The 134,329-nt window shown below is 37.2% G+C and overlaps 1 pseudogene; it reads right to left on the bottom strand.

Annotated features, from left to right (window-relative positions):
* Window positions 1-28,247: 28,247 nt before the first annotated feature.
* Window positions 28,248-113,259, bottom strand: LOC111549791 (annotated as a pseudogene).
* Between the last annotated feature and the right edge of the window lie 21,070 nt (window positions 113,260-134,329).

Genomic DNA, 134,329 nt, shown 5'->3' with positions numbered 1-134,329 from the left:
TTAATTTTTTTTTTTTTTTTGAGACGGAGTCTTGCTCTGTTGCCCAGGCTGGAGTGCAGTGGCCGGATGTCAGCTCACTGCAAGCTCCGCCTCCCGGGTTTACGCCATTCTCCTGCCTCAGCCTCCAGAGTAGCTGGGACTACAGGTGCCCGCCACCTTGCCCGGCTAGTTTTTTGTATTTTTTTAGTAGAGACGGGGTTTCACTGTGTTAGCCAGGATGGTCTCGATCTCCTGACCTCGTGATCCGCCCGTCTCGGCCTCCCAAAGTGCTGGGATTACAGGCTTGAGCCACTGCGCCTGGCCAATATTTCTCTTTTTTAAAAAATAAAATAATACATTATATGACTAAAGCCCAGTCATTCCATGCCTTCCTGACCTTCTCTTCTCAGGTTAGCCTCTCTCCTGAATTTGATATATAGCATTCCTATGAATGTTACTTAGTATTTATTGTATATATTTATGCATCTCAAAGCAATATTTGCTTTATTTTACAGGTTTAAAAAATGGACATAAACAGTGTTGTATATCTTTTTTGCAGTTTGCTTTTATTCACCCTTAACATTATTTTTAAAGATTTATCCATGTAGATACTGCATTCATTTAAATTACTGCACAATATTCGTTATATAGACATGCCAGTTTATTCAAATGTTTTTCTGCTGAGGGACAGTTAGATTGTTTCCATATTTTGCCAATAGTCTTCCAATGAACATTGGTGTTTTCCTCATCTTGTGGGTATGTGCAAGAGTGGAATTGTTGATTCATAGGATATGCCCATATTCAACTTTTATAGGTATTGTCAAATTGCTTTATAAATCAAATTGTATTAATGTTAGCACCTCAGCATTTGTGTATACATGAAAACATTTCCTAACATCTCTGGTACTGATTTGGGTTATTGAATTAACAATTTTTCCCCAACCAAATGGATTTAAAATAGTTTCTCCTTGGTTTGTATTTTACTGATTACTGGTGAAGTTGTGTGTTTATTGAGCTATTACTTAGCTATGAATGAATCTTATTTAACATGTTTATAAAAGCTTGAAACCAGATCTATGAGTATATTGGAAGTTATTACTGTGCTGATGCCACACTATTTAACTTACTGTATGTAGTGTTATGGAACACTTTAATATGTTGTGGGTGACGGCCTTTTAATTACTTCTCTTCAAAATTGTCTTGCCTAGTCTTGACCTTTTCCTCTGATGAATTTTAGCCATAGGTAACCAAACTTTGGGAAAGAGTCTTTTGAATTTATAGCATTGAATCTATAGATTAGTTGGCAGAGACTGGCCATCTTTAAGTGTCGTTTTTGATATGGCATTTTTTAAATTAATTTAGGTCTTATTTACATTCTTCACTAATAAAGTTTTTATACTTTCCTCACATGTTCAGATTTATTTATAGTTACCTAATAGTATTTATATTGGATACATAAAAACCAATATTTTAGATACGTTTTATTGTAAATGGTAGCTTTTAAATACTTTTTAAAGCATTTATTAATGATAGGTAGAAATATATTTGCTTTTTGATTATGATCTTGAATCCATAAAATATGCCATACTCTTTTATTAATTCTGCTAATTTGTCAATAGATTTTCATAGATATTTTTATATAGGCAATCACACTGTTTATTTGTTTCCCTTGGGTATATACTCAAGAGCAGAATTGCTCGGGGAAGAGAATACATAAATGTTTAGTTAAGAGATACTGCCAAACTGTTTTTCAAAGTACTTATACCAATTTACATTTCATCCCACAATCAAAGAGTGTTACAGCTGTTTTTCATCCTTGCCAACATTGGATGCTGTCAGTCTTTTAAATTTTAGACATTTTGGTGGGTGTGTGAAATCCCCTTGTCATTTTAATTTGCATTTCTTTGATTACTAATGACGTTTGAGTACCATTTCATATGTTTATTGGCTAAATAGTGTATTGATATTCTTTCCTGTAGAGTGCCTACTGAAATTTTCTGTTTTAAAATTGTATTTTCTGCTTTTTAGATAATTGAAAATATCATGATGGGTACAAATATAATTGATTTGTAGGATAAAAATCCTTTGTTTGATGGAAGTATTCTTCCCAGTATGCAGTTAGTCTTTTTATAGTCTTTTTTTTTTTTTTTTCTTTTTTACCTTCTTAATGATATCTTTTGGTGAACAGATGTTCTTTATTTAATGAAGTCAAATATATCAATTTTTTCTGTTATTACTAGTACATTTGATGTCTTAAGAAATTTTTATCTATCTCCAAATTAAGAGTATATTCTCTTATGTTTCTCTTAGAAATGTGATTGTTTTGGCTCTCACACTTAGGAGTACAACTATTTCCAATTTAATTTTTGTCCATGATTATAATATTTATAATTATAACTAATCGCTTCAGCACCATTTATTGGAAATACCACCCTTTCTAACTGAGTTGAATTGGTACCTTTGTTATAAATCAGATGACTATGTGTTTGTTACCAATTTTAATATATTTCACTCTTACCTGCCCTAATTTTTTCTACCACTCATTATGATGTCTTTCTTTGAACTATGTTTTAAAATTTCCAAATATTTCCTCTTTGTAATTTCTTTTAAATTTTACCATGAATATGTAATGACTATGTTTGCTGTTAGGTACATATAAGCTCAAAAGCATTGTATTTTCTAGGTGAACAAATTCTTTCATTCACTTAACACATTCTATTGAGTATCACACATTTATTTTTAAGGGACTAGGGACATAGCAATGAGCAAAAGAAAGAAAAATCTGTTTACATGGGCCCTACATTCTACTGATTGAAGAAAGATAAACAACATAAGATATATGTGTGTGTGTATACATATGCATATATATACATATGCATGTGTGTATACATATGTAAGTACATATATGCTTGTATGCATACAAACGCATGTACATATGTTTACTTACATGTATATGTATTTTTTAGATGGGGTTCAGTGTACAATGTAGAAAAATTGCTGGGAATGGTGACAGGGTATGTTAGAGCGAGATACTTGCGATTTTAAATAGGGAGAATAGTGAAGACCTCACACTTAAAAGGAGACATTTCAGCAAAGGCTTGAAGCAGCTACCTGCAGATACCTAAAGGAAGAAGATTCTAGGTAGATGGCACTGCAAGTGCAAATGCCCTGGATGACATGTTCTAAGAAAAGGAGCCAGTGTGGTTAGATTTGGTGAAGTGTGAGAGAAAGCAGTAAGAGACAAGTCATAGAGGTAATGGGACAAATAAACTGAGTAGGGCCTTGAGAGCTATCTGAATGCCTTTGGATTCTTATTTTGAGTGAAATGAGAATCCATTGGGAGGTTTTGAGCAGAGGAGTGATATGATATAGCTTCTGTTTTAACAGGATCACTCTGGCTGCTGTGTTAGGAACAGCCTGAAGGAGAACAAGGGTGGTAGTAGGAGACCATTAAGGGCTATTGTCATAATAGAGGGGAAAGACAATGGCTTGGAACAAAATAATAGATAGAGGTGGAGGTAGTGAAAAGTGCTCTGGCTCTGGGAATTTGTTTTGAAGACAGAGCCAAAATAATTTGCTGATGGTTTGGATTTATAATGTCAAAGAACAAAATGTCAAGAATAATTTTAAGTTTTTGGTTCAAACAACTTTTTTGCTCACTGTGTTATGTCCTATTGTATCTTTAATAATTTGTTTTGCCTTAAAATCTATTCTAAATTATATTAATGCTGCTGAGTATTTGCCTTTTGTTTTCAACCTTTCTATGGCCTCCCTGGCTCATAGCTGAATTTTCTTTTTAAAATCCATGCTCAAATCTTATAAATTCTACTGGGTTAATCTATTTGCATTTATAATTATTAGTGTTATTTATTTCTATCATCTTTTTTTGTACTTTCTATGTATCATTCTTTTGTTTTTTTCTATCCCCTGCACCCCTACCTTCTACTGTAGTGATTACTCTTCTTTATTCTCTTTTTTCCCCTTTATTGTTTTGAAAATTAGCTATTTTATATTTATTTACTTAGTAATTACCCTTAAATATATAACATACCATTCTTGATTTGACAGGCTAAAGGAAATCAGTACTTCTCTACTCCTCCCAAAACATATCCAGACAGAAAATTCTTGAACTTGAATCCTCCTTTCTGTTTTAGATATTATTGCTTTCAGTATTTTATTTTAAACTTTTCCTTTCACATCTATTCACAAAAGCATAGAGAAACATATAATAAACACTATGTACCCTTCACTCGACTTCAATAACTACTTGTAAAGTCCCATCCTGTTTCATCTATACCTCTTCATCCCCCCTCATCCCTTTCACGTATTCTGTAAGTAAAATAATTTCTTGTTTATTTTAAAACAAATTCCAAACATTTTAGATATAAATAATTGTAGATGTTTTCCAAGAGAGAAAGTAGCCACTGTTTTAGTTCCCTGTTGTTTGTATTCCTTCAGATTATTTATTTTTATTATTGTTCTACACTGTGGTATCTGTTTAGATTTAGCTGCACATTTACCCATTTTATTGCTCATCTTTGCATTTTGCATCTCATTCATTTGTTTTAGCTTAGTTCCTGTCTTCCAAAAGTACATTTTTAGTAGTTCTTTCAGCAAAAGTAATTAATTGTGACTCCTTGTGAATTCTCTTTGTATCAATTTTTAAAAATGTGTACTCCCTGTTGAATAATATTTATCTGAGAATAAAATACTTGGTTGACAATTATTTTCCATAACATTTTGAAGTTATTTCCCCATTGACTTCCAATCTTTACTGTGCCTTCGTGAAATCAGTTATCAATCTAGTTGTCTATTTCATAGTATTTCAATTCACTGCTATATGTGAGGCTGTCGAGTTTTAACCTACTTACCTTAGATTTCTTAAAGCTGAGAATTCTAGGATGTAATCAATTCTGAAAAATTTTCACTATTTTCTTTTTAAATTGTCTCTCCCTGTTCTTTCAATTATCTTTTGGAAACTCTTATTTAAAAAATATTGAACTCTTCATTGGTTTTCCATGATTTTTGACTTTTTTTTTTTTATGATTTCTGTCTCTGGACTAGAGTAATTTTCTCAGATTTATTTTTCAGTTCTCTAATTTTCTTTTCAACCATAGGTTTCATTTCTCAAAGCTCCATTGATTTTCAGATAGTAACTGATTACCTGTTTTCATAATGTCTTACCTTTTGGGGTAGTGCAATTAATTCCTTCCCTTATCACTTTAAACATGTTGCATTTATATTCTCTTTCAGTTATTTCACATTCCTGTTTGTGTCTATTGACTCTTTCTCAGGGTCGATTTATCCCCAAGTTACTGTAACTCATTTTTGAAGATATGTTGCCTTCTTTTTTTTCCTTTGGTAGAAAATGCCCCTTCCCTAAAGCCTAGAACGTGGAAGAAATCCACCAGAGCAGTTTGGCATTTTCTTTTGCTATATGATCCAGGGACACCACTGATCCAGGATGAATTTTTGTGGTATTAATAATTTCTCAGATTAGAGTTCCCCAGACCACAAAGGTAGAAGAAATTAAGATTAAAAATCTGTGTGACTCACAAACCTGGAGTTTAAATTTGTGAGGGAATATTTTTATTTCATTTTTTTCTTTATTTTTGCTTTTCTAGAATTAGATGTTTTCCTAAGCAGATTTTTAAAATAAATAAATTTCTAAAACTCCTAGACTGTCATAATATGCTGCAAAAGAAATTTATATTTATTGTAGTAAATGGGAAAAACTAGAAAATACACAATGAAGAAAGAAAAATTACTGATGATCCCACCACTAGGCTGATGATCACTTTAACATTTTGATATTCTTAAAGTTCTATTTTTTATAAATGTATATATTTTTCAAAAATGAAATTAGACCAGATAACACATTTTATAACTATGTTTTATTTAAAATAATATTTTATCTATTTTATAATTATTAAAATATGTAAAATTTATTTTACTTAAAATATTGTAAAAAACCTTGCATATCTTTAAATAGTTTTCTATAACACAATTTCAACTAGGATGATTTTGCTCTCCCATGGGAGCTTTGGCAATATCTGGGGACAGTTTTGATAGTCATTAATGAGCAGTGACACTGGAATTTAGTAGGTAGAGGCTAGGAATACTGCTAAGCCTACAATACACAGTACAGCCCCTACAACAAAGAATTAATCAGTCCCAAATATCAATATTGTCAAGGCTAAGAAACTGTTCTACAACATCATTTGAATGGGTGCTAATAAGATTGTCTTTCTAATGCCCTTTATTCCGATCATGATAGTCCTCAAAAACTCCAGTAACCTTTGTTGGTTTTACTCCTTAAGCAGTAATATCTGTTGTCTTGAAGTATTAATCATCTCTTTATGCTGTTCAGCTAGTCTATGTTCTTTAAGGAGCTGCTTCTCTGTGCTCTGTTTTGTTGATGACCAGTAGGCCCTCAATTCTTGTCAGATGATAATAGTGAAGTTGATCAGTATTACCAAATAATGAGAATGTGAGCTCTCCTTTTGTAGAGAAGCAATGTAGTGTGCTGAAATACGCTTGGATCTGTCATCAGATTCAGGCTCTGTTTCTTAGCAGTTCATGTGACCTGGACTTATATTTTTCTAGCCTTAATTTAAACGGCTATAATATGGACATAATAATATTAGCTTACAGGGTTTCTGTTAGAATTTGAGAGCATGTGAGTAAAATGCCTGGTGAGAGTAGGTAATATTTTTATTTTTTGAGACGGGGTCTTGCATTGCCACCCAGGCTGGAGTGCAGTGCTGGCAATCATGGCTCAATGCACCCTTGACCTCTAGAACTCAAGCGATCTTCTCTCCTTAGCCTCTCAAGTAGTTGGGACCATAGGCATGTGGGTCCTCAGTAAGGCCCCCCCATTGGGCCAGGGAGCCCCTGAAGGCTGGGGGACAGGCTGCCAGTCCTGTGGACCAGAATGGGGACTCATGGTGCCTGTTCTGGGCATACCCATGCTGCCCATGGACTAATTAGCATGCACTTCCTCCCCTCTGAGGTCCGTAAAAGCCCTGGGCTCAGCCAGAGCAGGGCAAAGGATGGCCAGAGGACAAAGGGAGACATGGGACCTGATGACCAGCTGCAGAGAGGAGTACCCTCTCTGCTGAGAGCTGGAGACAATGCCATGACCAGCTGCAGAGAAGAGTACACTCTCTGCTGAGAGCTGCAGAGAGGACCTGCCAGGAAGAGAAGAGCTACCCTCTCTGTTGAGAGCTTCAGAGTCCTGCTGAGATGTGGGAATAACTTGCTTGTAGAGAGAATCCACTCTCTCCAGGGCGTCCTCTCTGCTAAGAGCTGAACACTCGACTGGAAAACCTGCCTACAGAGAGAAGCTACTCACTTCTCTGAGCTGTTCTAACACTAAATAAAACTCTTCTTCACCCTTCACTTGTCTGTGTACCTCATTCTTCCTGGATACAGGACAAGAACTTGGGCAAAGGCCCTGTGGCCACAGAGTTTTCCGTTCAGAAAAATCGACACCTCAGAGATCCTGTAACACTTCCATCGCCTCCAAAATCATATTTTGATATACTGCTTCTTTCTTATAAGGCTGATTAGGCCTTTGAAATTTAGGTAAATACTGAGAATCACTGAAGAATTGTAAGTACTTGCAGGTACTATATCTTAATTTATTAAACAACTATCATGGACAAGATACTGGGCCTGTAACTCTTGCATATATTAGTGCCTCAATGAATCTTTATATTTACATTCTGATATAGATAATTGTATTTACAGATGAAGTGAAAAAGGTTGTATGACTACATCACAGAAGTTGTGAACAAACTCATTTTCATACCATTCATGTGAGAAGAGTTACCATATATTTCTCTTACTGGCCCTGAAAAACACCAGTCATTTCTGTGGTAGTTTGTGGTAAACTAGGAGATAAGGATTTCTGTACCTCTGTGTTCAAGGTTTCAAGGGATTCTGCCAGGATAAGTAGCTATGGGCCATAGGGTGGAGAAAGAAATTATTATGGTTTCTTTCATGTATTTCCTGTCATCTCTATTGCTAGTTATTCCTAGTCTAGTTTTGAAAAGGATGGGCCATAAATATATATGTTTATATGTGCCAATGTACAGAATGTGTATGGGCATGTGTGGCTATGTATATGAGGTTTTGAATTGACTTGGGTTTTGTACTATTCTGGCCCATTGACCACAATTTCTCTCAACCAGTCCCAAGTAGTTTTAGAAAAAGTTAGTGTTGCCTCAGTATACATAACATCTGGTCTATCTTGTTTATCATCTATAAACATTGAAATTGGTATACTTCCACTGCCTTCCCTTCCACTCGACGAGTTTCATTTGGGTTTGTAGGACGTTGGCGAATTTTGAAGAGACTTCTAGATAGATATTTAGGACCCATTCACTGCTAGTCACATCTTACCTATGGTTTTATACTGAGAGAAAGCAGGAGCTTTGGAATTGTAGAATGAAGTTCTAATCCTACAATATATTTACAATGTAACCTTCCAGAATTCTGTCTGTAAACTGGGGATCATAATATCTACCTCTATAATTTGGGGGAGTTGAAAATAATATGTTTAAAGTACCTACAATGATGCCTGACACATTGTAAGAGTTTGAATAAAGGCCTACATTTGTTTATGTGTTCATCTTATAAATGAACTATTGTATATGGAAGTCACTGAGCGCTGTGTCTTTCATATAGTGTTCTGTAATTGTTTTGTGGACAGATACACAAATTGCATTTTATTCATTTGTTGTGTATATCCACTTATGGCACACAATAGGAAACTGTGACTACTGGTCCTTAAATGTGAGAAATTCACAGCAGTCCACCAAGAAAGGCTGCTGCTTCTAGAATTTGTCTACAAATTGTCTACAATGCAGTATAGATGACAGAATCTTCCAATTAAAAATTTTATGTTTGTGTGTGCAGTATTTGTGAGGTGAAAACATTTGTGTTGGCATTCACAAATTGGTATGTTTTAATATTTTGAAAATTGGAACCATAGTTCAAAGAACAGATTCTTAAATTTCATGAAAATTATATGCAATAATTTTCTTAATTTCTCTTAATATTTTAGAGCTTTTTAGGTAATGTTTCTAAAGTTGGAATAAAAGATGACCTACAGAGGTGAAATGCATTTTTCTTCTCTCCAGGCTTAGGATGGGCTGTTTCTACATATTAAGTGAAACAAGATCTTGACTGATGCAGTCTGTTTCAAAAAACAGGTCAAGGTTTTCTGACATTGCTCTGAGAGAAAAAGGAATCGGAATGTCTGGGGAAAAAATTGAGATGTTCGTCTTCTCTCTTTTACATGGGAAAAATACAGCAAGTTTCTGTTATTATCTCAGGATCTGAAGACTTAGGACAGTGCAGGAGAAAATTCTGTTTTGGATGCTTCTGATGTCCCCAAGTCTTTCAGGAGGAACAGAATTCTGAACTCAGTTCTTGACTTGTGTGTGAATAGGATGACATGCATTTTTGATTTTCACAGGGTCACTTTTATAGCTCAGTGCCTATAGGGCAGAATACAAAATAGGACTATAGAATACAGAGTGCCCTAGAACAGCTATCCTTAAAATATCATTCTAAATATTCCAAGGAAAAACTCCGTTTATGATGGAAATAAAACCTTCAGCAATGTGTACAAACAATCATTCAAACAGCACTAAATGTGTATCTCACTATGGTTTATGGTAAGCAGTGAGACCCTAGTGGAACAGTACTGGGTCATGGAGTGCTTTGGAAACAAAAAATGGCAGCCTGGATCTCTTGCTACATTGTGAATTCCTTTAGGGCCAGAGGTACGTATCCTTTACCTTTGCACCACTGACAGCAACGCTAAGACTGTCCTCTTCATGTGGTTGACACTCAATAACTATTTGTTGATGGGATGAATGAAAGACATAGTTGACCACACTAACAAGGGACAGGCTTTAGACCACATTAGTTTGGGCTGTAAATTAGGTCATGTGGAGTTCTGGACAGATCCACTATCTCTATCTTTGCACTTCCTGGGAGAGGCAGGGCAGACACATAGTATGTCTTATTTCTAGAAGCTGTCACCACTGCACTGTTACATTGCTCTGGACAGAATGAGTTTCTAAAAGAAGCCTGCCTATCTATCTATCTATCTATCTATCTATCTATCTATCTATCTATCTAATCTATCTATCTATATTTGCAGACAACTGAGCATATTATATAAGTTGATAGTATATCTGCTTTATTGTCTTGGTGCTTCTTGAATATAACTTCCTTGAAAATCGCATTTGTTACATTGAGACACAGTGTTGTTTGCTCTCTTACATTGAGACACAGTGTTGTTTAATGGATAAAAAATAGACTCTGGATCAGACTGCCTGCAGGAGAGGTCCTGAGTCTGGTAATTACTGTGCAACCTGGGCAGGTTATATAACCTACAGTTTCTTGGTATCTTCATCTGAAAAATGTGGTTAGAGGGTTATTGTGAAAATGAAATAAAGTTAATGTACAAAAATAGACATCTAAATGTTATTTGGCATATGGTAAATTCTCAAAAAAAGGTTGCCATTTGACAGTACTAGGTACTTGTACTTTGCAACAGAATGTAAGAACAAAGATGCCAATTTTATAAGCAGCTACTCTATGCCTGTTGCTTTACATAACTTATTTATTATGAAACAAAGTGTTATATAAAGCATGTCTGTTTTGCCTCCTATCCAAAGATATCTAGTAACTGTAGGCTAAAGTGCTTATGTTAGTTTCCTAAGCCACCTATAACAAATTACCAGAAATTTAGTGGCTTAAAAGAATACATATTTATTCTCTTTTACATCCGGATGTCAGAAGTCTGCAATCAGTTTTGCAGGGCTGAAATCAAGTTGTCAATAGGGTCACATTCCATTTGGGTACTCTAGAGGAGAATTCATTTCTTGCCTCTTCTAGCTTCTGGTGACTGTCAACATTCCTTGGCTTGTAGAGGCATCAGTCCCAGCTCTGTCTCCATGGTCACATTGCCTGTTCCTCTGCCGTGTGTGTAGTCTCCCTTTGCCTCCTTCTTATAAGGATACTTGTGATTATATGTAGGACCCTCCCAGATAATTCAGGATAATCTCCTTATCTCAATATATTTAACTTAATCATTTCTGCAAAGACCAATTTTGGTCATAAAGGTAACATTCACAGCTTCCAGGGATTAGGACATGGATATCTTTTTGAGGGTCATTTCTCAGCCTACCACAGTATCCTATGAAGATATTTCAGAGAAGGCACTCCTAAGACTCTGTAATAAGACTCAGTATACTTATTCAACCATCCTCACTGTTGCTATTAAATAGTCAAAATAATGGGGTATCTCAGTATTTTAAATTTGTATCACTAAATTTGAATTAATCATTATTCCTTTTTATTTTTTACTGTTATTTTAAACTGATTTTTAACAATTTCTGATACCATTTAAACATCAATTACATTAATCCTGACATTCTATAATTTCATATTCCCAGCGATTGTCTGATTTTGTCATGAGTGATGTTATCTTGTTATTATAAATGAGAAAACTAGTGTTTAGAAAGATAAGTGCCTTGCCCAAGATTAAAACTTTGAGTAGATCAATGATGCCAGCCAAGGTCTTTTGACTTCTAAACACACAAACATATGTATCTATCTCACTCTGTCACCCAAGCTGGAGTGCAGTGGTGCAATCATAGGTCACTGCAACCTCAAACCCCTGGGCTCAACCGATCTTCCCACCCCAGCCTCCCAAGTAGCTGGGACTATAGGTACGTGCCACCACACCTGGCTGATTTTTTCAATTTTTTGTAGACATAGGTTCTTGCTTTGTTTCCTAGGCTGGTCTTGAACTCCTTGGCTCAAGTGATCCTACTGCCTTGGCCTCTCAAAGTGCTGGGATTATAGGCATGAGTTACTGTACCTGGCCTGGGTTTTTTGTTTGTTTTTGTTTTTGTTTTTAAATAGGTTTTAATTTTTTGAAGGATCTTATACAAATTTAATAATTTTTTAGGATTTAGAAAATGTTTTGATCATGAGCCAGGTATTATAGTTTAGAAAGGATAAATATTGCTCGGTATGAAGAAAAAGTAAAGAATAAGGAGGGAGCATTCTGGAAATGTTTAACTTTTTCTTCCCTATAGTTTAACACCCCTAGTTTTTAAGAAAATATAGAGTTGCTATAGCATAACTCCTATGGAGTTATGTATGTGCAAAAATCAGGCTGATATTGGTCTGTTGAGCTGGCTGTGCACAATACAAGCATTAAAGCACTTACAATTGTTGCCTGGTAAGGTTGAAAGATTGGAGTGAAATATTGGCAATTATGGAAGGATTAATGGCAAGAAATAGCTAACAAAAGAAAATAGTGCACTGTTAGATGAGGAGAAATTGGTGACTGGCTGTGAAGAGGGCCCACATTATTAATATCTTCATCACATTTTTGTTTTCGTGTTTTGCTTGTTCTTCTGCTGTCTTGTAATATTTGCTCTCAGAGAATTACCAAAGCTATAATTGGAAAAGATGGTTCCCAAATGATTTCTTAATTCTTCATAGTTACAAGCATGAGCTCTAACCATGAAAGTCACATAAAGACTGTGCTTAAGTAGCTCTCCATCCAAAAGAGGAAGGGGGAGGTGTCAAGTAATGATTTATTCTATATACATCAATTTAGAAAATTATAAAATTATAATATGGATTGAAAACATAGACAAATCTAATAGAATTGTAACAAAAATTAAAATAAGTACATTTTGTGGTTCATTTTATTTACCATTATGTGAGGAAAATGGAATTTTCTGTAGCTATTTTGGAGAAATAACATCAGATTGGAAAAGAACAATAAAATGAAGCAAAACAGGAAAATAATTGTCCCAGATGTTTCCTGGATATCCCTACATCATGCATTGACTAGTAAGTGACTTTCTTTCTCTTTTAAAATCCATCCCAGGACCACGGGAAAAATAAATAGTTCTCCAGTAGAATTGGGTTTTATAAATGCAAGGAATGTAAGAGTTCCTTAAGACAAAGAAAGCTCTACATCAATGAATGTTTCCAACACAGGAACATAATAAATAGGTTAGAAATCAGCAAATGTGGTTCCTAAAATGGTCAAAGGGGATAATCACAAAAACGAGGATGACATTATTTGTGTAGATGCTGTAGTTTTTTGTTAAAACTATGTGTAAGCATATATACAAAACCCACCACTGATCTCACCTTCAGTTTGATTATTCTTTCTCTCCCTGTCTCTGTCTCTGTCTTTCTCTCTTTTATTTACTTTGAAACAACCTTTGTGGTGACGTTAGTATCTGGGAAGAGTGGCCCAGAACCTAAGGTACCTTAAACCAGAACTCCCCAACCTTTTCGGCACCAGAGATGGATTTCGTGGAAGACAATTTTTCCACGGAACTCTTTGGCTCAAGCAATCCTCCTGCCTTGGCCTCCCAAAGTGCTGGGGGTCAGGGGATGGCTTCACTATGAAACTGTTCCACCTCAGATCATGAGGCGTTAGATTGTCCTGAGTGTACCCTCGCATGCACAGTTCACAATAGGGTTCATGCTCCTATGGGTATCGAATGAGGCCGCTGATCTGACAGTGGAGCTTGGCGGTAATGCTCACTCACCCACTGCTGACCTCCTGCTGTGCAGCCCAGTTCCTAACAGGCCACTGACTGGTACTGGTCCTGGGGACCCCTGCCCTAGACTCTCAAATTATGATACAACATCAAAGTTTCATAAAATGGCTGAAATGAAAGAAGTTATTGAGAGGCAAATCTCAATGAGTTAGACTATTGGCCTAAATTAGGGAATCAATCAGTTTTTGCAGCTTAAAAACCATCCCAAATCTCAGTGGTTCAAAATAACATTGTTTACTTTTGATCTTGGCTACATGTTGATGTGGGAAGGGGGGCTGGTGACAGGTGTCTATGTATCTCTCTTCCCCGAACTGAATTATGTTCTTCTCATGGTGATGGTGGAAGCCAAAAAGAACAAGCCCAATCACAGGAACACATTTCAAATCTCTGTGTCAAATCTGCTAACATCAACTCTGCAATGAGAATTGGCCAAAGTGAGTCACATGGCCAAGCCCAAGCTAAATGAAATGAAGATACTCTTCCTATGGAAGTTGGGGGAGGAGACCGAAAATTTCTGAACAATAATTTAAATTACCACAAATACAAAAAACTTACTTTTGCCTTGTGCATTGTAGCATGCAGAAGAACAGTGCCAGCTGCAGTATTTCATGGCATCTAATGCCATTTCTCAGACTGCCGTGGCTTCTAGAGGAAGCCAAAGATGCTGTGCACTGCAGCTACCACATGCTTCCCAGCATGCTTTGCAACCTCCATTTCTGTCTCCTATGACCAGGAAAGGAAACTGCCAGTTGGCATGGGTGTGTTGTAAAGGGATGTGGGGTCCTGAAATGGAAAGAGCTTGGGCTAAACTGTAAGAGAATCATGGGCCGAATTCCAGTTCTGACACCACCTGTACGACCTTAGATAATATCATTACTTGTGAGTCTCATTTTCCTGAACATAAACTGAGAATAATATTTTCCTCTCTGTATCCTTGTGTAAACAAAATTATCTCATAAGTGATATGTCTAGCATGGCGCCTAGCCCCAAGCAGGTGTACTCATCTTCCCTAAGAATCTAGGAAGAGTAAGTAGAATGAGTGAGATCAACCTCTGTGACACAATCATTTATCTCTATATTATTGCCTTGGATGGCACTTACCTCTGGTGGTATTGTCTTACTTTTTATAGGCCTCTGTTTCTACAATTACATTAAAAGATTTTTGAAAGGGAGGTTCTGATTGTATGCTCTATGTCTCACACAGCTCCTAGTATAGTCTCACCCTTGTGAGGCAGTATCAGGAGAGGGAGAACACTTGCCTTCAAAATTAAGCATCTCTGCTAGTTTTGGGTCTCGCCTGTAGCTGGCAATTTCCTTCTCTGGCTCTCTTTTACTCATCTCTGAGATGAGATTGGACTCCGTTCCCTAGAACTGTTCCTGACACATAATAAACGCTTAATCAATGGTGAATGAATAATATCTATATAAAATTTCATCAGGCTCTAAAATTCTTTAATAAAGTTTAGTTCAGGCAGAGAAATAAGGAACTGAAAGTTTTTAAATAAAGTGAATTAAGTGTTATTTCTAATAATGCTTAATCAGATTTCATATTTCTCCTTCCCAGAAAAATAATAAATTGAAGCAAATGAAATCCCAGGAAAAAAACATTTGCCATGTGAAAAGACAGATGTGAGTGTGCTTTCCTTTTGAAGTAACTTGTGATTTCTATTTAACTATGAAAACAATATCTATTCAGGCAGACATCTTCTTAAGTTCATCATGTTGACAAAAATCCCAAGTAGAGTATACAATTTGGCACATTTAGTCTGTCTTGATGAGTTACAGCTTTTATATGATAACTCAATGGATCCGTTGGACATTGAATAACTTTCATGAGTTCCCTATTGACTCTCAATGACAAAAATTCCTGTATCAACCAAAAATACATTTACCATCAAAACACAGGAATGTTCTTCATTTTTTTTTTCCTGCAAACACATTGTTTGTAATCCTAGTTTTTCTATAAAAACTTGAAAGAAATACATCTAAACATCTTGGTCTATTAAAGTTGCAGGAAAGATGATTGAAACCAGACTATTAGGCTTTCTTGTGGAATTCCCAGCAGTAATTTATGGAGCTTTTGGTAGTGTTGCTGTTTTTATCATTCCCCTGACACCAACCTACCCTGAGAAACATTTTTTTTTTCACTACCCTTAAGAAACTGTGAAGAGTTTTGAAGAGATAAGAAAGGACGGAGTATTTATTCTCTCTGTCTCTCTCTGGCCTCACTGTTCCAAGAAACAGTCCTAGCAATCTCTTCCAGATCCATAGGATATTCTCAGTTGTCCTAAACTGGATGTTTTAGGCACTGTTGTATTGTGGTTAGGGCCTAGAATCTAGAGCCAAAGCTGCCTGTGTTTTAATCCTGGCTCCACACTTTGGGCAATTTGCTTAACTTTTTTGTGGCTCAATTTCCTTGTCTACAGAATGGAAATAAAATTTACTCCTGTTGTGAAGATTAAATGAGTCACTATATGCTATGGGTTTACAGTAATGCCTGGCATGTAGTAAGCTATCATTATTATATAATAATTATTATCATTATATCATTATATAAATTATATATTGTTACTATTATTATTATATAAATAACATCTTTCCAGGTTTATTGTTCTATTCCTGTTGGTTGAGGCTGAATGCTATTGTGGTTACAGTTTGTCAGCTCTTTCCTTTTGTCTTTTCACCATTTACTCCATTTTAAGAAACATCCATTCAAATTTGAGGAGAAACAGTAAACTCTTTAATAATAAAAGCAGTTCATCAGGCAGGGAGAAATTTCCAAGCTATTTAGAGATGTTACTGTCTTTCTCTAGCTTTGGTGTGTTTTATGTTTTCCTTTGGGCAGCAAACTCATTTTGAAATTGTAAAGAGTTGTGAAGCTCTGGTCTTGCATCAGAATGATTTTGGATGCATCCAATTTGCATGCTGAAAATCATCTTTCCAGAAACACAAAGCCATGAGTTGGGGAAAAATAATCATTTCTCCAATTCAGTGTCAGTAAAGAATTTCTTGCAGCAGGAATGAAAGACAAGCTTAGAGGATACATCTGACAAGAAACTAAAAATGATCAGATTTTATTTATAATGAAATTCACAATGTATTAGACACCTCTGGGGCATCATTGTGTTCTTTGCATTAGTTTCTCATGTGTTCTGCTGTCCTTCATTAAGATGTCTCCTCTCTCTCTTTCTAGAGAATTAAACCAGAAATTTGAACTTCCAGGGCGTATCAATAAGCCACCTGTTGTACAGATTCTTCATATTGTTGTTGTGCGAGTGCAGACGGAAAAAAAAAAAAAAAAAAGAAATGCAACATTTGAAAAAATTGGGGTGCTGCAAATTGGGTCAAATATTTGCCTTTAAATTTTAATCTCTTAGAATACAAATTACTTATTTGACAAGTGCCCTAGATGGTTTATTAGAATACGGTAAGTGGGGGTACAGATTGCCTGGACATTTTGCTGAAGAGAACAGCTTGCTTCTCTTGCCAAAAAAATCACTTTGGATATGGTCAGTATATCCTTAGAATATGTATTAGGAGGCAGGCTGTGTCCCTTGATAATGTACAGAAAAAATACTTAATGTCTGCTAAGAAATTCCAGTTTGGCATTTGTATTTTGAAAGAATGGTAAACTGGGGTTAGGAGGTGGGACCTTTTGTAGATCAAGAGCAGGTGGCCTACTTTTTGGGATCCTCCAATGTTTAAAGACTATTAAAATAAAGGAATTGATTTTGAAAAAAACAAAACACAAGTATTGTTTCTATGAGTCTGATGAAATTCAAAAATGTGCTTGCTCTTATATTCACTTATTCCTTCCTAAGAGTTAGGATGGAGACAGAGAAGCGGAGATACAGTCTTGCTGCTATTGGGTACAATTCTTGTGACCCTTTCACATCTCTATGATGAAATGCAGAAGGTGAGAGGAGTAAGTTTCATCTATTCTTGGGTAACATGAAAAAAAACTACCTCTTTTCCTCTATTTTCACAGCCAGATCCTAATCAACTTTCCTCTGGGCTCTGATAAAGTTTCTGTGTCAGCCTCCTTGCCTGGCCCTTCTATTAGAGCTGCAAAAATAATTGCCCTCTCTTAAGGGTCATTTTGGCCATGCTATATCTCTTTATTTAACTGTTTCCTTTCAATTGCTTTTTTTCCCCTTTTTTTTGGTCAGGAAGAAAACTTTCAAGCTTGTTTTTTAAAAATTGAACACAGTAAATCGTGAAAAACAAAACAAGAGAAAACTCCAAACTTCACCATAATCCCTAAACTGTTCCGATTATTGGGGTGGATGTATATGTATGTGTATACATGTGTTTGACCTATTTCTTGCAATAAAAAACTCCAAAACTTAGTGGCTTAAAATACAACTGCTTTCACATCTCTTATGACTTTGTGGCTTGATAATTTGAACAGATCTTGGCTGGGTGATTCTTCAACTCCATGTTGTGTTGACTGAGGTCACTTGGTAATTTTTAACTGGTAGCTACCAGGGTCTAGAGATTTCAAGGCAGCTTTACTCGCCTGCCTGGTATCTTGACCACAATGACTCTGCTGGGTCATTTTCCCTCGCCAGATGAGCTGAAGGTCTCTCCATATGGTCTCTTCAGCTGGTAGTTAGAATCTTTACATTCAGGCCTCGGGGCTCCAAGAGTGAGTTTCAAGAGATAGGAAGTGGAAGCTGCCAGTGTTTTAGGGGTGAGAAAGCGAGCATGATGTCACTTCTGCTGTATTTAATTGGTCAAAGCAGTTGCAGAGTCTGTCTAGTTTCTCAGAGAGGAGCGTCGAAGGATTTGTGTCCATCTTTAATTTTCTATAATTTACCCTTTGGTCACAAATGATTTATATTTCACTCATATGCAAAATACGCTTGTTCTAGATCACCAAAACCTCATCCCATTACATCAGGGATTGGCAAACTATGGTTTTCCACTTATTTTCATAAAGTTTTACAGGAACACAGACATGCCTTTTAATTTATATGTTGTCTATTGCTGCTTTCATGCTATAACAGTAGAATTGAATAATTGTGACTAGAGGCCTTATGGCCTGCAAGTCTAAAATATTTACTATTTGGCCACATCCTGCTATCAGCTCAAAGTCCAGGATCTCATCTTTTAAATTAAGGCAAGGTACATATAAGGATCCTTAAGCACAGTTCATCAAGTACAGTTTCTTCCTATCTGAATAACTGAACTCAAAAGACTAACCTCCACAATACACAATGGTAGCTCAGAGATAGGGGAACCCCAATGGACACTCCATTTCAGAAAGAAATGGTAGGCACATAGCAGTCACTAGTCCCTAGCAATTCTAAAGTCTAATCAAGCATGTTTTGCCATTTCCTTGATTATGGCTCTGTCCTGCTCCTTGGGAAGACTTTTCCATGGCTCGTGGCTCAATCCTCTGGGCTTTTGATTCTGCCAAAATTAACCTTCCTTTTCTATGTGACCTATGTTTAGGGCTGAGTAGTTTCCTCAGCCTGCTTCCTGCCCATAGAAGGTTGGGATCCAGTGATGTCTTTACATTCTGAATGGTTTCTGTCTCTTTCAGTTAAAGTGAATGAAATTGTTTTATAAACTTTATTAGTTTGTTAGGTATCATTTTATGATAAACTTCTTTAGACAAAAGCCAACCAATATTTCTTTATTAGATACACCCTTCTCTACCTTTGCCAGCTGTGAACCTGCTGTGGGATAATACCCTGATGATTCTGAAAAGCCCAGCTGCTTAACTGAGAAGGTCTATGAAGCATACCCCAGAGATTCTTAGAAATCCTACTGGGACTTAAATATTTCAGAATGGTCTTACAGCCATGCCTTGAGATCCTTAACTTGGAGTCGTGCTTTACTGATGGCACTCGGGATTTGAGCTTTTCCTTGAAGCTATTTCATTGAGAATATTTTGCTGGGAGAGACTGGGAATGAGGAATAATTTTTACTTTCAAACTAAGCAAGTCCTAGCTTCTTCATATTTTCTCTAAATTCCTCTGGAATACTGAATAGTTCCTTTTTAAACCTGTCAGTCTTCTCTAGTCTGTTGTCATAGGCATCTAGAAGCAAGTTGGCTCCTTCTACCTTCTGCGGGGCAATCTCCCCAGAAGAGATTCCTGAATTCATTAGGCATCCTTTCTATTTTCCACATGACCACAGGTGTCAGTGTTGTCAAACTTCCCATGACACTTTTTTTTTTTTACCCTCTTCAAACTCCCACCAACAAACTCCCTAGGCCCTTTGAGTTTCTTCTTGTTGCCCAGTCCCAGAACCAATGGCTCATAGTTTAGATTTTTTGTTTGGGCATCATTGCATTCCCAGGTACCAAATTCTTATGTATTTATTGCATAATTACTGACATCATTATCTTTTACCTATCCTCTCCTATAACTTGATATATTCTGTCTATTGCACACACACCAAATTAAACTACTCTTTCTTATTCTTTCTCTAGGTCTTTTGCTACAATGACTATGTGTTCTGAATATTCTGAAAGAGTTAAGATTTGTGTGTCAAGGAATCCCTAAGTCAAACATAATTGTTTACACCTAAATTATTTCCTAGGATTGCTTTCCTCAATCTCTTTTAATGCTGCAACTTGGCAGGAAAAAAAGTTTGAAAGAGAAAAACCGAAGGAAATTTAATATAAGGACAGGAGAAAGGCAGGAGAAAGATTAAATATAAGGACAGGAGAAAGGCAGCTACCTCTTTATCTTTGGTGGAGTTGAGGAAATAACTTAAGAAGTGCTTGCTAGTTAAGTGTATCATGATAAATGGCCGTAGCATGGACTCTGGCCCATTTTTCCTGTTTTTGCTTCTCCATTCTTGAATTCGCTATGCGTCTTCAACCTAATAGATTGGCAAAGCTGAGAGGTTGGCAGGTGAGTGTGGGCTGTGTATACAAACAACTAGTTGTTTCTGGGTTACAAATACTGTTTTGTGTCAACTGGTTTTTGGTTAACTGTCTTAATTCACTACCACTGTTTTCTCAGACCTATCAGGGCAGTTATTCTTGGGGAGGTAGCAGAATGGGAATGGTAGAGATGAAAGAAATGGAAGGAGAGAGAAAGGAAGCATACATATCAGAAAAAAATCACCTGGAAAGCTTATTCAAAATACACATACCTGGACTTCCCAGTAGGAATCATTAGAGAGGTGGTGGTTGTTTTCCAAGGGCTCTTCACAGTCTGATGGTATCTTCTTCAATAACTGGGCTTTTAATTCTATTTTATCAAACAATTCTGCTTGCTTTACAATTTTTTCAGCTCATGGTTGGGCACTGGATTCATGGTCAGAATTTTATAGTATAGAGCGCTGAACAAGTAAGTTCTACTTCTTTGTGGGCCTCATTTAGTACCCATCCTTCCTACCTTACAGAGGAGTTTCAAATACTATAATGGATTGGAAGTACCTGAAAACTCTAAAGAGCCTTGAACATCATTTCAAAGGGCCTTTGAAAGGCTTTCCTGTGGAAAAGGCTTTCCTGTGGAAGAAGCATTATCCATGTTGTCTGTGCTCCCACAGGTAGCACAATTTAAAATAACACTAAATCAGCTTCACTTTCCACTGCACACCCCAAGTGTGGGCAGCCAGCTACTCTGCATTTGAGAGTGATGCGTTAAAACATCATGAAAGACTTCCAAGGGGGTATTCAAAATCCAGTCAGGCAACCATTAGCAACTCTTCCTCTTCAAAGGAATAGATGGGTTCACCTGGAGTCCTGAAGATGATTTTTTTTGGAGAGGGCCCTTAGGGTGTTTTGACTGTCCCCAATCATGTGTGGTAGGAATAAAGAAGGTACTTTTTTTCTCTTTCTAAGTTCAGGGAAAGAGGTTTTAGTGGACTGAACCACTGTTGAGAGCTAGACCTGCTTTTCTTAAAGTTGCTGTCTGGCTTATTCAAAAAATATATCTACATGGCTGAAGACTGTGGTTATCTGACTGTGACTGTGGTGAGAAAAGAGGTAGATACAGTGGCACTAACCTGCTCAGACACTGGGATCTTAATGCCATTCGACCAGACCATTGGTACTTGCTCCTTTAGAGTTAGTCTAGCTAAGGGTGCATGGTTATCTCCTCTGGGCTGGATAAGGTCACACGGGAGGAGTTGTCTTGGATCTTGCCCCAGAGTGTCACATAAGAAGGAGTCTGGGATGTCAAGGGAAGTACTTGCAAGAAATCCAACGATGGTGGGATGTCAAGGGGCTTGAAAGAAAGCCCAACTTTAAATTTCTGCTAAGATCAGACAGCATCAAACTTATATTGCCATGACAGTACCAATGAAAATGAAATCTTTCTTGATCTTTGCCTCCACTCTCTCTCTATCCTCAACCTGGAGGTGGCAGAGGTAGCCTAGTGAGTGACTGGGAGCAAAAGTGCCAGGTGGGGTAAAAGATATGTATATCATACAAGCATAAAGAAAAAAGTCATAGGGACTTTCCAAGTGTTCACAGGGGCATGAAAACAAAAGAACCAGCTCCTCAGAGCAAGCTTTAATGGCAGTGGCAGTAAAAATAAATGTATTTTCTGTTGCACTTTTGGAGTCTTATCTTGTTCAATGCAATGATTGTACAGATGCTTGTGTTAGAACCTAGGGGTGGAAGTTGCAGGCTTATTTCTAAGAAAACATTTGTAACCACAAGAATTGTTCAAAAAAAAGTTTTCCAATAGAAGAATTTTGTTTGACTTAATTATAAATGTTGTGATAGCTACAAAATTAGGACTAAAAAATATGCTATATAATTTTTTTTATTGTCCATGCTCATCAGTTCTTTTCTTCCCCCCTCACCTTATTTTACAAGTTACTTTTGGCTGAAGCTGATATAAATTGCCACATTATTCCACACAATTTCCTGGTCTAACCTCTACAGATAACATATGGATTTAGCTACTAACGTGTTTTTCTAGCTTTCAGAAATGTGGGCAAAAGTTGGAAGCTGTATCTCATTTCAGAAAACCTACTAACTTATTGAGAGAGAGATATCATCCACAGATAATGAGGAAATAATCTTTTCTCATGCTGTGGACCGTATTTTAATTCTAAGAGCTTATCTGATTAATTCTCAACTAAAATATGTAGACAGTAGATATAAAGATATGAAAGAATTCTAATTGGCACAACTTCCCAGAATCAGTGTCAAGGTAACAGTCTAACTGCTCATCAGAAGCAGAAACTGATAACAAATTCTTTGAGAAATACCTTTCAGAGACTGGAGAAGTCTCTTATTTTGAAAAGTTCTTCTCTGCTGCTATTTTCAGACATTGAGTAATGCAAAAGGTTTTCTAGGTGAACTCAGCTGACTACTTGTAAAAAAGTCAATAGTAGAAAAGGAGATGTAGAAATCTTTTTTCTTTTCCTTTCCTTTTTCTTTTTTTGGACCATTTGGAGTTTTCTAGAAATGGTTTGGGAGCTTTTCCTTTAATTACACCCAGGCTTTCTTCATAAAAATGAACACAAGATTGATCTATTCTCTAACTTTATAGTCTTCTACTTTAAAAACTCCAGCCTAATAGATGCATTTTTAGGGCATATGCCCAGTCACAACCCTCTTTCCCTTAGAGCTGAACTGTCACTACCTACCCACATGGGCAGGCCTAACAACAGTACATACAACTCTTCCTCTGGGGCCATAGCCAATCAGACTAGAGGTAAACTTCTAAATATGATGAGTCAATTTAGTCTTGTTTCCAGGAATTTGGAGTTGAAATTCAGAAATTCTAGTTGATTTATTCAGTTGTCTTAGTTGAGTAACACAAATTTCTGAAGAGAGGAAGGAATTTTCTATTGTGATGGTCATTTTGAGTCACATTGGTTTCAAAGAAAGAGAATAGGAAGCCAACATGCTGGGTATATACCCAAAGGAATAGAAATCATTCTACTTGAAAAACACATGCTGATAGATAAAGTGAGGAGACCACATAGATGGACAGAATGAGAGCAAGAGTGTGAAAGGGAGACCAGAAGAGCCATTGTCTTGGTTTTGGATGGGTTTCCTCTGATGTTCCTAGACTTTGCTAATGCCATTGATAGGCCCTTGATTCCATGGCAAACCTCAGGGTCATCATAACATTTTGTACCTTTTACTCGTCCTTCATCCTTTTTGAATTAAGTGGGTTTTATTATTTGCAACCAAGAAACGAAAGTTAGTGGAATATTCACCCAATTGCAAAAGTAAATTTCGACAGCTCAACACACTCTTTGACTTCAATTGCTAGTGACTGATCACTTAGAAGGGTACTTGTGATGCCAACTCAGTAATCTCAAAGAACATACTGTTTATATCCCCACATTTCCATGGTTGTTTGTACCTTTGTCTTGAATCCTCTGTAGAGCACACTCACTTATTATGTATCATTGCAGGAAAACAGACTTCAAGAATACATCATCAACCAATATTTATGTCTGTCACTGGAACTAGGGGTCCTCTATACTATGTCTTTTCCTGTTATTACCACAGGAATCATAAAGACCAAGATTCAAATCCTTCGGCCTTTCCTCAAATCCTCCAGACTTTCCTCAGATGATGAAGTTCTGCTGATGTTAAAAATCAGTGTAGACACCACACCTTCCTCTCTAGACTTCTTAGTTCCTTCTGTTGCAATTTACAATGTAGCCTTTTAATTTAATTTAATTTAATTTAATTTTTTTGAAATATAATTTTAAGTTCCAGGATACATGTGCAGGACATGGAGGTTTGTTACATAGGTAAACATGTGCCATGGTGGTTTGCAATTATTAAAAAGTCAAAAAACAATAGATGCTGGCAAAGCTGTGGAGCAAGGGAATGCTTATACACTATTGGTGGGTTGCACATTAGTTCAATGACTGTGGAAAGTACTTAAGAGATTTCTCAAATAACTTAAAACAGAGTTACCGATCAACCCAGTAATCCCATTACTGGTTATATATCCAAAGAAAAATAAATTGTTCTACCAAATGTCACATGCACTTGTATGTTAATCACAGCACTATTTGTGATAACAAAGACATGCAAACAACTTAAGTGTCCATAAACAGACTGGATGAAGAAAATGTGGTACATATATACCATGGAATACTATACAGCCATAAAAAGAATGAAATCATGCCCTTTGCTGCAACATGGATGAAGCTGGAGGCCATTATCCTAAGTGAATCAATGTAGGAAGGGAAAACCAAACACTGCATGTTCTCACATGTAAGTGGAAACTAAACACTCATGGACATAAAGACAGCAACAATACACATTGGGACTACTAGAAGGAGGAGGGAGGAAGGGGTATATGTGTTGAAAAACTAACTATTGGGAACTACGCTCTGTACCTGGGTGATGGTATCAATTGTATACCAAGCTTCAGCATCATGCAAAATACCCAGGTAATAAACCTGCACATGTACCCTATGAATGTAAAATAAGTTGAAGTTATTAAATAAATACATGTATTTTTTTGAAAAATGTGGTGTTTGTCTCTGAAAGCAATCTTATTAATCATATTCAGATTTTGCACTTATTTATTGCCTACTGGTTTCCTCCAAGATTGGGAGCTGTGTTTATATTCATCCTATATAATTGAGAAATTTTTTCCGTTTTCCATCTTTTCATTGAATTTCTATCAGCTTTCATTCAATCGACCAATTATTATTGATCTCTCATCATGTTTTAGGCCATGTGCTAGACTCTGGCTATACAGTGGTGAATAATGAAAAATACTTGGTTTTGCTTTTATTGGGGGAAATGAATATTAAGTATATAAATGAGCATAATAATAATTAGCATTGGTGGTAAGAGTTCTGAAAGAAAGTGAAAATACGGAAGGCTACAGAGGAAACACAATTGCTGGAGGAGGTAGGGAAGGCTTCTCAGCAGAGGTGACATTTTGTCCATGATGGGACAGCTGAGGTAAAAAGCCAAAGAGGTCAGCCTCCAGACAGGGAAGTAAGGGTTTTGAGATCTTTAGGATTTGAAGTAAGGGTGGAGGGCAGTGAATTTTACCTGTATGGAAACCCTGAGCTGGGAAAATGTTTGGCATTTTGGAATATTTTAAGGGAAGCCAATGTGAAATCTATTTATAACAAGTATTATACAGTACTCCTTTTACTATCTTGAAATGAAATTTACATATACTTACTTTCATCATTGCAAAAAAAATAAAATCAATATAATACCTTAACTGGAATACAATAAAGAAACAAAAGTCAATAAATATATTGCAAGTTGATAAGAGTTTTAATTTGTGAATTCTTGACCACAAATATTCTAGAAGGTGTAATGAAGTTGTTAGATGTTTGTAATCCAAACATCAAATCATTATGAATGAAATAAAGCATAGTTATGTTGCTTGGTAACTCACATTTCATGAGTTAGGTTGCTATTGATGACATGATATTCCTACATGAGGAGCAAATATTTGGTAATTTTCTGAATAAAATGAAATACCACTTCCCTTGATTAACACAGAAGTCATTTATATTAAAACATTGCAAAAATTATTTCTTAAATATAAAAATATAATCACATTCAGGTAATAAGTTTGGAAGAAATGTTTAAACTTACATGAATATTTAGTGGTATATTCTAAAGTTGTGTGGAATGAAGGTAGTTTCTTCACCATGCTAGCTCAACCCATTAAATGTTAATAGTCACCTCCAGTCACTCTGATAAACAAGAATGTACTTCCCAGGGAATGTGCTACATCCTTAAGAGTACCTGGAGTTAAGCCTTATGACTAATTGGAAGAGATACTCAAGGCAACGCTGGAGAATGGGCAGGGCTGGGTCATCCAGAAAGTCTACAACCCAGCAGGCTGGTCAGAGTTGCGGGCCCCTCCTTCAAGGTCTCATGGGTCGTTGCATACACTTTTAACTTTTTAGTCTTTTGGCTTTGTTTTATGACTATTTCTTATAAACAACATATTTTTTTTCTGAGTTGTTTTTAGACTCACTTTAAGAGACATTATCAACCCCTTGGGTCTCTAGGTTGCAAATCACTGTGTATAAACACGAACTGGAGCAGTGCCAATAAACAGAGGCTCCTCAAAATGTATTTGATAAGCAAATACAAATCAACTACTTTCTTTAATTTTCTTAAATCTTTTAGAAATTATACATCCTGATTTTATTTTATACGTGGTTATTTGTAAACGTTCTTAAACAATTAGTAATATTTTCTGTAATTATTAAAATTAAGAGTGAAATAGTTTATTTTGAAACCTCTTTATTCAAGAGGGCTTCTATTCTTTGCTTATTACTTGTCTTTGTTAATCAGATCTTGGGATTTAGATCTATTTTATAACTAAGACTTTGTTTCATTAAGAAACCTTTCTTTTTGACATTTACCTCTAGTTATATAACTAGATTTGCAATTATTTGGATATCTGATTTTAATTGGTCTCCATGTTCACTGCCTATTCTTTTATGCTGACTTTTCTGTTCCTGAGTTGTTAATTATGTCTCTTCTTCTGTTTGTCTTCAAATAATTTTTTTCAAGAGGGTTACAAAGGTGGCATCTTTCTAGAGACCTTGTGTTTGATCACCTTCGGTAAGAGGCCACTTGGATAAGTATTGAATTCTTGGGTTACAACCCTTGAATAATTAGCTCCTGAATAACCGAAAGTTGATTTGAATAACATAGCATTTTAAAGAACACCATTTCCAAGAACACTGTTATTTACACTGTTTCGAAATGTAAATTTTTCAAAATCAATTTTTGTTTCAGCTTCTGTATGTGGAGCAACTTATTTATTGCTAGAGATGAGATGCCCTATCCCATCTCTCCCTTAGAAGATCAGATACAACAGAGACATCAGAGGGTTTGGCAGTCATTTATTCTTTCATTTATTCAACCAAGAATACAAAGGTGTATGATTCACCTAACTTTTATTGAGCAGTTACATTTTTGCTTATAAACACCATTCAAAAGAAGAGAAGGTTATGATCCCTGACATCTGAGGAATTTACTATCTGGTTGGAGATAAGAAATCTATAAAAATAACTGGAGAGCCAATTTTAGGGCAGGATACACATAAGCCATGTCTGTAAAGCAATGAGATAGATGTTTCATGCTAGAAGTAAAAAACTAGTATCTATACACACTTAATATACATCAATCATAAAACTACTTATTTATTTACTTTTGCATTTAGTGTTTGCCCATCTCTGTTTAGGATATTGAATACCTATCTAAAAGTCATTAAAATTGAGTGAGGAACTCAAAGAGTTTGTAGAACAGTGAGAAAGAATCAGTCATAAGAAAACGCATCTGGAGCAAAACTGGACAGTATAGACTTCCTGGAAAGGGCATATGTTGATGCTACCTCAGTGTGTTATTTGAGTAGATATATAGTTAAACAGGAAGGATGTAAAACCTCAGACTGAAGGTAAAATGTCACTATGTTTATGATTTTTTTCTTTTGTTGAGTACAGGGAACTTTATTGATGGTACATGACAAGGTGGGGCTCCCTAGGCTTCTCCCATTCTTCAGGGGTCTGGCGTGGAAACGGTGTTGAAGGAAGAGTCTCAGCATGTCAGGGACAGAATGTGGCAGGGACTTGCTAGCAGCCGAGGGCCTCTTTTCCTTCTCACTGGGGATGATGGTCTAGGACAGTGTGGCACGGACTTGCCTGCAGCTGAGGGCCTCTGTTTTCTTGTTGTGTTCTCACAGGGGCTGATGGTTTACAGGACTCTTACTCCTTGGAGGCCATGTGTACCATAAAGTCTACCACCCTATTGCTGTAGCCAAATTCATTGTCATACCAGAATATGGGCTTGACAGAGTGATTGTGGAGGATAATGCCAACCCCAGCATTGAAGGTGGAAGAGTCAATGTCACTGTTAAAGTTGGAGGAGACAACTTGGTGCTCAGTGTAGCCCCACCATGCTTTTGAGGGGACCCTTCCATGCCTCCTTCATTACCTTCTTGGTGTTACCATATCTGGCAGGTTTCTTTAGATGGCAGGTCAGGTCCACAACCAACATGTTGGCAGTGGGGACACAGAAGGCCATGCCAATGAGCTTCTCATTCAGTGTGGGATGACCTTGCCTTGGCAGCACTAGTTAATTGCAGGGATGATGTTCGGTAGAGCTCCATAGCTGTCATCCCAGTTTCCAGAGGGGCTGTCTTCGTCTTCTGGGTGGCAGTGATGGCATGCACTATGGTCATGAATCCCTTCATGATGCCAAAGTTGTCATGGATGACCTTGGCTGGGGGTGCTAAGCAGTAGGTGGAACAGGAAGCATTACTGATGATTGTGAAGTTGTTTTTGTTTTTCTCATGATTCACACCCATCACAAACATGGGGCATCAGCAAAAGGGGCAGAAATCATGACCTCTCTAAGTGAGCCCTAGGCTTTTCCAAGGTAGTGATGATGCTTGTGGATTCCACAACGTAATCAGTACTGGTATCCTCCTGTTTGATTTGGATGGGATCTTGCTCCTGGAAGATGGTAATGGGATTGTTATTGATGACAAGCTTCCCATTCTCAGCCTTGATGGTGCGTGGAACTTGCCATGGGTGGAATCATACTGGAACATGTCGACCATGTAGTTGAGGTCAATGAAGAGGTCATTGATGGTGACAATAACCACTCTGCTAGAGTTAAAACTAGTCCTAGTGACCAGGCACCCAGTAAGGGCAAATCCATTTACTCTGGCCTTCACTTCAACCTTCGTGTCTCAGGGACATGGCTGGCACTGCACAAGATGTGACTGTCTGTAGAATGGGAGGAGCAGAAAGCCTACATTTATGATTTTTATATAATTGCATCAGCATGGAAGAACTGTTGGTGCCTAGTATGCATCCTACATATTTGGCATCCAAAACTATTGCTTGATTTAATTGTGTTTCAATCTAAAACTTTGTTTTTTTTTTTTTTGTAATATTAACATTTGGGGGAATTTCTGCTCAACTGCTCTTCACAGAATAGAACACAGAGATGGTAGAATTGATAAACTGTAAACTAATGTGGCTGAATCTTTTGTAATGGTTGATTTTGTGTTACAAGGAGCCCAGATAATTTGGTTAAACATTTTTTTCTGTGTGTGTGTGTGAGAGTATTTCTGGATAAGATTAACATTTGAATTAGTAAACTGAGTATAGCCGATTGCCCTGCACAATGTCCCCAGGCCTCATCCAATCAGTTGAACATTGAATAAAAACAGAAGGCTGAGTAAGGAAGAATTCGCTCTCTCTGCTTGACTTCCTTTGAGTTGGGACATCCGTATCCTCCTGCCTTTGGACTTGGACTGAGAGCGAAACTTACACCATCAGCTCTCTTGCTTCTTGGGCCTCACACTTGGACTGGAGCTATACCATCAGCTCTCTCTGAGCCTGCTGACTCTCCTAGCTTGCAGATCTTAGGACCTGTCATCCCTCATACTTCATGAGCCAATTCTTTATAATAAATCTCTCTCTCTCCCCGACCTCCAACACACACACTAGTGGTTCTGTTCTCTGGACACATTTTGTATGGAGTCTAATACATATTTTGTATGGCATCTAATACACATTTTGTTATGGAGTCTAGAGGAACAGAATCTTAAGAATGAGCTTTCTGAATTGGTTCTGGGGTTTTGGAATTGGCTTTCTAATGTAATTGGATTTAGAGATGCTTATAACTCTATTTCCAGTAGTAAAAAGAGCATTGATAGTACATATTGTGCTCTGGTGATAGTGATATACAAAATAGCACCATTTGATACTCTTAACCACTTATAAGAAGTAAAGATCTGAATGACTGTTTATATGATACTTTCTAACATTTTTGGCAAACTAATGAGTATAATGAGATTGGCTGGTTGCTCCTATTGTCACTAGACAGAGTGAGAAAAATAAAGGATGAGCTCAGGGATTTGAATATGATAAAGATCAGTGTCCTAGAGGCTGATGGTTGGATCATAGGAATCAATTAGCCTGTTTACCTGAAAGGGTGCTTGTACCAGGAGTTAACAGACTGGGTGAGTAATTTGAGGGACTTGCTCCAATACTGGGAAAAATGAAAACATGAGGCCCTCTTGGAAAGTTTTTAAGAGCAGAGATAAGCTTTGTTAATCTTTGAAAAAAATGCACATCCATGGGCTTGGTACCTTTTTACTGGTGTGTGTTCAATAAAGGTTGGTTAAACTGGGCCACATTCTTGATGATGGAGCATTTCCCTTCCTGTGTAGGCTTTTCAATGGCAATAGAATTGTCTAGTAGCTGAAGAATGAGTGCTCAGGTGCAAATTCTGGCAAACTAATAAGGAAAGTTTATTGATATAAATTTGCCTTACTCCAGAATAAGTATTGTTTGGCTGGCAATGTTTTTTTATTTTATAGTTGTCTTGACTACTAGCAATAAACTTAGGGCGTATAAATTCTAACTTGGTTTTAATGGTAGGAGAGTACATGGCATGAGATCCCTCTCCTTCAATTTAAGTAGGATAATCATATTAACCAAATCATCAGGCTGTTATAAAATATATTTTAATAAAAATATCCCATACCACAGAATCCCTTTGGTGATTAATAAAAAGTTGGTATAATGAGGTTGTTATCTCCAGCTCAGTAGGAGGGAGAGAGCTACAATGGGAAGTATTGAGATTCTTCAACCCCATCAGGGAACAATTACAATAATAATCATAATAACAATAACAATAGCAAAAAACCCAATAGTACTTGCCATTTACATTACGCTAGAGCCAGAAATTCTATACAGAGGGAGGGTAGCACCCTAGTTGGAAGGAGGTAGCGAGGCTAGGAGACACCTTGAGGTTGAATTGGTATAGCACTTTACCTTCGACTGAGAAGATGACAACTGTTAGGATCAAAGAATGGGTATGGGCCAGGCGTGGTGGCTCACGCTTGTAATCCCAGCACTTTGGGAGACCAAGATGGGCGGATCACCTGAGGTCAGGAGTTTGAGACCAGCCTGGCCAACATGGTGAAACCCCGTCTCTACTAAAAATACAAAAATTAGCTGGGCATGTTTGCAGGCACTTGAACAGCTACTTGGGAGGCTGAGGCAAGAGAATCATTTGAACCCGAGAGGTAGAGGTTGCAGTGAACCCGAGAGGTGGAGGTTGCAGTGAGCTGGGATTATGCCATTGCACACTTCAACCTGGCCACAAGAGCGAAACTCTGTCTCAAAAGAATGGGGATGGGGCAGGTGAGTGGAAGTGAGGAATCAGTATGGGGGTGACACGTATCAGGCTGCCTCAATCTTGTGGGCTGAACTGTTCTAAGCCAAGCAGGCACCTCACTACCAAATGAAAGACCCAGTGATGATTTTAAATGCATTCAATCCAAGCCTGTCCTTTTGATAGTCAGTTTTCTCTAAGAACTTATCCCTAATGTTGACAGGATACCCAACTAATTATCTTTGGTCACTTAATTAATTAATTCTTACAAGAAGTTTAACACCTGAACCCTCTTCTCACTCCCCACAAACTACTTCTTTATGGCTGACGCATGGTGCTTTGCCATTTCAGAACTTGAAATAGTTTATTCACATCAATATGCCTATTTCAGATATAATTCCTGTATAGTCTTTGTTCAAAGAAAATATTATTTGTTCTTTAATTTCTCTTATGTCATTCTCTCACAGGATGGTGCTAGCATATATAAGACTGAAACACCAAAGGCCTCCGTGGAAGTTAATGAACTTCTGTGAGTGCACTTTATGTTATATAGGAAGTTGTTTGGTAGCAAGTAGCACATATTTGGGTGACAAGGGGTTAATATGCTTCCATCTACATAAAAGTTCAAAGTTTGATTATTATGCATTGCATACCAGGGTGGATAACAGTAGTTTTGATTTTGTCAGGATAAATGTGTTCTCCCTGCTCCAACCATTATGCCAAGGATGGCCTTATTCTAGAACCTCCTAATTCCGTTTTGAACATTCCTAGTCATCATTCTTAAAATTGAAATATTATCTACTAGTACATGAGCTCATGAGAGCTTTCATAGCTGTAATTAAAGATGCATAAAAGGCATGTAACACTTTCAACTCAAGTCACATGCTGGTCTGTTTTATCAACTATTCGCAAAAGTTCTGATTGGTGATTAAAAGTAGATTAACAATTTGAGTTTCTTTCTTCAGGGTTATCAGATTCTTCAGCAGAGTATTTGAGCCATGCCTTGAGGTACATACTTCAAGTTGTTGCATCCAGATTTAAACTCCAGATTGAGCTTTACATATTAAACGTGCACATTTGTTTTCGCATTTTTGAGCTTTGCCGGGGCGCCCTCTCTAATTAATCATCTCGCAGGCTTAGGAAACTTCTTCCCGGTCCTTTCTGATTTGTTAAAAGAAGGAGAGAAGGTGTTAGTCTGAAAAAGGCCTTATCTGATAAACATCACATTATATGGATTTTTACACTTAAGGACATTTTCTTTTTAAATCTGGTGGCTTTCCCAAACTAGAAAGATGGAGTGTTTGCATACATCCACCATTCACCAAGATTAACAGAAAGAAAGCTTGATACAGTAAGGGAAAGAAATGGCTATTTAATAGCTCTTTTGTTTTCCATTCAGATCACATACACATTAACCAAATGAGGCCTCACAGCATGGAATCTGATATCATAGCAATGTTTTCAGGAAGTAATAATTGAACACTCCTCATTAAAAAGGTTCGTAAAAGAATCCTATTAAAACCAATACAAATAATAAACCTTGAAAATGCTGCTTTAAATTCCAAGAGGATGGTGAAGATCTGCGACAGTAACAGTCTTCCTGTTCATAGAGTGATTTTGAAAATCTTGTGGGCTGAATATTTCCAAGCCAAGAAGGCATCTCACTACCCAATGAAAGACCCAAGGACTATTTTAAATGCATTCAATCCAAGCCTGTGCCTTTCACAATCAGTTTTCTCCAAGAATTTATCCCTAATCTTGACAGGATACCCAACTGAAAGGCTAATTATTTTTAATCACTTAATTAATAGGTAATTCTTACAAAGAGCCCAACACCTGAACCCACTAAGTCCTCTTTGCATGGGCAAATCCAGATGGTTTGATGCACTAATTTCACTAAATGAAATTTGGACAAACTGTATGTTACTGCAAATAATGGTAAATGTATCCAATTCAAAAACAGTAATAAAAAAGTATTTATTTTCCCCTTTTAATCACAGAGGCGACGGCTGTGGTAGGCCCCAAATGCACAGGGCATATGGCTCACCTCACCACCCCAGATGGTGCTGCTGGCCCAGCCTCCCCCAGCGTCCACCCTGGCAGTCTTTCCTCATTTCCTTGGCCCTCACCCCATCTCCTCAGCCTTCCAGCTGCACTGCTATTGTATGCACTGCTATTATATGCTGCTCTTTCTCGACAATCTCCTTTTGTTTTCTGTGATGTCTCAGGATGTTTTCTTCTTCTCAGGAGTTTTCCAAGCTTCTTCCACACTCAGGTGCTCAGACCTGTTTATGGTCTGGGTTGTGAAGGAGATCAAAATTCATATGGACAGGCATTTGTGTATTAGCCAAGAGTTGCTAACGTATTACTTGATTATAAGTCTCAGAGAAATGGGATGAAAGATCTTAGATTTTTATATACTCTGGTTCAATGGTTTCTCAGTTCTTCTGATCTGAAAAGAATAAAGGACCCCTTTCAGCTAAGCACTTTCTGTTTTATTTCGTATAAAGCCATGTAGTGGCTGTTATTGCCAGCACAGTAGTCATTTAATAAACCCCGAATGTAGCATTTCTTCTCAATCATTTCAGTGAGTGCTGTTCTTTTCTGTGTTTATTTTTTATTTTTTTTCCATGCAGTATTTCTTGCACCCTCTTATTACTTCTTGGTCTTTGGATTCTAGATCAGTGGTTCTCAAGCTTTGCCTGCATCAGAACACCTAAACGGCTTGTACAACACTGATTGCTGGATCTCATTCCCAAAGTTTCTGATGTGGTAGGTCCAGGTGGGCCAGGGAATTTGCATTTCTAACATATTCTCAGGTGATTCTGTGGCTGCTGGTCCACGGACAGCACTTTGGGAACCACTGCTCTTGAGAGAAGAGAAACTAGAGGTTAAGTGTTTTAGCTTCAGGGTCAGTTGTAATCCCTGCTTCACTACCCTTCTAGCTGGGTAGTCTCTCAGCGGATAAAGCTCCCCCAAGTTCAGTTTCTTCACTCTTAAAATGAGTTTGTTAAAACATCCCTAGCAGGATTGTTTAAAGGAAGAAATTAGATAATGTTTATTAAGCCTTTGAAAGAAAAGTGATCATGGTGGATGTTTTGTTGTTATTACTTTTTATTTCTTCCTGAGGACTCAACTTTTAGGACTTCTAATTGGATCATAAAGAATCCTTCAAGCATCCAATTTGGTTAAGGAATTGTGTGTCTGTTTAGAAAATAAGAAAATGAAATCCTTTTGGGAGGATCTTGACCAGATAATGATTCTAAAATCTCATGCTCAATAATAGTCAACAGAATTTTGAAAGGAGGCACCTCTTTTGATTGGGGTTTTACCACAGTCACAAGAAATCAAAATATATTATAAAGTCACAAAAATCAAAACAGCGTGGTATTGGCTTAGGAAAATGTAAATCAATTAAATGAGCAGAGTAAAAAATGTTATATCACACTGAGAGATAGGACTAGCTGGATTTCCTAGGCCAACTAAGAATTCCTAAGCCTAGCTGGGGAAAGTGACCACACCTACCTTTAAACAGGGGGCTTGTAACTCAGTTCACACCCAACCAATCAGGTAGGAAAGAGGGCTCACTAAAATACTAATTAGGCTAAAAGCAGGAAGTACAGAAATAGTCAAATCATATATCACCTGAGAGCACAGGGGGAGGGACAATGATCGGGATATAAACCCAGGCATTCGAGCAGGGAGGGGCAACCCCCTTTGGGTCCCCTCCCATTGTATGAGAGTTCTGTTTTCACTCTATTAAATCTTGCAATTGCACACTCTTCTGGTCTGTGTTACTGCTTGAGCTGAGCTTTCGTTCACCATCCACCACTGCTGTCTGCCGCAGTCAGCTGATTTCCACTCATAGGGATCCAGCAGGATGTCCATTGAGCTCCTGATCCAGTGAGGCACCCATTGCCGCTCCCGATCAGGCTAAAGGCTCACCATTGCTCCTGTGTGGCTAAGTGCCCTGGTTTGTCCTAATTGAGCTGAACACTAGTCGCTGGAATTCACGGTTCTCTTCCATGACCCACGGCTTCTAATAGAGTTATAACACTCACTGCATGGCCCAAGGTTCCATTCCTTGGACTCTGTGAGGCCAAGAACTCCAGGTCGGAGAACAAAAGCTTGCCACCATCTTGGGAGTGGCCAGCCACCATCCTGGGAGCTCTAAGGACGAAGACCCGCCCTTAACAACATGCAGGCACACACACATACACACATACTCATATTATATACATATATACATATATATATATATATATAATATGAGTATGTGTGTGTGTGTGTGTATATATATGAATATAATTTCAAGCTAGTGAGGGAAACACAGAATGTTAAATGATATTGGGGCAATTATTGATTTGAAAACAACTTTGATATTTGCCTTATATCACACAAAATCAACTTCTGGATTGGTTTTTAAAGCTTAAAAAATCAAAAGAAAATATAGTGTAATATTTCTATTATATTGGGGAGTAAAAGGAAATAAAGGTAAAAATGTTAGATTTGAAGTGACAGAAATTTGAAATTTCTGTATGAAAAAAGTGTTTCTTATGGATAAATTTGAAAGACAAAATAGATTGGAAGAAAATATTTCCATCAGATTATGGAAAAGGATTAATACCTGGATAATAAAACTACCTTGTCAAAGCAATAAAATACATACAATACAGTAAAAATACAAGTAAAGCATATCAATAGTCAATTCAGAAGAAAAGGAAGAGGAAGAGGAAGAAGAGGAAGAAATAATAATAATATTAATAGAAATGCCAGATAAAGATTGGTAAGATTTAGTACTGTTAAGGTTATGAAAACCCTTTCAGTATCATTCCATGTTCCTGGAAATGTAAATGTATCCTTTTTGATGAGAATACTAAATGTGCACATATCCTTTGAAACAGCCAGTCCACTTCTGGAAATACGTGCAATTGAAAGATTTTTATGTAGGCACAATAATGTCTTCACAGGAATTCTTGAGGCATTTCTATTAATACTAAAAAATAAAAAATAATCTAAGTGTGCATTAACAGGAACATAGTTAATTATGTTATGGTATATCCACACTATGGGATACACATGTAAAAGGCAGGACTTGAAATTCCAGCAAAATGAAAATCAGATATCATGAGAGACCCTTTGCTAGATAAAATACAAGTATCCATTGAGAGGCATAGTTGAACTTGGAAGAAAGTAGGACATTTTCACAGGGGCCAAAAAGATGAATTAGAAAACCAGAATGTTAAGCAAGCCCAGAATGTTCTGAAGACATTTGTTTAGAGTGGAAATTGGAGATGGTGAATAGGTGACAAATTTTTGGGTCTGTGTGGGATGGGGAGCTGGAACTGAGGCTTCAGGATAAAGTGATTCCTTGTGGTAGATCTTCTGTGAAAGAGTGTGCTAAAACATCTGCAACCAATAGCTAAGGAAGATGAAAAAGACACTTGTTTGTCTCAGACTGGCCCTGAGGGGGAAAAATTAAATATATGTAAACTTCTTCGCATTAATCAGAAAACCCTGATACCGTCCTACAGAAAAACGGGAAAAAAATACATGCAATTTTCAGAAGAGGAAACCTGAATAGCCAATAAGTATACAAAAGAGGCTTCACGGCCGGGCGCGGTGGCTCAAGCCTGTAATCCCAGCACTTTGGGAGGCCGAGACGGGCGGATCACGAGGTCAGGAGATCGAGACCACCCTGGCTAACACGGTGAAACCCCGTCTCTACTAAAAAATACAAAAAAACTAGCTGGACGAGGTGGTGGGCGCCTGTAGTCCCAGCTACTCCGGAGGCTGGGGCAGGAGAATAGCGTGAACCTGGGAGGCGGAGCTTGCAGTGAGCTGAGATCCGGCCACTGCACTCCAGCCTGGGCGACAGAGCAAGACTCCGTCTCAAAAAAAAAAAAAAAAAAAAAAAAAAAAAAAAAAGAGGCTTCAATCCCCTAGTGATTAGGAAATTGCAATGTAAAATCAAAATGAAATATCCATCAGATTGGCAAACCATTACAGGTCAGAGGATACCTCTTAGTAGAGTATCAGAACTTATGGTGGGAGAATACAGTGGAACAACCACCTTGCAAAATAATCTGGCAATAACTAGAAAATTAAAGATACAATATCCTATGAATCATCAATCTATTTCTACATTCATACCTTAGAGAAACTCCTATACAAGCACACAACGATGTATTTACAAGAATAATAATAGCATTTGTAATAGCAAAAAATTATAAACAACCAAAGTAAAATAATGTATGAATTATGATATATTCAAATAGTACATGACATATTGCAGTGAAAATTAGGAAACTAGAGCATCCAGATGATCCTTAAAACACAATTTTGAGTGAAAAATTTAAGTTGTAGTGAAATACATACATTTTGATACTGGATAGGGATAAAGTTTCAAAATATGCAAAATAATACTGAATTCAGCTCAGAAGTACATACATTTCTATTTGTAGGAAAAAAATAGAAATGGATGGGTTTGATAGACACATTTAGAAAAATTGTTATCTTGGGTGGGGCCATGGGAAGGTCAGGTTGTTGTGGGATACACAACGTGGAACAAAATTTAGTGACTAGTGATAGGTAAGAATGTAATAAATGTTGACACATTTCAGAATATTTTCAATCTTTCCAAATGACAATTATGTAGATTACATATCAACGTGGAGAAAAATTTTGATGCATTTAATGAAAACAATACAAAGTAGAGGTATGTATATTATGCTACATTAAAAAAAAATGCAGGTGCATGTAGATGAAGGTTGAAAGGTATCTAGCAAAAATGGAAATAATTAGAGTAGTCTAATTAATAAAAAATATCTTTAATTTTGATACATTTTCAATTCTTAATATTTTTTTAGATTCAGTTAAGAATCAGATAAAAACTTCCAAACACTATAACTATTAATCTGATAACTCAATCAAAATAGAAATAATCTGTCATTCAGAACTTTGACAGCTCAGAGCCACTAAAATATGCAAAAGGTCTGAGGGAGCTAACCAAAGCACCTGCAATTTTTGTTATGGATAAAGTATATATGGCAGATTGTATTATTTAAGCAACTTTTATATCAATTTGAAATTTAAAAATAAAATGCTAAAATATTCATGTAGAAAGAGTAAATACAGAGTAAAGATTCTAAAAAATAGGAGCAGTGAGAATTATCAAAATGTATATTAAAACATAATTTAAAGCTTCTATCATCAGAAGAATATGATACTGGAGGCAAATAACTAGACTTGATGCTTGCTACTCAGTTGGGAACAATGGAATCAGGACCTATACCCAACCATTTGGTGAGACTCTGGGTCTCAAGGTGGTTCAAGTTAGCTGCTTCAGACCTTTCATATAGTTTAGTGGCTCTGAGCTGTAAAAGTTCTGAATGACAGTTTATTCCGATTTTGATTGAATTATCAGATGAATGCTTATAGTCTTTGGAGTTATTTTTATTTGATTCTTAGGTGAATCTAAAAAATGACTAAAAATCATTTGGCATTGACAAACTACAGAAGCTCTGCCACAGCTCCCTAAGTCCTGGATATCCCCACCACTGTCCTATCCCAAGTGGTCATTGCTTCAGGCTGCCCTTTCCACATGTAGTTCTCATTTGAATGCATCTAGTTGGCATGACCTGGGCCACATTGCCCACTTACTAGGGAGAAGAAAGTGTGAGAAATTTAGTATTTATAAATCTACTTTGGGAGAGTGGTACATACAACATATGAAACTACCAAGATATCGAGGAGATGTTTAAATTTGCTGGTCAATCAAGAATATAGATGGCCATTTAACTCCTGACTCAGGGAATGACTCTTCTTATAAAGGGTGTCCACAAAGGGACACCAAGGCTTGAACTGAAAGATGGCATAGAATTGAATGAAGAGAAAAGTCAAGAGAAACTAGACTAAGGGATCTCAAACTTGAATGTGCATTGGAATCATCTAGAGGGTTTGTTGAAGCCCAGATTGTTTGGCCCCAGCTCCTTGTAGTTTCTGATGCAGGAGTCCTGGGGTGGGGCAGAAGATTCTACAGTTCTCATAGAGTTCCAGGTACTCTTGATAATGATAATCCTAGGCTCACATCCTGAGAATCACTGAACTACTCAGACCAAACATATTTCCTTCTCTAATAGCTGGTTTTCACAAATTCACAAATTCAAGTTTTCACAAGTTCAGTCTTAACGTCAGATTGAAAGTTGGTAGCAAAAGTATAGTATAAATTATTAGTAATTTTATATTTTTGACTAAGTTTACTTAAATTGAAAAACGGAGCATACTGGCACATGAATAGATAGACCATTGTAAATAACAGAAAGTTCAGGGCTGAGCACAGTGGCTTACACCCGTAATCCCAGAACTTCGGGAGGCAGAGGCAGGCGGATCATGAGATCAAGAGATTGAGACCATCGTGGCCAGCATGGTGAAACCTCGTCTCTACTAAAAATACAAAAATTAGCTGGGCATGGTGGTGCGTGCCTGTAATTCCAGCTACCCGGGAGGCTGAGGCAGGAGAATTGCTTGAACCAGGGAACCAGAAGTTGCAGTGAGCTGAGATTGCGCCACTGCACTCCAGCCTGGCGACAGAGCAAGACTCTGTCTTAAGAAAAAAAAGGGTAGAAAGTTCAGAAACAGAGACAGTATATACAGAAAACAGTATATACAGAAATTAAATATAGAAAGTAAATTTATAATAAATTTGTATATTAAATTACTGTGAACAGGATAGATAAAACGGTTTTGGAAAAACTGGATAATTTTGGAAAAAATAGAGTCCTTATTCATAGTATGCATTTAAATAAACTCCAAATGGATCATCAATTTTAGTGAACTCATGACTTTAATAGATTCTCTTTCCTAGCTCTGTCCGCTGAAAGGGCCAAGATGCTGTGATACGTTGCAAACAAGGTTATATTAGTTTCCAAATACTATTCCCACCAAAAGGGCAGGACTCCCTGAAGTATTAAATGATTCCAGGTCTTGCATTAGATTAACATTAAACATCTTGTGCCAGAAAGCAAGGGATTGCTGAAAGAGTAACGGGAAAATGTCAGAAGAACATGGGAATGACCACCTAACTGGCTAAATTTGAGACAATGTGAAAATAAAAAATAAATAAAAAAAAACAGCAATAATAGATTATAGAACATTGAATATCCAGAAAATAATGACAAGGACCCTCAGACTGATCCAGATTGTAGGACATTTCCTAAGACAATTGATCTGAACTCTTCAAAATATGTCAATGTCATGAAACACTGAAATGAACAAAAAGGCAGGACACTGTTTAAGAGGAATAAAGAGACATAAAAACTAAATGGCATGTGTGAACCTTGATTGGATCTTGAATTACAAAACACAGCTATAAGGGATATCTTTGTAGATAATCAGGAAAATCTGAGTATGGACTGTGTATTAGAAAATATTGTATCAATGTTAAATTTCTTGGGTATGATAATGGTATTGTGTTTATGTAAAAGAATGTTCTTGAGATTTTCGTGAGATGTAAGTAGTGGTGAGGTGTTATAATATCTTTAATTTACTTTCAAGTGGTTTTGTCATGAAGTGTACATGTCTGTGAGAGAGAAGGATACAAAGAGATAAAACAATGTGAGAAGATGTTGACAACTGGTGGATCTAAGTGAAGGATTCTTTCAATTTCCTATACCTTTGCAATTCTTCAAAATAAAAAGTAGAGAATAAAAATAAATAATATTATTTAATAATTAAATTACCATTTATATGTAAATAATATTCATAGATCATGCAGTCATGTCAAATTCTTTACAAATTAAGGCAAATGTAAGATATAAGTGTGGGAGTATATAAAGGAATAAATGATGTAAGTAGAAACCATCTGTCTCTTGGTAGATGAAGACACAGATTCTTGAATAAATTATCTCCCCTAAGGTCACATTCTAATATATATAAGATTCCATTTCTGTAAGCTTTATATGGCAACTGAACATCAAATATGATTCTTTGAATACTTGAAATTTTCTTTCCAATCTGTTGGTTTGAAGAAGCTCATTGTATTACACCTTATCAAAGAGAATAGACCTTTTGAGGATTTTGTTTTCATAGCTGCTATTTTTAACTCATATTCAGTAGGGACTGAGATATCAGTAGGATGCTTTCTGTTTCTTAACCCAGTTCTTTATAGACTGGTTCTTAACTCATTTCTTCATAGGTAGTTGGAAGTCCATTAGATCTGTGGAATAAAGTAATAGAGATACTGAAACGAACAATAAAGCCAGGATGTTAAAATAGATTCTAGTCAAAACTTAATGTTTTGAAAATGTACATGGTCCTCTGTTCCTCTGAGTTAAGCAAGGATTCACTTTCCAACCATGGATCATCACGGATCATGATGTCATACATCATTATCACTACCACCTGCCTGGACAAAGGAAACTGTGTGACACCACTGATTGTTCCAGCAGTGCAGTTGGAGTGCTGGCACCATTTCTTGTTCTGCCTCTTACCGGCAGTGTGACTTGGAGCAAGTTACTTAGCTTCTCTAGCTTCAGTTTCTTCCGGGGAACCTGAATGGAAATAACAGTATCTAATTGATAGATTTGTTGAGAAGATTAAATGAGAATGGTCATACCACAGGGCCTTGTACAGAGTAAACATGTAGTGTTTTTTTTATTAAGCTGTATATTATTGGATATTTCTCAAATGACTAGAACAAAATTTAAATGGTTTCTGTTTTACAGATCTCTCTGACCTTTCTATTTTCACATTTACATTTTATGACTTAATTAGAAATTGTTGCCCATAAAAACTAGAAACATTTTATTTTATTTTATTTTATTTCATTTCATTTATTTATTTAGAGGTGGACACTCACTCTGTCACCCAGGCTAGAGTGCAGTGGCACGATCTTGGCTCACTGCAACCTCCACCTCCCTGATTCAAGCAATTCCCCTGCCTCAGCCTCCCAAGTACCTGGGATTACAGATGTACGCCACTGCGCCAGGTTATTTTATTTTTATTTTTTTTGTATTTTTAATAGAGACGGGGTTTCACCGGTTGGCCAGGCTGGTCTCGAACTCCTGACCTCAAGCAATCTGCCTACCTCAGCCTCCCAAGGTGCTGGGATTATAGGCATGAACCGCCATGCCCTGCTGAAACTATATTTTTGACATGAAAATACATTTAACAAAATAATCTGTCTGCCATGCTTCCAGAATTTTTATTTTGGTCACATGCAATTGTTTAATGTATGTTTCTTCTTATATAGAAAGAATCTCTGAAAGTCATGAGTTCACTGAAATAGATGATCCATTTGGAGTTTATTATAGTGTATGCTATGAATATGGACTCTTTCTTTTTCCAAAATTATCCAGTTGTTCCCACATCATTTTGTCTATTTTGTTCACAGTAATTTAATATACAAATTTATTATATACTTTCTATATTTACTTGAATCTAATTTCTGTATAAAATACATAGGAAATATTACTGTGATATATAAGCCAAAGTTAGGGGCCTTTTTCAGACCTTTAGCCAGAAACTGGTGCTGGTAATGCTTTTATTCTCACATTTTTTCTGTGGAGTAATTTCATATTTGATTGGCTTTTACAATACGTTTAAGGATTTGGAGTTAAACATGGACATTCAGCAATGAAGAGTTAGGGTTCAACAAGAATCACTATTAATCTGACTTCTTCCCATTTCTTTACTTCATATAAAATCAAACCGCACATTGGTTAATTCGCTCATTCTTCTATACGTATTTGTCAAGTGGCTGCTATGTTCAGTGTTAAGGGGAAAAATGTAAGGAATAGTATCTCTTCTCTAGGACCAACCAATATAATTAAAAATATAAATTATACACATAACCATGTATATAAGAATGGATGATACTATATAAATGGCCAAAATGAGGGGTGTAGGTGGGTGAAGGTCAAAAGACTCAGAAATGGTCGGGAAGAGACCCCCTTGGGCTTATGTTAAATGAGTTACTTTTTAAAGGAAGAGCAAGAATTATCTGGACAAGAAGGGAGAGGCATTTCTATGTGAGGGGAGCTGCATGATCAAAGACTTAAAATGGAGACTTAGCTCAACATGTTGTGAAAATAATGAAATAATAAGCAATCTAGAGTGTAGGATAGGTTTTCAGGAGAAATCAGAGATATGTAGTGGAGAGAGAGATTACAGAGCATCTTAGCTAGAGAAATTATGTATTTTGCCCTGAAGAAAACAGAAAGCTTTAGAAGATATTCAGCAGTGGGATAACTTGATGAAAGAATATTTTATGGAAATTTAAAATGTGTTGGTATAATTAAAAGGATGGATCAAAAGAAGCTGGAAGCAGAGAAAACTGACAAAAATATGCTCTGCATTTAGTTTTCCCAAAGAAGATGATGCTGGACATGTTGCATTTACCAGAATAGTAGAACACACACATGGGAATTCAGGGCTTCAGATAGAGCCTGAGTTATTATTCGAGGTTAAGCCGCCTGATATAACTATCTCAGTGGGCCCAAATGCCAGACATTGTTTTGTGAAGGATCATAGCATAATCGGTTTTGCCTAATGACTCTGGATTGGAAAACATTTGATAAGGCATTAAATGTACTGCCTAAGTGACTTAAAGGAGTTTATGTTCAATGTCCTTGCAACATGCTGTTTTTAACCTTTGGAATGAATATTGTGGAAATTTATGATCATAAAGAATATTCTAGATTCAAATGGAAAGACCACAGAATCTCTTTATTTGTGACATGTGGATCAATCAGGAAGTCAATGGGGGAAAATAGTGAAAGCAGAAGGTTTGGTGGAGAGTCATGTGAGCTTTTGTGGGTAAACTTTGATCATATCAAAGTTAGTATAGGAGAGGGACTGGATTATAAAGGAGCTTGAATTTTCTAAGGCCAACTATGCATTAGGCATAATGTCCTGCAATCCAAGCTTAGGGCTACACATTCTTGGATCCAAGTAATGACTGAGAAAGTCTGGCTCACCAAGTGTATTGCAGCTGTGAACAGGCATGGATCAGTGGCTTAGTCAAAAGCAAATGATCACCCACAGGGGCACATGGAAATGGGGACATAAAGGGAAGGGTGACTCTTCTCAGTTGGCTGGGGAGAGAGGGATATGATTGCCACCTGATTTGGTAGCCAATCTGACCCAGTTAGTTTTCTTGTGACAGCCTGGACAGTGAATCTTAACACAATCCTGGTCAGAATACTCACTGGACCTCCGGGGAAGCGCCAAAGAAGATACTCTTAGTCTTCAGCAGCTTCTTGATCCTAAAACCATTTGAAGTCTGAGATGGAGATCTGAGCATAACAGCTTCTCCCTAGCCTTCATATTCCTACCTTCTTACCTGTGATCCTTTAAGGCATCCTCTTCTCTTGGGCGGCAATACTATGTTGCCCTTGGGAGAGGGCAGAGGAGGGCCTTATCTTTCAATAGTTCTGTTTGGGCATTGGTCCACAACGTTTCATTGGCTTAACTTACATCCGTTACTGTGCTCAGTGCTTTATATATGTTTCAAAAAACTGCTAGGGAATTACAATGTGAAACACCTGGTAATTTCACTTAGACTCTTGAAGGCCACTGGGGATTTGGCTGACAGTTGGGGAACAAACATTTATAGTGAGTCTAGGGAAAGAATAACATTTGAGGAATTTGGTGATAGCTAGGTCATTTTCTTTGCCTTAAACTACTTAAAATCAAATGATTTATGTGTAGGCTTTTCTTGGAGGTGCCAAATATGAAGATAACATCCAAAGAGTGATTTTCTAATGAGTATGAAGTCTTTCCATAAACAACCTATCTCAATGGAAATATTGTCCTTGTTGAGAGAGAAACTGAGGAGAACTTACGTCTCTGTATAAAAGTCATGGTGATTTTTCTTTTGGTAATTTGTTTCCTGGCCTGATAAAATATTTGCATATAAATATGTAAGGAAAATTATAGAAATGGAGCTAAAATGTATTTTCTCTGAGTACGTGTTAATATAATACTATTGAAATGCAAAGATCTGGTTGTCTGAATACAATACTAAAGTATTCCTGGAACCCCACCTCAAAACTGGTCAATATTTATTAAAACATATCTTTATACTGAAGAGCAAAGAGAAACAAGTATCGACAGAATGGACTTCTCATTGTTTCCAAGTGTGTGCACGTGTGCGTCTTCTCTGGCGATACTCTTCCTCCTTAAGAAGAAATGTTATACTTATTCCTCAGAGGCTTATTCTAAGGGAATGATGAAAGCAAATGGGAATATTTATGTATGGTTCGAGTTGTTAATTTTGTTAAATATTTACATCCCTGCCTATGGGTTCCAGAAGAAAACAGAACGAGCATGTTTAAAGAAATGAATAAATTAGAATCAATGAATTTAGATGACTTAATCCTATTAAAAATTCAGGATATAGGATAAATTGTAAGCAGAACATGGATGATTTAATTTTTGTTGTCTTCAATGGGAGAATATTTCATTCCCTGATCTTGCTGTCTTAGAAGGGTACTAAATGCAATGTAGAGCTTTTGGGAAGCAGCTGTGAACCTGGATATCCCACTCACTTGCCAATATTTTATGACCAAGCAGATGTGTACGCAAATCACACCTGTTCTAGTTCCAGAAGCTCTGCTTCAGTCAATCACTTTAAAATAACTTCTGTCTCTAAGATATAAAATGTACTAAAGAATCTTGAAGGCTGGACAATGAAGGTGTCAGCAGCTCCCTGACCAAGGGCACGGCTGAAACATATGGTCACATTTTCCATGCTTTCATGGGACTCCAGGGAGCACTCAATGACAAATCAATGAAAACTTCTCATGGACAGGAAAGTGAGAAGCCCAGAGAATGTGTTGGGAGGACAATAAGGCACATCTTGCTCTGTGGATGCCTTTCTTTTGCTGCTCTGTTCAGGAAAATCTTGAAGTAGTAATGGCCTTTTGCGATATAGTAACAGCAGATAAATCTTATTTTGAAGTCAAAATTGTTCTCTGAGAAGGTGCAAGGTGAAATATTTGGCATTAATTGTTTTGATTGATTTTAAAATATTTTTGTGTTTGTCTGGCACAAAACAGGTATCATAACCTAAAAGAACAGACTGATACTTTTTCTGTAATGATTTACTAATAAAGTGAGAATTGCCTGGTTCTGTAACCCACATCCCTAAGCACCATTGTTTGAGTTGGATCCTGAGTATTTAAACAATTCTGAAGGATTTTTTCCAGAACAATAAATGGGTTTTGAATTTATAATGGGCATTGTGTAATCTGGGTTCTGACAGATCCTTGTACTTTTCTTCTCTGCACATGGCCACATGTTATTTCTGCTTTGTAAAAGCAGGCTCTTTTGTATAAGGTCAGAATTTGCTGTGTTCTGTTTGAACACAACACAGTGATTTTTCATTGCATTCCTTGTAGACACTTAACAGTTAATTGTTGATGACAGCCACTGTCTCTATTGTGTCTGGCTTTTTAATCCACAGTAGCCACATTCATGGCAGTGTCCGTAGTTACCCAGCTGATGATCTCTCACCGGTAGCCACTGTTCTTTGTCATAGTTTCACATCCTTTTTATTGTCAATTGTCCTTTCCTGTATCACCATTGTAAACTTCTGGATATAAAGAGAGCAAGCTTAGATCTTTTTTAAAAATAATTTTAAAAATTGTATTGTTTACTATTTATTTACCTATGACATGCATAAAGAAAAATGAATGTATTATAAGTGTGAATACCCTATGTAAAAATCAAAATGAATACACCCAGGTAACCAGGACCCAGATAGAAAAATGCAGTATTGCCAGCACTACCTTCAGATTCTATCCCCAACTACCATAGATAACCACAGTTTTGGTTTCTAAGAGCTTAGCTTAGCTTTGCATGTTTCTGAACTTAATTTAAATGTTTGTATGTACAAACATTTTTCTTGCATGTAGTTTAGTGTGCTTATTTTCATTGCTACGTAATATCCCTTTATGCAAATTGCCACATTCTTTTTTTCATCCATTCTAGGGTTGGGCATTTACAGTCTGTAATGTTTAGCTAGTATGAAGAGAGTTGTTACATTCTAGTAAATGCCACTTGATGAACATATGTATGCATACCTCTATGAGTGGAGTTGCTAGATTATGTATATGCTTGATTGTAGAATTTTTAAAAAGTAATCAAATTAGGCTTTCAGAAAGACTTTCCCACAGCAGTGAAAATAATGGATGAAAGAATGGTAAGAATAATTTAGATGAGGAATGATAAGAATTTGAACTGATGAGTGTCAATGAGATAGAAATAAAAAGATGATTGTGAGAACTATTTGCATGGGAAAATAACTGAACTCGACGGCCTAATTAAACACGGGGTGAGGTCAGTATGACTTTCAGATGGTGTCATTATAGAGATAGAGAATCTCCTTAAATTAACATTAATATGCATCCAGGAAGTTGTTCGTGTTTACTTTGGAGATGAAGAAATAGGACTGATACAGATAATACCGAATAAGTGGCTTATTTCTTCCGAGATGTAATACTAATTCTTTAAATAGCCAAAATAGTGCCTGGACTCATTTACCAAATGCCATGCATCCTAATAATTGTACTCACTGACACCTACAGAGTGCTTAAAGAGAAGACCTTGTTTAAATCTACCTCTGTCATTTAGAAGCTACATGGATTTGGGCTAGTTAACATTTAAAAGGCATTTTTTTTTTTTATGTGTAACACAAGGTTAATAATACACATCTTGCATAATTCAATGAGATCAAGTATATAAAGTTTCTTTTAATGCCTGGCACATAGTAATTTTAAATGATAGCCATTATTATTGTTACATTTAGTCATTACATCTTAATGCTTTTTAAAAAATCTATTCATATTCTCAAATAAAGAGATGGGACCACCTTTCTCTTCTCCACACCGTCTCAACAGATTTACCCTAAAATCTGAGCATTTAGACATTAAGTAAAAACTGACATTGTATTTAGCAGCTTTAAACCAGGCTTGACCATTCCGCCCACCTCCACGTAGTTTGTAATTGAAAATAAGGATGTAAGCATGCTTAGATCTTAATACAAATATATTCCAATTTTATCCAACAAGCTTATCCTGATCTTTCATTATTAAGTATCCTACAATTGCTTCGTAGAATCTCAAAGTTGGCACCCAAGACAAATTGTCATCTATAAGATTCCACTACATCTTCTTGACTTTTAAGGTATGAAACTCCACTTGTTTTGGAAACAAATTGTACAGAGTACAGTCTGGAAAAAGCTACAACTTCAGTTTTACAGCATGGGGATTATTACTATTCACCATGTGTACTGACCTCTGCACAGAAAGCAAAAATACTCAACACAGCATCAGCTTCCAAATCCTGAGAAACATTTTGAGACTCCATAAATCAATGATATTCTTTCTATCCAGCTATATCTGTTTTTCGTGCTGCCATTTTCAGGAGCAACAAGCAAGACCAGGGGTCTCTTTGTCGTTGCTCTCTCATTTTCAGATCTGCTAACTGCAGTGCAAGGTGGTAAGGAATTTTGAGGATGAAAATTTTGAATATAATGTTGATTTCATCATTGAAACTGTGAGGATAACAGAAGAATACTTTCATAAAGCCTTTTAAAACTTCAACTATTTGTTTCTAGGCAAAGTATCCCCTCATTCCTGTCAGTTTCTCTGTCCCCTCACTCCCTTCACATACAAATCCCATATAACTGTATATTTATGTAGTGATTCAATGAAATAAAAATTTTATAGCAGTTTTGGCTAATATGAAGTAATGTTCATTATCTATACAAGTTGACAGTGATATATGCCATTCACAATTCAATGACTTTTCTGATATCTGCAAAGGACTCGGGATCGGATCTGGACTAGAACATATTACTCATGTGACTATATTCTCCACTTACCAGGCTGTAGAAAATTGTATCACATGACTATGCTTTGTTCTCTGAAAAACAGATGGAAGGTACACTGTTTTTTAAATATTAGATTGATTTTGGTGGTTTATTTTCATGTGACTTGCAGTAACTGAAGGAAGATGAACATGTTTTAAGATGAGCAGACCTGTACAAATGACATTCCTGTTGATTACAGGGAGGGTAGCTACTGCATATGTCTCATTAGATTGATTTGAAGACTCTGTAGGCATGTTTTGTTTGCTAAAACACTAGGAAAGATGAACATATACATAACAACAGCATAAAAGCGGTAAAGGCAGAAAATTCTGAGGTTGCCTCCAAATGCTTGTCTCATGAGTCTAAACTTAATATCACCCTTAAGCATTACAAGGAATAACTTCAGGGATAATGCTGCTCCAAACTGCAGTAGCATACCTTGGCAAAATCACCCCCTTACCACCACCCCAGCCGTGATATCCTTCAAACATTTTACGGTTCTTTACATTGAGACATGAAAATAATTAAGATGAATAGAATCTCAGAAATTCTGTTTACTACAGATGTTCAGAGTAGATAAATATAGAGTTATATGGATTTATTGGCAGTGGAGGGGGACCTATGAGCCAGATACTGGTAAAGGGTACTGGGGAGTGTAGTGGCATCCGAGTCCGTTAGTTTGTAGCCACCACTAGGGTGCATTTATTGAGAATGCTGTCATTTTTCCCCATCATGGGCCTCTGGTCATGTTGCCATCTTGATTATAGCCATCGGGATGTGGTGTGTCCATTCATTAGGAAGTCAGCCGGAGCAAGCTCTATCAGTTGAATATTGAAAATTTGTCCTATAACTAAAGCTATATTCTGTTGTGTTATCTGTCTATAGCAAATTCATGATTTCCCTATAAATTCACATTTCTACAGAAAATCAAGAAAAAGACAGAGAAACTTGTTAAAGGGAAAACTTTACACATATTAAATTCAACAGAGTTTAATTGAACAAAGAATGATCAGTGAATCAGGCAACCCCTACGAACCAGAAGAGGCTCAGAATGACTCTGGCATTGTCTCATGGTCTAAGAGAATTTATGAACAGAAAAAGGAAAATGACAAAAGTGAAGTATAGAAACTGCTGGATTGGTTACAGCTTGGCATTTGTCATATTTGAACATGGTTTGAACAGTTGGTTGCCTTTGGTTGTAGGAAACTTGGTGATTGGCACAAGAGTAGGTTACAGTCTGTTTATACATCCAATTAGGTTACAGTTCACTATATATGGAAAAACTTTAGGCCAAACATAAAATATATAAGGAGCAGCTTTAGGCTAAACTTAACAGACTGAATGTTGTGAGTTTATTTTAGCATCGGTTTTCATGAGGACCCTGATTTCAGTGTAGGTGTCTTTGTTTTGATTTGTTGTGCTATTTTTTGACTTTCTGAAAGCATCCCTCTGTTATCCTGACAGTTTCAACGATGAAATCAACATTATATTCAAAATTTTCATCCTCAAAATCCTTCCCAGCTTGCACCACAATTAACAGATCTGAACATGAGAGAGCAAGGTCAAGGAGATCCCTGGTCTTGCTTGTTGCTCCTGGAAATGACAGCACCAAAAACAGATCTAGCTGGATTGCAAGAACATTGTTTCTATGGTGTCTCACAAAATGTTTCAGGATTTGGAAGCTGATGCACAGCTGGGTCTTTCTGTTTTCTGTGCGGATATAGGTACACATGGTGAAACAAAACAAACTGAATTTGTTTTCAGTTTTAGGCCTTTGTTTTATAAGCATTTTTACATTAAAACGTAGAAAAAGGGAATACATAAAATTTTTCTTGTGAGAGAGTGGTAATATGAATTCATAAAAATTTGACAAAATACAATGGATCTGTGAGATTCAGTCCCTTTCAGTGACACGGATGATGATGTGTTATTTGAATTGCTCTTTCCAAATGTACATTTTGTTTTCTTGTTAAGGGTCTGTCTTTATCAGAGGGTCTGTCTTTATCAGAAAGTCCAGATACATTTTTAGTGTAATACATGTGACATGTATTTGTATGTAAATTTCCCCAGGCATTTTTTGGTCATAGAGTATTATTATTTGGTATTTCCACAACTCCTGGAAATATTTCAAACAGGATAGATGTTTTTACCTCAATCATATTAGGCATTTATTTAACAGGAACCATGCCAGATGGTGTTTTGTATATGAAACTGAGAGTGTGCATGATGTACAAAATTTGAAAGGTACAAAGAGGATTCAGTGAAAAGTAAGCCTTTATTCAGGGCCCCCAGCTACCCAGTCAGTGCATCTCCATCACCATTTTGTCATTTTTTCTCTATGTTTATACATAAATATACGTAATGCATATATCATATTATATACGATATCCCTATATGTACATGTGAGGTATATAATATATAATTTATTTGATCAAGTATCTGTTGATAATTTTGGATTGTTTTCAATCTTTTACCAACAATGCTGTGATGATGGTGTGTTTAGAATACCTCTTCTAATAGGTATCTATGGAGCTTCTTTCCTTATTTCCTTCAGGTTTCAGTTTAAATGTCACCTCCTTGCTACCTTATGTAAAGCAGAATCCCTTCCTCATTACTCCCTACTCCTCTTATTCTATTTTTCTTTATAGCACTTGCCATTAGTTGACATATTATGCATTTATTTGTTTAAAGGCTCTTTCCCCAAGAAACGTAAGCTTCGTGAGTATCTCTACTGTGTTTGCTGCTCTATCTCCAGTGTCTAGAACAAGAGCTGGTGTGCCGTTGGTGTTCACTAAGTATTTATTAAATGAATAGCTTGTTTTACACATTTGTGAGTAGATTTGTAGGAAAAATTACTAGAAGTGGAATTGCTATGTTAAAGGGTGTGGGCATTTTTAATTTAGACACATGTTGCCAAATAGCTTTCCCTAGAAGTTGTAGAAATTTACATTTTTATCAGCGGTATACCTACACTTTCACCAGCATCAAACTTGTTATCAGTTGATATAACCAATGGTATCTCATTTTAGGTATAATTTGTATTTCTCTATTATGAGTGATGTACATACACTACCAAAACTTTTTAACTGTTTATGATAACTAAACATGTATGAAGTATTTTCATTCGATCTTTTTCAAAGACCAAAAGATCTTCCTGACACTCAGGCTCTTATACCAGAAGTTGCCTAATATCTGCCCTCCTTGACTCTGTAGGAGTCATAATTTATCCGTGTTGAACATTGACTGATAAAATCAGGGATTTTTGTAGTTGCTTGTGACTTCTAGATTTCTTATGCAATGAAATCTATCTAATCTTCCTTTTACCTTATGAATTTAATATTCTCCTACTCCCAGGTTATATTTGGGACCTCAGTCTATGCCACCTGGAATATTAACATCAAGTAGTATATCTTACCATAATGAAGTTAAAATTACCAGGGCTTTGATATAATGGGGTCTAATTTAAAAAGTGATATTGGCCAGGCATGGTGGCTCAAGCATATAATCTCAGCATTTTGGGAGACTGAGGTGGGCGCATCACTTAAGGTCAGAAGTTCGAGACCAGCCTGGCCAACATGGTGAAACCCTATCTCTAAAATTACAAAAATTAGCTGGGCATGGTGGCACGTGCCTGTAGTCCCAGCTGCTCAGGAGACTGAGGCAGGAGAAGCTCTTGAACCCAGGAGGTGAAGGTTACAGTGAGCTGAAATTGCACCACGGCTCTCCAGCCTGGGTGACAGAGTGAGTCTCTGCCAGAAGGAAAAAAAAAAAAGTAATATCAATCCATTGTGATATTTCCTAGTTAATCATATTTCAGGAATTCTTTTAACTCCACCTTTTAAAATGTTTACATATACTAAACTCATGTGTTTGAACTATCATGGTTTTGCTGGAAAGTAAAATAGACATTTCCTGTTAGAATTAATTATTTGAATTGTTAGATGAAATCTAAATGCACAAAATTCAGAATCCTCATAGCAAGAATAAAATAATGTCACAAAGATGATCTTCAACGCTAGAACCTCTTGCCACCACAACTCTAATCATACCAATACTTTTATATACCCTCCCCCGCCACTGACAAAAAGACGTGGATCATTTACCTTTTACGTACTGTACCAAAACTTTAATACATGGAACCATGATAAGAACACTGAGGCAAAGACATCAATTTTCAGGACTCCTGAAAACTTGTGTTATCTGATTTCTAACAAGAAATAAAAAGCATTATAGCATGGGATTTTCTATTTTTGAGTGTCTAGAATCCTCTGAATTTTAATGTGGCTTATACTTATAATTTGTTACATGATGTTTGTTAAATAATACCTTCATTCCTTTTTTACATTAGGTGAGGCATTATGAAGAGCCATTGTCTAACAAATATAAGTCATACTAATAAGATCTAATTTTTAAATGAGGTTAGTAATATATTGATTAATACATAACTGAAAATTCAGAGAAATATTTTTTTCTAAAATTTCTTGCTGAAGTTTTTAAATCTGTAAATGTTATATTTGGAAATTTTATGAGCTAGAAACACATCATGTATAGATTTTCACTGGTCAAGGAAAGACAAGGTAACAAAGGATTGTTAGAAGAAATATTTCTCAATAATAATATTCATGTTGCATATAACCTTGATGAGAAAATTTTTATAAGCAGCAACCATAATGTTAGGGCTCAGTAATTATGAAAAACTACAGTGGCTAACAGAAAATAACCTTGACACTATAATATAAAATCCCTGAAGTGTTATGGATGACTATGTTGTATAAATGTAACTTAGAAACATCTTCATGCTGAGATTTAATACTTGGGGGTCAGTGCAGTGGTAAAGTTGGAAAAAAATAAACATATCAACTAAACAAACTTCATTATTATGTCCACCAGGGAGTCTCAGTATGAAACCTTTTCACATCAAGAATAATTTTAACACAAGTCAAAAATCCTAAAGCATGCAGATCAACTAAGCAACGACAAAATTCTTAAAAAGAAACACAAACTCCTGACTTCTTGCATATAAAGTTTTATACATAACATATTTAAGCATATATTATTTAAATATAGATGTCTCAAGTATACCTATATATATATATATAAAATCATTTACTTATTTTCCAAAAGAGTTGAATTAATCAAAAAGATTAAAATGTTATTTTAGAATCATCATCACATCAGATACACAAAAAGTTAAAGTATTAAAATAAGTTAAAAAACTAATTCTTTTATTTATGTTTATATTAAACAATAGCTTTTTTGAGGTACAACTGAATATAATAAGCTGCACATATTTATAGTAAACATTTTGGTACATTTTCACATACGTGTACACTCAAGGAAGTATCAGCAGAATCAAAATAGTGAGCATTTTCATTATTTTCGAAAGCTTTTTATACCCCTTTGAAATCCCTTCTCCTGCCCCACCCTATTTCATTCTCTAGACAACTGCTATCCTGCTGTTACTGTAGTTAAGTTGGCATTTTCTAGAGCCTATATAAATGGAATCATACAGTATGTAACCTTTTTGTCTTCTTTCACTTAGCAAAATTATTTTGAAAATCATCCATGTTGCATTTAAAATAGTTTATTTCTCTTCTATTGCTGAGTAGTATTTCATTGTATAGATATACCACAGTTTGTTTACCCATTTACCTATTGATAGACATTCAGGTTGTCTGGATTGTTCTGGCTATTACAAATGAAACTGTTATGAACATTTGTGTATTAATCTTTGTATGGACATATGCTCTCTTTTCTCTTGAAAAAATACCTAGGAGTAAAATGGCTGGACTATATGATACATATATTTTTAATAAAGTGCCAAGCTCTTTCCAAAATGGTGGTACCATTATATGTTACTACCAATAGTGTGGTAATAGAGAGTTCCAGTTCCTCTAAATATTTGTCAACACTTGGTACAAGAAGTCTTTTTAATTCTTAGACATTCTAATAAGTGGGTTGTAGTCTCCAATTGTGGTTTTAATTTGCATTTTCCTATGACTAATGATGTTGGGCATCTTTGCATTTGCTTATTTGCCATCCATATATCTTTTTTGGTGAAGTGTATGCAAAAATCCTTTTCCACATTTAGGTTGAGTTTACTTCCTTATTATTGAGTTTCAAGAGTTAAAAAAATATATTTTTTGGATTTGAATATACATAGATATAGTGGATACAAGTTCTTTGTCAGAGAGCTGCTTTGCAAATAACTTCTCCTGGTTTGTAGTTCGCATTTTCATTCTCTGCATTTCATTCATTATGAGAAGAGGAATCTGCTGTTATCCTTATTTTTGTTCCCCTGTAAGTAATGTGTATTTTTCTTTTAGCTGCTTTTAGGATTTCCTATTTATTCTTGGGTTTGAGCAATTTTATTATGATGTGCCTGTAGTCTTCTTTATGTTTCTTGTTCTTGAAGCTTGTTAAGATCCTTAATCTGTGGGTTTATGATTTTCATAAAATTGGGAAAAATTTCAAACATAATTTCTTCAAAAACATGTTCTGTTTTCCCTTCACCATGATGTTCTTTCATGATTCCAATTACATATATATTAAGCTACTTGAAGTTGTCCCAAGTTCACTCATTTACTTTTTAAAAATATTTTTCTATATATTTTATTTTCTAAAGTTTCTATTGCCATATCTTCATATTCACTGAGCCTTTGTTTTGCAATATTGAATTTTCTTTTAATCCCTTCTACTGTATTTTTCAACTTTAGCATTGTAGTTTTCATATGTGGAAAAAGGTTGATTTGGATTTGATTTTATAATATTTTCAATGTCTCTAACTTTTGGAGCACAGGGAATATAGTTATAATAATTATTTTAGTGTCCTTGTCTAATAATTCTAACATCTGTGTCAATTCTGGCCAATTGATTCTCATTGTTATGTAGTTCCTTGCATAGTAATCTTGAATTAGATGCCAGACATTGTAAATTTTATCTTTTTAGATGTGAGATATATATTTTTTGTTTTTATAACTCTTTTTGAACTTTGTTCTGAGATGTAGTTAATTTACTTAGAAACAGTTTGATCTTTTCAAGTCTTATTTTTATGAGTTTTTAAATGGATCTGGATTAATGTTCAACCTAGGGCTATTTCCCACTACTGAATCAAGGCCCTTCTGAATATTCTACCTAATGCTCCATGAATTATGAGGATTTTGGGATCTGGCTGTTGTGATCAGGCGCTATTCCCAGTCCTATGTTAGCACCTGGCATATTCCGTCAAATCATTTCAAATGGTTCATTCCCCAGTCTTGTGTAGTCTTCTCAAACACAAGTGCTGATCAAATACTTAGCTAAATACTCCAGAAGACCGTCTGTGGATGTCTGCATTTCTCTTTCCATATAGCTCTCTCCTTTCTGGTATTCTGTCCTGTGAACTCTTGCCTCTTTGGTCTCCCTGGACTGTCAACTATGTCTCTTCAACTCAGAGTACCTCAGGCTCAAGCTAAGTTTCCCCTCCCTCTACTGAGGCCTGAAAACCCTTTCAGTCAGTAAACTGGAGGCAATTGCAGAGCTTAATTTATTTCTTGTCTCTTGGGGATCACTGTCCTTTGTTCCTTCCTGTCCAGTGTTTTCAAAATCTTGTTTCATTTATTTAATCTAGAATTTTTTCGGGGGGTTGTTTCAGACAAGCATTACTTCATCTTGGCCAGAAGTGGAGGTCTCCAAAGACTAATTTTCCAAACATTTATATTCTTTTTTTAAAGAGAGGAATAAGTAATATTTTAAAGATGTAAGTGAGGAGAAAAGTGAATGCAACATTTCTGTTTATATAGAAAATTTATCCTGAGGTGCGGTGTTAATAGTATGGGCTTCCCTTTTTAATTTGTTCTGATATTGAAATTTTTATTATTTAATATATACTAAGCCTTCTAGATATGGACTGCACTGCTGTATTGTAATTAATCAAATTCCTACCTTGAGGAACTTGAAATCTAATGGTGTTACATATACATATATATAAATAATATTTAATATTGGAACTCAAATATAGAATTAAATAGAATTAAAATGTAAGTGAACAGGGATAGCTAATGTGGAAACGCACTAGGTTGAAACTTTAATCTTCCCTTTTCAACCTTTCTTTAAGTGGGGAGTCAAGCTACAAAGTAATAATGAAAGGAATAATTATTGAGAGTTATGAGAGGAGATAAATTAGGTGAATTTCCACAATTGGAATACTATTGGATGATCATACAGAAATAGAAAAGATGACATGCACCATGTAACAACCTCCTGAGGTAGTCAGGCAGGTATTATCTCAGTTTGAAAGATGAGAACACTGAAGTCTTGGGAGAAACATAATGGATTCTTCAAAGACATACCTCTGCCAGCCACTGAAGTGGGGCTGATCATACCTGCTCTGGTGCCCCTGATTGTTCCTTTCTCATAAGGCTATGGGATCACGCTGAACCTGAACCAATAGTTCACATGATTATCTTCCTTACTACAATGTATGTAGATTTGTTACATGGAAAATATATATGTTTGGAGGGATACAACTTGACATGAAGAGATCTTTGTGAGTTTATGTATGTTTAAACTTTTGAGCAGTATAACAGTTGTGTGGTTTCGACACTGCAGCGGAACTGTACTATATCTTATCCATCTTTGAATTTCTATTATTCAGCATAGCATCATACATATAGTAAGTGGCCAGTAATTGTAGAATAAATGAATTAAGGGATACCCTGAATTTTAGAAGAATTGGAGCTAAGCATACTAACTTTGAAAGTAAAACAGTATTTTTTTAATTGTGACTTCCTTACTCTAAGTGGGGTAGAGGCAAATATTTGTTTTTAAAAAGACAAAATTCAGAGCCTTCTAACCTCATATCTTCAATGTTTGAAAGAATAATGATGAATTTATTATTTTACACACTTTACTTTCTTTCATATCTACTATTTCTTTTCTTCCAGTGTAACTCAATCTAATCACTCTCCACCACTGCTCCCCTTCTTGAAGCTACCATGACTTCACCTGCACCGCAACAAATGATCTCCCTGCTGCCACTCTTGCCCCCTACCATCTGTTCTCTACTCAGCAACCAGAGTAATTTTTGAAATGTGTTTTATCACTTCCCTAGTTAAAAATTCTCATGGGTTCCCATTGAACTGAAAATAAGCTCTAAACTCTATTTCATAACCTAACAGGCCACATAGGTGTGCTGCTGCTGCTACCGTGCCTTTTTCTTTTACCAATCTCCCCCCACTCACTCTGCTTGTATTGGCCTTGGCGTTCTTCAAACACTACTTGTGTTGCACTTGCTCTCTCTTCCACTTGAAATGTCTTGCCCATTTTATCCCAAAGTTATTTGAATAATGATGTCTCTAATACAGTAGACATATAAAGCTCCCAATGGACTCCTCTGAAAAGCAACACATGTTTGGGTAGATAAGTTGTGGGTTTGTTAAAGAACCAGTCACAGTGACTTCTAGTTACAAAGCTTTTGGAAATAAAGATGGTTTACTCTCATTCTGCAAAAGGATGGCTTTCCATGTCTCATGGCTGTCTTGGGAGGCTGACATTACTGTTTGAACCATGAATTTCCCAGCATCTATATGGGTAGAATAAGCAGCTGTTATTCCTTCTGTCTCCCTCAGTATGTTGTTGCCTCTACCATCGACATTTTCCAGCTTGAATGATCATGCTTAGGGATGTAACACCTCCCCTTTTCCCTCCAAGGTCAATTGTAGTTCAGTTGACAGGGACAGAACTATTACAGCTATGTTACACAATTTGTTTTTTTACTCTGATCCATTTTGTACCATTAATATGGGTATGGCTGTTTTGTTAGAAAAAGGAGCTATGTTCAGGGAGAAGAACATGAAAAATGACCTGGGGAGAAATGGGATCTTTCTAACAAAGAGATATATCAACGTAAGAACTTATTAAAAACATACCATTTGTAACGCACAAATTGTAGTCATTGCAATGGCCATAATTGTTATTCTAAACTGCTCCTCTAGACTTTCAAAGGAGACCAGTGTCCTCAGACAGTCTCTTTTGTCAATGATGGATTTTTCTTTTTGTTGCAGTACTGTAGGATTTGTTTCTCTGCTTAGTTCAAAGGGCTGCACTTCTGTTCATCCCTGTTTTCACCAGTTTCCCTTCCATCTTGTCTCTTCTCAGCTGGTTACAAGAGCTAAGAATATTTTTTCCTTTCCAAAAATAAGCCAAACATAATTTACCTTTCAGCTTTAGGAAATTTAAAACTTTCATATAAATACTAATAAAAACATGATTCTTGTAGAATCTCTGTAACAATCCATTTTTGCTTCCCATAAGAATATTTTGACACCTTGCTTTTTAATGGCCAAGAATACTATGTATTTCTGTGATACTCAGGGAGACGGTACATTTGACCACAGGTGGACTTCTTATGTATCTACATATAGAGTGTTTGCAAATATTTGGCTTCTCTTTTTCAGGGTAGAAATAGCCACTGTTGTATCACTTGAACCAGTTCAACCAGCATGCTGATAATTGTGAATAAACAGAGTACGTAGAGTGTACAGGTCTCTAGGAGTCAGAAGTGGTATTGTTTAATTTGAAGGAAAATTCTGTGCTAGCAGCAATGTGACAGGCCCAATAAACAGTTCAAATGGAGGGAAGACAATATATTGTAGAAGAAGAACTATAGATAATTCTTTAATCTCTTATTATATACTCATAAATCAGGGAAGTAATGCAACTAGTGGAAGTCCTTTAGTGAAGCATGTGTGATCCACAGTGTTCAAGTCAGGTAAGGAGGTAGATGCTATTTGCAGATTAAGGGCTATTATGGACCGTTTTTGTCCCCCTCACATCAATATGTTGAAATTCTATTCTAAACCCCAATGTGGTGACATTAGGAGATGGAAACTTTGGGAGGTAATTAGGGTTGGACAAGATCATGAGAGTGGAGCCCTTGTGATAGGATTAGTGCCCTTGTAAGAAGAAACACCAGGGAGTTGCTCTCTTTCTCTCCCTGCCACATGCACAATGAAGCGGTCATGTTGAGCACACAGTGAGATGGCAGCCACCTACAGTCCATGAGAAGGTGCCTCAGAATGAAACTATCTTCGTGACCTCTTGATCTTGGACTTCCCACTCTCCAAAACTGCCAGAAATAAATTTCTGTTGTTTAAGCAACTTAGTCTGGGTATTATTTTATAGCAGCCCAAGAAGACTAACACGAGAGCTCTGAGAGGAGGTGTGTGTTCCATTTGGTGCGGCAAGGGGAGAATCTAGTGCAATGGTTTTTATATTAAAACCTTTACAGTCTCTCTTATGTTATAGCTGTTTGTGTATTGAGGTTGACCCATCTCGATCTCCCATCATATAATGAGCTACAACTCAAAAAGGAGTAAATTGTAAACCCTTGTCTCTCCCAATCAATGCCTGCTATTTATCTTATCTTTGGTCTCCTTTCTACTGAGACAGGTTTTTATTTTTGTTTTTTAATAAACAGAGGTTCAGAAGATGAACAACTTGTCATTTCATACATCAGCAACTCTGACAAATGTTTAGAAGTAAACATTTGGAACCGAAGTGAAGTTTAGTAATAATTTGGGAGTCTTACTTCCCCAGTGATACTCAGAGATTAAACAGCACTTAATTATTTCTGGGAAGGTTGGGGGTAGGGAAGACAGGAGTAATTTGTTCCAGGAGCTTTTATTGTTGTCTGCAGGGAGGTCTGAGTCCTCCCCAGGCCTTCTGCTTCCTTCCTCTGTGTTTGTCTGGCTCCAAGACTCACTCCTCTCCTCCTGACTCCCCGCTTCCCTCTGCCTGGCTGTGCCAGTGAGCTACTGTCTTAATATTAAACCGCCTTGGGGAAGAGAGTGCCTGAAGAAATCAGAGGCAATCTACCCCCAGATATTTCAGAGAAGATGGTTGTTTTGTTCTAATGATAACTTTGAGTTATTCTCCTTTTCCTACCCTGTTACACATGACAAATAAGTGTTAACAATATTCAGTACAGATATTTATTGACCTGCATTTATATACTAAGCATTGTGCTAGGCCTCAAAGCACAAATAGGAGTAAGGTCTGCTCTGTACTTGAAGAGCTTCCATTCTAAGGTGTTGTAGGAGAGGGGTAAAGTGGGGCACTTAATAAATAATAATATATGATGTTTTGTAGTGGCGAAAGGACAGATTCACTCAGGAAGGGTCAGAGGGAGGATTTAATAGGGCTTCACAGGGAAGATAAGAGTTGAACTTGGACCTTGAATAATAAATGGAAGTCTCCCAAATGGGATTTGTCAAGAGGAGCCTTCTAAGCAGAGGAAACTGCCTGAACCAAGGCAAACAGGTAGGAAAAGGTTTGAAGCATTTAGAAAGCTGAGAATCTGCCTTATGTGGGTTTATGGCAGGGAGGAGGCAGGAGATGAGCTTGGAAATTTAGGCTTTAAATGTCAAGGCTAGGGGTCTCTCTTACCCCAGTCTTGGCAAGGGAGGGCTACCAAGAGTTTTAAGCAGGCAAGTATTATGAGAGGTAATTTTTTAGAAAACTCACTTAGGCTGTATGTAAAGAGTGGATTGATTGCAATTAGGGAGATCGAGTTGGAGCGTGCAGAAATCTTTGCAGGTGATGGGAATGTTGCAATTTAAAAAGTGGAGATGGAAGGAAGGAGCCAGAGAGATACCAGAGATAGAATTGACAGTTGATCTAAAAAAGAACAACAGCGGTTGGGTTTGCCTATCTATAAAACTTTGAAACTGGTGAAAAAAATTAGAAAGTAGATGTCTTCAGTGGGACATGTTGGGAATAGAATCTGGTATGATCACTTGTACCTAAAGACACTTAGATTCATATCACATGAATACTGAATTCTCAGTGCAGTGGTGATGAAGGATGCCTAGTTTTTTTCTATGTCCATAGATTTTTAGTTGGTTTACCCACCTCCAAGAACAATATAAGGGAATAACCAGTGTCATACTGAAACCACATAAAACAAATTAATGTCAAAGTTAAATCTCGTTTAAACTTAGCTTTACATAGAATTGTTCACTTAAATATGTGCTATGGAGAATGTATGTGTCCCCCCCAAAATTCACGTGTTGAAATCTAGGGCAATGGTATTAGAAGGTGGGCCTTTCAGGAAGTGTTTGAGTCGTGAAGGTAGAGCTTTTGTAAATGAGATTAGTGCTCTTTTATAAAAGAGGTCCAAGGGAGTTTGTTTGCCCCTTCTACCATATGAGGACACAGAAGATACTATCTAAGAACCAGAGAACCAGTCCTCACCAGATATCAAATCTGCTGGCATCTTGATCTTGAGCTTCCCAGACTCCAGAACTGTGAGAAATAAATTTCTGTTGTTTATAGGCCACCTAGGCTAAGGCATGTTGCTGTAGCAGCCCAAATAGACACAGATGTTGTACGCATTAATTAACCACAAGCATAATTTCAATAGATAGAACTGAAGACCATACTTTGTGAATCCTCTTGCCACCTCCAATTCCCCTCTCCACCTCTTACCTATCACAAATCAATGATAATTTGAACTACACACATTTAAAGGAAGAAATGTAAGTTGCTAAAATGCCTTCCAAGGAATCACGGGAGTGAAACATATTTTCCAAATTCCAATTTTAGAAAATTCTCTTTGAATTCTGAGAGCTCATTACTTGGGATTTCATGAATTTCTGAGGCCTGCAGACTGTCTTTGAGACACAAAGTAAAAACTTTATGACATCTTTTTCCTTAGTCTTAATTAAAACAATATAAAGTTTTATTTTGGTGGTGTTTTAAGGCTCAGATATTCCCTTTTGGAAATAGCATTTTATTCCTTGCCAAGTGGTTTCTTTCATAGGTCCTTATAAAAGCAAAGCATGAAAAACAAAATAGTTTAACGGTGGTCTGTCAATATTCTAAAATGTGATCTTTATTGGTTAATAAAATTTCTACAATAGTTAAACAGCCAGGTACATAGATTTCCAGCTCATTCCGTATCTTTTTCTGGTTTTTGTTCATTCACTTATAATTCAGTTGGTAAATATTTATTGAGCATTTGCCACGTGCCAGGCCAATGCTAGGTGTTGTCTTGCTGTCTTTCTGCTGTTTTTCCTCCCTTCCTGCATTTTTCTCCCTTCCAGTCTCCTTCCCATTTTGTCAGGACAGCAGGGCTAAAGAAACAAAGAAGAACAAAGCATGATTTTTGTTCTGAAGAAGTTCATGGACTATACTTACATGCATGTATATGCAGTTACTCACACTTGTAATATCTTTGTGTTAATGAAAAGTATATTAATTTTTAAAATTAGAGTAATCATTTGATGCAATTGCAAAAAGAAGTATTGGACATAAAATATGTGAAATCTTCTTTTAATTGGCAAAATCACATTTTTTTGATTCTTAGTTTTTAACAAAAGAAAATCCTCTAATTTATAATGAATTTCAAAATTAGAAGTTTTATTAAAACTTTATAATAAAGTTTTATTGGAATGTGTATTATTTTATTCAAACTAATGCTAGAAATTTAAAGTCTTAAATTTAATCACTTAAAATACTTAAGTGAGAAAGGGATAATTTTATCAAAAATCTTTGCATTGGCTGGATGTGGAGGTTCAGGCTTACAATCCCATCACCTTGGGAGGCTGAAGTGTGGGGACTGTCTGAGCTCAGGAGCTCAAGACCATCCTGGGCAACACAGTGAGACCCTGTCTCTACAAGAATATATAAAAAAAATTAGCCAGGCTGATGGCATGTACTTGTAGTCCTAGCTACTTAGGAGGCTGAAGTGGGAGGATCGTTTGAGCCTGGAGGTCAAGACTACAGTGAGTTGCAATCACATCACTGCACTACAGTCTGTGCAACAGAGGAAGACCTTGTGATCACCAAATGCTCTTTCCTTCCTTTAACTTTTCATCTCTTGAGATCCTATGTTCTTATGCTATAGACACATTTCTAGGCACTGGATCATACTCCTTGACACTGAGATGCTTGTAGTTTAGGAAGCAGGACCTCAAAAAGTAGGTGGTATGTAGAGACATGTAGGAGTTTAAATATTATTTTTGTTTTCAATTATTAAATTTTTACTCCAAATATCTTTACTGTAGACTGGTTAAAGTAACTTTTATAACTTGGGATCACACTGATATGGCATGATGGAAATATTAATTCTTCTGTCTCTAGTGATCACAGTACCTGAAGACTGCTTTGTGTCAAATTAAACTGATCAATTTTAACTCATTTGAAATAGACAAAATATTGGGATTTTTCCTGAAGCCAATTAGTCACAGTAATATATAATGCTATATTAAGAAATATAAATCTCTATATGAAATAAAATATTGTCTAAGAAAACATGTCACCAAAACTTAAAAGTTTATAACTCTTATAAAACTATACTCTATAAATTGGATAACTCTTATTAGAAATATGTCTTGACAGGAATTCAAAGTAATGGGTGTTCCAAGATGGCCAAATAAGAACAGCTCTGGTCTGCAGCTCCCAGCGTGATAGATGCAGAAGATGGGTGATTTCTGCATTTCCAACTGAGGTACCTGGTTCATCTCATTAAAACAGTTTGGACAATGGGTACAGCCCACGGAGGGTGAGCAGAAGCAGGGTGGGGCATCACCTCACCTGGGAATGCAAGGGGTCAGGGGATTTCCTAGCCAAGGGAAGCCATGACAGACTACCAGGAAAAACGGGACATGCCTGCCCAAATACTGTGCTTTTCCCAAGGTCTTAGCAACTGGCAGACAGGGTGATTCTCTCTCGTGCCTGGCTCGGTGGATGCCATGCCCATGGAGTCTTGCTCACTGCTAGCGCAGCAGTCTGAGATTGATCTGTGAGATGGCAGCTGGGATGGGGGAGGGGCATCCACCATTGCTGAGGCTTGAGTAGGTAAATAAAGCTGCCAGGAAGCTTGAACTGGGCAGAGCCCACCACAGCTCAACAAGGCCTACTGCCTCTAGACTCCACCTCTGTGGGCAGGGCACAGCTGAACAAAAGGCAGCAGACAACTTCTGCAGACTTAAACATCCCCATCTGACAGCTCTGAAGAGAGTAGTGGTTCTCCCACCATGGCATTTGAGCTCTGAAAATGGACAGGCTGACTCCTCAAGTGGGTCCCTGACCACCGTGTAGCCTGACTGGGAGACACCTCCCAGTAGGGGCGGAAAGACATCTCATATAGGTGGGTGCCCCTCTGGGAGGAAGCTTCCAGAGGAAGGATCAGGCAGCAATATTTGCTGTTCTGCAATATTTGCTGTTCTACAGCCTCCGCTGGTGATACCCAGGCAAACAGGTCTGGAGTGGACCTCCAGCAAACTCCAACAGACCTGCAGCTGAGGGACCTGACTGTTAGAAGGAAAACTAACAAACAGAAAGGAATAGCATCAACATCAACCAAAAGGACCCCCACACAAAAACCCCATCTGTAGGTCACCAACATCAAAGACCAAAGGTAGATAAAACCACAAAGATGGGGAGAAACCAGAGCAGAAAAGCTGCAATTTCTAAAAATCAAGTGCCTCTTTTCCTTCAAAGGATTGCAGCTCCTCGCCAGCAACAAAACAAAGCTGGATGGAGAATGACTTTGATGAATTGACAAAAATAGGCTTCAGAAGGTTGGTAGTAACAAACTTCTCCGAGCTAAAGGAAGATGTTCAAACCCATCACAAGGAAGCTAAAAACCTTGAAAAAAAGATTAGATGATTGGCTAACTAGAATAAACAGTGTAGAGAAGACTTAAATGACCTGTTGGAGCTGAAAACCATGGCACGAGAACTTTGTGATGCACGCACAAACTTCAATAGTCGATTCGATCAAGTGGAAGAAAGGGTATCAGTGATTGAAGATCAAATTAATGAAATAAAGTGAGAAGACAAGTCTAGAGAAAAAAGAGTAAAAAGAAATGAACAAAGCCTCCAAGAAATATGCGACTATGTGAAAAGACCAAATCTACGTTTGATTGGTGTACCTGAAAGTGATGGGGAGAATGGAACCAAGTTGGAAAACACTCTTCAGGATATTATCCAGGAGAACTTCCCCAACCTACTAAGGCAGGTCAACATTCAAATTCAGGAAATACAGAGAACACCACAAAGATACTCCTCGAGAAAAGCAACCCCAAGGCACATAATCATCCAATTCACCAAGGTTGAAATGAAGGAAAAAGTGTTAAGGGTAGCCAGAGAGAAAGGTTGAGTTACCCACAAAGGGATGCCCATCAGACTAACAGTGGATCTCTCAGCAGAAACCCTACCAGCCAGAAGAGAATGGGGGCCAATATTCAACATTCTTAAAGAAAAGAATTTTTAACTCAGAATTTCATATCCAGTCAAACTAAGCTTCATAAGTTAAGGAGAAATAAAATCCTTTATTGACAAGCAAATGCTGAGAGATTTTGTCACAACTAGGCCTGCCTTACAAGAGCTCCTGAAGGAAGCACTAAACATGGAAAGAAACAACCAGTACCAGCCACTGCAAAAACAGACCAAATTGTAAATACCATGCATACTATGAAGAAACTGCACCAATTAACAGGCAAAACAACCAGCGAACATCATAATGCCAGGATCAAATACACACATAACAATATTAACCTTACATGTAAACGGTCTAAATGCCCCAATTAAAAGACACAGACTGGCAAATTGGATAAAGAGTCAAGACCTATCAGTGTGCTGTATTCAGAAGACTCATCTCACGTGCAGAGACACACATAGGTTCAAAATAAAGGGGTGGAGGAAGATCTACCAAGCAAACGGAAAGCAAAAAAAAGCAGGGGTTGCAATCCTAGTCTCCGATAAAACAGACTTTAAACCAACAAAGATCAAAAGAGACGAAGAAGGCTGTTACATAATGGTAAATGGATCAATTCAACAAGAAGAACTATCCTAAACATATATGCACTCAATACAGGAGCACCCAGATTCATAAAGCAAGTCCTTAGAGATGTACAAAGAGACTTAGACTCCCACACAATAATAGTGGGAGACTTTTACACCCCATTGTCAATATTAGACAGATCAATGAGACAGAAGGCTAACAAGGATATCCAGGAACTGAACTCAGCTCTGCAACAAGCAGACCTAATAGACATCTACAGAACTCTCCACCATGAATCAACAGAATATGAATTCTTCTCAGCATCACGTCACATATATTCTAAAATTGACCACATTTAGCACTCCTCAGCAAATGCAAAAGAACAGAAATCACAACAAACTGTCTCTCAGACCACAGTGCAATCAAATTAGAATTCAGGATTAAGAAACTCACTAAAAACCACACAACTACATGGAAACTGAACAACTTGCTCCTGAATGACTACTGGGTAAATAATCAAATGAAGGCAGAAATAAAGATGTTTTTTGAAGCCAATGAGAACAAAGATATAACATACCAGAATCTCTGGGACACATTTAAAACAGTGTGTAGAGGGAAATTTATAGCACCAAATACCCACAAGAGAAAGCAGGAAAGATAAAAAATCGACACCCTAACATCACAATTAAAAGAACCAGAGAAGCAAGAGCAAACAAATTCAAAAGCTAACAGAAGGAAAGAAATAACTAAGATGAGAGCAGAACTGAAAGAGATAGAGACACAAAAAGCCTTTCAAAAATCAATGAATCTAGGAGGTGGTTTTTTGAAAAGATCAACAAAATTAATAGACCACTAGCAAGACTAATGAAGAAAAGATAGAAGAATCAAATAGACGCAATAAAAATGATAAAGGGGATATCACCACGGATCCGACAGAAATACAAACTACCATCAGCGAATACTATAAACACTTCTATGCAAATAAACTAGAAAATATAGAAGAAATGGATAAATTCCTGGACACCTACACCCTCCCAAGACTAAACCAGGAAGAAATTGAATCCCTGAGTAGACCAATAACAGACTCTGAAATTGATGCAATAATCAATAGCCTACCAACAAAAAGGTCCAGGACCAGATGGATTCACAGCCAAATTCTAACAGAGGTACAAAGAGGAGCTGGTACTATTTCTTCTGAAACTATTCCAATCAATAGAAAAAGAGGGAATCCTCCCTAACTCATTTTTTTGAGGCCAACCTCATCCTGATCCAAAAGCCTGGCAGAGACACAACAAAAAAGACAATTTTAGACCAATATTCCCGATGAACATCGATGTGAAAGTCCTCGGTAAAATACTGGCAAACAAAATCCAGCAGCACATGAAAAAGCTTATCCACCACGATCAAGTTGGCATCATCCCTGGGATGCAAGGCTGGTTCAACATATGCAAATCAATAAATGTAATCCATCACATAAACAGAACCAATGACAACAACAACATGATTATCTCAGTAGATGCAGAAAAGGCCTTTGACAAAATTCAACAGCCCTTCATGCTAAAAACTCTCAATAAGAGTATAATATTCTCATCAAGGTATTGATGGAACGTATCTCAAAATAATAAGAGCTATTTATGAAAAACCCACAGCCGATATCATACTGAATGGGCAAAAACTGGAAGCATTCACTTTGAAAACTGGCACAAGACAGGGATGCCCTCTCTCACTACTCCTATTCAACACAGTGTTGGAAGTTCTGGCCAGGGCAATCATATTCCATGCTCATAGATAGGAAGAATCAATATTGTGAAAATGGCCATATTGCCCAAATTAATTTATAGATTCAATGCCATCCCCATCAATGTGCCAATGACTTTCTTCACAGAACCAGACAAAACTACTTTAAAGTTCATATGGAATCAAAAATGAGCCCACACTGCCAAGACAATCCTAACCCAAAAGAACAAAGCTGGAGGCATCATGCTATCTGACTTCAAACTATACTAGAAGGCCACAATAACCAAAACAGCATGGTACTATTACCAAAACAGATATATAGAACAATGGAACAGAGCAGAGGCTTCAGAAATAACAACACACATCTACAACCATCTGATCTTTGACAAACCTGACAAAAGCAAGAAATGGGGAAAAGATGCCCTGTTTCATAAATGATGCTGGGAAAACTGGCTAGCCATATGTAGAAAGCTGAAACTGGATCCCTTCCTTACACCTTTTACAAAAATTAATTCAAGATGGATTAAAGACTTAAATGTTAGACCTAAAACCATAAAAACCCTAGAAAAAAACCTAGGCAATACCATTCAGGACATAGGCATGGGCAAGGACTTCCTGACTAAAACACCAAAAGCAACGGCAACAAAAGCCAAAATTGGCAAATGGGATCTAATTAAACTAAAGAGCTTCTGCACAGCAGAAGAAACTACCATCAGAGTGAACAGGCAACCTACAGAATGGGAGAAAATTTTTGCAGTCTACCCATCTGACAAACGGCTCATATCCAGAATTTACAAAGAACTCAAACAAATTTACAAGAAAAAAAAAAAAACCCATCAAAAAGTGGGCAAAGGATATGAACAGACACTTCTCAAAAGAAGACATTAATGCAGCCAACAGACACATGAAAAAATGCTCATCATCACTGCTCATTAGACAAATGCAAATCAAAACCACAATGAGATACCATCTCACACCAGTTAGAATGGCAATCATTAAAAAGTCAGGAAACAGCAGATGCTGGAGAGGATTTGGAGAAATAGGAACGCTTTTACACTGTTGGTGGGAGTATAAACTAGTTCAACCATTGTGGAAGACAGTGTAGCAATTCCTCAAGGATCTAGAACTAGAATTACCATTTGACCCTGCGATCCCACTGGGTATATACCCAAAGGATTATAAATCATGCTGCTATAAAGACACATGCACACGTATGTTTATTACAGCACTATTCACAATAGTAAAGACTTGAAACCAATCCAAGTGTCCATCAATGATAGACTGGATTAAGAAAATGTGGCACATATACACCATGGAATACTATGCAGTCATAAAAAAAGGATGAGTTCATGTCCTTTGCAGAGACATGGATGAAGCTGAAAACCATCATTCCCAGAAAACTATCATAAGGACAGAAAACCGAACACCGCGTGTTCTCACTCATAGGTGGGAATTGAGCAATGAGATCGCTTGGACACAGGGTGGGGAACATCGCACACCGGGGCCTGTCGTGGGGTGGGGCCTGGGGGAAGGATAGAATTAGGAGAAATACTAATGTAAATGATGAGTTGATGGGTGCATCAAACCAACATTACACATGAATACCTAAGTATCAAACCTGCAAGTTGTACATGTGTACCCTAGATCTTAAAGCATAGTAATAATAAAAAATGTCAATAGAAATATTGATAAGGTAGTCAGAAATTTATTCATATAAAAAGAACCTGGTCCAGAAGTATTTAAGATAAGTTTTTCCTAAAAACAGGAAAACAGGTAATTTATATTAATGAACTCTTTTAGAGCATAGAAAGAGATAGAAAGCTTTTAAATTCAGTAAGAGTTGAATATCAGTAATAACAGAACTGATTGAGAATAACTTAAAAAGAGAAAGACCCATTTTATTTCTGAACATAAGCACAAATAGCTTAAATCATATATGAGCAAATAAAGTCCATCAAATATGCTTAAATTTGAAATATCATGAGCACTCTTATTAAAATCAGAAGTTATCACTATTAACATTGTACAGGTAATCCTAACCAATGACTAGAACAAGAAGTAATCAATAAATAGATCAAAGACACAAAGGAACAAAAAAGTATGGGTATTAGAAAAATAAAAATTTATGAGTAGTTTTAGATCTAATTTTTAATAACAAAATTTCAATGAAAAATCATTTGGGCTTCTAAAAGAATGAAGGAAGGTGGCCTGTTGGTATACACTGAATATTTATGTCCTTCTAAACTGTATATATTAAGATTCTAACCCCAATGTGATAGTATTTGGACGTGTGGCCTTTGGGAAGTGATTAGGTTATATTGGTGAAATGGGATTAGTGCACTTATTAATAGGATTAGTGCGCTTATAAAAGAGATCCCAGAGAGCCCCCTTGCCCCTTCTGCCTTGTGAGGACATAATGAGAAGACAGCCATCTACGTATGCATCAGGAAGCAGTCTCTCCCTAGACACAGAATATACTGGCACCTGGATCTTGTACTTCCCAGCGTCCAGAACTGTGAGAAATAAATTTCTGTTGTTTATAAGCTACCTTGTCTATGGTATTCTGTTATAGCAGCCCAAATGGACTATGATACTTGCCGTTCAATCAACATAAAAACTCAAATTATTTCAAACATTAACTTTTAGAGGTGGAATTTAGAAATGTAATTGATGAAAGGATTAAAAAAAAAAAAAAAAAAAAAGCCAAAAAGCTTAGGACATCTAGCAATAAATCTAACAAAAATATGTGCAAGATCTATGTATTAGTTTCCTATTGCCACTGAAAGAAATCAGCACAAACTTATGTCTTAAAGCAACATAAATTTATTGGCTTACAGCTCTGGAGGTCAGAAGTCCAAAATAGGTTCATAAGTCTGCATTATTTTTGGAGGCTCTAGGGAAAAATATGTCTGCCTCTTCCAGCCTGTAGAGGGTGCCTGCATTCTTTGACTCATGGTCCTTTCCTCTACCTTCAAAGCCAGCAATCACATTACTTCAAACTATGCTTCTTCTCAGATACTTCTACCTCCGTCTTTCATTTTTTGAGGATTATGATAACATTGATCTTACCCAGATAATCTAGGAGAATCCCCCCATCTCAAAGTCCTTAACTTAATCACGCCTGTAAAGTCCCTTTTGCCATGTAAGGTAACATATTCACAGTTTCCAGGGATCAGGAAATAAAAACCTTTTGGAGCCCATTATTCAACCTGCTACAGGCTATATGAAGAAAATGGAGGTATTATAATGTTATGGTTAAAGATAAAGTTGTTAGCTCTGAAGTTAGACTATCTAAGGGGGAATTCCAATTCTATCACTTCTGCTTTTTTGATCTTAAGAAATTAACATAATCTTGCTAAACTTATTTATTTGTAAAATAATACAAATTATCCTTCATTCCTCAAAGAGTGATTGCAGGAAATAATATGATATCCTTACAAAGAGTTTGGCACAACTTGATAATTTAAGAAGATATTGATTCCATAAATGTGAACCACATGCAATGAAAAATAATACTTATAAACAATAGACGATGGTTGAGAAATAAAGTTATGTTATCAATATAAAATTTCAAGAAGAATTGAAAGGTAAAGTTCAAAAAATATCATAATGTAAAACAAAATAAAAAGACAATAAAGGGAAAATATGAGCTATAATAAAGGCCAGAGTTATAGAGAATAATTTTGGAAGCTCCTATGATAATAGACTTTCAGAAAGAGAGAGCAGAGAAACTCAACAGAGGACATTAGAAAAGGAGTAAAAGCAGTCAGGTGTGGTGGATCATGCCTGTAATCCCAGCACTTTGGGAGGCTGAGGTGGGTGGATCACCTGAGGTCAGGATTTGAAGACCAGCCTGGCCAACATAGTGAAAACCCGTCTCTACTAAAAGTACAAAATTAGCCTGGCGTGGTGGTGGGCACCTCTAATCCCAGCTGCTTGGGAGGCTGAGGCAGGAGAATTGATTGAACTGGGAGGTGGAGGTTTCAGGGAGCTGAGATCAAGCTACTGCATTCCAGCCTGGGTGACAGAGCAAGGCTCCATTACAAAAAAAAAAAAAAAAAAAAAAAAAAAAAAAAAAAAAAAAAAAAAAACATGTAGGCATGTAGTTTCTCACAGCTGAGGAACAGCATTGCTCTTCTAATGGAAGAGGACAATTAAATGCTAAATTAAATGAATATGTCACACTTTTCAATGAAAATATCAAATGCTGGAAAGCAGTGAAGTATAATGTTCAAAAATTTGACAAGAAATGAATTTCAAGCTAGAGTCTTTATACCTAGCCAAACTATCACTTGACACAAAGAAAAAAATACATTTTTAGACATACAAGGTTACAGAAAACCTACCTTCCATGTACCCTTTTTTAATGAAGTAAAATGAGGGCATGAATTAAAGAAAGGAACTTGAGATCTAGGAATTAAAGGAATCAACTAAGGAGAGAAATGCTGGTGGTCTCAGAATGACAACTGAGCATTAGGTCTAAAAAGCAATCAAAGTTGGAGTAGAATGATAGAGATCTTGCTGATTTACTATTTGTAGTGTGTTATCCTAATCTGAATGATCCAAAATGGTTCACTACCATGTCCAGCAGAAAGGGAAAAAGGAAAGAGGTGGGCCTTCCTTTGTGTACATGATCCAAATGTTCACATTATTTCTACTCACATCCTATTGGCCAAAACCTAGTCACACCTCACTGGAAGGGTAACTCAGGCTTCTGACTCTGTGCTCATTATTTCATTATTCTACTTTATTCTGTGCTCTATTTCATCATTCTACTTGCTCTTGACTACTATTTATTGTTTACCATTTGCTGACACTGTGATAAATTCTTAAATAGTTTTATCTGCAAAACAGTCATATGAGGTATTATCTACATATTGCAAATAAAAATTTAGGGCCTCTGGAAGTTTAGATAATCTCCCCAACATTGCGCAACTACTAAGTAGAAGAGTTAGGACTAGGACTCTCATCTTTCTGACTTTAGTATTCATAATCTTAACTGCTAAGTCATACTGCTTTTAGTATAATTGTCAACTGATGGAATGAGAGTTCTTGACCACTAGAGCTGTACTCTTGGCATCATAGCTGAGGTATGCTGCACACTGCCCTGTATTGTATTACTGGGGGCTGTGGTTTCCTGATTCGATATAAAAGCTCCTTTGGGCAAAGAGCTTCTTTGTAGAATACAGTGGAGGTGGGGAGTGGGAGTGACTCTCAGGCTGTGTGGAATATAATTGCAGTTTCAACTATACAATTAGAGATGTTTAGAAACCTTTTCCCACCTCTTATCTCTAGATGTGAAAGTGCTGTAGACGTGACTTAGGTGCTAATCATTTCTCAGGTCTGTTCATCTGCTTTATATTTAGATATAAACTCTTTCCAAAACTGGGAAATTCCTTCATTGATATCCTTTATTTAAATTCTGTCACGGCTTCGCATCTTTTTCTGTTTTCATGAGTCTTTTGATTGGAAGGCAGATGAAGGTGGATCAGGCCCAGTCTGCTTTTTCCCGTCAAACTTCAAAACTGATCCAGGGCCAGTCTTTGTACTATTAAGGAAGCAGCTATTAAGAGAAGGACAGTAGAGCAATGGCTACTTTATATTCTCAGCAGGTCTGAGCAGAAACAATTTGACATCAAGGGGAAATATTTTTAAAAAAGGAAAGAAAAAAATGACTCTACTGTTTAACATGTACTTTCTCAGAGAGTGAATGATTGTTTTATAAAGACGTCTGTGTAGGTTTGTGATTGTGTATGTGTTTGTGTGTGTAGGTGAGCAAGTGCTTAAATAGGTGGAAAAATAAAAAAGATGTAGTTGAAACTCATTTGCTGGGGAAATTTTGAAGGGCACCAGGCTTGCAGTGTCCTCTTTGTACCAAGTCCTTCATTCCTCAAACCTTTTCTTCAGATGTGGAATGCCAGATACCACCACCTACTATATAGCTGAGGCCCTTGAAGACTTTGTTCTAGACCAAATTAATCTGATTTGAGTTAATACACTATTTGGGAGAAATAGGTGCATCTGGTTTGAAAACAATGGCTGTGGGCATACAGTGAAGGACCTTCCACCAGGTAGGTCTCCAGCCACGTGTGGGTTTGGGAGTAGAATGGAAAGAAGGAGGTGGTAAGGTGGAGATGTTAGGGCAGCAGAGAAAGGTCACAAGTGGGATGTGACTGTGTGAGTCCTGGGAAGGTTTACTTCTTCAGATGTCTTTCCTTTGGATTATGGGAAAAGCTATTTACTATGTACTTTCAGTTTTCCCATATGCATAATTCCTTTTCATTTCTCCAACCCTTGGGCAATGTTGAGCTCTCCTGTACAGCCATGTGTGATAGTGTTGTTAAGAAAAAAGTGAGAGTAAAGAGGAATGTGTTTGGCCCCCATCCGTTCTCCAGAGACAACAAAGGAGCTACTTCAATCCCAAGAGCCTGAGGGGGTCAGTCCTCTGTGGTGCAATAACTGTCAGGGGCAGCCCTACTGGTAAGTAGAGACCGTGGAGCAGGCAGTATAGGAAGAACTCACAGAAATTCCACCTCTTCTTTCCCTGTATGGCAGTGGGAAGTGATCTTTGCAAGGGGGAGGGCAATGATGGGGGCATACTTTGATATAAAGTGCTAGTTTATTTGTGTGTTTTCTGTGTTTCCATGATTTTATGACCAGTCTCTTAGTAAGATTAAAAGATCGTAAATGATTTATTACATGAATCACCGTAAAACCATGTCAAGATAAAATACTACTTTTCTCTGTGTATGCTCTTTACAAAACGTGCATTTTGAAGAGATTTCCTATAAGGACACTTGTACACAGAATAAAATTTCATATGTCCTTTAACAAGTACAATTCTAGTTAAAAACCAATATGCTTGGATTAGCATTTATACTGCAATTCAGAGATAACGATGTGTACATAACATATACCATGCCTGCTGAAAACCAGGCTTGGAGAGAGTTTGTAAATAATTTAATAGTATTCAATAGTACAGGCTGTGGAGCATCTGGAATTGCTTCCTTCTTTTTTGGATTGCACAATTTCAGGTTTGTTTTGCCATATTTCCCATTTTTCTGTACTGTTTTGTTTGCCAAAACCACCCAGTAAGGGACAACTTAAAATCTGAAATGTGTTTATCCTCCTGACTGCTTTGGTTCACCCTTCCAACTTCCTGGCACCAAATTACAGAAGGAAGTTTATTCTCATCATCAAGACACACTGGTCCTATTGAGAACTCATTCTCAGAGATAACCTCTTGTTGGGGCCCCAATGTCAGAAGAGTTTCTTGGCTCCCTTGAAAGTGATCTTGTGCTTTTTCTTGCTATAGTTGCTGCACAGAAGTGCGTTAGTGAAAGTCTTAAAAGTCATTTTATGTGTTTTACCCTTCCATATTCCCCAAGTCAAGAAATCTCTGGCTCTTGATTAAAATGTTCTCTTCTCTATCCTTAGGATCCGCAATACAGTTTTAAAGTGTACAACAGCCCATGTGTCTAACTATCTTGGAGTTCTTGCCTTGTTGAAGGGGAACAGGTGTTCTTCTGAATAGGGAAATCCATATGCACGGTGGCAAAGGTCCTGTCCTTACCTATCACATCTGAGCTTTATGCAGGCAGTAATGGGTTATGACCTGGTTACAGCCATCAGCATCTTTTCCTGTGTGGTCTTTCTAGGTCAACAGTTGTTCTGGGAAATGTGGTGTCAAATGTTCCTGTTTGAGGCTATTCACTTCCACAGTCTTGTTCAATGTACAGAAACTATGAGTCCACACTAACAATTAGAGAGTTTGATAGTCACTAGTTCTCTTAGTCCTGCCTTAGACCAGTAGAATTTTTGGCCTTTGCAGGGACAGAGAATACAGATGTGACTGCATTTTTTGAATCACTTGCTAGTTTGGGTCCTGTGTAGTTAAAGATTATGGGAGTATGTATACTTTCATGGCCATTGATAAGGAAGATGTTTTTGGAATGATTCCATTATAAGGAGACATATTTCCAGTTTGCAGGCCAGTTAACAATCAGAATGTTAGTCAAGAGCACATAGGCATATTCATATAGCCTTGGGATCTTCTGGGGAAAGTGATACTTGCTGCTATAACAGACAATTCTAAAATCTCTATGGCATTGCATGACAAAATATCATTTTTTTACTCACATAAAGTGAGGGTGGGAGAAGCTTCATTTCATACTGTCATTTAAGAATTCAAGCTTCTTTCATATAGGACATCATCTTTAAATATGGCTTCAAAGGTTGTTGCAAATGGATATTGCTTGTTGCTGTAATAAGCAGAGGTTGATAAAATTTTTCCATGAATTGCTAGGTGGCAAGTATTTCTTTAATTTTGTGAGCCATGTAATTTTGTTGCAATTATTCAAATCTGCCATTGTAATGGAAGAGCAGTTGTAGTTGTAGTTTTGTTCTGTTAAAACTTTATTTACAAAAACATGCAGTAGGCTAGTGTTAGCTGTCAGCTATAGTTTTCTGATGCCTGGACTAATTTTGTGTGGGATGTATTTATAATTCAGATATAGGAATAGCATATATTACTTCCACTCATTCTGTTGGCCAGAAATCAATGATTCAGTTTTAGCCTAACTGCAAGAGAGCCAGATATGTAGTTTAGTGGGGTGTCTAGAAGAACAGTAAAGGATATCATGGGCCCCAGGGATATTTTCTATACTTTTCAACAGCTTAATGTGAATTGACTCTTCCTGGCAAACCAGAAGTTTCTAATACTGCAGTTTTGTGGTTAGGATGTTAGATCACTTCAAGTGATACTACTTCCTACTGTGGTTTTTACCTAAAAAAGCACCACTATGACAAGGCTCCAAAAAAGTTATTTTACAAGGTACATTGAAAATTTCACTGCTTTTCTGATTTTGGTACTGATGCTTCAGAGAACTGGAGGAAAGTTGCCTGTATTTAAATGGAAGTAAATGGGTGCTGCCTCAATCCTCCCTGGCTGCAGGTGCAGCAGGAGACCTTCCATAGTTGTAGGTTTTAGCAGAGACTCAACCTAAGAAAGCCTACAGGAAGGTGGTTAGTCCTCAGCAGTCTTCTTTCCTGTGACTTTTTGGACAGGATTGGAAGATCACTCTTTATATAATTTTTATTCCATATAATAAATAAGCTGCTAAAGAATACATTTTATTTCTCTGAAAAGAATTTTCTCTTCTGATTTTTCTTTCAGCCACATCATTCTCCATCAAGTGACTAGTAATAGATGCATTTTGAACTTAATAAGCTAATAATCAAGTAAGACAGAGAATATAAGCCCAATGTTTTTCAAATGCAATCTAAGTTTGTCTTGAGCCATTAATGGGATGTTTTGATAATGTGCTCTTTTACCTTTCTGAGGACTAGACCTTTCCCCAAGTTAACCCAAAACTAAGTTGTCCGATATGGTTTGGCTGTGTCCCTACCCAAATCTCATCTTGAATTGTAGTTCCTATAATCCCCATGTGTTATGAGAGGAACCCAGTGGGAGGTAATTCAATTAGGGCAGTTAACCTCATGCTGTTCTTGTGATAGTGAGTGAGTTCTCATAAGATTTGATGGTTTTATAAGGGGCTTTCCCCGCTTTTGCTCAGCATTGCTCTCTCCTGTCATCATGTGTAGAAGGACATGTTTGCTTCCCCTTCCGCTGTGATTGTAAGTTTCCTGAGGCCTCCCCAGCCATATGGAACTGTGAGTCAATTAAACCTCTTTCCTTTATAAATTACTCAGTCTCTAGTATTTCTTCATAGCAATGTAAGAACAGACTAATACAGTCCGTATGAGAAGTGTAGTGTTTGTTACAGACAGAATGAAAAGAGAAGGAATAAGGTAATGGTCAACTTTTAACATGCAAAATGGGATTTTTTCAGTGGGTCTTGAGATCCAATATGAGACTATTTTAAAAGTTATAGGGGGATAATCTGAACAGAGTCTACATGGGAGGTCCATTTTTAGAACTTAAAGGTGTCTACACCACCAGTGCCAACTGACACGAGGCAGAGTCACCCAGGGAATATTAACAGGCTCTGATGTAGCCAAGAGAAACCAAACTACAACCTAAACCTGTCATTGACTTCAGGTGTGATGTGATGTGATACCAAGACAATGATGTGATACCTACACTCAGTGTGGATCCAAGGACTGCATTTAGCTTCCAATTCATGTTCCCTTTCACCTGTCTTCCCGTTACCCTCAGACACCTAGAAACAAATTAAAGGATAGAAACAGAGGGAAGGAATGCCTCTGAGAAGCACTTTTATCTAAGGGAAATTGAGTAAAACTTAAAGGTACTATTAAACCATAGAGTCAGACCTCAAGTAAACATATTGGACATTTAGGTAATTTTTTTTCTTGCTAACCATCTCAGGAGAAGGGCTGATTGGATAAATCAAGAAGTTACGTTTTCTCACCACATCTGAATTGATTTGTGAGTTAAATATTTGCTATCCTGCTACACTGGTTAATGAATTAAAATTAAAAGAAAATTTAAAAAGAAAATCAGGTAAAATTTTTATTGTATTTCAAACTCTCAGCTAATTGGAAAATATTTGTATTATCTAAACATATATACTTAACGTCCACTTAATCTGAAAGAATCAAGTACGATAAGTAAAAGCACTTTCTCTTAACATTTGGCAGAGAGGAAAATTGAATGTACTCTAAGCTTTATAATAGTATACCTCAAAAAATTTTTAAAAGAATAATATACTTCATAGGCTGATTTTATGTAACTACAGTAGTTTCCTTTAAATATACAAATGTCTTTTAAAAATATATATTGTTCCAGAAAAGTTACTTTTCTTCTTACGCAATTGATAGCATCACAGAAAAAGGCAAATCACTACATATTTGCCTGTCATTAATATTGACTGAAATCACAAGCCATTTTCTACCCTTAAGCTTCCTGCCTATTCTACATGTTATTACTTTGCGCCAAAGATGGAAATTTATCATAAATAAATTCAATGCATATTAAAGACAGGAAGTATTCTCATGGCAGAGGTGGGGAGCATTTTTTGTTTCCACTTGTTTAAAAGGGAATATTTTATTCATTTCTTACTCTTTCTCCAGGGTAGCATGCAAACAGAGTCATTCAACTGTTTCTTGCAGCCCCACTCTGTCCCTCTGTCTCCATGCATATGTTTGACTTAGATGAGCCTCTCTGGGCATTTGGGAATGCATGAAGTGAGCTAAGCCTCCCTGATGAGAGTTGCCATTTCTGAGATGAAGCTCTTGCCTGGCTGCTTGCTGTAGTTGCAGCTGAAGTCTGGAGAGCTGCTGGGACCTTGTGCAAAGGCTCACAGCAGCTGTGCTATCAGGTGGCCAGACTGGCACTCCCTCCCTGGCCACCACTGCCTCTGACCACAGTAGATTGTAATTCAATAGAACTGAAATCTTTAGCTGCCTAGAGCAGCCAGGCAGCAAGCCCAGAGGCCCTTTCAAATCAGGGTTTTTACAGTTATTTTAATCCACGGGAGATACCAGCATTTCTCTGCATCCCAAAGACAAGCAAAACTGTACAAACAGAGGCTGGTAACATACAAAATTTTGAGGAGGAAATTGAGCCAGATTCTCTCATGGGAAAAAAATGAGAGCAAATGTATGTGTATGTACATTCACATACATGGTGAGCCACCATGCCCAGACTTCATTGTGTTAATCTGTTGTATATTTTGACGTTTCCAGGACATATTCAGGTAGGAAATGATATAATAAATAAATGGTGAGTGAAAGTAAATGCACACACAAACCATTTTTGTACAAGGAGCCTGTAGCCGGCACACTGCAGATCATATGACTTTTTTTCCTCCGAGTAAATATTATTAGAGTCACTTGCTCTCCTTGTTGGATTAGGTTGGACACTAAATCATTGATAGTTAATAGTGATTTAACTCTGCCAGGTCATCCAAATTTGTCTTAGCACTAGTTATTACACAAATCTGGGAAGCAATACCAACCACATAACCTAGGAAAAGCAGTATAGCCTGGTAGTTAGACCAGCCTCTGGGATCAGGCTTCCTGGGCTCAAAGCCTGCTCTGCCATTTACCAGTGATGAAAATTTGACCACATTTGTAACCTCTCCGTACCCTCTGAGATGAGAAAGATGATGATGATAACTGTAGTGAGGATTAAGTGAGTAAATTTATGCAAAGAATATAAAGTAGTATCTGGCACATAGTAGGTGCTATTCAAAGTGTGATCTGCAGATCAGCAGCATCTGCATCATCCAGGAGCTTATTAAAAATGCAAATCTCCAGACCCTGTCCCAGACTGACTACATCAGAGTCTTAATTTCAGCAAAATTTCTATTGACATTAAACATCTGAGAAGCATTGCTATGTAAATGTTGGTGTTGCTATTTCAGATTGGCTTTAACTAGCTTATGTTGTCAGGGTGAGAGAGGCACTCCTGCTGATTTGCATTTTCCTTCCAGGCTCTGAGCTCAAAGGAGAGACTATTTCCTCTCTGACACTGGTCTCTGATTATCCTGACATCATGGCAAAGAGTGGACTGCACACTTGTGAACCTGCCTTCTGTATCATCCTCAACCTGCATCCCAATTTTTTTTTTTTTTTTTTTTTTTTTTTGAGACAGAGTCTCACTCTGTTACCCAGACTGGAGTGCAATGGTGCAACCTTGGCTCACTGCAACAACCTCTGCCTCCTGGGTTCAAATGATACTCCTGCCTCAGCTTCCCAAGTAACTGGGACTACAGGCACCTGCCACCACACCTGGCTAATTTTTATATTTTTAGTAGAGATGGGGTTTCACCATGTTGGCCAGGCTGGTTTTGAACTCCTGATCCACCCACCTTGGCCTTCCAAAGTGCTGGGATTACAGGGGTGAACCACCATGCCCAGACTGCATTCCAATGTTGAATGTCTACTTTGTATGCAGATCCCAGTTTTTCTGACTCCAGTCAGCTAATTTAACCCTAAGTCTCCATTATTGTCTTTGCCTGTCAGCTTTATTTGCTGTCTTGAATTATACACTGCATCCTGATATCTTCGCTGCTTAGTTGTAAGGTTCTATGACCAATTGCCCTTCCTGATCAAAGTGGGGAGAACATTAGGAATATATTAGGAGAAATAGAAGAGTTGGGATTATTTAACACTTCTCTCCTAGGCTCCACACTGCACAGAAACATTGGATTTTTATAGTTGTCTCCAAGAGGCAATTTTCTAACAGAGATTTTATAGCAGAGAAGAGAGCTGGGCTTTTAAACAATGCAAAGGTCAACAAAGCAAAATTTGCTTTATTTATGGTATGGGTGTGACATTTGGACCTCTTAGCATCCAACATTCTATTGGCTTTAGGAAAGAGCTCATAACCACACCTGCTTGCTTTATTTCACATTAAATGGTCTTTAGTTAAGAGGTTTGGAAACAGAAATTTTCCACGGGCATTCATGCCAAGCTTGTCACAATTCCATGATGCTTGGCCAATAATGCAATGAGAATGGATGACACCAGGACGCCAGGGCCCTTGGTGTGTGGCGAATTGAAGGAATGTAATTGTATGTGAAATGGACAGAAGAAGTGCTACAAGGGCACACTGGCACCTAACTTAAAGTAGCAGAGCAGCCCTGTTGAGAGGCAGGAATTCACAGCAGCAATAAGCCTCGTATCCTGCCATGGATCAAATTGGAAAAGGGGAAAGGCTAGTTATTTGTAGACTGTGAGATTAATGTGACTCACAAACGATTTCAATCGTGGATGTCCAAACTGCTTGGAAGAACTGCTCAGCCATCCACAATTATTGATTGCCTCCTCTGTGTACAGCACTGTGAAAGCAGCTGAGGGACAAAACGAAGTATAAAACCTAGGTCCTTTCCTCCAAAGAACTTACAATATACACATATCTACATGAAAGAAAATAAAACTTAGCAGAGGTAAGTTGAAGGCTCTAAACCAATAAGGGGAAGATTCTTCTCTTTAGTCTAGAGGGGCCAAGACAGCATGAGTGATGGATGGCTGCATGCATTTTTTTAATACTTTACTGCTAACTTGGACAGAATTATCTATCTAATCACTGGAAGAACTGGACAACCACAGGCCATTCCACAAAGATGGCCTTACTGCGTGGCAAAGAGCAGAACAAATGCACCCTGTCTGTGGGCAGGCATCTAGGAAAGTGAACACGGAAAGTCCGGTGGATATTAGATTACTTCATGCTGACTTAGCACTTTCTTCAAAGCTCACCAATCAGAAAAGCCATTTCTCCTCCCTGGAAATACATCCTCTTCCCATCTGCCTACCTGCTATCATTGCCTGGAGTTTATGCTATTTTTAATTGACTCTATAAATTGAAATCTGTGCAAGAAACCAAATGAACAAATAAACACTGCCACCATTATTTTTCTTTAAATCTGTGTTTTTGTGCTGACAATGTTTATATATATTGAATGTCTATCTAGTGTTTTCTTCTCATTAAACTAGTTTTTCTGTGTTTGATATAGTATTGTAACTATAAAAATAAAGCATCAGAATGAAGATTGTATGATGTAAAAATTGTGACCTCTGTCTCTAAGAAATATATTACATCCTTATATTTCATTGTGGTGATTGTCTTGAAGGTCTTAATATAGGTGACTGCTAGAAAGTTCCTTTCACATCAGCCTCATTGAGAACTGTTAAAGAAACACTTATAATAAGTCAAGAGAAGGCTTGGGAGAAACAAGAAAACTACAGTGTTTGGACTGTTATGTGGAAGGCAGATAAGATTTACTCTGTGGCCTCATTTCATGTAATTAAGGGCAAAGACTAGAAGTCATGTGGAGATATTTTACTTATATATGAGGAAAATTTTTCCAACAGTGTGAACCACTTAAATATTGAAGAGGGTTGTCTTGGGAGATTGTGAATTTTCTATGTCTAGAAATTTATCAATCAAATCACTTTTTTAAAGGTTATTTTAAGCATCAGATTGCTGGTGGCTAGATCAGAAGCTCCTAAGAACCTCTTCTAAAACTAGTGGTCTCATTGGCTGTTAGATTAATCCAGGGAATATATAAAATATAAAGATTCTGTATAGTGATTCTGATCCAGTGAGATTTGGGAGAGCCCCATATGTGGATCAGAGTTTCTCATACTATACATGGGTATAGTATGCCATGGAGGGGCCTGTGTTGGGGATGATGGAGTTCAGGATACTCTACCCCAAAATGTGATGCCTTGGCATTTGAAAAAACAGTGAAAGCAGGAAAGTCTCTATGACCTCCTGCCATTCCTCTCTGAAGCAGGCCATAAAAGCCCGAAAGCTCATTCACTGGCTGCCTTCCCTTCTCTCCTGAAGACCCTCATGAAAATGTACCCTGCCCTATATCTGGAGGAAAGGAACAAAGACAAAGAGATGCCAAGAAGAATCCAAACAGATGGGCTTTGCTAAATTCCTCCCAGTTTATTATCATTAGATCATACCTCCTTTTGTCCAATCATACTTCTACATAACTGTCTACTCGCCATCAAACGTAAGCATAAAAATACATAGTTTTCTCTTTTTCGTGGAACTACCTTTGGGTCTTCATTTCTGAAGGCTCTTGTGTCATGTAAAATTTATACTAAATAAATGTATATGCTTTTCTCTTGCTACTCTGACTTTTATTATATGTGCTTCCACCATGAACCTAATAATGAGTGAGGGAAAGATATTACTTTTTCTCTCCTACAGGTGTCCTCAAGAGCACCCTCGGGCTCTATGATTCACTAGAAGGACCCACAGGACTCAGGAAAGCTCTTAGACTTATGGTTGTGGTTTATTGTGAAAGGATACAAATTAGTATCAGCAAAGGAAAAAGGACATCAGGTGCAAGCTTCCAGGTGTCCCCTCTCAGTTGAAGTTGCATGGGAATGAATTTAATTCTTCCAGCAGCAATGTGTGACAACATGTGCAAAGTATTGCCAACCAGATAAACTCACTCAAGCCTTGGTGTCTAGGGTTTTCATTGGGGGTCAGTCACTTAGGCAATCAGCACCTGAGTGATTGACCTTAGCTATTCAATATCCAGCACTGCAGATCTCATACGGAGTACATAGCATGGCCATTCATAGCATGGACCACAGCTTTGGGCATACAAAACCACTCTTATCAGACAGGACATTTTGAGGGCTAAAAGGTTACCACCCAGGAGTCTGTCAAGGGCCAGTCCCTTTTTTTTTTTTTTTTTGGAAAGTGCAGTGTTTGAGTAATGCTAGTTTGCTGAATTAACCCTTCACTATACACATAGATACAGTTGTGGCTGGAGATACTGATCCCGTCAGTTCTCAGGAGGCCAGTGCCCCTAGGCCTGGCATCTTAGCCATGAGGAGCCTCTTCTGGGCTTCTTTAGGGTCTGATGTGGGTGGGATAGGAAAATGTTGGGAAACACTGATAGATATTTAAATACCTCTCCATGTGATTCTAATGAACAGTGAAGGTCAGGACCTTTGTGGCTAGATGATTTTTAACAATTTTGAAACTGTTGTTTCTATGAGTATTGAAGTTATAGTTCCTTGCAGATGTCTTTCACTTTATCTGCATACTTATTCACTTAAGTTTCGTTCCTGGCCAAAGATAGCACATTTTGGAGAAGCATTTCAAACAAATGCTACGGCCCCTGTTAAGATGAAGAGAAAACATTCCAAGTGCATTCCCAGATGAGGAGGCATCGGGAAACCCTCAGGTTAAAGGGCACTTATACTAACAGGGAGTCTGGTGGGGTAGGTTCTCTAATAGGTTTTATAAAGATCTTAGGACAAAAGACTCTTGTCATTGAAAAATGATGTAATGAAAAGATGTGTAACAAATGATTGAACGATGGTGTCTTCAATTTTGTGGAATTTCTATTTTGCGGGAACTCTGGCATGTCACATGTCTCTCCAGGTCCCATTATCTTATCAGCTAGTTAGAATTAAATGAAACTATATCTGCATGATTATAGTGCTAAATATAAAGGGTATTTCTGAGAAATTTGCAAATGTAAATGTTAAATTAATTACCAGACTAAAATTTTGTAGTCTCTAAAGTAGTTTATAGCACATGATATGCCCACTTAGGTTATATGTTCTAAAAATTAATTAATTTGCATTTTGGTATAAGCTTTCTTCTTTGTAATTTGCTTTGAGCACAAACACTAGGTCTCTCTTATTTTCTTCCCTACATATTACTGTGCTCTCTACACTTCTAAGATGATCTTCATTCCTCGGTCTCTCCCTCTCCTTTGATGTTCTCTCATTCTTTTTGTTTAGAACCTCATTTCTGTCCCTTAAATATAGTTGTGCCCAATTATAAGGTCCTATTCTTAGTGCTTTATGGTTTTTTTTTTTTTTTTTGCTAATTCCAACAGAAAGGTAATTAAATAACAAATGTGTATTGAGTGTCTACTCTGTGCCAAACAGTGTACAAGACACTAGGGGCAGGCAGGGACTTGAAGGTCAAAGAAAGACCCTGGCCTCACAGGCTCAGACTTTAACCTCTCACAAATTTGATAAGATTAACAATTTGTATTCAGTTCCTCTCTCTGCAGTTCCAACCTGAAATTGCAAATGAAACCCCTCTTTTTGGAAGTCCTGTTGGCAGTGCATCCCCAATGCAGAAAAATACCAAAGTCACTTTTTTCCCCTGTAAACCTACTCCTTTTTGTGTGTGTGTGTTCCCTTTCTCTATTAAATAACATTGTCCTAAGCTCCCATATTAGTAAGCTTGTCATCCTCTGTGTAGCCACTCAGCCACGAATTCCGGTTTATTTTGTCTGTGATATGCCTCTCAAGTACATATCCTTTTCTCCAATTCTAGTATAGGCCCCTGTCAGCTCTTGCTGGCACAGGTATAGCAGCCTCCTAATTGTGTTTATGCTTCCAGTTATCACATGGCCCCAGAATTGTCTTTCTACTCACACAATTTTCTGCATGTTGTTTTTTGCTTACTTTCAGTGTAGCACATAACCCTTCCCGACGTGGTCCTAACTATTCTTTCATCCTCTATTACTTTCACTTGTGCCCTTGTGCCCAGGCAACACTGAACTACACAGAATTCCCTGCACAATCCCATGTCTTTCCGTGCCTCAGTGCCTCTGATGACCCCTGGGCCTGGGTGCCCTTTCTCCACGTCTTTGCTTGATAAACTTCAGTGACCAAGGGCTAGTTCAGGTCCTTCTGTGAAGCTATCTCCATATTTCCCAGGCAGCTGTTTCCACATCTTCCAGTTCTTTGGTTATATTTCTCTTATAACACTTTTCACACAGTTGTTTGTATTCTCTGGATCTTGTTTCATATCTGGAACAGAATAGATGAACAATTCTTTTTCTTTCTTTTTTTGATGACTCTTGGATAAGCAAAATAAAATTTGTCATACTTTTATATCTAAGGTTCTGTATCTATATAATCCTTAACAACTTATTTTAGCGTTAGTAAAAGACTGAATTGTTGAACAGTAGATATATTTAATTTTTAATATTTAATTAATTAAGTGCCATTGTGAGATGTGAGCTTTGACTTGCTGGGTTTACATTTAGCTGAGAATTACATCTTAGTACAAAAATAGAATTCTTTTTTTTTTATATCTCTAACTTTCCTTTCTTAAAATATATTGCGATAGAGGAGTTGCACCAGAAAAATTAAGATAGTCCACTTTGCCTAACATATTTTTGGCAGGTAGTTTGAAGGAACTGAAAGCATGCTGAGATTTTGCAAAGCATAACTGCTTTTGATTCTATGCCTATATTGTTCTTAATATTGTACTTTATACTTGAATGAAGTGAAAAGTACAGAATAATAATCTGATTTCTTTTTCTTCCTTCATGGGTTAGTAGGGATATAAATGATAGGAAAGCGTATAGTTAATTCCATTTATTCTATTTATTCATTCATAAATGGGTTATGTACCTATTATCGCCATTTTCCATGGTAGGATTATTGAGTCCAGTTGTTATGTGAATCTTTGGGTTTTCCTTTCAATTCCAGGTATTGTAACGTGATATGTGAGTAAGTTTGTTATTGTTGCAGTGTGCTCCAGGAATACATTCCTACTAATCTGATTGTCTCCACAGGGTAGATTTTGCAGATACACTTCAACTCATTTACAGTTCAGGACAGCATGAGAGCAGGGGGATAATAAAGATTTAGTAACATTATTGGTGTATTTGGCCACATGTGGGTATTTGTATTTTTCCAGATTCTTCTTGGATTTAGTGTTATTTCTGAGGGATTTTTCTTTTCAATGAGTTTTATCTAAGATTGTTAAGATGCATAGAAAGAATAGACAAGATTCTCCTTGACAAAACATTTAAATAGAAAAGCACTCAGGCTATAGTATAGAATGGAAATAAAAATTGGGAAAAGTGTTAAACTGACTCCAAACATTAACTTTTTATAGTGGATTGAGTGGTTCCAAGTTGTAGAGGGACCTATCCAAAATGGTACAATTAAAGCAAAAATGAATTTTAAATACTCATTTCCCCAACTAAGTGTGTGCTGTTATGACACTTCAGCTATTACTCATTAATTACTGCATAATTTGTGAGGCAAATTAAACAGATCTATAGCCATTGGATAAATGATCTCCACTCCAGCAGCTTGCAACTGTCTGTGGTTCCTTGCACATACTAGGTGTTTTCATTCCTGTTTTGTCTTTACTGATTTAGTCCCATCTGCTAGAGTGTACATAACTTCTGCTCAGTCGTTAAGGCTCGTAGCAGGTGACACTGATTGCAATATGTCTTCCTGTTACTCTCAGGCTGTGATAGGTGCCTCTTTTTTACGTATGTCTATCAGTGTATTTTTCCATCCCATTTTTACAATTACCTTTTCACATGTCAGTTTCTACTATTAGACTATGAGGTCCTTGAAATTAGAGGTTGTTCTTTATTCATCCATGCTTCACACTATGTTTTCAATCTAGTAGTAAATACTGTACAAGTGTCTGTAGAACGAATACGTGAAGCCAACTCTGAAATACTGGAATGTTCATTGCTGTGAAGCACTATTGAAAACTCTTATTTTGAAAGCTGAATTAAACATATTATCACCTACATATGGACACATCTGAATCACTACATTAAATTACTGTGTTTAATTTAGTTCTAAAATAAAAGCAGTATCTTTTGTCCTCTAGTTTTTTAAACAGAAAGGGAAAAGTCATAAGTGTAAATTGCCTCCCAATATAATCTCTTGAGCTCATATTTAATAAAGATAAGTTACTCAATCAACAATTATTCCATGTGTGAGGGTATTTGTACATAAATCATTTAGTCTGGCTTAGATTTAACATTGATAGGACATAATTGATCTTTAAAAGTTTTATGAAGAATCACAGACTGTGAAATTAAAGGCAGTTGAATTGTCTAATTTTGCCTTTCCATCAAGCAGACACCTGTTTTCTTGGTAGTGGAAACCTTGTTTTATATGTATTATTGACCAGTCCATTAATTAACTGTCTCACAATAATTAACATCATGTTACCTTTTAGTTTATATCAGGGAAACCTACCACAGTTTTCTAATCTGATAAACTGCCAACTAGAGTTTTCACACTCCCCCCAAAGTGTTTAAGGGTGTCATGAAAGAGGTATATTATGTTTTCTGGCTTATGATTTGGCAATCCAATTTGTCATTACATATTACACAGAGTTGTCATGGATGAGAAGAGGTGGAAAATATCTAGTACACCAGTTTTACTCTCATTCTGTCAATCTATAACAAGCTGCCCCTTGCAATTTGCTTTCTGATTATTCATAAGGATTGTCACTGTTCTTGGAAAAGGGAAAAGGAAAAGTGCACAATAGGCCAGGCACGGTGGCTCACACCTGTAATCCCAGCACTTTGGGAGGCCAAGGAGGGTGGATCATCTGAGGTCAGGAGTTTGAGACCAGCTTGACCAATATGGTGAAACCCCATCTCTACTAAAAATACAAAAAATTAGCCAGGCATGGTGGTGGGTGCCTGTAATCTCAGCCACTCGAGAGGCTGAGGCAGGAGAATTGCTTGAACCTGGGAGGCAGAGGTTGCAGTGAGTCAAGATTGCACCACTGCACTCCAGCCTGGGTGACAGAACAAAACAGAAGGAAGGAAGGAAGGAAGGAAGGAAGGAAGGAAGGAAGGAAGGAAGGGGAAAAGAAAAGAAAAGAAAAGAAAAGAAAAAAAGAAAGAACACAATAGTCAGTTTGTCACTGAAATCTTTGGAAAGTATTGCATGTTTATGTATTTGTCTCATCCCCAAAATTAATGGTTCAGGAGGTCACCTGTATTACTTTCCTATTGCTACTATAAGAAATTACCACAGGCCAGGAGTGGTGGCTCATTCCCATAGTCCCAGCACTTTAGGAGGCCAAGGCAGGAGGCTCACTTGAGCCCAGGAGTTTGAGACCAGCTTGGGCTGCATAATGAGATCTCATCTCTACAAAAAATAAAAAAATTAGTGGAGTGTGGTGGCACACACCTGTAATCCTAACTACTCGGGAGGTTCAGGTGGGAGGATCGCTTGAGCCCTGGAGTTAGAGGTTGCAGTGAACTATTATTGCACTGCCGCACTTCAGCCTGAGTGATAGAACAAAATTCCGTTGCTAAAAAAAAATAAAAAAAATAAAAAAGAAATTACCACAAACTTAGTGTCTTAAAATACCACAAATTTACTAGTTTACCTCAGTCCAAAAATGGGTTTCACTAAGCTATAATCATAGTGTCAGCAGGATTCATTCTGGAGGCTTGAGCAAAGAATCTATCTCCTTAGCTTTTCCAGCTTCTGGAGGCCACCTGCAACCCTTGGCTCATGACATAGTCCTCCATCTTCAAAATCAGCAACCACATCACTCTGACCTTTACTTTGATTACATTGGGCTGCCCACATAATCCAAGATAATGTCCCCATCTCAAAGCATTTATTCATGTCTGCAAAATCCCTTTTGCTCTGTGTGTTGGGCATCCCCAAGAACACTCCCAAGTTTAATTCTTTGCTGGGAGGACTCACAGGATTCAGCATATAGTCATACTCGCAGCTATGATTTATTATGGCAAAAAAACACCCAAAACAAATAGAAGCCAATCAAGAGAAAGGCCCTTGGGCAAAGTCTGGAAGAAATTGTGCACAAGGTTTCTAAGGTCCTCTCTCAATGGAATCACCAAGGATGTGCTCAATTCTTCCAGCAATGGGTTGTGACAACACATGTAAAATGTTAACTGAAGCAAGTCATTAGAGACTTAGTGTCCATGGTTTTTACTAGGGCTGGTCATATAGGCAACTTCTATCTATCATGTACTAAAATCCCAGACTCCCAAAAGCAAAGGAGACATTCAGCATAAACTGTATTGTTTGCCAAAACATTTTAGGCACAGTGAGCAACCCTTATCCGTTAATAGTGGGAACCCTCTAAAGTCTAAATTCCCAGATACTATCCAAGGGCCAATCCTAGAAGTAGGCCTTTTCAAGGATAGCAATTTAAGACTACTGTGTTAACTTGTTTCTTCACATCATATAAGGTCATTTATTTGCAGGTTTCAGGGACATTTTAAGGGGAGACATTATTCTGCCTACAGTGTCCTTATTTTTTTGTATACTCAGACCTCTAGCCCAGTGTCTTGCATTTAGTGAGTACACAGGAAATTTTCCTGTGGACCATGATTTGGCATATTCCCCTGTGGCCTGGGCTTAGCAAATGGCATTAACATCCACCCAGTACCTGAATAGAAAATCTATTTTGGTCCTTTCCCTTTTACTGTCCTTCATATCCAATCAATCACGAAGTCCCATTAATTCTACTCTAAGCATTTTTTGATTTCCTTTGGATTCACAACTGTACTGACACTGTAGTTCAGGCCACCACAACTTCTTGACTAGCTTTGTCTATAAACTCTGGGCTGGTTTCAAGCTCTAGTTTTGCTTCTTTCCAGTCCTTTCTCCAGCCAGGAACAAGTGTCTTCTTTTAGAATACAAATCAAATAGTGTTATTGTCCTATTAAAACCCGTTCAGTGGTATCTGTACTTCTCCAGACTCAATGTTTACCCTCTTGTCTTGCACATTATACAGTTTCCAGTCACACTGAATTTCTCTTGGTTTCTCAGACATGCTCCCTCAGGTCTTAAATGAGTTTGTTCCTTTGTACTAAACACTTTCCCCTTCCATTGCCAAGTTAATTCTGGTTATCCCTTTACTTGGGTCTCAGCATAAACATTGTTTTCTCAGGGAGATCTCACCAGCCTTCTAAATAGGTCAAGTCCCTTTACCACATACTCCTTGGCACCTGAACTTTCCCTATCATTGCACTCATCCACAAAGTTATGATTTTGTCTCTCTGTCTACTAGGTTATACTCTCCACTATAGTAGAGTCTCTGCTTTGTTTTCTTTTATTTCACTAATAACTAGCATATGAATTTGGGCATACTAGGTTTTCAATAAATATTTCCTAAATTAGTGAATGGATTACTACCTAAAACTTTTAAGAGTGATTGTATGGCAGCTTTGGAACACAGCCTAGTAGCTCCTCAAAAGGTCAAACATAGAGTTACTGTATGACCTAGCAATTTCACCACCATGTATGTATTCATGAGAAATGAAAACATACATTAGTGATTTTCCAGAGCGGAGGAAGTTGGAAAGAAATGGGGAGTGACTGCTGAGTATGGGGGTTTCATTCTGAGGTGATGACAATGTTATAAAGCTGATTATTGTAATGGTTGCACCATTCTGTGAATATATTAAAAACTATTAAATGGTGCACAATTTGTAAATTGTACAGTATATGTGTTGTATATCAATAAAGCTGTTATTAAAAAAGAATGATTGAAAACCAACCAATGTATCATTCAACTTTGAAAGAGAGCTGATGTCTAATATAGATTAAGGAGAACATTAAACTCAAGAAATACTAATTGAATGAGTGAATAGCCTATTATCTTCCCAAGACTACTGCATTCTGTGTTGACTGAAATGTCCAGTCAGCTAGTTAACTTCACAACTTAAGCACTCACATACATGCTTTTCCTTGGGTTGACTATTGTACTTTGGTAAGAAGCAGAAGGGCTTTATGTATATTACGTGAAATATTTTAAAAAGGAATGAATTCAAGGGTTGAGATTTAATAAAATTAATACTTTTAAGGCATTCATCAAGATCACCCTTAACTAACACTGGCTGTCCCTCCTCCTTTGCCCCAGCCACTGCTAGTGTGTGGTACAGGGTAATGAATGAAATGACTGATTTAGGTTTAGGTGCCAGCAGGTGTCCTCGTTATTGCTTTTGCAATAGTGTAATATCACCTTAGTGAAAAAGGCAAATAGCTTCTTCTTAGCATGAAATTAGTTTTGACCAAATGATTACCCTGAAAGGATCTCAAGGAATCCATGCAGATCTATAGACCACAATGTGAGCGCTGCTGTCCTAAGTGATATAAAATCACAGAAGCCTTATAACAAAGGTTCAGAATGTGTTTACAGATCTCCCTGTTATTCGATATTAGGTTGTGTCCAAGTGGTCCTTGCTTTTAGGATTGATAATCATTGCAATCAAGGTGGAAATTATTTGGTCAAATTTCTTTTCTTTTCTTTTCTTTTCTTTTCTTTTCTTTTTTTTTTTTTTTTTTTAAGACAGGGTCTTACTCTGTTATCCAAGCTGGAGTATAGTGGAATAGTCACAGCTAGCTGGGGTTACAGAAGTGTGTCACCACGTCCAGCATATTTTAAAGTTTTTTTGTAGAAATAGGGTCTCACTATGTTGCCCGGGCTGGTCCCAAACTCCTGGGCTTAAGAAATCCACCTGCCTTGGCCTCCCAGAGTTCTGGGATTGTAGACATGAGCCACCTTGCCAAGTTTCTCCTTAATGTGGTATACGTCTAAATAAGGAGATAGCATTGCTAAATTGTTAAATAATTAGCATTTCTCTGCTTTTCACTGTCAGTGGATATATTAACAGCAATCACTTCAACCTTTGTTATCTCTGGTCTTAATGTTTTTTTTTTTTTTCCTCTTCTGTTCTCTTCTCTCTTATCTAGAACAGTGAAATAAGGTGGCCAAGGAGGTAGAGATGGGGTCAGGGACTCTGTAGTAAGTAACCTTTCATGGCCTAAGAAGCTCACACCATTGCTCTGGATAGCTTTTCTTAGAAGCTTTCTGAATGACTTATGGTAATAGATTGGAGATGGATTGAAACATTCTGGCTGCTCCACATCTGGGTACTGAGAGGCCTGCCACCAAATTCTCGATTTGAGTTAAAAGATGCCATTCAGGACACAGTTTCAGGCATAGTTAGGCTCAGCCCATGAATAATTCTCCAAGCAATGATGTAAGAGAAAAACTGCCAATGTATTCTGTGATTTGCAATTAGATTTTAAGATATAGCTACCATAATTTGTGATAACACTGAAGGATAATGTACCAGTGGCAGTTTAGGGTTTTGCAATGTGTTAGTGAATGTTGTCTTTGTTTAGCTTTTTCTACATGTTTCTTCAGGGAACACTAAAATACTTCTTTGTGTTGCAGAAGATTTCTCAGCACGGCCAGGTGGCATTTAAAGAGCCTAATGAGAAAGATGACTTGGCTCCAAGTGGCAATGTCAAAAGATACATCACAGCTGCCCTGTCTCAGAGGGCGTGGAACAAAACCACATTCTCAATTACTGCCCAGTGCTGGGGCATCACTACTCCTTCTCAGCATCTGTCTTCTTCCAGCAGTATTCATGCCCTCTTTTCATCTGTTCAAGTGGGTGCTTTGGCATGAAGGAAGCTGTGCTTTATCTCCCAAATGCATCTTGCTGTCTTTGGCACATTTGTTGTTTGTTGGTGGTGGTGCCAGGACTCAGCTGTTTCATGACAGGCTTTGAGAGAGTGAATCAATTGTTATTGTTTTTCTTTTTGAAATACCCATCAGACTTTGTGATTCTCCTTTAAAAATGAAAGCTGCTTCATGTTACTATCAGGAAAAAGAAAAATAAGTCACAGAAAATTTATATCACTTTCACATTTGATTATATTGGGTAACTGGTCAGAAGAAAACTAAGCCTTGATTTTTCACAATGTTCATTTAGGTGGGAACAAATTCTAGATTTCTCAGAAATCTCATTTTCTAGAAACATAGCATTAGGAGTATACTGATTTGGCCTTGGCTTTTAAAACTCCTGAGAGAGAGAGAGAGAGAGAGAGAGAGAGAGACAAAGAAGAAAAGGGGGGGAAGGAGAGAGAGAGAGAGGGAGAGAGAGAGAGAGAAGGAAAGAAAGAGAAAGACAAAGAAAAAGAAAGAGTGAGACTTTATTATTTCCAGCTTTTCACTGTCCCAGGAGGGCAGGAACCCGCTAAGAAGTACTTTGTGAGAATCCAGGAGATTGCTTCTCACTTGAATGTTATTTGAAATTTCCTGTGGACTGTGGACCTGAAATCTTAGGGTCAGGATGAAGGATTTGTGATCTAAGGATTCTTGACCCTACCTCCTAAAAAAACACAAATTAATATTGGTAGAACTCATCACCATAGGGTTACTATCCAGCTGTCTCAAATCCAGATAGAACTGAGTAATAAATTCACACACTTGAAAGTTCTTTGTTTTTGAAGTATCAAGTTAAACCTTTTATGCCTGATGCTGTTATTCAAAACCTAAACCAGTTTTAAGTTTAAAAACCAGTGCAAGAAAACTTCAACTCTGTAAGGTTTTTAGAATGATGTTTAAAATTTGGCTGAACCTAATTTATGGCTTTAAGAAAGAGGAAAGCCAGAACATATTCATGCCCTACCTTTGTGTATGGTTCACATTCTGTGAAATGGTCTCCACAGCATTGTGCTAACAAGGGATACTGAAAAAAGAAGCTTCTTGAGGTCAGTGTCTCCTCATGTTTTTACTAGCAATCAGCTAGTTTTGCCAGTTATGTGACCTTGAACAAAATCACCTTTCCATGCCTTAGTTTTCTCAACTGTGATATGGGAATAATAATAGTGATATCTTAGAGCGTTGCATAAGGATGAAAATAATAAATACAATAAAGCACTAGAACAGTGCCAGATACATAATAAACACTACATTAAGTGTTGTAGTTATAACAGATTATGCTAATTGTACAAGTAAAATGATGAATAAAGACAATGTAAGAGAAGGAGAAAGTGTGAGGGAGAGGGGAGAGAGAGAGAGAGAGAAAGAGAGAGAGAAAGAGAGAGAGAGGATCTTCTTCCTGACAAGGAAGGGGAAAGGAGTTGGTGTTGACAGCTGGCATGTTCCTTGGCATTCTCTCTTGGAAACTAACTTTCTAAGTGGATGGAGAGTTTTCTTGAAGACGACTGCCTAGTTCATGGAGGGAGGCTTCCCTTTGGGCACAGGGTCTTTTCAGCCTTGCCAAAGATTCCCGTGTCCCTGGGATCTGCAGAGCCCCAGACATGAGGACTAATCTCAGTCATGACTATGAGAATCTCAACAGTGATTAGTGAAGACCCATGAGTATGGATTGGGGGTAGGGTGGGATAAGTCTGTTCTTCTCTACCTTTGATTCTGTAACACACACAATCTCTGTGCATTTTTAAGGGAAAGGAAACTTAGTAGGCTGGGTACGTGGAGTTGAATTTAGGTTTGTTTAAAGGTAATAAAGAAATTCAATGTTTTTTGTGTACCTGGATTGTAGACTAAGGTTTATGCCCATTGTGTTAATTGGCTTTTGTAATTATTGTTTATAGATGTGTTCTTGGATGTTTCACATACATATGTCCCATTTTTCAAAATATATCTTTGATAGTAGGGACCATTTAAAAATATCTGTCATAATCCTCCACTGTGTCAGAATATCATGAATATCACTCTGCACACAGCGAGTGTTTAGTCAATATTGATGTTCTATACAGGGTCCCAGGATATGGTTCATAACCGGCGTACTGGGGTACAGAGGTATAACCATATCTCTTCACCGAGTCACATGATACAAAACTTTCATCAATATATGACAGTTTTTTCTTTGCATCAACTGAATATTGTCACTCAGAACTCTGTAACATATGACATAGATTAAATGGATTGTGTGATGCACTTTAGTTAATATATAACTATCATTAAAGAAAGAGCATGTGAGAACATTTGTACCAGAATATAAGCGACTAAGGTCAGAGCAGAAGACAGTTGTATTCGAACAGCCACACAGTGCAGAAAGGCTGCAAGGGAATGCATGAAGCCATAACTAGGGAAGCTTTTATGGAAATTGTGAGATGTCACATGATTTTCATGTTATTGTTAATGACTTTGATGATGATTTTGGTGTTTAGTCTCTTTCAAGTACACTGCCAAAATTCTAGAATTCAAAAAAGTGTGACAAATACTAAAAGGTTAAGAATTACCGTTTTGGAATAATTACATCTTTTAAAAAATAGTTTGAGGCACTTAAATATTAGGTAGTTGATTCTTTCAACAGCATCTTTTTGGGCCAAAAAGAGTTATTTCAGCTGGATTGCTGCCTGCCTATTGTCCAGTGGTCGAGGAGATTTTAAGCAGCAAGGACAATGAGATCTGGTATGACTTCTAACACGTCCATGCATTTCTTTGGAAAAGAGAAAATTAGCCCAAATGTATTAAATAGTTTATGCAGGAGCTTAATGTTTGTATCAGTTTCCTTTGCTCTGTAAGTCACATAGGGTTGGTGCACACGTGGGCCCAGGAAAATATTGTACACATAGGATATGCGTCACTGCTGAGAAACCCTGAGTTTAGAAAACCCTCAAGCTGGTAAGGGGCTGCTGGTAAACCTGTCCAATCTTTGCTCTCTAGGTAAACATTATCTGTATTACCTTGGAATGTGAGCAAATACCCCCTGAAGAAGGCAGGGAGACTTTATTATCCTGAAGAGACTAAATAAATCTGCTGTCTGATCAGGAGAGTGACATTCTCTCTAGCTTCTATAGCTGTCTGTTAACAAAATTGTTATTGAGCAATCATTGATGTATAATGCACTGGGTTTAACACTGAGGAAGAAATGATAGAGACCATCAGATCTGAATTTGAATTTGAATTTTGCTGCATACTAATTGGGTCATCTTGGGTGAGTTATTTAACTATTATTCCCTGTAAAGTGGAGAATATTTTCCTCTTTGTAGAGCTATTGAAATAATTAAGTTACATAGTGTACTTCAAGCACTTAGCACTAAACAGAAATAATCACATTGTAAAAGTTAGGATGGAATTAGGCTGAGAGTGCCAGAAAACTTGGCTATCAGTAGCTTAAAAGAATACTTTTTCCGCCTTGCATAAGTACAAGGCCAGAAATAGATACCCAAGAGCCGGTTTGGTTGCTTACTAATGCTGCCAGAGATAGGCTTGCACTGCCTTCCTTAAAATGTGGCTCTTGTCATTACAGTTGCAAATGGTTGCTGTTTCTCTAGGCCTAAATCTACTTTCCAGGAAGGAAGAGAGTGGAAGCACCCAAAAACCTTCTACTTGCAAGCTTTGTGTTTTTTTTTTTTTTTTTTTTTTTATACTTTAAGTTCTAGGGTACATGTGCATAACGTGCAGGTTTGTTACATATGTATACATGTGCCATGTTGGTGTGCTGCATCCATTAACTCGTCATTTACATTAGGTATATCTCCTAATGCTATCCCTCCCCACTCCCCCCACCCCACAGCAGGCCCCAGTGTGTGATGCTCCCCTTCCTGTGTCCAAGTGATCTCATTGTTCAGTCCCACCCTATGAGTGAGAACATGTGGTATTTGGTTTTCTGTTCTTGCGATAGTTTGCTGAGAATGATGGTTTCCAGCTGCATCCATGTCCCTACAAAGGACACAAACTCCTCCTTTTTTATGGCTGCATAGTATTCCATGGTGTATATGTGCCACATTTTCTTAATCCAGTCTGTCACTGATGGACATTTGGGTTGATTCCAAGTCTTTACTATTATTTTGGAGTGAAAGCCCTTCTCAGGGACTTCATTCATATACTAACTGCCAAATTCTGGGTTACATAGATACTCTTAGCTGGGAGATTGGACATTTTTAGTTAGGTACACAGTTTCCCCAAACAAAATAAAAATTCTGCTAAAAAGGAAGAAGGTGGAATAGACACTGGCTAGTTGACTGGCAGTGTCTGCCACAGACATTATACGTGTTCAGGCTGTTCATGTTCTAATATGGTACTTCTGTGAGCAATAAAAACTTTCTGTCCTGGCAGTAACAGACTCTAGTTGGTGTTTGCTTTTTATTAGACATTTATATTTAAACTTAAAAAGGTTAATTCTACTTGATCCAGTGGTCAAAGGACAGATACATTCTCAGCTTCCAGATTTCAGACAATGTGAATAACATATTTAGTGAACTCTAAAATAGAACAGAATTAACATGTCATAGTTAATAGGCCTACTGGAAAGTCTTATCAGCCCTAACACAGGTAGCCTAATTACCATATATTTTAATTTCTTCTTCTTCATTAACAGGTACTATGGGGAGCATTTTCAATGAATTGGCTCTCAGCATTTTGGCTTTAAGCTTCTGTTTCCATCTTTATATTACCAAGAGTTGGTCAGTTAGGTATCAAGTCATTTTATGGAGCATAGTTTCTTGGATGTGAATTAACCTGTAAGTTTAAGAATATTTATTTCAGCCCCTTTCTGTGGCATAAATGCTACTAAAATGTATTTCTCACTCCTTAATAGGAGAAAACTGGAAACAATTTTTCCTAATTTTGGTGATTCAGAATCACCTGTTAAGCATCGGTTATTATGAAATTTTATAGCCATAGCTATTGACATAAAACTCCTAGAGTCAACTTATTCCTTGTTTATTTGCTTCTTTTTCATAAAATGAAGCTGATTTGTGAGACCCTTTGGGTCAGTGTAATAGGCCACCCTCAAGAGTCGTCATCATTCTTAAAGAAGTTTTCAATGTATTTACTGTTGCTCTTGCCCTTGACTTTTCATCCCTGTTTAAATAATTATTTTTGGTATCTGTAACATCCATAGTTGGATCACAAGTACCAACCTATGAACTTACACCCACTTTCCCTTCTCATTTGTACAAATTTCATTAACAAAGTAGAAGAGGAATCTCCCTCATCCTTTCAAAGAATTTTGAATGTGTTTTGTGTGAGCTTATTCCAAAGCACAACTCAGCAAACTTTTTCTGTAAAGGGAAGACAGTAAATATTTTAGTCTTTGTGGACCACATACAGTCTCTGTTATATATACTTTTTTATTTTTTCATTTGCAGCTTGAAGGGCCATACATAGATAGGTCAGATTTGGCCTGTAGGCAAAGTTCACTGATTCTCGTTCCGAAGCATATGGTTCTTTATCACTACAGCAGTGGTCTCCAAAAATTTTTTAAAGTGTATCCCTCTTAAAAAAGCTTCAAGAATGTACTTACAGCCTAGATATCAAAATTTTTATTTTTATTTATAAAATATTACATGTTTTTATCAAACTAATAAATTATGTACATTATAAAACATGCTCAAAAATATAAATTTAAAAAGCATGAGACGAAATGTGAATGTAAATAGAAGTTCTAAAAGTTCTTTCTGTGCCCCAGGAGATCATCTTGCCTACTTTTTGGGCAATCTGCATTTCATCTTGGAGTTCTCCCTGTTGGAAGAAAAAGATGATGCTTGTCACATGACACTGGCCCACAATTTTCTAGAAGATCTTAATATCAGCCTTTGTCTTGAGTCTACTTAAACCCAAGGGAACTTAATTCATTTGAACCTGCCAAAATAAAGGTTGAAAAACATTACAAGAATAGACTTAAAAAAAGTCTATTAAAAAAAGTAGTTCTCAAAGCTATTCAGAAAATAGACTAAATAGACTATGATAGAAAATGAGCTCTTCAAGATCATAAAAGTCTCCTTCAGGATCATAATTTATTAACCATTTCACTTTTTTCACCAGTGAATGTACAGTCTTTTAATGTGACATCTCACTTGAAATGCCAAGGCTACCTTTTGGGAAACAGCATGGAATCCAGATAAATGCATTTACTTATGAAACCAGACTGTTAAATGACCAGTACCTAGAACTCAGGGCACTCTCAAATTGTTTTCTAAGAACCATTATTGAAGTGCCCTGCATCAGACCCAGCATGGTAGGTACCATGCTAAGTGCTTTACACACATTTCCTCATTCCTCCCCAATCTTAAGAGATAAATACCACCACCTTTTTAGGTTAGTTTTCCAAATGGTATAGAAAAAGAGTGCATAACAGAGCTGCTTTTAGGTACCAATCGTCGGCAAAACCAACTTGAATAAGTGTGAGGGGAAAAGAAAGTATGTTTGATTCACACAAGCAACCTGTGTTCACATAGGGTGATGCTGCAGCTGTTTCAGGGCAACTGAAAATAGGACTGGGAAGTTGGAGAACTCTGCTACTTCTCTCTGCTTTTCTCACTATGTGGGCTCCACTCCCTCTTCCTGCAAAGTGGCCTCCTCCTCATGGTGGGAAACAGGGCTGCCAGCAGCTGCTAGTTCACGCGTCCCAACTTCACCACCTGAGAGAGATACTCTCTTCCTAAACCTGGACCACTTCACTGGCCAGGGTATGCTGCCCTGATTGGCTCAACCCTGTAGGTATCTCTAACCTCTGCATCAATCATGTTCTGAAGGTCAAGAGATCAAACAAAGGTTTTAGTTTTGGATTCATGGAGTTTATAGTTGGCTCTAGGTAAATTTTAGCGTACTAATGAACACATTACAATTTTTATGTGGAGTGTATGTATGTAATAGGTGCATATTTCTGGGGATATGTCCATAACGTCTATTTAGGAGACAGAATTCTCTTTTTGCTTGTTCAGTTACCTTGTTACAATTTTGACCTTAGTTAACAATTCTTTCTATTAAATTATTTCTGGAAAAATAGTCGGTGTGACTTATAAGTGGTCACAAAGGTAGTATTTGCAGGAAGCTACTGCTACTCCCAGAGTTGAAAAAAACACAAAAGGGAGTCTGGAATCATTACAATTTAAAAACATGGGGAGGGGGCCCCACAGACCTGAAACTCAGCTTTCTAAGGAGCCCCTGCTCATATGGTGTTGGGACTTCTTAGAAAGAACACCAGGCAGCTGATGTGAAGGGCTCTGAGGGGACGTGCCGGTGCTTGTTACGAGTGCTGGAGTCTCTTCACACTGGACTCAACTGAAGCCTCCAAAACAGACTGGCATCTTGAGGATGGAAGTACAGGAGCCACAGCAGACAGTTCACCTACAGGAAGAAACAGGACCCTTCTTCCTCCTTGAGTCTTGCCGTTACCCCAAAGTGCCACCTCTTGGTGAACCCTGACAGTGACAGCTAGTGAAGCAGAAGTGTGATGTGCAGCATCACAAAGCTAGGGGTTTTAAAGTTCAGAGATAATAGTTCAATCACTGGCCCAGTGGCCCTTTCAAATTCTTAAGGAGAACTGGGACCCCAAAGGTTAAAACCTCTACCTTACATTTCCTAATATTTGGGGAAAAGGATTGTTTTATGCATGGAGGCACTGCTTCACAGGTGAAGATAAATCAAAATCTGAACTGTTTTATTTTCTGGGTTCCGGTATCACATAGAACAGATTAATCTCTTATGGATATTCTGGAACTAAACTTATGCAGTTAGGCAGTGAGGTTCTATTTTTTTCCCTTGAATGTTCTGCTTCTTCCCTTTCGCTTTGCCTGGAAGGAGATTTCATTTCTTAGGATGGTGTATTGCACACCATCTGTGGTGGTCTAGAGCACCAAGATCACCCAAGGGGCCTGTGTGTGCTTCTCTCTTGCCCTTCAGGCCATGATGGATAGAGAGGTTAGAGACGTCTACAGGGTTGAGCCGATCAGGGCAGTATACCCTGGCTAGTGAAGTGGTCCAGGTTTAGGAAGAGAGTATCTCTCTCAGGTAGCGAAGTTGGGACACCTGAGCTAGCAGCTGCTGGCAGCTCTGTTTCCCACCATGAGGAGGAAGTCACTTTGAAGAAAGAGGGAGCACAGCCCACATAGAAAAGCAGAGAGAAGTGGCAGAGTTCTCCAACTTCCCAGTCCCATTTCCAGTTGCCCTGAAACAGCTACACCATAACCCTATGTGAACACAGGTTGCTTGTATGAATCAAACATACTTTCTTTTCCCCTAGTGTTCAAGTTGGGTTTGCCGATGATTGGTGCCTACAAGCAGCTCTGTTGTGTGCCCTTTTTCTACACCATTTAGAAAATTAACCTAAAAGGGTGGTGGTACTTGTCTCATAAGATTGAGGAGGAATGAGGAAATGTGTGCAAAGCACTTAGCTACCTACCGTAATGTACGTACCATATAGTACATATCACAAAAAATTGTCATGGACGCAATTTTGGATCATTAATAGCCTGGCTTGTCACTAATCTGTGTTGTGTATAGCAACTTCTCTCTGAGCCTCTTTTACTACTTTACTATGCCATTTGTTTTTCCCTTTTTCTGATACTCTGATACTATCAAAACCCAACAAGGCATAGGGAGGTAGCTATTAACCCACAAAAGGCAGTGCATCACTTCTTCAAAGACATTACCTTAGTACAGGTGTCTGTGGGGGAAGGTGTCCATTTAGACTTAAAAGTGATTTGATTTTCTCTTCATCTTCTGTTAGGCACCCTTGCTGTTCTTCTCCACTATCTGTTGTTGAATCGGTGTCCTTATTTCTAATTGGTGATGTAGAAGCTACACATTTGAGTCTATCTTCTCTCAGTTTTTTCTTTTCGTTGTTTCTTCCAAATCTTATTATATCTCTTTTGCATGTTGACTTCTCATGTGAAAAGTCTGGTTATTTATTTATTTATTTATTATATTTCAGAAGATCAGTGTAATAATTTTCAGTAACAATTATAACTCTCCTGCAGTCTAGTGTATTCTTTTGAGGCATGAAATAGGAAGCTAAATTACAATCAGAAAGTGTCTTGGGCCGGGTACAGTGGCTCATACCTGTAATCCCAGCACTTTGGGAGGCTGAGGCTGGTGGATCACGAGGTCAGGAGATTGAGACCATCCTGGCTAACAGGGTGAAACCCCGTCTCTACTAAAAATACAAAGAAAGCCGGGTGTGGTGGCGGGTGCCTGTAGTCCCAGGTACTTGGAAGGCTGAGCCAGGAGAATGGCGGAACCCGGGAGGCGGAGCTTGCAGTGAGCCGAGCTCACGCCACTCCACTCCAGCCTGGGCAACAGAAGGAGACTCCATCTCAAAAAAGAAACAACAACAACAACAAAACAAAATATTCGCTGGGCGTGGTGGCGCACATCCCTGTAGTCCTAGTTATTCCGGAGGCTGAGGCAGGAGAATCGCTTCAACCCGGGAGGCGGAGGTTGCAGTGAGCGGATATTGCATCCCTGCACTCCAGCCAGAGCGAGACAATGTCTCACAAAAAAAAAAAAAAAAAAAAAAGTCTTGGCGATCTACCTGTCAATGTATGTAAGAGGACACCCTTTCTCCAGGTTGTTCGATTTAGCCATCATTGCTGCAGACTTGAGAGGATAAAAGTACTTAGTTCTTCAGAAATTATTTTCAATTATCAAACCAGACAGCTAATGATTATGCAATTGCTACTTCAAATGAACAATTTAAAAATAAAAATAGAACATAATTGTTTTATGTGTCTAAACAACTATCTGTGCCTCATAAATACAAAGATATGGGGATGTACTCAATTATAAAAAACAGAAGAGAACAAAACAAAAACCAAAAAAGCATGTGGGAGCAAGTAATGTCAAGAAAGGTTTCCTACAATAATCAAAGGAAAAATTGTTATTAGGGAGGGAAATGGATTCATATGAGTTTTGCCAAGCTTGGTCAAGTGTAGCATTATCAATTTGATACTTTCAGTCACACAGGCTACTAATTTAAATGAGTTGATTTAAACTGACCTGAGTGACTGAAATAACTGTGTTGATTGTTCAGCTATTTGGATCACACACACACTGTTTGAGACAAATTTCAAGCTGCATTAGTGCAGTGAGATAGTGTGATATAAAGGTCCACATTTCTATCTTGCGCCCCACCCCCCCTGCCTTCTTGGCTTATACATCCAACTGGCCACTGGACAGTCCACATGAATAGCCACCTGATATGGTTTGACTGTGTGTCCCCGTGCAAATCGCATCTTGAATTGTACTTCCATAATTCCCACGTGTTAAGGGAGAAACCCGGTGCGAGATCACTGAATCAAGGGAGCGGGTTCCCCTACACTGTTCTCGTAATAAATAAATCTCGCGAGAACTGATGGTTTTATTACGGGTTTCCGCTTTTCCCGTCTTCCTCAGTCTCTCTTTGCTTGCTGCCATCCATGTTAAGATGGGATTTGCTCCTCCTTACCCTCGTCCATGATTGTGAAGCTTCCCCAGCCACGTAGAACTGTAAGTCCAAGTAAACGTTTTTCTTTTGTAAATTGCCCCGTCTCAGGTATGTCTTTTTTTTTTTTTGAGAAGGAGTCTTGCTCTGTCGCCCGGGGCTGGAGTGCAGTGGCCAGATCTCAGCTCACTGCAAGCTCCGCCTCCCAGGTTCACGCCATTCTCCTGCCTCAGCCTCCGGAGTAGCTGGGACTACAGGCGCCCGCCACCTCGCCCGGCTAGTTTTTTGTATTTTTAGTAGAGACGGGGTTTCACCGGGTTAGCCAGGATGGTCTCCATCTACTGACCTCGTGATCCGCCTGTCTCGGCCTCCCAAAGTGCTGGGATTACAGGCTTGAGCCACCGCGCCCGGCCTCAGGTATGTCTTTATCAGCAGCGTGAAAATGGACTAATACACCACCTTAACACATTCAAAACAATTCTCAACTTCTTTCTGAAAAATCTGCTACTCTCTTTCTGTCTTCTGTTGGACCAAATGATACCCATTGTCCAACCTTTTCTCAGGTCAAAATCCTAAATTATTCTTGGCTTCTTTCTTTTGCTTACATCCCATAGCTGCTTCATCAGCTGTACCTTCAAAGGATGTTCCAGTTCTAGATGTCATATTTTAGCACCCATAGTGCCCCTACCTGGTCCAGGCCTCCCTCATTTCTCTCCTGGATCTGCAGTAGTCCCCTAACTGGTTCTCTCTGCCACTCAGGCTCTTCACCATTCTCCACAGAGCAGCCACCCGGGTGGTTTAAAAACATAAATCACCTCACATCTTTTGCATATTCAAAATGCTCAATAAGTATCCAATACACTCAAAATAACATCCAGGTGATTTGTGTTTTTCTTATATTTCCTATAATTACCATGTATAATTTTTGTAACCTAAAAAACAATTTTTTTTACATTTTTACTTTTATAAAGGATGTAACATTTTAAATACAAATTAAAGAAAGTATTTCTTGGTACAGGTTTGCTTTCTTTAATAACTTTTTTTTTTTTTTTAAACAGTCTCACACTGATTCCCAGGCTAAAGTGCAGTGGCACAATCATAGCTCACTGCAGCCTTGACCTTCCAGGCTCAAGCTATCCTACCACTTCTGTCTTCGGAGTAGCTAGGATCACAGGTGTGCACCACCACACCCAGCTATTTTCTTCATTTATGTTTTATAGAGACAGGGTCTCACGGTGTTGCCCAGGTTGGTCTCAAACTCCTGGTCTCAAGCAATCCTCCCACCTTGGCTTTGCAAAGTGCTGGAATTACAGATGTGAGCTGCTACACCTGGCTGAATCATTTGGTTTGATACACTTACCCTGATGCTGACTTCAGAGGCTTCCTTTTGTTTTGACTATTTTTATTGCCAATTAGATAAAAGATAGTACTCAGTGACACTGGAAGACAGCATATTACAGTGGAAAAGTTACAGGTTTTAAGCCAAAAGGCATAGGATTTAGTTTATTTGTCAATGGAATTGCCACATGGCTTTAGCCAGTTGACCTAAACTTTCTGTCCCTCATCTAAAAAAAGTGAGACTAATAATATCTGGCTTACCTGCCACATAGGATTTTTGTGAAGATCAAATCAATATTAGAAAGTGTTTGGTAAAGTATAAAACACTCAATGAATGCTAATGAAAAACAACAGAATTACTCAATAGTCAAATGGTGGGTTGTAAAATCTGCACATGGAGTAATGAATTACCTTAAAACACTTATTAAAGTAAAGTAAGCGTTCAAATGAGCATTGCGTTTCTTAAATGTAATAATAGCCCAATATCCATATGCGTAGAGGATGATTAGATTAGCAGATGTCAGATGCTAACTGAATAAAAATTAGAATGACAGATGTAGAGTTGGAATATTTCTGCCCATTAGAGGAGACAACCGTTCATAACTCAGAGAAAAACTTTGCCTTGTTAAGTGAATAGGCTTTCTAATATACTGTGAGGGAGGAGTTAAGAGCATAGAGTGGGCTGTGAGTGGAAATAGTGCTGTGTTCTGGATGGGGAGAGAGGTAACTGGTAGTTTTTTGGCGGAAGCCATAGGCTGACCTTGAGAGAAGTGGTCCTCTTGTCAGGCGGTTCTAGGAGAAACTTTGTTTTGCTAGTCTTGGAAGCACTGTAGATACTAGAAATGAGGCCTAAGGAGAAAAGCTCTTTGCCCACTGGGAAAATTTAGAGTTGGAGGCTTAGAAGAAGGAACAAGAAAGGTTTTGAGATGCTTATTCAGTTTAAAGCAATCCAACATTTGAATACCAGACATTGCTAGATCCATTTGTATTTTATCATATTTGGTTGTTACCATGCATTTTTAGGGAGATGTAATTATCACCGTATGGATGGGAAAACTCTAGACTCAAGAGGAGTTACAGAAGTTGTTCAAGATCACCCAACTAGTAAATGAGCAATTTGGGATTGAAATCCAGTTCTGTTGCCTCTTTACACTATATCTTCTTAAATATCAATGAACTTCTGTGTAGTAGAAGCCTTGTATTTGTTCATATTAAAGATTTTCAGTGAGATCGATATGAGGATTTTTTAGGGATATTAGCAGTCTTTGATACCAGGGTATGATGCTATTGGAAGAAACAAACCCCAGTAATGTGTGAAGCTGCTTTCTTTAACAAGGGAGGAAAATTGGAATAATGGCTCAGCCTCTGACAGATTATCATGATTTTTTTCCAGTCAGATACTTTCTTGGCAAAAAACTATTTTGTTGTTTTGAATATAGGCTTTACAACATCCAAAACAATCTTACCGAATCAGTGTGTATTATGTAAGGAACCAAGGATTTTTCTGCACTAAAAGCTCTGGATGGTTTCATTCAGGTGTAGGCAAATGGCATAGCTGCCTATAATTCATGACCTGCTTCATGGAGTCAGGGACATTATTTGACAAGGACACTGTTTCATTAACATTTTTCTGCTCCACATAGCAAAACAGAATACATGATTTCAGAGAGAGCTTTTCAGTCATGTGGGTTTCTTTTCAAATACTTCAAGACAAGATTTTTACGTTGGGGCAAATCCAAGATTTAGTAAAATCCAGCTTTCTTTTCACAAAAATTCACATTTTCTAATATATTATGGACATACATTAGGTGCTCCTTTGAATTTTGTTGGCCCCATATTTTTATTAGAAAACAAGTCTCTTAACACCAAAACAACTGAGACTTTTTTTCAATTTATGTTGAGCTATGTAAGTGAAATCTAAGAATATGGAAGTTTTATACATTATTTTTCTTGGCAATTTACAGCTAGGGTCTGTAACATAAATTTGTAAAAATCATCTGTCTATAATATAATGATAGTTTAGGTTCTCTTTATTTATTTGTTTTTTTGAAATGGTGTCTTGCTCTGTCACCCAAGCTGTAGTGCAGTAGCGTGATCTTGGCTCACTGCAAGCTCCGCCTCCCGGGTTCACACCATTCTTCTGCCTCAGCCTCCTGAGTAGCTGGGACTACAGGCGCCTGCCACCACACCTGGCTAATTTTTTTGTATTCTTTTAGTAGAGACGGGGTTTCACCGTGTTAGCCAGGATGGTCTTGATCTTCTGACCTTGTGATTTGCCGGCCTCTGCCTTCCAAAGTGCTGGGATTAAAGGCGTGAGCCACCACGCCCGGCCCTCTTTAGTTATTTTAAAATAAAAACTAGTCTAGATATCTTAGCATGGAAATAATCATGAATTGTATATGAACTGACCATGTATAGTACAAATAGTGTACTGATATTCTAAGTTATCTAGAGTTAACAATACTTTAACTTAATATCTTGTAAATTAAAAACTTATTACGAAGTTATGTTTTAAACTATTCAGAAAAAATTAAAAACAAAATAGTTAGGCATCTGTTTCATGTGGCCCCTGAAATCAATCAGTGGACCTCAAGCTACGGTTTAAGAAATGACGTTTTAGAGGAAGTCCAAACATTAGTTAGCCATGGTATAAGAATGTTAATATCCATAATCTGTAAAATTCAGTCTATTGTAAGAATCATTAATTGTGTGATTCAATTAGATGTCAATGGCTTTATCTGATTGAAATCAAGGATACCAGATACCCTATTGTCTGACAGAATCAAAATGCCCTTTATTTTAGAAACACTTTACAGTTTTTCAAGTTTCCAGGTAAAGTATTTTGCATGTGATAGGGTTGCATTTCAGTTATTTATTTTGTGTCAAACTACCTCCAAATTTGGGGTCTTCAAACAACATTGATTCTTGTGGTTCTACATTGATTCTTTTTATCACACATTGAGTTGACTAGGATCACTCATGCAGCCATATTCAGCTGAGAGCTTGGTTGGGACACCTTGGTTTGTCACATGGCCTCTTTCTTTAGCAGGATAGCTAGTACCTCTTTACAGATGGCAGTAAGACTCTTAAGAGGGAGTGAGCTGATGTATAAGCCTCTGCTTGTATCATGTTTGCAAAGATTCCATTGATCAAGGCAAATACATGGCCAAGCCCACATGGGAGGAAACTTTAATTGGGTGTGAATATTGGGAGGTGTGGTTAATTGGGGGCTATCAGTGTATCTCCTAAAGGCTGCTACTTCTCTTTTAATATCTCTTGTCCTCTACCCCTTTTCCTTGGTAGTAAAAGTCCTTATTTTTAACACGATGCATGGCCACCTAGAATAAAGACTACTTTTCCCATTCTATTAATAACATTTATCAAATTGTGGCTGGGAAGCTATATCTTTGACCAATAGGATTCAAGCAGAATTGTCGTATGGGACTTCTGAATAGTGTCTTTATTATGCATGTATTGCTGTCGGACAAACTTTCACCAAATCTGGCAGCTTAAAACAAAAAAATCTTTATTTTCTCACACAGTTTTTTCAAGAGTCAGGTTTTGGGAGTATCTAAGCTGGGTGACTTTGGTTTAGCGTCTTGTGTGATTGCAGTCAAGATATCCAGAAGCGCTGTAGTTATTGAGATGTTGACTGGGTCTAGAGGATCAATTGCATAGTGGCTCGCTTGCATGACTGTTGGCTGGAAGTCTCAGTGCCTCACTGGCTGTTGGGAGGAAGCCTCAGTCCCTTAACATGTTGATCTCTCCGTAGGGCTGCTTGAGAGGCAGCTAGCCTCATGTCATGGCAGCTAGCTTCTCCCAGAGTGAGTGAGTTAAGAGAAAGAAAAAGAGAAAGGAACCAAAATGTGTTTTATGACCTAGACTTTGAAGTTGCATATTATAACTTCTGTATTCCTTTGGTCACACAGATCAACCCTGAGGATTGGGAAGGAACTATACATACCAGGAGGCAAGGAGCACCGAGGGCCATCCTGGGACTGCCTATCACAGCGTCCTTAAAGGTAAAGTGTAGATGTTTCTTCTTAGTTTGAGTTTTGAATATTTTTCAATATTCTAAGCTGTTATGTGAGACAAAGCTGAGCAAACCAAATTCTATATAAAAGGTTCTCCACAGTGTAGCTAAGCTCGAATTTTTTGTATGCTTCCTTCTTATGATAGGGAAACAGAAAAAAATCGTTTCTTAAAGTGAAAAACTGTTATGACAATATTAACTGACAATTCTGTTCTCTAACCTAGTAGAAATGTTTTTGGATTGTTTGAAAACACTTAAGAAAACATGGCCCAAAACAGAAACATTGCTGTCTTATTCATATTCACTGCAGAAATATTACAGATTATTGTTGGCAAATTCATCTTTTTAAAAAAAAAACTATAAATGGGGCAGTATAAACTGTGTGTTGTATGAAAATGAATTTTCATATTGACCACTTTGGCTGTTGCTTCCTGCTGTTTTCATAGCAGAGCTCTTGGTTAAATCCTATCTGTAACACATCCAAGAAAATACTGAAACTGTTTACGTAATTATTAAAGAGAAAGTCACATCTTATCTCTTTGGCACAATGGAAATTTTGATAATTTAATTCTATCAGGGATCAGACCATTGACTTTGTGTCAGGGATTGATGGTTTTAGATTCCAGTTTGTCCTTTCCTTAGCTGTGTGTCCTTCATATGCTCTAAGAGGCAGTTCCCTTATCTGTAAAATGGGAGTTGTATCAAATTCACAGGGTGCTGTTATGTATAAGATAAGATATATAAGGCTCATTGTAAGCACTTGATAAATGGAATTGTTGTTAGCTAAATATTCTTTAAATCTTTATTAGGATTAGTGTCTTTAGTGAGTGCTAAGCGTGTTGTCTAACAAGACCTTCCCTTTAAGACAACTTACTCTGTGTGTGTGTGTGTGTGTGTGTGTGTTTAAAAAGAAGAGATTAAGCCACTGAGGCGCTAGAACTAAGAAAGTATATTTCCATTTTGAAAGCCTCTTCTGTTGTAAAATTTCTTTTAGCAACTTGAGTTGTGTTAATATACACAAATAACTAGAAACCATCCATCCATGTATCTAGCCAATTATTTATCCAACATTTATAAAGTCTTCATTATGTGGTGAGCAATAAAGATGCAAAGAATAAGATCTTACCCTACCTTTAAGGGTTTCACAATCTAATAAAGATTTATATCAAAGAGACATATAAATATAATTAAAGCAGTGTTTCAGTTGCTATATTTGTAATGTATCAGTTATTAGCTGCTTATGACACTAGATGCTTGCACAGGAAGAAGCACTTAACTGATCAGGAGAGGATTCCTAAGGGGTTGATGCTTCATCTAGGCCTTGAAAAGTGAATAGTTTCTTAGATTGCCACGGAAAGAACTGGGGGTGTCATAAGGAAAGAGGACTTTCTTGGCAGAGGCTGTGCCTGTGAGAAAATAAAAAGATCAGAAGAACAGGGTTTCAAATGTCATGACTGTGGAGTGCTTAAGGGTGGCAGTCAGGGCAAGGCTGGAAAGGTAGGAAGGTCCAGATTATGAATGAGCTTGTATGGCATGATAAAGAATATAGACTTTACCTTGTGGATGTTGGTGAACCATTACAGGATTTTTAAGAGAGAAACAAACAAATTAGCACTTCCACTCTGGTGGCAGTGTGGAATATAGACTAGAGGGCTTGGGAAAGGTGGCTAAGAGACCTGGGGGGAGGCTACTACTAGCATCCAGGGAGGCATGGTGAGAGACTGAGCTAAGGCAGTGGTGGTGGATATGGAGGAGAGAAAATGTGTCTGACTGACCTGTGTGTGGGGTGAGGGGTGTGGAGGGGAGAAGTGGTAAGAAAATCTCTTCCACTAATAGGAAGAACTAGTAGTGGAGTTCTAGGAAGAACTCTAGAAAGACCCTTTTGGGTTTTGATTTGAGTGACAGAGGAGGTAATATATATCATTTTGGACATGACAAGTCTGTTGTGCCAGGGGTAATCCTAGTGGAGGCATCCTGTACCTGTTGGATGAATGTAGTTCAGGGATGGAGGGTGCTGGAAAGGCTCTATGTCCAATCCCTTTTCATCAAGCAGCTGCATGTACACAGCAACGAATTTGGCTCTCAGAGTGGAACCCGCTGTAGGCAGAACTCTGAGGTAGATGCCTTCTACCACCTCCTCACCTTTTAGAATACATTATTGGCTGCTACTTTTATCTGACCCATGTCTACCTTTTTAGCCCTACTTTCTACTGTTTTTTCTTGTATTTCTCTTTTATCCTGGTTACTCCAGACAATATGTAGTTTTACGGATAGTTTTATACTATTTTATGAATCCATCATGCTATTCCAAGTTCAGTGTGTTCACAACTGTCTTCTGCTTTAAATTCTCTTCCCACTTTTTACATCTCATTGAAATTCCACTTATAACTACTTTCTCTAGGAAGACTGCCTGGATTCCCTGTCTTTTTAAGATAACTTTTTGTGCATAGTTCTTAAGTGCACAGCATGTTGGACTTTATATCATTCCAGGACAGTATTTATAAATATTACATAAGTTTAATATTTTATATAAATGAAATTATCTGTTGATTATTTGCAATATCCCACGTCAATGATTTGTCCGATTTACCTGTACATATGAATGGGAGTATACTATACTTACTTTTTAGACCACTTTCTGCAACAAGCAATGTATCATAAACAATTTTCATGTTAGTAAATATATGACTTCACTGTCTTTTATAGTTATATGGTATTTTAAAATTGTATGCATTTATTATATTAGTGATTTTTAAAACAGCACTATTTCCCCATCTCTCAGTTTTAAAATTTACTTATCTATCTTTTCCTGCAGATGGTAAGGTCCTTGCTAGTAGGAGCTGAGTTTTGTTGGAAGGTAATTCTCTGGATTGATTGTTTCCTGCACATGTTGAGAACAGAGACTGATAATCTTTGTTCTGGACTATTTTTTTTAAGGATGTTTGCATAGTAAATAGCCCTAGAAGTTATAGTATCTTCCTCTGAAGCACAGAGCATGCATGCTTACTAACTAGTGTAATAAGGATAATGTTTACCTTCAGTACAAACGTTGGGCAAGTTTGCTTGCAGCCCCATTATATAAGATTTGAGTGTCCTAGGCTCAGAGTGCCTTAACTCTGATCCAACCCTTGTGGGACTTTGGGGGATGAATGGAACTGTGCTCATGCTACTGGCTCTTCTCTAACAAAGCCCATTGTCTGACTTAATAGTCTAGTGTCTTTTCCCAGCATCCATGAAACTGTGGCAGGCTCCCTTGTCAGCTTGGAAGTAGGGTTGAATCTCACACTTTTCAGTGTATATCTCAGTACATATTGTTACTATCATTATTATTATTGTTTTAAAAAGCTAGCATTTACTAAGTGCTTACTATGGGCTAATTTTACATGTATTTTTTTTTCTTTTAGTTGTCACATAACTATGAGTAGAATGTTATTTCCTCATTTTATAGATAAGCAAATTTTATGGAGATGTTAATAACTTGTCAAGATCATGTCATTAGGAAGTGATGGAGTTGAGAATCAAATCCAGGCCTTGAAGTCCCAAACTATTATTTTGCATATCACTACAGAACAGCTAAGTGGAGAAAACATCCCAGGGATTGTTAGTACTATAATTGGGCTAATTTCTTAATCTAAATGAGTGAATTCTTTGGTTTAAAGAAAATAAACACAGGGTAGAGGGACCTTTGTGCACCAGGAGGCCTTTTCCACCCTCCTCAGATAAGAGGACAGGAGATAAATTTTATATATATATAAATAAATAAATAAATATACTCAGCCTAGCTGAGGGGAACAGGATATACATGTTGGACATAATCCTTGCTCTCAAGGATCTTGTAGTCTTTTTTGGGAGGTTAAATTTACACAGAGTAAGCAATTAGAAGAAAGTAAGTAGTATTCAATTAAGTTCCACATTTAGTGGTTCAAACAATAAGTAAGTTACCAGTAGAGAGAGAGCCATGAACAATTAGGGCTGTATCCATTGGGAGAGATTTGTGGGGGAGGCAGGGCTTGAGCAGAACCTGGAGGAAGGGAAAGTCAGTTCCACGTGGAGTCAAAAAGCCTAAAAATTCTGGGAGAAAATAACACACTTGTTTTCTGCTCCAGGAAAAAATACTTCTCATGCCTGATTTACTCCTTATATGGAAAGAACAGTTTTGCAGTTTTGTGTCCTTTAAAAAATCACAACATACAGCCACACACACGTGAACGGACACACACACACATACACACACAACATACGTAAAGAAACAAAACCCACCATGCTGTTTTCTCATTTGCACTTAACTCAGAGGTTAGGAGTCTTTTTTCCTGGTGTGGATGTTGCCACAGGCTCCTGACATTCTTAACTTGATTGGATCCCTGCAGTGCAGTCTACTTTAGACTACCTTTTTTAGACCACTTGAAAGTTTTTCGATTTATTCAGCAGAATATATCAGCCTGTCAGCTTTGGAGAGCTGGTGCCTGCAGTAGATGTATCTTTCCTCTGCAGGTGGCACTGGCTGCCAATTTTTCTTTGGGGTGAGCTCTTGTTCGGAAGCAGCCCTCTGTGGTTTGAGTACCAGTCACATTGCAGTTGATCTCCTTTTCTGTCTGCTGCTCTATCTGGATAATGGCTATACCTGCTGTGTGTGAATGGAGAGAGGAGCCTATTGTATTATTTCTTGGCTTTGTGATTAGCAAATTACTTTTTGCTTAAACTGGGTCATCCCATCTCTTTTTTCTTGCCTAAGCAATTTATCTGCCTCTATCATTTCCTAGATGTTGATATCAGTGTCACTTTGCCTTAGATGGTGTCCCCTGCGTCCTTAGAGTTCTTGCTATATCTGTCTTCTCTTTGATTATTTGCCATCAACTCTGCAGATCAGCTTCACTCTGCTACTGCTGTCCATCCTCATCACATAAGCAATATGGTGCAGCTGAACTTCCTGAGCCTTTCCGAACTGGGCTTCAGAGAGGAAGCAGAAAAATTTCCTCTGGGATTGTCAGAGACCTTTAGAAGGTGCCTCCATTTACTCCTGATAGCACAAGACAGAGCCTCAAGGCAAAACATAGTCTTTGCTGTCAGTTTTACTCAGTGGACTTTATGAGATGACATTGACTTCAAAAGTAATCATGAAGGAGGGAAAAGACTTCCTTTTTTCTGGAGTTTTCTTCTTCCACTTTCTCTGTTCTTTGTGAATGTGAATTTCCTTCTGCACAGCACAAGGGGATTAATTTCAAAAATTTAACCAAATTAATTAGAATTCCAGGCTGTGTCTTAAGGCATACTAAACTCTAGTAATGGAAAAGTCCAGAAGAGGCCATTGAACTCCTTTTTCTTCCTTGAGCATCCCAGACAGATGGGTTTCAAGGGTATTTATGGGTATCTTGTAAAACAAGGAGTGGGAGGAAATGTGGCTTAGGGTAGATGGGTCTGTTTTTAATAAGTAACAGTTAGTAGTAATGAGGATTGTACACTATTAATAAAACAGCTAAGAAAAGGACTGGAGAATTATGGTAGCTAATGGTCTGAAGAACATTTACTATAAACCTGATTTTATGATACATTTTAGAAGAGCAGTTTGATCATCAATATTCACTCTTTCATGACATGTTGCACATAAAGTCTGATCCCAGGAACATCTTTAAAATACCTTCTAAAATCATAGAAGACAAGAAAAGAAAGCTTTCATATGCTAGGGAAGTTCTCTGAGGCTTTTGCCACTCTTGAAGTAGGAATCTTCCATCAGATTATTTCCACTAAAGATTTACCCTTAGGGAAAACTCACAGGCAAGTGAAAAGGTCAGCTCACAGAATATTTAAACTTCTGTAAAAGAATGAGACATTCAATCAGGTAGTAGGTGGCTCACAGGTGTCTTGGTTTTGAATTTCATGATAATCTCAAGGAGTTTTTGTTAACAGTAGAGTTACAGCGTTTGGTCCTTTAGTTACATCTTTAACTTGTGAGGAAAGTTCGCTCTTTTCTGCTCACAGGTGATGGCAACTATCAGTTGAATCTTCCTTTGAGGTGCTAATGTTAGTGAAAACTTTTACCCCACCCCAGGCACTGTGGGCAGATTTCAAGCATGGCTAGTGAAATTAGTGCGGAGATATTTTCCTTCCGTTATGTCCCTGGTTTCTCAGGGCATATTTTACTTTGGAATAAATAGCCCTAGCTTCCCTTAAACCAGAAATAGATAGAAGAACTTCATCGGATTACAACTCAAATTGCTGTTTTTTTCTATATCTCAGGAGCAAATTCTAATTCAGTCTGAACTGAGCAATGAAGAAATGTGTTGAAGAAGGAAAGATAAAAAGGGTATTTAGGCCGGGCGCAGTGGCTCAAGCCTGTAATCTCAGCACTTTGGGAGGCTGAGACGGGCGGATCACGAGGTCAGGAGATCAAGACCATCCTGGCTAACACGGTGAAACCCCGTCTCTACTAAAAAATACAAAAAACTAGCCGGGCGAGGTGGCGGGCGCCTGTAGTCCCAGCTACTTGGGAGGCTGAGGCAGGAGAATGGCGTAAACCTGGGAGGCCGAGCTTGCAGTGAGCTGAGATCTGGCCACTGCACTCCAGCCTGGGCGACAGAGCGAGACTGCGTCTCAAAAAAAAAAAAAAAAAAAGGGTATTTAGAACTTTAAAGTTTTCTCTAAACCAAATCTTCAATATGAGATTTTGTTATTAATTTTTGCTTTGTGTATACTCCCAAAACATAAACCACACTTGTATTCAGAATGATGATGAAAACAAGAGAACACATCCCAATGGTATATATACTTTATTTGTGAGTTACTTGATGTTTTCTACCATATCTCTTTTTCTGCCACTTGTTAGGTTAATGATCTATAAACTATTTTATTAACTCATGTGTTGATAAAATACTTTTAGCATACACTCCCCAAATATCTTTATATATATATGTATTTATACATTAAATATACTTACCATTATGCTAATATCTGTACATTAAATATGTACAATAATTTAAAAATAAGCTTAAAAATGTATTTTAAATATCTTGCCTATGTATATATGTGTGTATTTTTTTTTTTAAGGGATGGAGTCTACCTCTATTATCCAAGCTAGAGTGCAGTGGCACAATCATAGCTCACTACAGTCTTGAACTCCAGGCCTCAAGTGATCCTCCTGCTTTGGTCTCTCAAAGCACTGGAATTACAGGCGTGAACCAGTGTACCTGGCCTTGTTTTAAATATCTTGATAGTATCATTTATTAATAGCTTATGGCATGATAAAGAGTGAAGACACGGGCAATTGTTAATCATATAAATATAAATTCATATTTTATTTTTTCCTTTACAAATGGTTTGTAATTGACACATAATAATGATACATATTTATGGGGTACATAGTGATGTTTCAGTACATACAATGTATAGTAATCGCATCAGGATAATTAGCATATCCATCCTCTCAAACATTTGCCACTTCTTTGTGTTGGAAATATTCAGTATCTCTTCTAGCTGTTTGAAAGTATATATTATTAACTATAGTCATCCTACAGTGCTATAGAACACTAGAAGGTATTCCTCCTTTCTAGCTGTACTTTTATATCTTTAAAAAGTCTCTCCCTATTCCCCATACCCTTCTTAATCTCTGGTATACTCTATTCTACTTTTATGACATCAACTTTAGTGTTTTATATGTTTTCTTATTGATACATAATAGATGCACATATTTTCTGAGTACATGTGATAATTTTATACATTCATATAATGTGAAAAGATCAAATCATGAAGACTGGGATATCCAATTTTTTTGATATTTAAATGAAATATTTATCTTTGCTTTATGCTAGGAACATTCAAATTATTCTCTTCTATTTTGAAATATTCCATAGATTATTGTTAACTCTAGTCACTGTACTGTTCTACCAAAAACTAGGCATTATTTCTTCTATCTAACTATATATTTGTACTCCTTAATCAGCCTTTTTAAATAATTTCCTCTTGCTACCCTTCCTGGCCTCTGATAACCACCAATCTTTCACTGTCTTCATGAGATTCACTTTTTAAATTCCCACATGTGAGTTAGAACAATACAATATTTGTCTTTCTTTGCTTGACTTATTTTACTTAATATAAAGTTTTCTAGTTCCATCTATGTTACTGTCAATGACAGAGTTTCATTCTTTTTGATGGCTGCATAATATTTCATTGGGTATATACACCACATTTTTTCTTTTCTCTCTCTTTTTTTTTTTTTTAGACAAGGTCTCACTCTGTCACCCAGCCTGGAGTGCAGTGGTGTGATCTTGGCTCACTGCAACCTCTGCCTCCCAGTTTGCAATTCTCCCACCTCAACCTCTCCTGAGTAGCAGGGACTACAGGCATACACCACTATGCCTGGCTAATTTTTGTATTTTTTGGTAGAGACAGGGTTTTACCATGTTGGTCAGGCTGGTCTCGAACTCCTGACCTCAAGTGATCTGCCCACCTTGGCTTCCCAAAGTGCTGAGATTACAAGTATGAGCAATGTGCCTGTCCTCACATATTCTTTACCTGTTCATCTGTTGTTGGACACTTGGGTTGATTCCTATCTTGGCTATTGTGAATAGTGCTGCAATAAAAATAGGGATGTAGATGTCTCTTTGAAATACTAATTTCCTTTCCTTTGGATAAGTGCCCAGTAATGAGATTGCTGGATTAAACATTAGTTATACCTGTAGTTTTTTGAGGAACCTCCATGCTGTTCTCTGTACTTGTTTACATTCTCACCAACGGTGTACAAGCATTTTCTTTTCTTCACATCCTTCCCAGCATTTATTTTTTGTCTTTTTGATAATAGTCATTCTAACTGAGGTGAGATGATATCTCATTGTGGTTTTGATTTGCATTTTCCTGATGATTAGTGATGTTGAATGTTTTCTCATACACTTGTTGGCTACTTGTATGTCTTCTTTTGAAAAATGTTTGTTCAGATCATTTGCCCATGTTTTTAAACTGGCTTTTTTTTGGCTGTTGAGATGTTTGAGTTCCTTTATATTCTGGATATTAATCTCCTGTAAAATGAATAGTTTCCAGATATTTTCTCTCATTCTGTAGGTTATCTTTCCATTCTGTTGATTTCTTTGCAGTGCAGAAATTTTTTAGTTTGATATGATCCCATTTGTTTCTTTTTTCTTTTTTTTTTTTTTTTTGCTTATGTATTTGGGCCTTACTCATAGAATCTTTCCCCACATCTATGTCCTGAAGAGTTTCTCCTGTATTTTCTTCTAGTAGTTTTATAGTTTCCATCTTACATTTAGGTTTTTAATCTATTTTGAGTTGATTTTTGTGTAGGGTAAGAGGTAGGGGCCTAATGTTATTCTTCTGTATAGGAATATCCAGTTTTCCTAGCATCATTTATTGAAGTGACTGTCCTTTCCTCAATGAATGTTCTTGTTGCCTTTGTAAAAAAAAGCTGACTGTAGGTGTGTGGATTAATTTCTAGGTTCTCCGTTCTGTTCCATTGGTCTATGAGCCTGTTTTTATGATAGTAGCATGCTGTTTTTGTCACTGTAGCTTTGTAGTGTATTTTAAAGTCTGGTAGTGTGATGCCTCCTGCTTTGTTCTTTTTGCTCAGGCTTGTTTTAGCTCTTTGAGTTTTTGTGGTGTCATACAAATGTCAGTATTTTTTTTCTATTTCAATGAAGAAAGTCATTGGTATTTTGATAGTTATTGCATTGAATCTGTAGATTGCTTTGGGTGGTAGGGTCATTTTAACAGTTAAATTCCTATTTTAAATAGTCCTCTTGATACATTAAAATTATTTTTGGCTACCAAATTATTATTGTTTTTATCTTACAAGGAAAATTTTATGTAAAGACAAGTGTCAGCTTTATCATTTACTGTTAATTCATGTTTACATTATTAGTATCATATTCAATCTGTGGTCTTTGGAGGAATGTTTTTAAACTACTTGTCTAGTTTAGGAGAATCCTTTAGTTAGAACTAGAAAATTATCTATAAATCTGAATAGCCAGTCACATTTCAAGTACAATATGTCTACTACACTAAAAGGAAATGCACGAGTGAGGCACAACTTTTAACTCCTCCATATTGTGGAGCAACTTTTTCCCCCAGTACACCTCATCTCCCATATGTGATGGTGACTGTGTGATACACGGATGGGCAAGGATGTGAGTGTTCATCTGAATATTAAATGCTAGAAAATTGGTAAGGCTTAATTGTCTTTTCAACTCATATGGATTGTCTTGTATACCCCCTGAGAGAGAGAATGCCATCTTGGAGACACTCTTTTTTTTTTTAATAGTATGAATTAATAATCTGAAAAATCTATGTATCTATTTAAGGTGAGTACTATTTTATTTTATGGTAATAGATACAAAGACAAAGTGTCATGGTCAAGAAATCCTAATAGGTCTTCAATTAACTAAGGTATCTATGATTCCCAATGACTTTTCAGAATCACTGCATTTAACTCTGGTACTCTGTATGAATTCTGTTAAGGACTACTCTTTAGGGAAGAGAAGTCCAGCAATTAAGTTCTAGTTAAGCTGCTTAAAGTATAGGCTAACTCAAATATGCATTTACTGAGGTATAGTGTTGAACCCATTAGGTAACATTTATGAGAAATTCTATCAGTCTCTTGTGGATCTAATGAATTCTGATAAAATACCTTAGAACTTAGCTTGTGAACTATAACATGGTTCTAATGAAGATGCAGCTACAAATGCTCTGAGGCTGTTGGAAAGTGGAAATGTTTACTAATGTAATTGATCTTAGAAAAAAATTGATTCAAGAAAAATGGGCATAAAAGAGATTAGGGATGTTGTTTTGGAGAGGGAGAACATCTAAAACAAAAATTATGATTACTTCTCCTTTATTTTAGATAATTAAAAAGATTTATTTATTACATAAATTTGGAAATCACTATTCTTCATAGTTACAGGATTAGAATTCATTTCTTTGTAAGTACTTTTTTAAAACTTCAGGGTGTAATATATTTAACTCTGGGAATGATAGCAATGGTTTCCCCAATCCAGGAATAAATATGGAACAGTTTGTTTTCTCTATTTTTTTCTTTAAATATTTTGTATTTGCCTTCTAACTTTTGAAGCCATATGCCATGGGTATAAGCAGTAGCTGTATGTTTTAGAGACACCAAAGGGCCCCCTGATGTAACACCATCTTTAGGATAGGATTTATCAATTTTTTGAAATGTATCTGAGCTATTCAAGTTTATTTTTACAAAGGCTAGTATCAGTAGGTGTGACTTCTTAAGATAGAAGTGTGTTAAAATTTTTATCGTAAGTCTCTTTTTGTGTCATTGTGTAAAATCAGCAAGTGTATTTGGGAATAGGTAAAATAAAGACTATTTCTTATCCTCAAAAGCTTCTTGATAATAACATTTTCTTCTTTCCAACTTATGTTGTGAGGTTTAGACATTTAAAATGTTGGATGTATTCCATTCACATATTATATATCCTTTGGCCATCAAGCAGATTTTGAATTCTCTTGTAGTGTGAGCATCACATCTTTTTTTTTTTTTTTTTTTTTTTGTCAAAGTGGTATTCAGCTTTTGTTCCTTTAGAATTACAAAAATGGTATCAAAATCTATTAATGCTTTCTATGACCTTTTATAGATGAAGACAAGGCAAAATATTTTTTCCCAAAAATCAATTTAAATTATTATTATAAAATTTCTGAGTGAACTGCTGTGCAACAAGGGCATATATTTGACTTTCCTAAAATTAAGGCTTAAATAATAGGTTTATATTGACTATTGATTAGTAGCAAAACTTTAGAGATATCCATGAATCCTCATATTCTGGAAGTTGCTAGAAATATAGAGGAAATTAAAATTAAAAGTCTTATAGCAGATTCTTATTGCCTATACTTCATATTTCTGTGTATTTGTAGCTTGTTGTCTCTGCAGAGACTTTTCAGTTTTAATGATAAAGAATAATGGCTGCCAAACATAGTTAACCATTAAAATCATGGTAGTTAGGAAACAAGACCTCCAGCCCCATAATTGATTCAAGGGCAGATAGTGAGGGTGGAGGAAAGGGGCATGCAGAAATCAGCATTTTTTTTTTTTAAGACAGACTCTTGCTCTGTTGCCCAGGCTGGTGTGCAGTGGTGTGATCTTGGCTCACTGCAAGCTCTGCCTCCCAGGTTCACACCATTCTCCTGCCTCAGCCTCCCGAGTAGCTGGGGCTACAGGTGCCCGCCACCACTGCCGGCTAATTTTTGTATTTTTAGTAGAGACAGGGTTTCATTGTGTTAGCCACGATGGTCTCGATCTCCTGACCTCGTGAGCTGCCCGCCTTGGCCTCCCAAAGTGCTGAGATTACAGGCATGAGCCACTGCGTCCGGCCTTTGCCTTGATTTTTTTTTCTTGATTTTATTTCCAGAATGGAGCTAATGGTATTGAAGATACACAAAACTAGGTGGTATTGTTCAATTATACTGATTTAACACTTCCATTTTACAGCTTTTATTTAACAAAGAGAGACTGAGAAAATTTATTTTACAAAAAAAAAAGTGAGACTACTGAACTTCTTGATTTCTTAAGAGGACCACAAGGATTCAATAACTTTAGAAGTACAAGCTACGTTGTAGATGGCTGCAGGATGGCAGAATGTCTATAAGAGTCATGGATATGGATTCTTTTAAGAAATCAATCATCTTGGGTGATCAGACCGTATTACAACAGACAAGGCATGACCTTTCTCCTGGTTAACCTATTTATTTTTCGTCTTGTGTTTATTAAAGAGTCTATTTTCAAGGTGGGGAGGATAATATAGGCATATTATTTAGACCTAACAAATGGTTGATAACATGGCTTTTTTTCGAGAATGTTTGGATGGAATTTTGTTTGTTTGAACTTGGAGGGTTAGTATTATTTTTAAAAAAAGAAGAAAAAGAAAAGGGAAAAAATTACTTTATGAACTTTTTGGGACTTCATGATCTTGCATCAGCATGTATTTAAAAGCCATTAAGCATCCTGATTAGTGTGGAACATGGTATAAAGATTCTTACATTACTGGTCGCTGCAGCTGAACACTGGATGCAATATTTGTCACAGTAAAATGCACCAATCAGAAAATGTGGGAAAATTATTTTACATTTCAGTGGTTGATTTGGCCTACGTATTGAACATAATGAGATTCATTTAAAGAAAAGTATTCAAAGGGATAGATACTATAGAAGGGATAGTAGTTCAGCTGTGGTAGATATGACCACAAAGTAAAGCATGAAATTTCTTAGGCCACACATAGAGATCATTTTCCTTATTGAATGATCACACTTTGCATATATTAATGACTTTTCCTTAGATGTTTAGGTTGAGCGATCACTCTTAATGAGTTATTTTTCTTTTACAAAAAAACCCCGGCCAGGCATAGTGGCTTATGCCTGTAATCCCAGCACTTTAGGAAACTGAGGCAGGCAAATCACCTGAGATCAAGAGTTTGAGACCAGCCTGGCCAACATGGTGAAACCCCATCTCTACTAAAAATACAAAAATTAGCCAGGTGTGGTGGCACATGGCTGTAATCCCAGCTACTCAGCAGGCTGAGTCAGGAGAATTGCTTGAACCCTGGAGGCAGAGGTTGCAGTGAGCCAAGACCATACCACTGCACTTCAGCCTGGGGGACAGAGCAAGACTCCGTCTCAAAAAAAAACCCCCAAGCCCCCCAAACTTTTCCTCAGCATACTAATTGACATTGTACATACTAATGACATTGTACATCTACTTGAACTGGAAGGTTTATGTTAACATTTAATATACCAATTCATTATGTTCTGAAATAGGATAACATGACATCGCTAAAGTCAGAATGCATATGTGTGACTTCAGATATTATTTAAACAGTGAAAGTGGGCTTTCATTGCAAACCCTGATTTTTCTGGACATGGATCTTATGGAACAGCTATGCAATAGCTGTTTATCCAGCCTGATTTTCTACTTGCTTACTTTTCTCCATGGCATCCTTAGGAAGCCTATTAAGAGGATTTCTGGAAAAAAAAAAAAAAAAAAGACTCAGAGATCCAGCTATCAAAACATGTATCATCCAACCCTGCACTGGAATCAGCAGAGGTTGTTGGGAGGCAAGGCTGGAAAAGACAATGACAGGCCTCAGAATGAGTTCACAGGCTCTGCTCACTGTCCCAGAGGACTTGATTTTTGAATTGAGCAGGATTAAGTGGCTTTGGGAGGACAGAAGCTAGTACTATCTGGGGAGTAATAACAAAGCTCAGCCACTCTGTTATCCTGAAAGGAATGTGAGAATTGTTGTATTTTTCTATTTGATGTTTTGTTTCATAAGTTTTGAGAGCAGAGGAAGGCTAGGATTACCCTGAATTCTACAGGTTAAAAGTATGAACAATGTGTTAGGAAGCTTTTTAAATGTAAAAGGGGGCTCTTTTCAAAGTTTTACCTGAGCAAAAGGTAGATAGGCATCAATCTTCCCAGACACTAATAACGTATAGTGGCAATATGTTTGTTGTAGAATATGTTTCATTTAAGCATGAAGATATTTTACTATCTTAAAATTATACATATTATTTATAAAAATATATGACATTATCTTATACAGAAGATGATTAAAAGCTCCTAAATTTCCATCTCAACTTATATAGGAAATGTGCCAAGTATATTAGGATGAAGACACACTGTGGTATTGATAATTGAACTATGATGTAATTCCAAAAGAATGGGCCAACCATGCAAGAATATCTTAGTGGGATTTTAGTTATAGTATTGGGCATGTAAACTTGAAGGTGAAGGGAGGTTTTCTCTGGGCATGGAGATTAGGGAGCATAAAAAATGAAGCCAATAAACTCAAGGAAAAACATGTCCATTTAATAAGCATTTGTTGTACTTAAAAAATGGCTTATTTTAAACAGGTTTTTAAAGTTAGCTCAAAAAAAGTTTTTTAAGTACACAGAAAGTTACGTATTTCTTCCTCTATCTTCCTCTTACCCATCTCACACTCTGTTCACCCACTCCTGCTGGTAACCACTGCTATACATTTATTATATGTTCTTGCTGTGGCAGATTGTGTTTCCAAAGATGGCCACAACATCTCCCATCCCACCTGCTCTTTTGCAATGTGACTTTGCCACTTCCCCCATTAAGAGATAGAATCTATTTTTCCTTCTCTTGAATCTGGGCTGCTCAGTGTTCTAAGCTCTTTATAGCAATTAACTCATTTGAGCCTTACAAGAGCCATATGAGGAGATACCATTATTATCCCCATTCTATAAATGAGGAGACAATAAAGGTAATAAGCCAAAGGTTACTTAAGAACAACATTCAGAGAGTAGAAATTATAGTATATACAAGAAGAAATAGAAACTTTATCCACAGAAAGCACTCAAGAAATGTTGGTTATTATTAACAGCATTTCAAATATGTTATTTCTATGTTAATTTTGTATAATTTCTTTTTATTTCACATTTTTCTGATTTTCTAACATTTTATTTTCATTGTTTCAAAAGAATCTTCCATTCCTTTTTTATCGTTTTACTATTACTCACTTTTCAAGTCCTTAATTGTTTCTAAACCTTAATCCCATATAATTTTCCACTTTTAAACTCAAATTTTAAAAAATTCATGACACCTTTTGCATTCCTGTTTTCAGTTTTAAAAGTTTTATTGGTACGGAGATTTCCCAACTTAAATCTCATCTCATATTTCATTATTTTTAACTCATTATTTTATTCTTATTCGGAAATTAGTTTTTTTCTTAGTTTTTAAAAACTCTTTTTTTTTGTATTTTATTCTTAGTATATTTTGAATCTTTTCAGTTACTTCTAGTCTTTCATGGTGAGAGTTCCTGATAATCTTCCTAATTTGTCTCTCTTGTAAGTAACATCATCTAGTATATAAGACTTTAGAAGCCTGTAATCTTCTACCTTGAACTGGATGTGCTTGGCTTTTAGAAGATCTGGGGCCGGGCGCGGTGACTCAAGCCTGTAATCCCTGTAATCCCAGCACTTTGGGAGGCCGAGACAGGCGGATCACGAGGTCAGGAGATCAAGACCATACTGGCTAACACGGTGAAACCCCATCTCTACTAAAAAATACAAAAAACTAGCCGGCCGAGGTGTCGGGCGCCTGTAGTCCGAGCTACTCGGGAGGCTGAGGCAGGAGAATGGCGTGAACCCGGGAGGTGGAGTTTACAGTGAGCCGAGATCGCGCCACTGCACTCCAGCCTGGGCAACGGAGCGAGACTCCGTCTCAAAAAAAAAAAAAAAAAAAAAAAAAGATCTGGGACAGGTTTCTATGCTTTGAGTAGTGAATTTGATGGTTTAAGCTACTTTTGATTGTACCTTTGAGATCCATTATCTTCCCTATATTATGGAATGTGGCCAGTTGGGGTCATTAAACAAAGGACACTGATGTAGTAGCTTTACTTGGTTTTTTAAACATACACCTGCAAGAGAAGTCAAAATATTCACTTTGCCATATTCATGTTTTAGGCTTTTTTTTTTTTTTTTTTTCATTGTTCCTGATTATAGGTTAAAAAGTTTGCTTGAGATTAGGTTTAGGCTTGCTGTTGAGTTCCTTGTTCACATGACAGGGATTTTTCTTAACAATGAACCATTATAGTCAAGGTAGACTCTGTATTCTGGACACAGGCTTGTTCTCTTTTTGGTGATGCTTTAGTTTCTATTTATTCTACACCCACTGTGATTGAGCTTATTATTGTTGGTCACTGATGAACAGAACTGATTTCAAATTTAAGGAGGCATTTTCTGGAGTGATTGCAGTAGGTCCTATCTCTGTGAGCCTTCTCCCTTAGAGGCAGATGCATTAACATTAGTGAAGACTTTAGGTGTGTTTCTTCTCTGGGGACCAGCAATCTAGCCTTTTTTGCTTATACCATCTCAAGATAGATGCCTTCAATATTTTTATCATTGAAAAAAAGGTAAACCATAACCAATACTACCTATGGTGAGAATAAAGGTATAGGGGACAGAGAAGACTATGATGACCAAAGGGACTTTAAGATACATTGGTTTTTGGTTGTGGTCACAACTTATGATGGTAGCTTAAAAGGAGATTTCACCTCTTATTTCCTCATAACAGTTTTGATAACTTAAAAATGGTTTGATACATGTGGTATCCTAGAAAATGTAGAAATCACCTTCTAATGCTTGGTTTGACAAAGTCTTTTAGGTAGCAAATAAAACAAAACACTACAAAACAAAACAAAATTAAACAACCAAAAGAGACTAGTTAGTGCTTGACATATGAAACAAAAATAAAAAAACTCCACCTGTGATTTTTACCAAATTTAAACTATAGGGGCCAAAAGGAAAATTCCCCGTGGCCCTCTGATGATTCATTGAAAAATCAACTCAAAAAAGGCATATTAATTGGAGAAAAGGCATCCAAATTCATTTAATGTATACACATAGAAGTCTTCAGAATGAAGACCCAAACATACAGGGAAAATTGTTCATTTTTATGCTTAGGTTCAACAAAATATGCAAATCCATGTAGAAATATAATTGAACAAAATGTGTGTGATCTAATGCTAATATACTGAGTAGGGAAACTCAGGAAGGCCTGTCCGTCCAGTTTGTTCTTGGCCTCTCTGAACATGCACTTTTTCCTCTGAGTGTAGCTCTGTACCTCTCTTGAGTGGGAGCGTCTTATGACCTACAGTCAAATAAGGTAGGTCAGATAAATTTTTATGACCAGTTTTTACACAGAAAGGTAGAGGGAAAGTTAGAGTAATGTTTTTAGGTTCTCTGGCTGGCTTTGAGGAAAAGGGATTCTGGTTTCCGTAATCCACCTTGGGGAAGAAGGATTCTAATTTCCATGTCTAGCTTTGGGGGAGAATGGGGCTTAGAGACTTAGACTTAGAGACAGGAGGTCAGGGAAAGGTCAGGGAAAAATTTTTTCTTTTGAGGCTGATTCTGAGGCCTTCATTTTGGGGTATTGCTTTCTGAGTCCCAAGACTACCCAGTCTGAAACTTCTCCAAGTAATTTACAGTCCAGAAATTGAGTTGGTGGACTGTCTTATAAGCAGCTGAACCAATCTTTCAATCCCATGAATAGGCCAGTCCAATTAAACAGTTAACATCTGTGTTTCATTTCAGGCAGTAATGTTGTAAATGGGCGTCCACCAAAGTAAGGCCTCTATATGATCTGAGCAACCAGGTATTTATTAAGAGATATTTTTATGGAAATAAAAGAAAAGCAAATATTAGTGGTTAGAACAAACTATAAACTCTTTTTTTTTTTTTTTTTTGAGTCCAGATGGCAGCCAACCATGAAGGTTTTTAGATGTTGGGCTTGAAGCATCTTCAGGAAGTGAGAGCAGATAGTGGCAACCTGATACATTTTTCCTGCTTTGTAGTTTGCATCAGGTGTTCCAGTGAGCTTTCTCAGCAGTCTGTATATCAACTAGCACAGAGTCTGTTCATATATTAAGTTCCTGTGATGATTTTTTTCAAAGTTTATATCAAATTTTCTGGCTTCAGTTTCCAGGGCTTCAGGAAAAAGTGTTTTTGATTTTAGTGATTCCAAGTAAGAAAAATGGAAAGAAGTTTTGAAATATTAGTAATATTAGTTTAAATACTTGTAGACATGAATGAATTCAAGGTCCAGTCCAAATTTGTAGGCAAATAATAAACATTAAAAAGCCATGGACAAGGCTAGACTCTAATAACGGGTGTACTGTAGTTTTCTGCTGAAAACACAAATTTTCTCTCTCCAGTCCCCCATTTCTACCCAAGACAAATAGTAGGACCAATTTATTTGGAAAATAAGTTTTAGTCACATATTTGGCTTGATAGTATATGTGAAGTTCACTGAGAATAGTGATTAGACAATATAGGCTCTTTTTAAGTTGGCTTTACTGGAACTTTTTCAAAAGAAATCTCAGATTAGTCTTTTATAGGCCTCAAGACTAAAAAGCCAAGCCAAGGATTTGCCAGACTGTACCTGTAAATTGGTTTAATTCCTCCCTCTCAAGGTGCCAAAATAACTTGAGCCTGTCAGAAAGTGACATTCCGTATTTACCTTGTAAAGAAACCATGTAGACAATGTACCAGAACAGTCTTTCCAAGGAACTTCTTACTGAACCTATAAAGTCGATATCAATTTCTCAGAGCAGTCTGAGCATATTTGAAAATATGACATTTTAGTTATGCACTGGTGAAATAACCAGTGTCTCCATTTGTATATTGTTATAAAGCAGATAATTATTGCTGTAATTTTTATTTTTTTGAGATGGAGTTTTGCTCTTGTTGCCCAGGCTGGAGTACAATGGTGCAATCTCGGCTCACTGCAACCTTCACCTCCTGAGGTGATTCTCCTGCCTCAGCCTCCTCAGTAGCTGGGATTGTAGGCACTTGTCACCATGCCCAGCTAATTTTTGTACTTTTTTAGTAGAGATGGGGTTTCACTATGTTGACCAGGCTGGTCTGGAACTCCTGACCTTAGATGTGCCACTCACCTTGGCCTCCCAAAGTGCTGGGATTACAGGTGTGAGCCACTGTGCCCAGCCAATAAATTAAGAATATTTACAAATAGTTTCCAAATTCTGGAGAAATAAAGTAGAGAGAAAGATAAATTCTTCAGATTTTGCTTACGAAAGTATACTTTACCCAATTGGTTGTAAGCTATAAACAGTTCAAAAGGAAAAAGGAAAGTTTTCTGGACTTGGTTAAACAAAGCATGAAAAGAATCAGCAATGTTTCAGACAAAAAGCTCACAAAAAATTATTTCAGCTCTTTATCACTTCAGTCCCAGTTAACTAACTCTTGTCAACTTGATGGTAGGTTAGCAATCCTCATGAATGTACCAGTTTTTCAACTAGACTCCTGGAAGTTTTTTGCTAGTCCAATGGTGTAACCTCCAAGATTATCAGAAAACTGTATTTAAGAGTACTCCTAAAAGTCCTTTCATGAATTTCCTTAAAAAAGAAGCAAGTTTTTGTCTGTATCTGATTATACACTACGTTTTGAGGAGAATCCAAATAAAACAATAATTATCTGTGGATGACAAAAGTCTTAGAATAGCTATGGTTAAAAACACAATTGACAAGAAAATTTGGCTATTTTTGTGGCATACAACAATTTAATATAATAATTATTGATAACATATTAATGCATATTATCAGAATTTTAGGAATCACATACAATTTTAGAACATATATTGAGAACATATTTATACAAATATAACCTCCCCAAAAGTTAGATACTCTTTCTTATTTGACATTCCTATATGATTTTTAATATACCAAATCTTGTATTACTCTCTTGGACTTCCGGGGGCCCTAATATCCAAAAAATTAGCTTGAGGTCAAAAAGACTGTATTTAGAAATTGAGATTTTGACTTTATCAAGTCAAATATCAAAGGTTTAAGACAGTTGCTCAGTATAGAATCACAGGTCACTCTGTAAAATAGGGCATTCATTCAGCCAAAGCAATAACTCAAAGATTTCAAAAAACAGCAATCTTTAGTCTTTGATAGAAGATCATAAGACCTAATAAAGATACCATGAGGCAAACACTGAGTCTCTCTTTCTTTCCCCTTTTTTTGTAGTTTACTCAAAAGGTAAACAAATATCTTTTAATAACTATTCTTAATACTACAAAAAAAACTTGTTCAAAAAAGAAAAACAAATTTTACCTTTGTATCAGCATATTGTTAATGTTAAGCTAATTTTAAAATCTTATAAACAAATCCATCTAATCCCAATCAACTTTGACCACATAAGATTTTTATACGCCTTTAATAACCTCTTTTAATTTTTCTCACTTTTAATTTCCTGAACTTTTAATATATATTTAGTTTTATTTTTCATTTTTAAATTTAAAACAAAACATTTTTTAATTAGAGAAAATTATTTTTCTTTTAACAAAAACCACATTCATATGTCTTCTTATAACTTTTTATTTTAAAAAACACGTCCAACTTTTAAAATATACTTAAATGTAGAATTATTTCTCTCGTATCAAGTAGGTTTAATTACATATATGAATTACAGTGTTAACTCTTGGTAACTCTTATTTTCATTGAAAAATCTAGGAAGTAAGCAGTTTTAATTATGTGTATCAGATGCAGAACCCAGGACAAAGGACAATGCTCAGGGGATCTAATTATCCCACCATGGCAGGAAGCACAGTCAGACCAGAGGACAGGCTGGGTGTCATCCCTAGGCCTCACCATGACCCATGGTTGAACTCCAAAATATAAGTTCACAGATTTAAAAAAATATATATGTGTAATTTGTCCTATATATAATAAAAGCAACAGTTTTATTACCTTAAAATATCTAGTAGAGACAGTATAAACCTGTCTAACCAGTAGATTCAAGCAAAAATGTCTATATTAGATTTTTTTTTTTTTTTGAGACTGAGTCTTGCTCTGTTGCCCAGGCTGGAGTGCAGTGGCGCAATCTCGGCTCACTGCAAGCTGGGCCTCCCAGGTTCACGCCATTCTCCTGCCTCAGCCTGCCAAGTAGCTGGAACTGCAGGCGCCCACTACCACGCCCGGCTAATTTTTTGTATTTTCTTTTTTAGTAGAGATGGGATTTCACTGTGTTAGCCAGGATGGTCTTGATCTCCTGCCCTCATGATTCACCTGCCTTGGCCTCCGAAAGTGCTAGGATTATAGGCGTGCGCCACTGCACCTGGCCTAGATTCTTAAGATGCTTTTATTTTACCAACAACTTAAAAACTATCTTTATTTACCAAAGATTAGTAAAGTCACATGAACTTGAAAAAGTAATATTTTTACTTAGTTTGTGATAACTTGTTTATTTATAAGTCAATTTAATATCACATAGACAGTATATAGATGGACATATACCCCTGTACACACAGATAGAGACAAACATAAATAAAGATATTATAGTTTTGCTTTTAAAATTTTAGCCAAGAGACAGGTAAAACTTACCAGTTTAAAAGGACAGTGGGATTAAATTGTGCCTCTGTAAATGAACAAGTTGTGGCTGAAGACCTTAGCAAGTTTAGAGTAAAGGGGCAGTAAATTTACATCTCAAGGCAAAGAGAGAGAATTTTAACTTTTTCAAGAAAGTGTTTACTTGTGTTAGTTTGAGGAAGATTAAAAATGAATGCCAAAGTAACACAAGGTCATGGGAATTTACCAGAGGATTGCATAAAGAGACCAATTTCATTTAGATAGGTAGCTTTTAATTTAATATTTTCCAACTAAACAACTGAACTCAGGGCTGAGCCCATTAAGAAACAGGGCAAACAAAATATTTGCAGTTTTTAGGACCTAGTAATTTAAATATGTGAAAAGCAGGCATAATTGAAAGGCAGAACATCTAAACTTTAAAAATCAAGAATTTCACTTTTACACTGAATTCCAGAACCCCCCAAAGAGGGAAGTGCCACGTGACCCAGCCGTACAAGGCTTTCACAGTGTACTTGGCTACAAAGACATTTCTCTAAGTGTTTAAACTGCATCCTTTGTTATCTAAATGTGCAAAGATAAGAGTAACCCCAGTGGTAGAAACGACTATAAACAACTGCAGCCCTTACCAGTGACCTGCCAGCCACACACACACAAAGGTCAAGGTTTATTTTTTTCATAGTGCAAAGTAATTTTCTGGTACTCTCCATAGTCAAAGAGATCAGGTAATGCAGTGCAAAAGAGCAGAGTTTTAGACCTGACAGGAGACTGTCTATGACTTCTAAAACTCTATAAAGAAAGTAGAAGAGCCCTCCAAAGGGGCTAGGTGGTGCTTTTTTCTGAGTTCCTTAAGGAGTATAAGTCACTAGAATTCTCTGGATCTTTTCATTTGTACCAAAGGTGGCAAAGAGAAAAGAGGAGTAAGGAGGAGGAAGAACAATTTTTAAGAAAGGAAGCAAACAGAGGGACCAAGCACATATTAAGAAAAAAAAAAAAAAGGTTTTAGTCCACTGAAAATAAAATTTCCAAAAACAGAATTCAAAGAGAAAGAACAGAAAAGCCTTGTATGTATATATGTATGTGTATATATGTATATATTTATGTATGTATATTTATGTGTACATATACATTGTGTTGAATGTTAGGTTTTCACTCAATTAACTTTTAATCATAGAGCTCTTAAAAATTCTTTTAAGTCTCTTATTGTCAGGTTTTATACAGGAAAAACTATTGATATTTCTGGCTTATGAACTTTTTTTTTTTTTTAAACCAAAGGTACCTTTTAAAGTCAAGCCTTAACTATCCAGAATCATACTAAAGACAGCTCAAAGATAGGAAACTTTCTCTAGAATACTTTTTAGGGTCTCAGCTTCTCAGATGCCTAGCTACACAAAAAAGGCCAAAAAACCTTGTGTACCTTCCACAGATAGAAAAGGACATAAAATCAAAAGCTGTCCATGGATGGGAAAAGGATCAATAACGAATCGGTATCCTGAAAAGTTAAAAGCCACACAAATATCAAAAATCAAGAGAGAATAGTTTCCTGAACAGGAATTGAACCCAGGCCATGGCAGTTAGAGCACAGAATTTTAACTATTATGTAACAAAGTGGAGTGGCCTTTATTGTTACTCCCACGGGGAAACTAAAGGAGGTGGTTTGAGAATACAAAGGATTTTAACTTTGTTTTAGGTCAGATTTTTGCTCTTTAATTTAGTCAAGAGAATTTCAAAGCTAGCCATTGTACTATTATGTGCCTTTCTTCTAATTAAATCTTCCCGTCAATTGTTTAGAATAAGTGATCTCTAAAATAATTCCTCCTCTTCTTCTTCTTCTTCTCCTTCTCCTTCTCCTTCTCCTTCTCCTTCTCCTTCTCCTTCTCCTTCT

The sequence above is a fragment of the Piliocolobus tephrosceles genome, chromosome 5 (genome assembly GCF_002776525.5).
Source record: "Piliocolobus tephrosceles isolate RC106 chromosome 5, ASM277652v3, whole genome shotgun sequence".
NCBI classification, from domain to species: domain Eukaryota; kingdom Metazoa; phylum Chordata; class Mammalia; order Primates; family Cercopithecidae; genus Piliocolobus; species Piliocolobus tephrosceles.
This window is presented reverse-complemented; position numbering and strand designations above follow the sequence as displayed.